The sequence below is a fragment of the Vanellus vanellus genome (genome assembly GCF_965231255.1).
Source record: "Vanellus vanellus genome assembly, chromosome: 12".
In the NCBI taxonomy this organism is placed as follows: Eukaryota; Metazoa; Chordata; class Aves; order Charadriiformes; family Charadriidae; genus Vanellus; species Vanellus vanellus.
Genome location: NC_138917.1, coordinates 16,519,707 through 16,663,885, shown reverse-complemented (window position 1 = coordinate 16,663,885; position 144,179 = coordinate 16,519,707). Strand labels below are relative to the sequence as shown.

Sequence of the window (144,179 nt, the reverse complement as noted above, 5' to 3'; positions counted from 1 at the left end):
GGCTCACAGAATGCTGCCTCTGCTTGAATTTACCCAAGAACTGTTAAATACATCAAGAGCACAAAGACGTCTAATACTCACAAATAAAGCTGTATTCTTATCTTTGTTTTCACTGGCATTCTGTGATATCAAATACTCTCTGTAACTTCAATTCTTCAATTCAGTTGTCTCCTACAATCTCAAAGACCTCTAGTCACAGCTCTGGACGTTCTGTTCTTCTGTTCAGCTTACTTAGGGTATTCTTCTCTTTATTCATGATACGATGTGATATCGAATGACCATTTTGGGCACAAGGTTCCTTAAAGTACTACTTCTTCTTTACAGTTCCAGCTGCCTCGGTATCACAGAACCATGTGCTCCTGCTCTGCTTGTCTCCCAGACTCCCATTTTGGGAGGCTAACATACTTAACACGGTTCCCAGTGCCTCAGATTACAAGGAAGCTGATTCTGCATCACTCCCCCTCACTTCCATCACATGTTGGAAAAATCTTGCTTCTGTCAAAAAAAACCCAGCTTGACTGACACTGAAAATTCTTGTTCCAAGAGAGAGACTGAGCAGGAGCTAACATTTGTTTTATTCCTTCTGTAGTGAGACAAGGTTGTTGTTGGTTTTGAAAACTTGTGGCAGCATGTGAGACCCAGCAGCAAAGCTGCGCCGGCTGGAGATGGAATCCTTCGGTCTGTTTTAATCACTACTCTATTTCCTTTCAGCTCCTGCCCCTCCTTTGGCTTCGCTCTCATTTTTACTCCCTCCTCTAAATGGAAATTTTAAAAAATAAGACTCAGGCATCCGACCCACGGCTCACCTCCAGGTGTGCCACAATATGCCTGCTCATCATAGGGGCTGCTTTTGCTCCGGAGAGCAAAGCTTTTACCTTTGATCGCTCCAGATGTATTTTCTCTTTATAATAAACTTAAAATTACAATCATCCCTTTTGGGTCTCCAGCAGCTCATTTGCCCATTATTTCTTCAGTAAGGCATACAATGAATGCAGTGGTAAAAAGCTACACAGTCTAATGCAGTTTTAAACCAAAATTTAGAAACAGTGAAAATGAACTGTCTCTCCACACGTAAATTAGCTGCCAGGTGCTCCAAGATCAAGACAGCAATACCCAGATCCAACGGGGCTGGAACTTACAGTTTACTTCAGAATTTTCTAAGTTAGGCTCTCCATTCACAACCTCAACATGAGTAAACAGTGTGCTGTGGCAGCAAAGAAAGCCATCAGGATGCTGGGTTGCATCAACAAGGGCATCACCAGCAGAGGTAAAGAAGTCATTATCCCACTCTACTCAGCACCTGCCAGGCCACACCTGGAATACTGTGTTCAGTTTTGGTCCCCACTATGCAAAAAAGATGTGGACAGGCTGGAGAGGGTCCAGAGAAGGGCCATGAAGATGATCAAAAGCCTGGGAAGCCTGACGTGTGAGGAAAGGCTGAGAGAACTGGGTTCATTCAGCCTTGAGAAAAGAAGGCTTGCCACCTTGTTCCAGTATTTAAAGGGTGACTACAAAGAAGATGGAGACTCCCTAATTTCAAGGAGTCACGTGGAAAAGACGAGGAGTAATGGGTACAAGCTGCTCCTGGGGAAATTCTGATTGGACAAAAGAGGAAAATTTTTCACACTGAGAACAGTCAGCCACTGGAATAATCTCCCCAGGGAAGCAGTGGATTCCCCAACACTGGACACTTTTAAGATTTGGCTGGACAGGGTGCTGGGTTATCTTGTCTAGACTGTGCTTTTGCCAAGAAATATTGAACCACATGATCCTTGAGGTCCCTTCCAACCTGGTATTCTATGATTCTAGGCTAACAAAGATAGACTAAAGTTATCTCTTTCTATTTCTGTCTAATCGGCTTTGCAAATCACTCCTTACTAAACACAAAGAGCAGAACGCTCCCAGTTGCTTCTGGGTAATGCAGAAGACATTCATACGGCCACTTTACAGACTTATCCTGGAAAAGAGACTGCGGCTGATTCAAGAACATAAGAAATACTGGATTAGGCTAGTGGTGCCTCTAGATTAGCATTCCATCTTCAGCAATGGAGAAGTAACCTTTAAGCCAAACATTTCATTTCCTGGTTTTTAACCAATTTTCAATAAAATAACCTAGCCACCAACCTCTTGGCAATGTAATTTCTTCAATAACCTTTTGTGTGGAACCTTGGAAAAGGTCTTTTGAAAATCAAAGTATTGATGTGCATATGCTTACTGGTACTTCATTGGACTGCGGCGGGTTCGGGGCGGGACTTCCCTTTCCAGAAGCTCTTGCCCAATGCACCACATTTCTCTACGGACTCACTGAACTTTTTTCTATACGACAGACTCTACCCTCACTGTCCTATTGTTCCCAGTTTCTCCTCTAGAGCTCATTTTGTATTTCATTTACACACCAATTGAGGAAGCTCAAACAGAGGCACTCAGATGAAGTCTGAAATTTCTGTGTGCTTCAGGCTTAGCATACTCACTGAATGCCACACGAGGGTTTGAATGGTCTCTGAGCATTAGCACAATCTGCAGCATCCAGTGGGCTCAGTCCATTTAGTGGTGCAAAGGGTGCCAAAAATCTTCCAGATCCACCTGGCTGTATAACATAAAATCAAAGTCTCGTACCTTCACTGCTGCCCCAAATCAGTCCCTTTTGAAGACTCTTTTTTTTTTTTTTTTTTTTCATGACAAGGAACTTCAGAACTGATACCCAAAGCCTTTAAAAGATTAAGGTGTTTGGTCCCTAATGGTCCCTTTGCTTACAGAAGGGGCTGGGGCTTGCAGGCTAAGGGATCCAGGGCAAATAAACAAAACAGCCAATTTAGTCAACAGCAGCAAGGACTAATGACTAAGAGGCTCAGTTTGTACTAAGATGCCTTTGAGCTGGAGCCCCAAGTCTGCCTCTGACAGGCTTCAGGGCCCTTGAAAGTCTTTCTGTGTCTACTGCACTCTGTAATTATCTTGTCTGTTTAGATTGTGATCTCTTCATGTCAGTGATTGACATGATACATTTGTACAGTGCCAGTAAAACAGGAGTCATAGCACAGCCCAGGTTAGGACCCTGAGGTGCTGCTGTAGTAACAACGTGCAGTCTCCTCTGCTGGCATTGCAGTAAGCCATAGCTGCATTATAATATCCACCTGCTTTGGGCCATCTGGTATACATAAATGTCCCTGTGTCTTTTTACATGTAAATATAACTCTTTGAAGACTCCTCTTACTGTTACCAGTCAGTGCTTGTCAAGTGCTGTCAGAGTTTTCTGCACCATATGAGGTAGATCCAAAGAGCCTTAGAGTCCGAGCAGAGCAGCAAACCATTTGGAGACGACGTGCAGCGGATGAGCCAGAGCTGGTTCCTGTTCAAAGCGTTCCCCAGGAGCTGATTGCATTGCAGTTGCAGCAGGTTTTCAGGGAACTGGCAAAGGGGTCACTGTTTGTACGCTCAGCTAACAGGCATGCTTTTGAGCATGGAGGGAGGCTGCAGGTTCAGGAAGCACAACACATGACACTGTGCTGAACAAGGAAGGAGATATAAAGACAGAAGGGTGTAAAGCAGACAAGAGGAACAAAAGGATGGACCGAACAAAACCACAGCTGTTCTACAGGGAGTGACAAAACAGATCAAAGCTCTTAAGGCTAAAAAAATTAAGATTTATATAAAAGGGATTAAATGCGTGGAAAGTTTCAAAATGTGGGGGGGAAGCTTTGGTTGTCACATACCTTCTAGTGTTCAGCATCTCATATATGTCAGAAAATGTAAGAAAGATCCATTTGACACCCCACCTTTCTCTCTATCGCACAGAGACATTTGCCTTCCTGTGACAACAGCCCTGAATTTCAGAGCTAGAGTACGACAGAAAAGTCATTCTGTAACAGATCTGTTCTACTAAGCAGGGATTATCTTTGCATAAGATTTGTATGAAGTGCCTCGCACAAGTGAAGCTGAACAGGGCTTTTAGATCCAACTCCAGTACACACAATACAAAAAATAAATCATCATCATCACAGCTGTAAGCTGAAGCAGCGTGGCACCCTGTTGAAGAATATGCAGTCCAACAGCCCGAGAGAGAACATACTTTGAACAAATTAATCCACTGGTGGTTCTGTCTTTTCAGGATTCAAATGCCAAAATCACCCCTTACCTGCCCGTCCTATTTCAGTACCTTGTGTCTGCAGAAATTGAATTGAGAGAGGATCGTAACAAAACAAAGTGATTAAGCCTCATAGAACAAATACAGTTCCTTATGCACAAGTACTGAGGGGTAAAACTTTCTTGCTTCCAGAGTCTTTTGAGAGTCCTGAAATTCTTTTCTTCTGTGTTGCATTTTGAAGTTGCTCCCCACGAATATCCTTGTCAGACAATACTAACTCTCCACCTACTGACTGTCAGTAGTTTTCACAGAGATGACATTTAAAAGACTCAGAGCTTGAAAGCTAACCCATCTTCTCAAAAGTTATATTTCCCAACAAATATTTGGATATCTACCAGACAAATAAGCAAATGTGGATGTATCTGTAACAGTTTAACCACAAAGGTAAAGACTGCATGAGATTGGGACTTAATTTGACTAAAAAGATACTTCAGACAAAATAGTGTCAGTTTCAGCCCACAGTTACATGTAGCTGCAATTCTTTAAACTAAAAAATCTGAATTAAAAATTCACTTCTGTTAATGCCATATTAAGGTTGATGCTATTGTCTGCTGGAACCAGAGTTTCTATGAATAGTGGATCAAATCCGTCAGCAATTTAGCGTGGCTCACAGTGAAGAAAATATCCACAATGTCACGAGAGGTGTGGTGGCTGTGTTTAGACCACCAAATTGTCCTTAACCCAGCCTGGCTGCGGCTGAGTGCTTTCATGACTTGAAATAGACTTGAGTACTAAGTACTAAGCTTGCATAGACTTGAGTACGCTCAGTGGCCCAGATGGGATTTACAGGCTGGGCTGAATTCCATTCTGTGACAACTTCTCTGCTACTTGCACCAGAGGTAGCTAAAATGGACTTGAGGGTATGTGGGATCCCCTCACTGCATGAGAAATATGTCTTAAGTCCTTGAAGAAGTCTTGGGAATATTTTTGTCATCTCTTTTCTAATACATTGTTATTCTCTTTTTTTTTTTAAGAAGCGTCCAATCCAATTGGACTTCAATCTAAGCCTAAATTTTGAATGGCAACAAGAGACCTCAGCCATTTCTTTTAGATCTTTTCTTTTAGATCTTGAGGAGAAAGATCTCAGATGTTGCACACCAGCTTAGCTCAAGACACATTATTTCAGCTGCTCCTATTGCTATGGGTAGTCTCTCTGGCCTAATGAGTCAGATTGTTACAAAAGCATTTCTTCCACTGTGCGGCTGCAAATAAACCTGAAAGCACAAGATTTTATTACTGAACTTTGGGAGAGCTTGATGCGAGAATAAACAAGCAGCCCTCTATCCTTCTGTTCCTATACAACGGTCAGTTTTGGTTCTGCTCCTGTACCCACTGTGGCACAAAGATCTTTCTTGCTCCCATCATCTGTTCAAACACCAAAACAAGGTCCTGGAGCTTTGGAAGGGGAGATCTCAATGAAGTTCTACCTGTGCACAATGGCACTCAGTAGGAACTTTTCCAAGAGCTCTCCAAAGGATAGCACGGTTGCACACCATCCGCAGGGAAGCTTTCCCATTCTTGAACTTCCAAGGCATTTCTTTAATGGACTTGAAACGTGCAGGTTGATGGCAAAACTCAAAAAAATCGAAGTCTAGAAAAATTTAACAGCTGAATCTCAAAATGAGGCCAGATCTCACCTTCCTATATCCATGAATCCGAAAATTAGCATATATTAGAGCCAGCTCACACTACTCACAATCAGATAAACTCTGTTCACTTTTGCCCCACCTTAACTGAGAAAAAAAATATTTCTGGCTGTTGACTTTGGACTTTCCCTGAGCCTCTTCCACACCTAATCCTCTTCAGCCAAACAAGTCTGAATCTGGCAGGCAGATCTATATGAAAGAAAAGATCATCTTTTATCCAGATTTTATTTTTTTTTCTGTGTACATTATTTTGTTAAAGTAGAAAAGAGAGGGAGAAAATTTCAAGAAATAGAAGACACGATTCATAGGAGTCGTAGATAGCTTTCCAGAGAAAAATATAGGCATCCTCTCTACTAATATTGTTATCTTCTCACAAGATGTCCCACATGAATGAAAGATGTCCCACAGGAATGAAAACAGATAAGGTACCTACGTTCCCATGCATTATAACCTGCATTTTTCTTTTATGACTTAGCATCCCAAGGCTGCAAAGTTTCCAGGGAGTTTTGGGCAGCTCTGAATGATATGTTTTCCTAAACAGAAAGTCACTCCATTTTTACGCTTGTCTCTTCCCCATCTGCAAAGGGCTAATAAATATTATTTTCTTAAAATTATTCCCAACTACCAGAAAGAAAAGATTGATAATAATTTAAGTGCCTTGACCAAAGGTATGGAGTTTTACCTCCTGTTTCTGTGGATTCCTGCGGATATCCATTCCTCAACTACTGCACATCAAACATCCGGTCATCTCTATTTTCTGACAAATATTTCTGATCCTAATAGGCAAGACTTATTTCAGTGTCATACAGGTTAATACACACAAAGGGAGCCTGGCTATGTCTGGAAACTCACCTTTATGCGTTACTTATTCAGATACACCCCATTGCAACAGGCACCCATTGCAGGGTTTTTATGCCCTGTTAATTAATCAAAACTATTTTGCAGTCTCAGTCCAGTTTCTAGCAGACAGATGGTAGTATTAAGACATTGACATATTTCAGACTCGAACCCTGCAGAGCTGTCTCGGCAAAGAAAAAGACTGACTGGCGCAGAGCCCGAGCTCCCATCACAGCCCCCATGGGTGCTCCTTTTCCAGGGCAGCACGCCCGGTGCACTTGCTCTGTGAGTAAATCAAGCAAAACACACACGGTTCATCAAACCAACCTTTTCACCAGCTTCAGGAATAATGAATAGGAACATAATTTCAGTGCAAGCAGCAGGGCGATATAGTAGTAACACACTCTTCTACAGCTAGGTTTCTAGTGACATCACTAAATGTTCTGTGACTGAAAAATGGGGAAGGTGCTTTCTGCACCCAAATGCCACTTCATCCCAAAACTGCTTAGCCTCCCCAAGTGACTATTATTCCATTACAGTCTGTAGATCATAGGTACAAACTGAGTTAAATAATTGATGCCTTCCTTTGTTTAATCCAGCATACAACTTTTGCCAGTGTTGAGACGCGAGACACCGCAAAGCGACCGCTATAAATTTCCAGAATATACTGCGCTGGTTTGTACTTTCTTCTCTGATGCTTTTCCCAGTATTAACTCCATATCTTCTCAAAACTACACATTGTCAAATTAAGCACAGGGGGTGGTGCATTTATGATTGTTAAGTAAAACCATTGAAAGAACACTCATTTCTCATAAAACAACAAGGATTTTCATGGAATTCCTGTCTTGGTTCCACACTTTAAAAAAATCCACTTTTTCTTAATCTCTTAAACTTGGGCTAAGCAGAGTTTTAAGGTTTGCAGAGCTGTTCTCCAGCTGAGTGTTTCCTTTTAGATATGCACACCTCCTTGTTGGACATTCATTATCAAACCTTGTGTTTGCCTTTTATCTACAAGTCCTCTTCAGTGTTCAGCATAAACTACATGGACACCTTGCAGATTGACATTTCTTCATTCATGCTTTACCTTAAACAGCATGCGAAGACATCAAAGAAGAGGAGCCGACTTTGATGTTACAAAATGAAAAACGCCTCATGATTTGCCAAGACCAGGGGAACTTGTAGTTTGCTCTTTTTTTCCCCTTAAAGAAATACTACTGCTTTCCCCATGAATGTGAAAATCTTTGCCGTTTTCACCAAACTTGTTTAAATGTTTTGTTCCCAGTAAAAAAAACAAGCCACACCTCATTGCAGTCTGTTAAATATGGGCACCAGTGCCTAAACTACAGTGGCTTGAAGGAACACACAGACTTTAAATGAAGAGCTTATTTGTTTCGCACCTGTGACTTTTACACACTCGAGGTGTCATGACCCCCAGCATCACCTCAGTAATACTGATAATAATAGTGCATGTGCTGTGTTTTTCATTCACAGGTCACCCAGAGGGATTTAGAAAAGCATGGTCATTCCTGTGCTGTAGATTAAGAAATTGTGCAATAAGAGATGTTATTTGGTTTGGCCATGATAGCAAATAGCCAGCAATAAAACAGAGCAGTCCCGATTCCTACGCGGATGCTCGACTCAGCAGCTCGCTCTGGTCATGAAATCAAAGGTGATGGGGCTCAGCACTGTAATAGACACAAAAAGTGCCAATAACCCTGGGAGGAGGCCAGTTGTTCCTTATCAGAAGGTGCTGCACACCACAATAGGTAACACTTGATTTGGTTCACAATTTCTGTTCCTGTTGTTTTGGATACTAGCAAGGGAGGTTTTCTTTGCATGTTTTCTTTCATTGTTTGAAGTGAAGAGCTACCCTGTCCTTATAAGGGCAGTAGGAATGTGCATAATTAGTCCAAGGCTAGAGAATAGAGACATTCAAAATGAACATTTGTTATTGATTGCCCAGACTGCAGTGGAACTGAGAAGAATATCATGAGAGGAAAAGATATGTAATTAAATGGGATTTGTTAGAATGCTGCCTAGCTAGGTCATTGCATATGTATTATTCGACTGCATTGCTTCAATGTAAAGCACACAGTTCCTCTCCGTGGTACAAAATCCTTTGATTAACGAGCCTCCCGTCATCGGTGGAAGGGGCCAGCCCTTTTGTTGTTTTGCTGCCGGCAGTGTTGCTTGTGCTATTTCTTTAAGACTCTTCATCAGATGTGGTTTGTCAGGAACATGCCTAGACTGTAAGTCAGAATAGAGCTCATTTTCTTTGATGTGCATTTGTAATGTTCCTGCTCCAAAAGGAGGGGAATGAAAACTTTGGTCACACTGTTAATCTGCAGGAACTACATTTTAAGCAACTGGATGCGAGTAGACTCTGCTCGTACCATAGTGTCGGCTACTCCTTTCAAACAGAATTTTATCAATAATTGGTGCCAACACAAGAACATATGTCCAACATTTACCACAATTGATTCAGCAGGAATGTGTTTATCCCAGACTTTCTGCTGTAGAGAGACCTTTTATTTTCAGTTTAGGGCCTGAAATTTTCCAAAATGACACGTATAGCTACCTCATTTCTTTCTGTATTGTGCTAGAAGACCAGCACAGATACGATAGGTTTGACTATTTGGCTCCAATGTTACCGGTTTTGTACTTAAGGCTTTTACCCTTGAGCAAGTGTTTTGCATACCAAGAAAGTCTGAAAGTGAAAGGGTTACACTTCCTTGAAGGTCCACTTGAATGACTGTGAGAAGAGAGCCAAAATGGTAATCAGATCCCTATGAGATCATATTGAAAGCAGCCATGCCTATTTCACAGAGTCTTCTGATGTTGCAGGGGTCTGTAAAACATTTAATCACTGGAGTTTCAATAACTTGAGATTTGTTGTGAGTACTGTAGAGAGCACTCGTCTTAGATAAAATGCTGCCTGGTAATGCTCTTACTGCTACATGAGCCAGAATGCAATCGAATATCCATGGTGATTTAGCCTTGCACGGTCATCCCAGTGAAGGGGATGCAGGATTTTCACAGCTACATAGCAGTGGATTAATATAACTATTCATTACAATTCATGGGAGGCCTGATCCAGCTTCTGCCAGAGTTGAAGGAAAGATGCCATTTGATTTTACTGGGAGTTTGAATGGGGTTTTGCGTGTCCAGTCCTGTAACTGCCCTCTGCTACCACAGAAGCTTCCCCAGAGCCCTCTATTAGTCTGCTGCCCAGGTGGCACCTATATGGCTGTTGGCCTGGTCTTATTACCCAGTGGAGCCCAGGTGATCCTAATTCTGTCAGACAACTAAGCATTGGTACAGAGGGGTTTAATAGCTAAACCTTGTCTACCTTGCTTTTATTTTATCCAAACCTGTGAAGTTCTGACTGACCCAGAAAATTAAGTTGGGCATAAACCATGCCGACGCCTGTCTCTGAAAGAAGTGAATGAATGGGGTTTTGAAGATGGCTTTGCAAAAAGTCACAGATGTGACTGCATGTGGATGAAACCCAACTAGCTTAGCTCACAATGTACCATCTCATCTGGGTCAAAGTTTGCAGGGAGACAAGAGAAAATCCTTGTTAGTCTATCTTCATTAAACAGCAAACAACCATTATCCAGTTAAGCTTGCACCAAGCTTTTATTAAGCCTAGGTTTTGAGAAAGCCCTTCTCCACTAAAGGATATGGTTTGCAGCTTACTTTGAAAGATGCAGAAACCAAGCTAAAAATGGACCAAGAGTAAAAAGTAAATTACTCACACAGGTCAATTCAAAGAACCCCTTCCAATTTCTTGCAAAAATCCAAAGCTGTGGACTGTCAATGGACTTTGTAACACTGAAGAAATATGAAAGGTAGTTTATGTCTCTCAAGCAGTTAAACCAAAACAAACAGCTGAACCTGTTTTATGCTACCGTTTCTGTCTTTGCTACCACTACTGAGCAGCAGAACAGGCAAGTTTGTAGGTACCAAGGCTAATATGGTTGTATTGTGTTCTTTCTGCCTATACAAACAAAATATCCATTAGATTTAAAAAAAGAAAAAAAGAGAGAGAGAAACACAATGTGCTTAAAAATGCTTCTTTTTGCAGTGTAGTCTAGACCTTATAACAACCAAATAGGAAAAGTTATCCAGACAATTATCTGCGCTGCTAGAGCCAACCAAGTAAAATGGATGCCTCCGATCAAAGAGCACCGAGTTTTCAGAGGTGGCTCTTGAAATACACCAGGTTTGAAAATGGAAGCCTCAGAGCATCAGTCCTTTCCCCTTGGCTGACAGGCACTTGCTGAAGAACGGAAGAGGTTTTCCAGCAGATATTTTGAGTCTCGGGGAAAAAAACCTTGTGAATTAATGCGGATTTTGAGGAGAATGATATTGCCTAAAAATACCATTGTTAGTACAGGGGGTTTTTGACAGACTTGGCAGATTTCTGCAGCACCTTCTGATTGTATGAAGTTGTGTGTGTGACTTAACCTTTTTATTTCTGCCTTTTGGAGTTCAGTCTCTGTCACTGTTGACCTCCGCATTCAGCTGCTCTGTAGACTCAGTGCTCCTGATGCTCATTGTTATTCTGCTCTCTGCTTTCAACATTATTCCTGCGAGATTCCCCCCTTGTCAAAGCCCTTACTCAGTCTACCTTAGAGGACTGTCTGTTGATCTCTAAGACACATCTGAATCTTTCTGGTTTCACTATTGTTATTAGCTGGCCAAGAGTGCCAGGATCAAAATGTTTATGATTTTTATTACTTATAGTAATAGAAACACCACAATTTAGTGTTCTGCTGTGCTTGAAGGTTGTACATTCTTGAGAAATGTTTAGGAGCATCACATTCACTTCCTTCCACCACTACCCCACCCCCCCTTTGCTGCTGGCACCTACATACTGTACTACAGCACCTTTTTCAAGCTACCTATCAGATGTTGTTGAAAAGAATTCTTTGGAGGCATAAGGATTAGTCAGGTGAAATCCTGCTTACTCCCTTTGTTCCCCAGGCCAAACACTGAAAAGCACACTGTCTATAAGCCATATTTATCCTCCTTTTTCTTGAGCCTGAAATAAGGCCTGGTCAAGTCACAAATCACCATAAATATTTTCATTAAGTATTAGCCTATTCTTAAAGAAATAGTTGTCAGTACCAACTCAGCTGCAAGAAGCCCTTTTCAGTTTTGTAAAAGCTGTGTAGCAGCAGACGAGAGATGGAAAGGTAAAGGAAGCCGATTAAATTCTCAAGCAGCAGTTATGCCAGTTTAAGATGCCCAGATCCTCACACGAGCTACGCCTTTGTCTGTAGCAGCAGCAGCCCACTTCTCTACCAGTATCAATGCGTTCAGGCTGGGTAACTTTCCCAGTCTGAAAGGGCCTTGTTTCCAGGCATGGTTTCAGCCAGCCCCAGGACTTTCTGAGCTGCAGCAAACAGGGTGTGCAGCCCCTGAGGCTAGGCTGCAGCTTCTGCTGCTCCAGCACTCCTTGTAGCCTCCTTGCAGCCCTGCCAGGACCCTCTGACACCCCAACATCTTGCTTGAGCACACTCCGTAGCTCCCCAAGCGAGAGATAGCAACACCACCCCCACACCCACCCCCGAAATCCCACTTTCTTCTAGAAGACTAAAATACAACCACAAACTAAAGTAGAAGGTAGAAGACTAAATACTGTGCCATCAACAAGGGCAGAAAGAATCATCAGAATTATAACAGCAAGAGCTATCATCCAACCACGGCCCAGCACAAGGGACTGGGACTTTTGGAAAGGACAGGATCACCAGTTTGCTGTAGGCCTCAATCCAAGCTCTGACTGCTGAGAAGCCTTGGGAAGTAACTTCTCAATGCTCAGGTTTTTATCCCATGCCTTAAACACACGCAGCTCTGGCTGCTGTCAAAACTGTAATGTTAAGCTAAAGCACCTGCTAGCCTATTTTGGTAATATTTATTTAGTGCAGACTTGGGACCTTTGTGAGGCATCGTGATCTCTGGAAATTTCTTAAATAAACCAGTTCATTACTGGCCTAATTAACTGATCTCATGTAGCTGGAAACCCTGGTTAAGGAAACTAGTCAGTTTCCTCCACAGTGGCAGACAAGCATTACACAGCAGTGACCCGAATACTTCTGTCAAATCTTTCCATCATCTCTGAAACCTTCCAGAAAACAAGGGCTATGTTGTGTTTCTTGCTTGGCACTACAGCTATAGTACATAGTACCACTGTAATGTCAGACTCTCGTTTATCTTTCCCCAATCGCAGTTACTGTTTCAGTTAAGGAAGAAAACCAGTTCGTGTATTGAAGTGCTATCACACTTTGAGCTATTACACCCCTCATCTAAAAATATTACCTACACACTAGTCTCCTTGCCTGAGGCGCTCAGAAGTAGGAACTAGACGTGTAAACTCCTTCAGCAGCAAGTGAAAAAGGAAGAGGGGAAAAAAAATAAAAAGCAATCTACTGCAAGTGGCCAATACAGCAAATTTGAGCTGACACTCTTATTGCTAATTGAAGTACTACTATATCAAACAAAATGATTAAGGACTTAACTGGGTCTAACTCTCTATCAGTAAAGATATGAAACTCAATCATGATAAAATACATGAGCAATTTAGGCTCTTACTGTAAAGAATAGCAGTCATTTTACTTGATTCATGAATAGCACAGCAGCCTTTATAATATGTTCTGTATGTTACAGTCAGGCCTGACAGCTTACAGGATGTCAGGTCTCCTGTGCATGAAGATGTAGCTTTGTTGATTCATAATTCCCTCAAGGAGTCCATTATTGTGGATTGCAGTGTTAAACAAGTGTGGGCTGAGCATTTAGATCTCAAAGAAAGAAAAATGGGACTGTTTAAAGATTAAACCAGGAACACTTCAGAAAGAAAGGTCACAATAAAACAAAAGTGTATGTGTGTGTATATCTCATCATAATTTAATTACTGGCGATCAGGAATGAAATAGCCATCAATTGATACTACCTTCTGAAAACTCAAGGGTTCAGCTGAGAGATTAAGTCTGGAATTAAAATAGAGTTAAATTTAAATTCCAGAGTTCACTGGAAGCCGTACTGGAATAAAAGAAAATTTGAAGTCAGCCCTATGCTTCTAATTGAAGCAGCTTAGCAATGCAAACTTGGAGCTATTACACCTAGAAGAAAGAAAGAGCATGTCTTCACACTGAGCATTTTCATCTTTCACTCTGTCTGAGCATCATTAGAAGCAAAGAATTCAAACCTGTCACGGCCCTCCAGCTTCAGCTTATAATGTGCTGCAGAACTACAGTTAACCCAAGTTTTCTCCCTTGAACTTGCTAGAGTGGCTCATGGGATGACTGCCCCAAAGTGTCCCTTCTGCCTCCTGTTGGAGCATAAGAGACTTTGAAACATCACAAATTCATTTTCCGCATGGAAGATGATATTCAGATTAATTTTTTCTTCTTGTTTATCCTTAAGGTAATTTTCTACTCAGAACTCTGAAAAAAAAAAAAGGGGGGTTCTGGCTCATAAGCAGTCGACATCAAAAGTTACTATAGAGCTACACCCCGGTTAGGAAGCAAGCTGACTGACCAAAACAAGGGTCATCTGGGGCTCCCTGAAGGAAAAAAAGAAATGACTGAAAGACATCAGAGAAGGAAAAATAAAAAACTTAGCACAACAGTGTGGACTTAAGATGGTCAGAGCATGCCCACTACAACCTATTTAGGGTGAAAGTGTCTAACATTATAGCTGGCTGGAAAAAAAATGCAGGAAAGTAAATAAATAAAAAAAAATAATCATTTTTCCCTCTTCCCCCCCCCCCCCCCTTTTTTTTTTTTTTTTCCCCCTGGACACTCAGTGCTGCTGACTGGCACCACTTGCAGACAACAGAAGCCACAGTCACTCCCTGGTTATGAAATGGCTCCGTGTCTGGGCTGCGCCGCTCGCCATGAGGGCAGCATCCACAGAGTGAGGCCGTCTGAGAGCACTGGCTGTGAGGGATCCCCCCAGCAGCCACAAATCAAGCAGTTACTTTCATCAAAGTGATCGAAACAGAGTTGATCAAAACAAGCAGAAGGCACTGTTCTGTTTGGTCTGTACACTTTGTACACTGCCACTTGGGAACTTAATTAATCCATGTGCTTCATGTTTCTATCTTTAGTCTGATGGCATACAGCTGTTCTTTTCAACATCGCTGCCTACTACCCTTTCCCTGCTGTTGGGGTACGATTGTAAATAGACGACACGAGATTGTCTCAAGTTTAACCCTCTGCCGGCGCGGCCCCCACTTACCGATGAACTGCAAACCTGGAGAGATGGAGCTATGGGGGAAGAGGGCCTCCATTGCTTCTGGGGAGGATGGCAGGGTGCCACTGCTGCTGCAGGCCAGCCTCTTGCCTGATTAATTAACCCAAAGCACCTGGTAAAGGTGTCTAAAAGGCTTGCTGATTGGCTAAACCGGTCACTTTGGGCTCAAATCATGAGGTGAATTGTTTCATTACCTCACAGGAGTTTAGTTTAATTGTGCTGAGGAAGACACCACCACATGGGGATGGATCCCGCAGCCTCTCAACACTCAGCCCTGTCACAAGGCTGCCCTCCAAAGCATAAAACGCTGAAAAAAAAAAAAAAAAAAATCCACCCTTTTGAGGGCAACAGTACCTGTCAGGGTGAAGGGGAGGCCCTCTGAATCCTTGCCATCACGAGGTGAGGGGCAGAGCTGGTGCTGCCCCGGGGCTGTGCTGGCAGCAACTGCCGCTTCCCACCTCAGCCGAGGTGGCTCCTGCGGAACCTTCCGGAAAGGCACCTCGGTGCCTTTCCGGAAGGTTCCGCAGGAGCCACCTCGGCTGGGGCGTGTTTGGGGCTGAAGAACGAGCCCTGGGTGTGAAAACACATCACAGAACTCTGAAAGGATACAGCTTATCGAGGCCTGTCACTTTCCTCAGAAGATCTCCCGCCATGACAGGCGGTGACCGCGACCGTGCAAGGATTGAGTAAAATCCCTGAGGCGGTGACGGGGTCTGTTGGGGCTGAAGAGCGGGAAAGAGACATCTAGGGAAGGTGCCACGCCTGCGGTTGAAGCCAAATTTGAGGACAGTACTCAGCAATGAGGCGGGAGCTCCCACTTCTGGTTGCCTGTGGGGTCAGCACCACGCTGAGCCTTAAGCACCCCTGTGCCCAGCAATGGCAGCACGGGCAGGGGGTAGGAAAGTGTCTTCATAGTCTGGGGCTGGAGGGCGGAAGGGGGGGCACCTCTGCAGCACATGAGGGTCTTCAAAATACCTTCGCTTATGTCACTTCTTGCACATGGTATCATAGCTTTGCACTTTTAACTGGGATATTTGTATCTCCCAGCTGGAACGCTGCCGGCATCCCCCATGTAACCCCCCCAGTTCAGAGAGCGACTCATTTTTCTGAGCAGTTAAGAAGTTACACATTCATCAGCTCCCAATATCTACCATATCAGTATCCTCCAACTCCCGCCTCCCCTCCCCCCCCCCCATTAGTTTTTGTCTCTTGTAATCGTTTTTTTCTCATATCCTAGAAATTCCTGCTTCACTACCTTGACAGTGATGTTAACGTCAGGTGCAGCATATCATGCCACACTCATGAGTTTTACATTCCTACGACATGGCGGACTTTGATACAATTACAGCTCGGCTACATATCTTAATTTATGTTACAATATTGCTGTAGTGATATCGGAGACAAATGTTTAATTCACAGAACCTCAGTTTCAAACTACGGTCCCTGAATGCAAACAGCAGACTTCAATATTTTTTCATCAATTTCTTAGTTCATAAAAATCAATTTTTGTAGAGTTTTTACACTGTACATAAAAGACTGTGGCATCAATTAGCCTTAATTCTTTTTTTTTTTTTCTTTTTTGGAAACCTCTTTGTAGGAAAATCTCATATTTCAGCAATTTGCATTATCCACACAATCTGCTTTGAAGTTCTAAGTTATGGTAAGAAAAGGATCCACTTATCTGCACATAAAAAATGTTCAAAGCTTATAAATTCCCTGAAACAGATGTACATTATCATTGGATTTGCCTTTCTCTCTTTGCTGTTGCATGGCTAATAGAGTTTCATGTGCCCCCTCACATCCTCCCCATTTAGCATCTTTTCTCTACAGAAGCATGCACCCTACTGTGCCAATCCACACTTCAAAGATTTCTGTCTATCTATTAGAAACAAAGCACAAAGTGAGAACATATGGCCCCTTTTAAATTTCCCACATTTAAGTCAATATCGTTTCTTTTCTCCTTTGGCAAAGAAACATAATAAGGTTTATCTTCTCCCTTCCTAAATCTGCTGGCTCTCTCAAACTGCTTGTGCCAATTCAGCAGTTACTTTGCAGTATCAGACTTGGCAGCACATATGAAAACAAAATCTCTAATTTTTAAAATTGCTTTTATTTCTTCAGATCAAGAAGATGCATTTAAATGATGAAAAAGGACAAAATGTAACTGCACACTTTTAGATAAGTGGATTTTAAACCCATGAAAGGGCACAGCAGAGAGTCAACAGCAAAAAAATTGTCTTGTTCAAGTTCTTTTCACGGTGACATCTTTCCAAACGTTTCCTATCACTGACTAAAGGGATGGAAGAGCATTTTGGAATCTAAGGCCTTATTTAGTATGAGCACCCGCTTGTCCTGTGTCCCAAAGCATCCACTGAAACCTAGTGTATTGGCACTTCGGGGAGTGGTTAGGCAGTACAAGCCGCTGATGCCCCTCTTGAGGAAAAGGAACAGTTACTTGCCTCAGAATTTCTTTGGTTCCTCACTTTTCTCTGTCGGTGTTACAGACATAGTGACGGTACCTCTTGTGTGCCTGGAAGCAGAAATTTCGGACTGTTTCTTTGGAGTGACTCCATCCTGCACATCCTTGGGGAGGGGCGTAACAGGGCACACAGGATGCTCGTGGTGAGGTCTGCTGTTCAGAGGATTTTCTTTACATGAACAAAGGCTCTAAGTAAAATAAACTTCATTAACTATTGTTAGAAAGGTCAGCAGATGCATAGTATCCTGTGAATGTTGAATTTGGGATTCAATTGTAAGGCAAGGGGTTGCAAGTGACAATGATTTTAGCAGAGTAAGGTACGGAAGTCTTGCCCTGGCTCCTGAAAACATTATGATTTACTCCTTTAATTCATAGTCACTAGCTAAAATGACTCCGTATTTCAGACTCCGAGGCTGTCAACATTGCAATCTTTAAATCAATTGATTTTACCATTCATTAATTAGACCAGGAAAATTCTTATAAAAACCTGTCCCTGATCAGTGCAGGCTACGAGTCCCCCAGGGCCCTGATTCCAAGCGAGTGTAAATTGAAGTACCTCTGTTTACAGCTGCCGATGCAGTTAAGCTGCACAAAGTTTCCATTGAAACCCATGGAAGTCACATGTGCAGAGCCATTGAGGGCTATAGCCTTAACAGATGGCATACTCAAACGGCAAGAAGTTGTGATTATAGACATCAAAAGTAAAAAATATTCCCTGAGAAGGCTGTAAAGAGACAGGAGGAATGTGAGGCCCACAGTGCTGCTTTTTGCTTCCCTTCATACTTTTGCACTTACTGGAAACTCCGAGTCTTTTTAATTGAGCTTTTCCTCTCCTCCACTCCTTGCCGGGTGAGAGGGTTAATTGCTTCGGACTGAAACATTACAATTTTCTTACCCCTGCTTCCTAAGGGCACGCTGAGTATGCAAGGATGCCCTGGGCACGCACCGCACAGGAGTCCATGCAGCACTCAGAGCAAGGACGGAATAAACAGCTCCAGACCCCATGGCCACGGGTATCTATAAAGCACCATATCTACGACTTTAAAAATCAGCACTGGCCAAGTGAGACCTTCATGGTAATTGCCCTAGCATTTTGCTGTTTATCTTAGTTGAACTAGCGTTCCAGTCCTGGTTGTTAACAACCTCAAGTGGCACTTTATTCATCTATCAACAGTCTTATCCTGTGAACAAGCAAGCGAAGAACTATAAACACCCACTCCAAAGTCACTTTGCAGGTTTAAGCTAAAGCCCACAGAAAAAGACCATTCACAGAACTCCAGTGAGAACAGACAAAATACAACCTCCAAACCAACGTTTTAATCTACAAAGTTTTATTTGTCTTTTTAAACTTGTAAACCATAAAAAGAGCTTATCAAATATCTGAAATTAGTACAAGAAAAAATGATGACTCATATAGCAAACTGCATTTGAAGGTCCAAATTCCAAGACATGCATGGGGCTCTTCTGGCTTCCATTTGTGAAGACGAAGACAAATATGGCCCAGTTTGTTTGGTGTTTTATTAGAAAATTCACAAAGCCTCAACGTGCTATACTTCGTGAATAGAACAGAATGGGAAGGATTAAGTGCAAGAACAGGCACTCAGCACCAGAAGGATCTGAACCCCATATCTTCATCCACAAAGTACAGGCTCACCAAGAGTACATCTCTTAGCTGGTAGCAATTACAAGCTGCTTTGTCTGTATGGACTAGGCGCTCAAAGGAAGACACACACCCCACTTCATAAGCACGTCATAAAAACCAGAAAGCACAGTGCACATAATTACTAGTATGCCTGATATTGTTAATGTTTGCCCAGTGCCAAATTTATGAAGCCCCTTAACAATATGTCTTCAACATTCTTACAAAACTCCTGGAACTTCTTACTCTCAGACCCTGAAATATGAGGCTGACGAGACAACTGATAGGTCCGGTCCACCATTTCTTGTGATATAAAGATTATACTTTGTGTCAGTAGATTTCCAAGGCATAGTTAGTGAGTGCTTAGTATTTAGAAAACTCATGACAGATATGGAAGCTTTGGGCAACATTTGACCAACTTATGCATGTTTGTAATCAAAGAGAAAAAGAACTGATGCTACTATTCAAAACATGCTCTAAAGAATATTGAAAACATCTGTAGAATCACCTCTGCTTCTGAAAAAATTTCCCTCAGCTTGGAGAGGGACCCAGGAAACTGGGGCATCATTTCTTATTCTGCCACAGCCCTCATGGTGATTATCTACAGCTCTCCTTCCTCGCGCCTCCTGCTGCTCACTGGAGATTGACCTCTTCTAGAAAGTCTTTCAAGCTTTCCCAGTGACAAGCATTCTATGAACTACTGTTGCTGGTTTATGAGCAATAAAAGTACCGTAAGAGATTAAAAAAGTAATACAAATATAGCTTCCCCGTACAGTATTTTCCTGCCTCTTGTCTGTCTCCCCCCACCCCTCTGTTTGGCAGTTCTGTGCTATCCCTACACCTCTCAAATCTTTCCATCCTTCCCTTGCCAGTCTTTCTTCACGGCTCTAACCCTCACAGTAATCCATCTGAATAGTTCTTAAGTTCTGCTATTTTTAAAAAAAGAAATTACAAGACCTCATCCATATGATTTCTATCATTTTAGCTCAGTAGGATCGAATTATCTAGAATTATATAGAAATATAAAAGTAAATTAAAGCATCATTGAAAGCCTCATTATTTAATAAACATAATCCAAACTTCAAATGAGATGCAGTTCAACCTCTACTGCAATATAAAGTTATTTGCTTTTCTACGTCTGTTCCTTTTGGCCCATTTTTAGCACATTTTAAATGTACACAAGCCAAAAAAATCTCCAAACAGCTCCTCCCAAGTCAAATCAACTGAACAGCTGTCAAATACGCAAAGAAAATAAATCGTTATGTGATAAATTGAGGCTGGTTTTGCTGCTAAGTGCATTAGAAAAGAAGAGAAATCTTCTTCCAGAAGCTATTTAGAAAACACATTAAGTTCAATTTTTATTTCATGGATTTTCAAACATGTTTCTGCTTGGTACATTTTAAAAAAAAAAAAAAAAGAAGTCTGACAACGAACAGGATGCTGAATATGACTTGGTTCCCAGCAAAACCATGAATAAGTCATGTTTGAAAAAGTATTTTCAGATCTTGATGACTTGCATCAAGGTAATTAAAGGTGAGACTTGATTAGCTGACACATTTCCAAACATGAACATTCTTGCCTATACTCCAGGCAAAAATTATGGTGAATGTTTTTGCAAATTTTCAAGCATGCTGAATTTTCTCAAGTATAATTTAGGCCCCAAGGGGCCTAACTTTCCTGGTAATTGGAATACAAATGAAATCTGTCATTCAATAACTGAGGTACACAATGACATATAGAGAACAGCAAGCACGCATTGTTTCCGTATGTTTATGTGGCAACTTGTAGGCTGTTGAGCATACACGGTATGTAGCCCTTTATAAAAGATCACCTCTGTCAAAATCCATCCTGTGCCATTCACCAACTTCTGCCAGAGGATGCATATACATGTACAAATATACACACACACACACACACACACATATACACCTTTAAGGTACTTCTCCAGCTACACTTTGCTGTTCTGTGCTCAGGGTGACTAGAGTAGGAAGGCAGTTACAGAGGTCACGTATGTGGCTTTTTAGTTTGGTATGGCCTTAAGGGGCTGGTCTGCCAATATGCCAGGAGAACCTGTACTTCTTCATCCAGCAGCAGAACCAGGTCTTAATTTCTAATGGTGACTAAATGACGTGGGGATGTTTCGAAGATATTTGTAAGTGCCTTGAGGTCCTCCAATGACATGAGTATAAAGCACAGTATTTGCTGCTAATCTTAATTAACTTACCAGCTTGATCTCTTACAGTAAAGCTTCCATTTAATACTAGCTACTACAAAACCATCAGCAGTAAGATGCATAAAAAATAAATACTGAAATCACTGTCTGCACATTATGTAGACTTCAAACCCACATTCCTGGAATGAAATTGTAGGCACCCTGAAGCCAGTGGGAATCCGGCAGTCTTGCCAGAGATTTCACTGGGAGAGAGATTTTACTTTGCTATCCTTAGCTTAGCTTACTTTGTGTTAGGTGGTCGTGAAGTTGTGAGAAAAGCTTAGCAATCCGGGCTTCCCAAAAATTGCAGATGGTAGAACTGAGCAAAATTTTTCAGTTGAAATTTTTTCAGCAAATAGTGCAAATTTGGGGATCGGCTTAGTTTTGCTCAATTGTTTTGTGTAAAAACATAAATGTAAGTGAAAAGCCTGGAGTTTTAATTCAAAATTACTTCATGCCACTCCATTTTACTTCTAAACAGTAATAATAGACTCAACTCTGAATACCTTTTTCTTGGAAATGAAATGTTTTGTTTCACCAGAAACTAATCTATTTTAAATTTTGATTCAGCCACAGTTTTGAGCAACTTAAAATAATATACAATTTTTTTAAAAAAAAAGGTTTTTGGAATTAATAATAAGCTGAAAAATCAGTTACTCAACACAGGTCTAATAGCAGGGGACAAAAAAATTGACTTTGAAAATTGATAGTTTAAATATAAAACCAAAGCATACCCGGTCCATACGTTATGGCCTGATCCTGTTCCCAAAACTGCAAGCTCTTTCATCAGTGGGATCTGCAAGCACTGACAGCAATTGCAATAAGCCCCTGAAATCCACAACAAGAAGAAGGAAATATACTTTCTGAACTAGTAAAACTTTAATTAACAGGGGGTTCTCTTGGCACAGTTTTTGCTGTTAAATAAATAAAGCATTTAGTCAAAACCATCTATATTTACTATACAAAATACTGAAAAGCAAACATTTTTAAAAGATAGGGAAATTTAAGGTTCTGTGAAAAGAAACTGTGCTACATGTTATTCACACTTAATACACGTAACACAACTGCAACACAGTATTTAGATACTGTATGTTCATACATGGCTGGTGTAAAGTTTTAGTATGGGGATGCCACGTTATTAAAATGTATTTGTATTTCACAGAATTTGAGCAAGGCAGAATTTGTCTTTTGAATGTCCAAATACAATAAACCAAAACGAACTAATGCAAGGTTGTAACCAATGGCCAGTTGTGTTACATTTCAGAGTTCACTTGGCACAACTAGTACTGCATGCTTTTCAATCCGATGGGATTTTGTTATTGGTGCTGTTATCTTTTCCAGCAAAATATCTTTGGGTGAAAGAGCATTTATGCCCCTTTGCTGCCCTTTCTTAGAAAAACCCACAGCTCTGAAAGCGCTCCGGTTTTCCAGATAGTTTTCTGGTTTTCAGCAACAATCTGCATTAAAAAAATTGACTAAGAAACAATTCCTACCTCCCAGTCTTTCTGGCATATGCTTTACTGAAAAGAGAACAGCTTTAATTACATCTTCAAACCGAATAGCATGGCATCCCTTCTTAGATGGAATGTACACTTGTGTGTTTGCATGCGGTATAACGTAAGTCACTTGAATACATCAGACTTTGTTAACACTATAATATAAATAAGCTTATTCCTTCTACTAGACATATAAATGCCTTTTTTTTTTGCAGTCCATAATTATATATACATTGAAAAAGAATGATACACAAGCAGCAAAAAAGGCTTAGACTAGAACAACTCAGTGGTAACTAACCAAATTTGTGGCCTTTTCATATTTTCAATACAGAAAATTCTGCATATAAATATTTTTGGACTTTAGGAATTTTAAAAATAAACAGAACAGTATAGTTGTCACACAGATCAAACACATTTTAAAAACATTTTGTTAGATTTAACAGAACACACTGTTGACATCTAAAAAAAATAAAATAAAATAAACCAGATTTTTTAAAGAGGACAATAAGTCTAAACCACTGCTGATCCTGGGAGACAAGAGATGGACCTAATTACCACAAAGCAGTGATTCTACTTCAATTCCACAAGAAGGCAAGGCTTTCCACTTTTCTTTAAAAGTTGATGTCTCCATGTTCTCAGAAAGGGCAACATCCCTCTAAAAACTGGTCAGCAGTAAGGTAATATCCCAGTTCGGACTGATCAAAACTCTAGTCAGAAAAAAAATACCCTAATCATAAAGGGCTTATAACAATGTGGGATAGTTACATCTTACAATATATACTATAGACAAAATACCACAACATTTAAAATAATTAAAACCAAAAGCAAATATGTTTATAGAACAACTATGTTTTCATGTGAGGAGTTCTCTAAAGTTCCAAAAGCAATGTAGGTGTTTTTCAGTAATTCCTACCTGCAAAACGGTGATCTGTACAAAACCCAATTGAATGTATTACAAATCTGGGCCCCACAGAAAGTAAAACTTGAATGTACTGACCCTTTTTTTCACTTTTCCAATTTGCTTTTGACCTTCAAATTTCTCATCAGCCAGTAAGGTCTTGTGAGTGTGGTCTCATTTTCCTTCATTGAACGGAAGCCCTTTGATACGGAAAAAGTAGAAGAGGCCAGAATGATTGTGAATGATATTTTTTTACATGTTGAATTGTCTCTAAAATGGGAGAAGCACAAGTTGGTAGGTGCTGGGGAAATTTAAAATGGAGGCACCTAAGAAAATGCCATGGCATATATCTGTAAAAAGTCACTGTTGTGGAAAAAAATAATTATAATGTTAATATTCAAACCACAGATTTCTAAAACACAACAAAAATGTACCTGAGAGTGTGCATATTTATATATATATATATTTATATTTATATTTTATATATATTTGCCAACATTTAAAGTGAGAAAGTATATTTTCCTCAATTCTTTCTCAAAACAAAGAACTGTGGATTTAAACAAAACAAAACTCCCAAACAACCCCTCTCCTTCCCAAACCCCCATGAATGATACTTATGGCCCAAGCCCTAAAGTCTAGCGATGCTTTTGAAAACCCCATTTCACATCCTCTTCTTTTCAAATGGTTACCCCAAACAGAACGGAGAGTAAGCAAGAGAAAAAACAAAAATAAAAGAAGTATATTTAAATATTACCCAGTATATAACAGACTGTACTTATGTCAGTGAAGAATCTCCAAGAAAATAAAGTGTAAGTTGTACAAATGTAGCTCTGTTGACAAGTATAGCTAATATTTCCTTGTAATTATTAAGATAATTTGAAAGGATGTGAACACAAACAGGCTACATGAATGCAGTATATTAAAATCCCCCCCCCCCCCCCCCAGCACATTACAATCAATAAAAAGAAAATAAAATCTGAATAATACTAGAGGTAGCAGCTGTTTGTATTTTCTGTTATTCTGAGTATCTCTGGAGTCCAACCCTTTGAACATTGCTCCCCTGATAAAAGGCTTGTGTGCGATCAGCCGACATAGAGCAGACTGGTGAGCTAGATGTCTGCAATAGTGTTTGAAGTATCTTTCCTACTACAATGGAAGTAGTACTCGTAAAGAAGTGCGTTGACGACCTGTATTAAATCACAGCTCAAAAAGCTATGGCTGTATGCTGTTTTACAAGCCACTTAAAAAAACAAAAATCCACAAGGTGTTTAAGTAAGCTATGCAGTTCCACAACATATAAATAGGGTAAGGTTCAAGAGTTCCATATAACCTCTAAAATATATGCTAGCTGAATATTAATGGAGTAACAATAATATTAATCATAGTAATGCCTTAGTTCTGGTATCACAAGAACGCATTTCCTTCATATGGGATGATTCTTGGAGGATGCTGGTGGGATCTGTTTTATGTCTGGTAGAAGTGATGGTAGTGGTGGTGGTGCTCATGGTGGTGGTGGTGTTCATGTCTTTGTATCATTTGTCCAACTTGGCCTTCATATAAAATGACTGTGGGCAGGTCTCTCACATGTTCCTTTTCCACAACTGTCCCTGGAGACTGAAAGGTTTTGCACATTTGGTGGTTCTCCTTTGCCCTCTGCTTATGCTTCTTGTGAACCTGTTGAGATTGCAAGGGGAGGTAAGGAAGATTCTGGCCCACTCGTGCACTTGGGGAAGCCATTGGCATGGGCGCCCCTTGAAAAGGTTTATTTCTTACTGCCCTTCCAGGATGCACAGGGGCAACATTTTTGCCCTGGGCCTTGGGAGACCTCACAAAGTGCTTGTTTGAGTCCTGGTTCCGGAGCCTCTGTTGGATTTCTGCAATCTTGGCATACGAACTCTCAGCCAAATTGATGTGGCTTGGATCCACCACTTGAGATTTCCTATGGTGAGCATGGAAGGTTTCAGGTTCATGAGAACGGGATCTAGTCTGATTCACAACTCTGCTTGGTGGGTCATGTTTTTGAGCTGCTGGAGGAGATCCTAGGAAATAACAAGCTGAGTTAGTCATCTAGTATTTCAAAATTTTAATTAGTAGCATGCACTTGGCAGGGATAGCATTAATCGGCAGAGTGAATTTTTCCTAAGGAAATGAATGCAATTATAGCTGTCTAGTTGAATTACATTTAATAATTCTGACTAGTAAATAATACACACACAAATATACACCCATACGTATATAAGAGTGTGTGCGTTTGTGTATGTGTGTGGGGGGGTGTGCGTGTAAAAGTCGTTACATTACCTTCTTTTGGTCATCACCTATCTGAAATTCACCAAAATAACTGTGAGTGGAACAGCAAAATCTTGGCAGAGGACAGGGAAAGGGAGGAAATCCAAATCCCTTTAATGTGGGGACAGGAGCCAAGATTCCAGGTATGAACCCACATTCTCCAATTTTGGGGTCAGCAGTGAGTACAAAATACATGCTGGTATCATCTTGGGAACGCGCTCCAACATCCAAAAATCAGTCCTTGCCTCACTCATAGACTAAACTTAATAATTTAGATGTAAAGATTGTTCTCCTAGGCTCACCTCCAAGTTTAGCTACACAAACAAGTACTTCAAAGCAGGTTTGCAGCACATTAGCCACTCTGTTGTGATACCACCTTCATCAGTAATTATCTTGCAGCATTCACACAGTCCTATTCCTTCCAGTAAGTCACTACAGACAAATCACACAGGTTCACAATTCACTGCCCCTGATGTGGAATGTGCAACTGAAGAAAGAAAAGACCAAAAGGCTGCAACATAAATTACCAAATTACCTGGCCCAAACTTTGATGTGTAGTTTTCTATTCCTGCAAGATCCAAATAGTGGTTTCTCCTTTCAATGTTCTCATCAACACAATGACGATAGCACCCACTTTGCTCTGGATTGTTCTCACTGTGGTGATATCTGTCAGCAGGAAGCAAAATTACAGTTCAGCAGAACTTCTTTAAAGTCGTTATCACCATCTGCAAACCAACAACTAATGGCCCCTTTGAAGTGACAGGAGTTGCTCACAAAGAAACAACATATGCTTAAAATTCTGGATGACCGGATTTGCTAAGTCCATAGGCCTGAACTGACTGTTCTTTCCCCTCATATAAATCGACCCCAATGTTGCAAAGCAAAGGACGCTTTCAAATTCCATCACACATGCAAAACCAAATACAAATCCTCCTAGGTTTTACTACATTCTGTCTTAGGACCAAACCATTCAACTGATTCTCTAATTTGGAAATGCCAAAGAAAACCTGCTGTTTGATCCATGGCTCTTCCCACCGCTGTCGGGAAGAGCTGGGGTAAGCCTCGTGTCAGATAAACATTCATGTGTATCTGCTTCAGAAAGACAGGCAACGTGTGTAGTAACTAGAGAAAGCCTGAGAAGAGAAGGTGTTGGTAGGACACCTAGAGATAAACACTGCTTTCCAAAATACAATTAAAAAGGTTGGATCAGCCGCTGGCTTCAGAATCTCAACTCCTTTTCCTGCTCAGCTTTGCAATTTTATTTATAGCAGAAGTATTTCCTGAGAACGAATATCTGAAATACCATTCATTTATGAGGCCGAAAAAAATAAGGCAGAGGTTTACAGTATTGTAGCCCATAATGCCAAACTATTTAATTCAGCAATTTAAATGGATGTCTGCAGATATGAACAATATTTTCAATATAAGAAACAGGATAAGCAGAAAACCCTTGATTAAGTCACTGCCTGTCATTCAGATAGTTCAGTCTCCATGACCACAAGATAGACTTTCCTCTTTCTCTATGTGATTGCACTGATGTCAGCCTAAGACCAGAATCTGGCCTTGTATCCTACACCAGTTGCTAAATACGGGCTCTGCACTGTATGGTGCCCAGTACTCCACTTTTAGACTATTAACACATTTCCCAGTTTCCAGAGGCTGCTGATCCCACTGAGCTTTGGCACAAACTGCTTTCCTGGTCTAGGGCAGTACTGTTCAGGGACATTACAGAACCGAGTCCCCCGTGTCTCTGTCAGACACAGGTCTACAGTTTCTTTCATTAAAGTCGTAAGACTTGACCTACCCGGAAGATCATTTTTGCTCTACTTTGATAGAGGTAGAGTCTCCTGAATGGAGGAGAGTATGTCTGGAAAGCAGGTAAGCTTTAAAGACTCTGAGTCTGCTTTGAACTCCAGAAGTGACATGGGGTACTGTCAAAAAAGAGGGAATGTCCAGATACTCTTTTTTTTTTTTTGGATACACAGCCAACTCGGTACCTTTCCTGCCTCAGACACACCTTTACAGGTTGTTACACTTTAGCAGGTCAACATAAAAGATCTCTGGGGCTAGAACCTGGCTAACTGAAGTTGCCAGGCATGACTTGCCTATGAAAACCATTGGGATTTGCACACACGTGCTGAAGAAAATGCACAGTTAACCCAGAAGACACATCACTGGGTTTGACGCAACACAATTAAGCAACACTGTATACAGCACTCTCTGTTGAAAACTAAGTTAACAGGGAACCTGTTTTTTTGTTACTGTGATAAAATCCATATCTTATCGACACAGTGGAGAAAAACTATGCCAGTACTGCCACAGCCCTGCATTCTAATAGCTTTCTTACATGCAAGAAGATGTTCAGCAATATACATGCAAATATAGACAGTGAAGCAATTATATACCGATGAGAGATGTGCTCCACTGTCAAAGAGAACTTTAAGTACTTCTGAGAACTGAAGCGTCTGCCATCCAGCCCCACAATGCTCTCCCACATACACAGGGGAAGACACAGGCGTGCATCAACCATGCATCAAGCACAGGGTGTAAAAATGCAGTGTTGTTACTGGTTTTTGGTTTGGTTTTTAATAAAAAAGGCATCTACTTGAGTGTTTGTGGAGCGTATGAAAGCCCTTTCTAAAATTCCCATGCTGGAGTATCATTCTGCTGATAACAGGCACCCAGCTCTACAGTAGGTAAGGGGAATAGAGCAGCCACAGGGAGCAGGGTAGAAAAACGCAAGGACATTTCCTGAAAGCTACACTCACTGATAACATAGCGTTTAAGCCACTCAGGGAGCCATCTCTTAAGCAGGAAAGAAAGAGAGAGTGACAATGTTTATTTGTGGGTAAAAGGAAGATGTTTTAGAGGCTGGTATGCATCACATTTTCCCTGTTGCACTAAAGGAAACATAAACTAGAATGGCATGAAGATACCCAGTCCACAAAGTTGCTTGCCAGTGCTCTTCCACCATTAATTTTATACTACACTTGCCAGGCAACCTAGCTATGAATTTAGTTACTTGATCTTGATACTTGTATTAGCCCTACAGGTGAAAATTCCTGCCTGTAGCTTCCAGCAGATGAAAATTCTAACCCATCTATCTCCCACCTTCAGGATAAAAACATTTCTATCCATTTTATCTTGAATATTAATCACATCTTGCCTAGAATTCCTAAGTGACTGAATTTGTGAAATGTGTGCACTTCTCACAAGTCCTCATTGCTGCTTTCAAAGGCAAAACCTCTGCATTAATATAATGAGATTCTGATAGGAGCTCAGGGAGCTTTCCTGAGGGTCAGCAATTTGGCCAGAGTGCACAAACATGCCTGGAACAAACACAGTGTGAACAGGGCATTCTTTGTCCTGTCCACGTTTAATGAGATGCAACAAAAACTGTCAGATGCTGACAGCTGTCTGATGCTGATCTGCTCAGCTCAAGACACAGGTTTGTCCTGTTGAGGAAGCCTCTAACCAAAGGGATGAAAAGGACAAATGCAGCAGAGCCAGGATGCTACTCCAATATTTGATGCCTCCACGACTGTGGATTTAAGTGGAAATGGTTGCTGTTGATAAAACCACTACGTTTGCAAAACCAGGACTTTAAGGTGAATGGGAGGGGAACTTCAAACCGGAAAGGGATTTTTGCAATAGATTATCAAACAGAAACCATCCATTACGTTCACACAGGGCAAACCTTTGCTAATGGGCAGAGGGAACCTGAACACCACATCTAGACCAGCAAGCAAAACCATAGCGTATTGTTTAGTTCACGTGCAGCATTCTTCAGCTGACAAAAGATTTTGTACAGAGTTGCTAACAGAAGATTAGATGTCATTTTAGTCTTTTTTAGTCTGAAATTTGATTGTACCGGGATCTATTCACTGGGATAACTCACTAGGCATTTTTACTCTATCCAAAAAAGGGAGGCACAGTTTTGTTGTCATTTTTAATAAAACTGAATGCTCCTTCTCCTGATAAATTTAGTAAACTAAATACGTGTATTTGAACAAATATCCCTAAATCCAAGAAAAGCCAAAACTAGATTTTTAATTTTTAATTTTTTAATTTTGCAGCTGAAGAAACAAATGCAACTAATGATTCAGTGTCAACACTCTAGCATTTCAGCAAACAATTCCGTCTGCCTTAGCATGAAACATAAAATCCTGAAACAAATCAAACCTCTGCACCAAGATGACCTGTTTGGAGCGACTAATCTACTTTAAAATGCATCAAAATTACCTGCTTTTGATTTGTTTTTCTATCCATTAAAATACCAAATTCAGAAAAGGAATAGTACACCTACATGTGACCAAGAGATTAACATTTTTCTTAGCTGTAAAAAATTTTAATACTTGAAAAATACATTGCAAATTATTATCACATACTGTGAAGTTCAGTGCAGGTAATATCTATCGTGTAGGTAGAACTCCTAGTACCAAGGCAGATACACGTGATTACACATTTTCAGAGTAAAAAGGCTTGTTCTGGACTGGCAACCAAAATCATATTGTACGTTCTGTTAGGGAAAAACTAAAAACCTTTTTTTATCTAAGCTGTAGATGGCTGCAAGTGTACCTGCAGCTGCTCATAAAAGAAACCACTGTGCTTGTGCTTTATTGGAAATGGGTGCACTCTGAGTCACACAGGCTGGATTCCACTGAAAGCAACAGACAGGTATTTTTTCAGGTAGTGAAATGTATTCTGAAACTTACAACAACTACAAAAAAAGAAAGATAGATTATCCCAATTTTCCTGCAGGATTACATTAAATATATTGGTTCTAGGCAAGCAGGCTAATTCCTACATGGGTACAACCTAATAACTACTTCTGTAAGAGAGAAGTTGACGTAAAGCTGATGTGGCAGTGGGAAAGCATGGTTTCTGGCAGGTGGGAGTCAGCAGAGATAGCCCTTCTGCTAAGTTGCTGGGAGGTAAAAAAGAGGTGAATTTACTTCCCCTACCAAATGTACAAGCACACTTTGGAAGTGGAATGGAAGCACCCCACAGCTGGTATAAGCCAGAGCCACCTCAGCAGAATGGAGCACAGAGCAGGCAGCGTGCTGGAAGCTCTTGCTGGTCGCTTACTCTGTGGGACACAGCATAGGCAGACCGCTTGCTGTAAAGCTGATCGTCTGCTGCTTCCCTCCTTCTGCTAGGTACTGTACCCAGTGCTAGCTGAAAGCTGCTTTTTTCAGGAGGAAAGGCAGTAAGGAGAAGCAGGTCTGGCTATGACCTGGTAAACATGAGAGAGTTAATAAAGCTTGGAGCTAACTGAGTTGACCAGTGAAAAAGATGGGCTAGAAGGAGGTCAGAGAAAAGCAGGAGCTCTATGAAGATGAAAAGGTTTTAGGACACTTTTAGCCGTGCTAAAAGGCCGTGCTATAAACTTCACTAGTAGGTACAATATTTGCAGATGGAATCTAAAAAGATTCCTCCAAAGAGCATGTCCTCCAAAGAGCCAACAGAAGAAGAAAATTTGAGTAATGGGTGCTACAGATTTGGGTTTTTATGTTTTTGTTTTAATATACAAAGTATCCACCCATGGAATCTGCTGACAGTTCCATGGTAAAAAATCCTGTAATTTGTCTATTTTAACATAATTTTTTAAAATAAAGCAAGTAAGCAGGCAAGAAATCAGCAGTTGAGGTTTCCTCAGAGGTACCCGGCGCCTGTTAGGAGACAGGTTTCTTTTCCCTTACCTGAGAGAAGCCCGCTGCTTCTTCTCAGAGCTTCTTACTTCTTCATTAGCTTTGCTTTCAGCTCTGTGCCTGGCACTCTGCAAATCTGCCAACAAGAGAAAGTACATTATTCTCACATTACTGTCCTAGCTGATCAGCGTAACTAACATGCTACATTGCAAATACATTTTTTCTTGTGGGTAGATCAAGATGTAAAGTATCATTTCGTGTAACCTTCTCAAAAGTGCTTTTGTCCACATGACAGACTTTAGGCAGGCTGTAGGACATTAGTCAGGGTTACGCTGCAAGCCATGTGGCAGGTTAAATGGAGCCACATTCGCACTGATATACTCGTCCCTCAGGAGGGCTCGGTGGTTTGGAGCTTGATACTGTACTAATGCAGCACATAGCTCCCCAGCAGTGTAAATTTGTCTATGTCTGCATTTGACCGACTGGACATACATTAAAATTGAGGTAACAAGGCTCTCCTTTTGGATAAGGTGCCCACATTTTCTACTGAAGTATTACTTTTATACTTTTAAAAATACCTTTAAGTATTTCAATTTAGTACTACTTTATCTACTGAAGTAATTATGCTGATACAACTATTACTAGAGTGAATATAAGGTGAATAAGCCATCAGAGTATAAGCCATTTAATAATGGCAGACTCTGGCAGTACAGAAAAATGTTCAATTTTTATGCACATATTCATAAAGGTTACTTATTCTTAATTGTTTATTCTTACCCAGCAGCAGTGATAGCTATGCACTTGCAAAAAACATTTTATATCACTATACCTGTTTCCACACAAACTACGTGCTGTAATATTAGCAGAGTTAAAGTGGTACAAGTCAAATCTGCCTTGCAGTACACGAAGAAAATTACACAACATAGGGGTTATTAGTGCTGCCAAGAGGAAACAACCAATCAAGAGAGGGAACCCTAATTTGTTTAAGAGACACTGAAAAGAGGGTAGGCAATTCTGCACCCGAGATCTTAAACAGGTTCACAGGATTTAAAATACCCACAAAATTATTTGCCTTTAAGTATATATTTATTTGTATTAACAAAGTACAAAGATGGATTTTTAAGGGATTCTTAAAGTTTTTCGTATTTTTTCCAACGGCTGATCGCACATCCTTACCAGTATGATTTAACAAGATACTCTTCTTCTTCTGGCTGCCATCTGGTGCCACAGTAAGTTTCACTCGCAGAGTTTTGCTGGAACTAGGAGAATGGTTTACTGATGCATCAACTACCTCATAGATGGTATGAAGCAAGCTGGTAATATCCTATAGTTGGATTGAAACACAAAAAGACGCTCTTGTGAAAATGGTATGAAACCTACAGCTTTGATACTTATAACTATTTTAGATTTGGGACTATTAAATGCTGAAATATCCTCAGAAGTCACTGAATTTAAAAGAGCTGAACTTGCACAGAACCTTACAAGAAAGGACTCATTTCTCTTTTCTGTTAACCCCCATTCTTTCTAATGTAGACTGAAATATAACTTACAGACACAGAAGGGAATGATTCAAGTACATCCATTTTCTTCTTCATCAAATGGCATAAGATTTATGAAATGGGGTAAACCAGATCAAAACAATAATAAAAGCAGAAGGCATTCGGATTTCCCAAACTGTGCATCAGCAAAATTGTGTTCTGCCTTTTCTTTTCTTTGGCTTCAACAGAACCTAGGGATAACCATCCACACTGCACTAAAAATTGAGTTCACGTGACCAAAACAAATATAGCAACTGAAGATAATCTTGGACATTACAGTCCTACTACTTCCTGGTATTTTTTTTTAGGATAGTTAAATGGTTGATTATATAGAGAAAAAACAGCAAGAGAAGTGACAGAACTGTAAACCTCTGGTTTGGAAATAAATGACGTCTGAATGTCACTCTACCATATGCATATTGGGGTCTAGCTTATTTTGCAAAATTCAAACCAGTTCTAAATTTATATTTTTGAGCAGCAGAGATTATCCAGTCAGGCCTACTGCAGACATTATTCACACATCTTTGAAGGCAATGGGATGTGAACAAATGCTTACATGTCTGACTATATCAGAAAGAACACTAGCCAAATTCAATAAGCCAATTGTTTCAAACAGGAGAAATGCTGTTTGGTAGCTGCAGATGCTGAAAGGTCTCTCAAGTTGATCTAATGCAGCCAGGCTCAAATAGGGTACTACCTCAAATTGCCGAATGAAAAGGAGATCTCTTGACTCACTGCCTTTCCCCAGAGATATTTCACCCAAATTGATCTTGGGCACCAACCTAAGGCCAAAGCATGCTGATCATTGCAGGCTATAAAGATGCCATTCAACGTATGTCTGAGAATTTTTCCGTGCTGATCTTCCTATTCCTTGATCTATCCTAGTACCTAAGCTCTTTCCAAATGCCTGCGAGCACAAAGGAAATATCTAAATCATGCTTTGTTAAGTATAATGTGTTCTGAGGATTAAGAGTCAGGTCTATAAAAATTAAAAACCTCTACAATTTTCCCTTTGCCCAGGGGTCATGACCATAACAAAGGCAGCTAGAAGTTTAGAATGCCTTAATGGATCCCAGTACTTCAGTAGTCAATATACTACACAGTCGTCATTATCTAACCAGCTTTCAAGGTGACAAAGAAATACTAATTTCTACTCACACAGAATTTAGAGAAATGCTGACCTTACAGCCAGGACAGTAGATGATTTTCCAGCTCAACAGGCAGAATGAATAACTGAATCCTAGAGGCTCCAGACTTCGTCTTAACATGTACCTTCTCTAACTTTTCTGCACTCAGTGGCATTTCTCCAGACTTGTGAGTACAAGACAATATATTCATTAAAAGAGCAGAATTTGCAGTCTCTCCTTTACTTCCCCACTGAAATATTTTTTTCTACCATTGCCACAAGAGTCTCTATATATGGGCTGTTACTACCATGTCAGTAGCTGCTTTCCATTCTTTTGACAAGAACCACTGTCTAAAGCTTGAATGGAGGAGAGACTGCTCAGTGACAATCTGGTGGACACCTCACAGCTCTTTAATACATTTCACTTCTCATACTCCCTTCCACTCTACTGCGAAACTTAGCCAGACCTCTGAATAGACACAGCTGCATCTGACAGCCAGCTCGAAGGGCTGGATTTTTCTTTCATCTGTGAGAAAAACCTAATCAAGCAAGAACATAAACAGACCAACAAACAAAACATATCTGTTGCTTTATACACCCTCCATAAATTATGTTCTAGGACCCTTGACCTATAATCCTACACCTCGATAAGCCAGACCTTTCCATTCAGCAGAATACTCGAACACCATATTGATTCTTAACGGGGCCTCATACACTCAGCATTTTGGTGAATGGAGCCTTTCCCATCCATTCCTTAACAAGCGTTGGTTAGCCAACATGGCATCTTCCCACACAAGGCTGCTATCGAGAGGTTATTATCGACTCTTTCATTCGCAATAACCTGTCCCCTTCCTTTTTTCAGCTACGCCAGATGTTTGTACAAGCTGATCATCTAGTCTATTTTCCTTCAATGGGCAAAGACAAAAAATCTTTACTCCCACTGGCCTTTTACATGAGGTTTTTCCAGTGATGAGGTCTAACTCGCTGACTGGCATACAATCTGGCCCTTGTGTTCTGTAAGGGTCTTTCTCAACAAGCCGCTTGACTCAGCAGTTTAAAAAGTACTCCCAAATGCTGTCAAGGAAGGCCAGACGCAACATTTGTGTGACACATACTTGGCAAGTCAGAAATATGTGCACGCACATATCACATCAGGACAATTTATATCTCTCAGCCAAACAAGCCTGAATTAACCCAAATCAATGTCCAGGCTCCAAGAGGCTGCACAGAGGTATCAGGACACCTTGTGGCCTTAGCTCTGCTGCCTCTGCATTTCATTGCATGTTTAATACCCAGCTTCCCCCACAACAATCTGAACCGCTTTGCGTTCTGGCGCTGGATGAACGTGGTCGTCAGACTGGATATATACCAAGATCGAGGTTACGGATATCCACAAGTAACCGCTTAATGCTTATGCTGATCTTTTAAACACCGACAACAACATTTTTATTACAGGATTCATTTACTTGTGGTCCTAATTTGGGGTTAGAAATTCTAGCAAACTGACAGTTCTGATTTTGTTAAACAAGTCTGCTTGGGTCATTTGCTACTCTGTCATCTACCAAGGTCATTGCCGAGTAGGTACCAGCTACAAGGCAGCCCGAACCTCCTGTTGCTTTCCAGTTATTGCTTCACAATTATAGCATACAAATTCCCGAGGCACTGATCTGGTAGGAATGGTCTTCATCAACGAGTTCTGAATGGTGACTAAAACTACCTTCTCATAGCCCTTTTTTGGCAGCTAATATGGTAATGGCTTCTTGTCAAATTAGTAGCACTAGACCATTAAAATACGTTACAAAATTTGTATTTTATAGTTATGTCTATATTTACCCCCAAAAGAATTTTCATCTCCCAGTAGCCTGCCAGGAGACTGATGCAATTTATGTTCCCCTTGAAAGCTGTCCCACTGAACATTATCTGCATTTAAAGTCCTTAAAGAACTGCCTAAAACCATTGACACAGCTTTACCTTCTACACACCAGCTTGTGAATTACACTGTCCCCAAGAAATTTAGCATCGAAGATCAAGAATAAAAGCTTGTTGCATTTTCCTCTCTACTGGTACACCAACCAGCATAGCATGTCTCAGAGAACCCCTACCAAAAAATCTACCTTTTCTGCACAATGGATTACGGTTGTTACTAGTCACATGATTTTGCAACTGCTTTGCTTAAGACTGCTCGGCACTTCCCGTACAAAAAGTTTCGTCCCGCATTTCTCAAACTTCCTCAGTTTTTACATGAAACATATACAGGAACAGATTTCTCAGTTTTTCCAATTTTTCAAAAAATACCATTTGCTTGGGTTTTTTTACTGAAATTTACTTTTAAGCCATTTCTAGTTAAAAATCATTGTGGATTTTTAAATTAGTATATTAAATGGATAAAGAGAAATAAGAATTAAAAAAAACCCAAACTGGTCTCCTTTATAGCAAATGGATTATATTTAGAGGGGATGTAGGCGTCATGAATCTACCTAACTTCTGAAGGGCCTCTGGTGTGCAGCGTTTCTGCTGGGATGGCTAGTTTAATCGAGCAAGAAAACGAAAACTATGATATTTTTCCTCACAGAGGAAAACAAATGCTTGCTGGGTAGTATCCAAACAGCCAGCACATGCCATACCCAGATTTATTTGTGTCTTTCTTATTGAACACTACAGTTGGTTTTTCCAGGGCTGAAGGATTTAACAGTATTAATCTGTATGTTTTTCACATCCTATTTTATCAAGCAGCTAATACGACAAAGTATATTAAGTATATTAAAAAGAGTAACCTTAATGGATTGCCAGAAATACTCGCATTAGAAATACTAAAAAGCAAACAGTTAAGGCCACACATGTATGCTGCACTCACACACGTATCTGTAGAATACTTTACAGATCTCCAGCAGGAGATTAGCAGTAATTTAGAACATTCAGAGAAACTAGTGGGTCTGCAAAAAAGAACAAGAGCAAATGACATTAAAGTAGTCTTCATTCCTTACAGAACTCATGAGACTGAGAAAGTCCCTATTCCAGGTATTAATTTTTTACTTCTAAGGAACATAAGGTACAGGGACGACCCTATTTTTCCAGCATTAGCATAGCTTACCATTATAGGACTAGTTAGCAAACTACAGATTCTATAAAGGAAACTAAGAGGCTTTTCCAGTGGAATTAATTTAACATAATGAGACATTTGCACTACTCCCCCATTCCCCCTGCCCTGAAAAAAGCCCAACCAAACTAAAACCAACAAAAAATCCCAAACCCCACTGAGTTTAATAACACTGAAAGAAAACATTCAGTTTGATTCTTCGTAACTTGTCTAAGGAGACACGTCTTCAGCTTCCCTCAAAACCAAAAGCAAAAGTAATATTTTCTCTTAGTATTTCTCTCTGGCACAAATCCACCAAATCTAATGGCTGAAACAATGGCCCCTCTGACACAGACAGGCACTACGCCTCTATCTGTTGGTTCCATTGCTGCTTCTACATCAAGAGTTAATACAGTGTTGAAAAAACACAGAGAAAACCAGAAAATTTCAAGATAAGGGTCAGGCTGATAAATGGTAGCCCCAGAAATGCCACTATCCTTCCCCAAGACAAAGATTTGGTGCTGAGTTCTGAATACAGAGATAACCTCGAACCTTTTAACTCATTACAGAGGATATGAGCAAAAAATAACTAAAAAGGGAAAGAAAAAAAAAAGGAAACATAAGAGGAAAAACTGGGTATTTAATGTAAGACACAAAGAACATTTTCAGCATTAAAAATGCATGAAGAAAAACATCAATATCAGTTCATTACATTTCCCTCAGAAAAAGGGAAGTACAAATGTCTTATTTGTACTTTGTTTGTAGTCTGATTTTTATGTACAGCAGGATGTTTTTATTGCAACATCAGCTTTGTTTGATCACATACATTTTTGGATCATTCTTATTTGGAACCTGAAAGGAGCTTCACTTGCTATTTATTTAACAAGTAGTCTAGAAGAAATTCCCCTTTTTTACTCCTGACAAGCAACTTTCTTGTGTGCTTATTCCTGTGCAGTCACTCACCAAAGAAACTCAATTTTCCAAGAAAGAACCGATTGCGGGTGGGGGGGAAAAGAGGGTAGTGCTTATGAAGTATAATTACATTCAGAGAGCTCAATATAAAACCTCATGGATCAAAACACATTAGTTCAATTATCCAAGTTTCAAGTCCGATTACAAATATCTGCATGAAGATAATTACAGTGCAGCTGTCAGTTCTAAAAAGGCCTGCAGTACATAATGAATTGTCCTCTTATGGCTTACGGAATGAAGGGAAACACTATTAGCCACGTTTTGTAATATACATATTAGAGCAGGAAAAGTTATCTCCCACTACGCCAAAAGGACTGAAAAATGGTCGTCTTCTATGACAGAAAAAGCAGTAGTCAATGCTAATTTTATAATTTGCCATCGCAATAATTATGCTTTCATAATGGGTGTATCTTTGCAAGACGCATGACTAGATCTGAATTTCTAATTATAAGGACTACAGAATAAGTCATACAGAGTCTAGGAGGAAATCAAAGCGGTATTAAGTTCTGAAGATGTTGTCAAGATCCAGAAGAAATTTCACTAAGATGGAATTTGAATGCTCTTGCAGTGATCTGTCATTGTGTAAAATCCAAGGAAAATTTTAACCAGTAACTAAATCCATATCTTATTTACAGTTTTCAAACATTTTAATGAAAAAAACATTTAGTCCCCTTGTAAAATTGCACCCCACCAACACGTCTCTTACAAACTTGATTTAACAGAGTATTCCTTTGGAAACTCTCTAGACGTGAACTCCAATGTTTTAAACGCAATGACTTTGAATCAAATGAAATGGATGTGTGTGGGCAAATCACTTCCTTTTCCAGTGTCTTACTTTTCCAACATGAAAAACAAGAATGATAAAGCTGACTTCTTTTTACAAAGCACCTCAAGGTCTACAGATAGAAATCTGACTTAAGAAATTTCATCTCTCCGTTAAATCTGGCTATAAATCCAGGAGACATTAAAGTGAAGTTTTCAAAGAGGAGAAAGGGTCCACGCTAAGCTTTTCTCACCAGAACACTGGACCTTTGTTTAGAAAAGCTGACGGGTTCTGAAAGTATTTTCATCAGCTCACTAAATGGCACCAGTACAGATCAGCCCTCTTCCTCAGACTGCCTGTTCTGTCCCCGATCCAGCAATGTGCTTCATATACTTTTAACTCAAAGCATGTGTTCCATTCATTTTAATTGAAACTATTCACACGTTAACGTTTGCCATTGTTAAGTCCTTTGCTGGATCAGAGGCAGAGCTGCTTAACAAACGACACTATCAAGCCCACTATGTTGACTGTCAGTCTCTCAGGGGCTAATAGAACAAGAAATTCTATGTCATATGAAGAGACCAAAATTCCTCTTTTGTGGCCAAGATTATCTATGAACTGCTATCGTTAGTCATTCCTGCACACACAACTCTTAAATTGCACCCGGATTCAACAGCAGACAACCAACCAGATACAAACAGCACTGGAACAGCTTGCAAAAGAAGTGTGTACACAACTGGGAAACTTTGCAATGGTGCATACTATTTGTTTCTATCTTTGGTCACGTGTAAAGAGCTGAAAATTATCAACCTATTTGGTCCCTTGGTTAAAAGAATTTTTCTTGGCACAGGTTCAAGCCTGAATATAGCAACCTCCAGACCTTAGAGTAGTATAATTTTCAATCCTTGCACAGATTTGGTTTCAGTTAAGCTGCAGGCTGCTCTTGTAGCAGGGAGAGGTAGAATTTGGCTGTAACATATTCTCTAAGTACAGTCAAATTAAGCTCTTTGGTGTACCACATAATCACAAATAATTATTGTATACATACTTAAAAGCATATTCTCGTTATGTTCAGCACATGGAACTCCCACTGACATTAATGGGAATTCCATGCCTGAATGTAAAGGACACCCATGTATGCGGGTTTGGGTTTTGTGTGTTTTTCCCCTATTCTTTGAGATTCACGATAATCTTGTAATGAAGACTTAGCCTTGGGTCTTGAACGATCTGGGTTCAATCTGCCACTAGGTTCCTGTGCGACTTCAAGCAAGTTATTTCGTTTTTCTGGTCTCTGTTCCCTATACATTAACAAATACAACACTACTTCCCCACCCCCACTTCTCCTCGCCCTCTCTCTATATCTCATCTTCCCATTTGAAACTCTGCACTTGGCCTGTAACTTTTCATCTGCTTATTCTCTTGCACGAGGGGCACAGATTTCATTTGACTATTCAAAGCACTATCAGAGTAGAGACAATAAAAAAAAGCCTAGTAATGATGCTCATATACACGTTACAAACTCTGAACCACCACCACATTTGGCAAATTGTTCAGAAATGTCAAAAGATATTTGCTTCAGTCTTCTAGGAAAAATTTCTGCCCTCATTTGGTGTCTAAGGCCACTACACTTTCAGCGTTTACCCTATTCCTTTCAACCAGTTCTTAGTAATTTTCACAGATGCCTGCATAAGAGCCAAGAGAGACAAAAACTGTCAATTTTCAGCTGATGATCTGAAGGCATGGGAGCCACTAAACACACCACACAAAAAAATGAATGACAGCACATTGCAGTAAATCTCAGTAAAGACATTCTTCTAGAGTATCACTCAATTTGGATAGAAATAGGTCTGAAAAAGTACTGTATCCCAATCTATACATCCTCTTATTTGGCTTCACATTTGCACAGGAAATATGACCTGAAGACATCCTGACAATAAAAAATGCACACGGGTATGCTTTGACAGACATTCACCATGGTCATCCAGCAAGTATTATGAATGTTATTTATACTTGGAGGGAGAAGGCAGAGATCAGCCTAATATTAATGAAAACAACAGAACAGTATAGTTAGTCCTACTGGAAAGAATGTCCGAAAGCAACCTTGCTATTTGGTTAGCTTAACTCTGAAAAGCAGGATAGAAGTCAGAACAATATACATTTGCAGGGGTTTATTTTGACAACGTGTTTAGTTGCTCGGTTGTTTCAGATATTTTTCCTCCTCAAATGCCAGTACTATTTTTTAAAGGCTAATCCCAGATATTAAACAACCACCAGCTTAAAAAGTGGTACAGTACATCTGAAAACAGTAAACTACTGGTGGGATTGTTTCTAGGAGGGAAGGGTCCGTGGAAACTGCTGTTTAAGTTGGCAGGACACCTCTATTTCATAGAAGGAAAAATGTTCCTGTTATAAAACACTTCTCTTGTTAGCAAACGCTGCACACAAAGGGGCAGCTGTACTTTGCTTACCTCACGTGTGACTCTTCCGTTGTTATCAAAGTCATACAGTGTGAAGGTCCATTCTTGCCTGTTATCTTCCTCTACAGACACATCACATTGCAATTCCTAAGAAACATGCAAAGAGCAGCTGATTACCTAAAGCAAAAGGCCTGTTTGCAGAGGAGACTCTCCGTAGAAGGAGGCTGCTTGCTTTCTTCTTTCCGCCCTCCCTCCTCACGGGAGGAAGCCTTCAGGATGCTTCCCGGGGAGGCCTCTGTCCACCGCACTGAAGGAGTCTCATCACAATCCCACGATAATCCTAACTCCCTTGGGCTAGGCTTCGGGGAATCTGCAAGATGCTTTCTGCTTCATTGTAGAAAACGCAAAAAGGTACAAGAAAACTACTCCCTGAAGCTCTTGAAATATAATAAGATTTCCCACTAAAAAGTGAGAAAGAAAACTCTGCTTAACTCGGGAAGAGACAGATAGCAGAACCAGTCTCACAGAATGAGGCGGTACACCCCAGTGCCAGGAGTAGTCATCAACACAATGCGGACATATGGCACAAATCCCCACCAGTGAGACCTGTCCTTGACACAGACATTTGATACCCAAAGGTTGTCAGAGTTAGTGCAGTACATCGTCATGCCACCGAAGCTCCTGAAACGGAGCCTGCCCAGGAACGGGCAGGTAAGAATGGCCTGGGAGTAGTGCCTGGTCCTTATTTTAACTGCGCTTTTGTTAGTGAGTGCGATCTGTGGAAAGCCTGAAAGAATCGATTTGTTAAAGGGAAAAAACATTCTCAAACCAAACCCAAGACTTCAGTCAAGAACAAAGGATGCACTTTGACTGACTCCAGTCACCTGGGTGCAAATCGTTTGCTTCCTCTCAAGACCTGTGCAATCAAAATTATCCAGAGCCACAACAAGGCAAAACAGAAAAGTTACAGCGCAATTAAAATGAAAGCGACTGTATGCAAGTAAAATAAACAGCTCCAAATAGCTTCAGCGTGATAGGGCTCAAAATACCTGGTTGATCTTCTGACTTGAAACCAATGCCCTACAACAGTTCCCGGTGCCCCTGTCCCCTGCCGAGTTCAAAGGCAGGCTGCTCCCCCTTGTAACAAGCCCGGCCCAGAGCTGCCAACTGCCCCACGCTCTCCTGTGGAAACACAGTCTCACATTACATAAACATTCCCGGCACCCTTAAAAGACAAATCACATCCACCTCAGATTTAGACCTCTCGTCTCAACACTTGCATTTCTGATTCTTGCATGCCTTTGAAACGTTTACCAACCTCTTAGCTCCTAGCAGACATAGCTGGAAAACTTTCATTTGTAGAACAAGGGAAAAAATATCAATACTTGGTTTCTCGCCACATATTAATACTTCCCTGTCCCCCACTGCCTAACATAACATCTTTATGTGAGGATGTGCTCTGCTTAGTTAAGAGCCATGGCAACCTGCCCTGCATTAGTCATGGAGCCTAGTACCAAGTGCTAACCTTTATGGCATGCCAAGAACTACTCGGGAACAAACACGGGCTTTGCCGCTACGGTAGAGTTCCAGCTACTCTGGCACCAAGCATGTTGACAGGTGTCCTCCAACGTTCAAATATCAAGGCATCGTTAATTGCAATTTATCATCTCTTTCCTGTCTGCAAATACCTGCTACTCAAGGCAGAATATAAAATGTGCCTAGAAAAAAGAGTTACCGCTACACACAAAAAAAAAGGCAGGAAAAGTCGCCTCCCCCCAGAAGGCACACAAGCACCTAGCAACACCTGAACTGCCTATGGGAAAGCTACCTCCTTTTAATCAGTCTTAAAACAGTGAAAAATAAGTCATACTAGACTACTAAATCTGCTCTAGAGAAGGAAACGAACACTGGAGCCATGCTGCAAGGTGGCTGCATGGTCTTTTAAATAACAATTGAGGAACGCAAAGCTCATTACTGTGACAGGCTGACAGCACTGAAAGGTAGAAGTTTGCCATGTCTGCTGGAGTGCAGAGAGATGAAAATTTTTGCTGTTTCTTGCTGGTACCAGAGTATCTTCTTCCTCACCAAGACAGACAACCCTCTAGCTGGATGACAGCATGCTTCAATGCTCATATTTATTAAATCACTCCCTACATAAACAAAACCTGCCAACTACACACAATGTCCGGCAGATGTTTGTAAGTCTAGAAGGAAATAGGCCATCAGACTCATTGCCCTCCAGGATCCTTCTCCTCCTGCCATGTGATCAGATGGATTTCCCATGTAGCAGGTCAGGGTTATTTCACTTTGGAGGCCCACGCACAGAAGACCGATGGTTAAGGAAGCTTCCACAAGCATTTTTTATGCTAGGCATATTTAAGCAAGTGCACAAAAGTCCATGAAAGTCCATCTAAAGATTTGATAACATGATAACTGGCATAATAAATTACTAATGAGAGGATCATAGATAAAGGGTTAAACCAAATACCTCTTCCTACCATACATTTCAGGTCCTACAGAGGAATGATCATCATTTGATCCGCTCCAAACCTGGAAATAAACCTCACTAATCACTTCATAAGGAGCACCAATAGTAAGACACTGACTTGTGCCAATTCTGCTCCCTCCTGTACCTATTACAATCATCAGGAGCTATACACACGCATCGGAGGACACTACTTGGTCCATAGGTTATTTTTCTACCATAATTATGTCAGTACAGTGATACTTTAAAAAATAGAGGACTTACTTCAAATTTCAGTTGCTTCTTGGAACCTGTGCGTGTGTCACTTTCTTTTTCTGCTTTCTTTTCATCTCCACTGCAAACTCCATCTGTCTTCTCTGGAGGCAAAGCCACTGTGAAAAATATATTTAAAAAAAAACACTTATAAGGAAATGTCAAAGCAGTCTCATATTTGCAAATCTGTCTTTATATTTAGGGTGAAATTGATTTCAGCAAACTTGTATGAGAGGATCATTATACTTGATTTGCTTTTGTGTTCACTACACATCTGAGATAATTTCTGCAGACAAGCTACCAACAGCTTTTGGTACACAGCCTCTCCTACAAACGTCGCTAGTCACAGGAAGTTCAAACAGAGTATTATGAGAATATAAACCAGCAGAACTGTTACTGTAAATAAGTTGAATAATTTTGCAAAATATTGGAAGTTCGTGACATATTGCAAAAACACATTGCATTCACCAGCACTGAATGAAGTAATGAAGCTGAAATGAAGTCCTTGTTCTCTTTCGCTTTCCCTCTTCAAATACACACAAACTCTACTACCTCCCAAAAAGGTAAAGCTACCTGCCAAAGAGGTTAAACTGCATTTTTTCAAGTATGTATGAAAAAGTATATTTTATTTAGGTTTCAAGTCAAAACATTTGAGCTTGCATAATTCAATAGCGCTCATAAAGATCATCAATATTAACATCTATCAGATATATATCACGACATATCATAACATATAGCAGATATATAACAGAAAGATATATATACTTCTCATGTGGATTAAAAGACAAATGCCCAGGAACTTAAAAGCTGTGCCTTTGGCTCCTGCAGAGGCACTCAGCCTTGCACATGATGAAACCCCATATCTTAAGCAAATGAATCCTATATTCATTATGAAAATATACAGATTATTTAACCCTACCCTCAAACATTGTCAATATGACTTTTTATACATCCACATACCTCTGCCAACAATGTTATACCCATGCTTCATTAGGCACCACAGTAATCCTGCCTACACCCAAAAAAATAGAAGATATTGCAAGAATGTGGGTCCTAAAGTCAGCATTTTTTCTCTTGCACTGCAGCATTTGGCATTTACCCAAAGGCTTTAGCCTAATGCTATGTAGGAACCATTTCTTGGGGATGCCTTTGTAAGTAAGGTCTCATGTAAGTGCCAGTTCAGTAAAGTCAGATTCCTTACAAAAAAGGGGACATGATCCCCTCCAGTTCAGGATGACCCATTTCAAGCTGGGTTTACCCTGTGGCTCTCCTGGTGTTCGGCACTACTAAGGTGCATCCCAAGCATTCTCCCAGGAAAGCAAGTCACTAACATGCTAGAAATTAAGATATTATATAAGCCATCTTTCAGCATTTTCTTTAACATTTAAAATTGAAAAATTAGCTAAAAAATATTTAAAAATAAAAAAAATCTACCCTTAACATAGCTTTATACTCTCAGAAATTCCAGAAGCTAAAATTTCTGCCACAACATTCACATTGCCACACTGCAATATATCACATTTTCTAGTCTTATTTCTTTGTTTAAATTCAACACTACTGTATTACCCTTATTTTGGTTTTCAAAACTGTGGTATACTAGAAAAGATTCTGGATGTCCAGGAAAGAAAGGGGGAACGAGGCAGAAATCCTAACCTTTGGAATTTGCTGACTTTGATACTTATTTGCAGTTTTGATTTTATACTAACACCAGCTTCCCAACACACACATGTAATTTGCATTGTACAAATGCAAGCGGGCATGGAGTTTCTTATACACATACTCGCACACTGATACACTTTGATTTCCCCTCCAAGCCATGTTAGGATTCCCTACACTAAACCTAAGCTAAGCAGGAAGGTCAGCTGAAGGAAGAGAAAGCTCACTGCACGGCAGTTTCTTCCCTTGCCCTTTTAACCTGGTGTTAGAGGATGAGTAGGGACTGTTTGTTAGGAGGTTTTTGTAGAGTGTTTATCATATTGAAGGTACATATTAAAATAAATACTACTTACAATACAGAAATTTGAAGCATATCTGAAGAAGGGCCATTTGCTTTATACTCCTTTTGTCCACAAATATGACTTCGTATTCCTGGAAGTTCAAAGCTAAGGCCACACAAAGAGCCCCCATAAAAAAAAAAAAGAGACAACATTTGGTTGTCTACCTTAGTCCAGCCTTGTTGTTTCATTCTCAAATCAACAAGAAATGGGTAATGTGGGTCTTCATAACAAGGACAGTTACAGTGGCAGTGGTTCTTCATAACTATTAAATATGCCCCTAGATTTTTAGGGGCTCATTGGTACTGGTGATCAGTTTCTCACAGGAACAATTCTAACTAAGCTGATAGAAACATTTGTGTGAAGGGCTTTTGCAACCCCTCGCAATCTCACTCTAGGGAATGTGAAATAAATGAAAGCTGGGCTGGTGTGAGCCCTGACTTTGTTGGAACAGTGGACAACCAATTGAAAAAAAAAAATAATTCCACCCCTGGTATCACAGATACTTTTAAATGTATAAGGTACATAATGGCCAAAAGACTTCTACAGTGGTCTTTTATCTGTTAAGGGACAGCATCCCAAATGACATCGGCACGGCAACCAACATTAGGCTGAGAGCATTGAGGAGCAGATCCTGCACAAGGTGACTATTCCCTGTCCCAATGCTCTTTGTTGGGCTTTTCTGCCAAAATGTTAGTGTCTTACAGAGCATTCTCTCCCTTCCACCACTGCACTCTTGCGCTGTGCTGAAAGCTGCCGGCACGTGCAAAGGAGCACCAGACTTCCCCAGCCCACAGTACTGCAGAGAGGAACTGCATCCAGTTACCTTCTGGTTTCAGGAACAGCCCTTCCACTGGCACGTTTAATAACCTTTCTGGATGTACAGTTTGTGTGTTCAGATAGGAAGCTTTCACTTTAATGTATAATTTATGTAACAGAGGAAAATTTGTGCTCTGACAAATTAGTCTTCTCAAAAAACAAGAGTTCAACTATTGGGAAAGGAGGGGATACATCTTGCAGTACACTCCTTGAGCGAGTTTAAATGCTGTATGCCAGAAATTATCCTCTTTGAGCTTCGCTGACCTTTGATCTGAAGAACTCTTTGGCCCTGCTGCTCTGGGGAATTATCCTTTGAAATCAGTTACTCATTTTGGAGCTCAGATGAAATGAGGAAATCTGGTGATCTCATCCTGATGTCAAGTTTCATTCAGCAAAGAAAAAAATGAAATCTAAATGAGGAAACTTTAAAGGGGAATATGGAGGTATTAAAATAATATTTACCAGTGATCAAATAATGTGTCTGTTCGTATATCCTCGTGCGCCTTATCCAAACCCAATGAATATTTAAAAATACACACTGGAGTATGACTGTTTTGTCTGAGAAGAGAAGTACAAGTGTTTGGTATCTTGTTTCTATACTTAGTTTCCACTATTGACAACCGCTCAATTTCATGAAGGATACAAACACATGCTGAACCTGCTTATAAATAAAACGAGAATGTCTGCTTGGGACAGTTAAAACTGGCAGCCTATAAACAGAGATCCACCAGCGAGCCGCATGCCGAGGTTCAGATATATTCACAATGTGAACTTCCTTTCAGCTCTGCCAATGACATTAAACTAGACCAGACAAGATAGCTATCTCAAAGGAGTGTGGAGAATTAATAGACTTGTGTTTCCAAGGTCTAGGCCATCAGAAATAGGTCCACGTACAATATATCGTCTATGCGAAAAAACCTCATTTACCTCCCCACTCAGATAACAAGTCCTGACAAAGAGAACGCGCTACACGGACGACTGCACAGAGAAACCCACCCTTGTTGTGGGAATCCACAACTGGAGGGAAAAAAAAAAAAGAAGTATATTTATTGCTTCTCATGGGAATAACCATATGCTCTCAAAAACCTTGTTCCCTACAGAATGTTTCATGAATTGAAATACTGCATATGTTTTCTTTATGATGTTCTCTTTTCTTGTTCATTATTAATGGTCTTGTATTCACTTCTATAACCTTAAGATACTATAAAAATGCGTCTGGACAATATTTGAAATTGGAAAGACAATAAAGGAAAAATATTAACTTGGAAAAATTGTGAAATACCATTCTTTCATGAAAAACAAACTGACTGGCTTAAGTGTACTAGCAGATGTTTCTCTCTAAGATTGTTAATTACTACCACCCAATTGCTCGCAATTGAGGTGGGGGAGGAAGAGCAGAAGAGAATGAACATCAGTTTAAAGGTATTAAGACTCATCCCTGAAGAACTAAGTCTTTTTTTTTTTTTTTTCAGAGGCTTATTCATTCCTAAGAAAAGATGGGGCTAATAATTCCAACTGCTCCTTAGGAATCACCAAAAAATCCCAGAAATGAGGTAAAACTGATTGCTGTGCTGCGTGTATCGAATGAGCATACAAATGCTAAGCTTCAGACATCCAAACGATTCTTCCCTCACCTCCAGCCTGCAGCTGGGGAAAAAACAGAGGGCCAAAATAGAGCTGCAGCCAGGTTGAACAGTGACTGTTTAAACTTTCACCCTCACTCAGGTGGCTTGTCGTTTGAAGTTTCTCAGAGCCTCATTGGATTAAGAGGATCTTGTGGCCAGAAACAAAAAAGGATGCAAGTCTGATGAATGTTCAGGTCTAAGTTGCAGCTACAAGGCCAAATTTGCACAGCAGTCAGCAGAACTCCGGCTAAAGATGAACTACTTCAGACTCTCTTTGGGATGACAGCTATTCTGAAAGGTATGTGACGGATCACAGGGCCCCAACTCAGAAAGCAGAACTATGGGAGAAGCTATGCAATTCCACGGTGATAAATTATGACTGGACATTACCAGTGACTATTATCTTAACGTCAGGGTGGTTACTGTGTAGTTTTTGAGAGAAAGGAGAGTAAAGGTAAAATTGGAGAACTAACAAAAATGCCACCTATGAAAGTCAGCATCTGGCACACATGAAACCAAACCCTTTGAAGTGAAATATTACTAGCCTTCCCCTCAAGTCGGACAGACTGGATTCCACAGCAGTTCTTTAAAACTGCTACCAGAAACAAAGGGACAGAACTATCTGTATGTGGGAAAAAACAACAAACCACACACTAGAACCGGAGACTTGTGGGGGAGTAGGATAAAAGGAAAATTAAAAAATGCATAGATATATCAAGACAAGGAGATGAAGTCATAAGCACTTCTGTAACAACTCAAATTGAACTTCAGTAGCAATATTTGACTGGCGGAATCGAGCGTCAAAGAGCTGACCCAATTGAGCTCAGTAGTAAAATTCCTACTGACGTCAATAGGGTAAGGGTTTCGCTTCCAATTTAAAGATCTAGCAGACGTAGCAGAACTTAAAGTCAGAGACTATGAGGACCAGAGGGATAGAAAGAGAATGAATTGTGTTGTTTTTCCTGAAGTCTCTGATGTCTAAAATATCTGGGTTTGTCAACATATTTTTCATTGCAAATCGGGTTTGACAAACATAACTGACATTCTTCGCTGACTGCACAACAACCGGAACAATAACAACTATGTTTGAAAGTCCAAATTGAGAAGTCGTCCTTTAATTAACAATTATATTCACATTCAGATTTCACTTTTAAGTTCTCCTGGAGGCCACGGATTAAGAAATATCACCCCCATTAAGCACACATTTTGGTTTTATTCCACAGCGTTGATTGAAATACATCCCTGATGGAGATAACTTTGCTTGAGCAAAGGTCCTCTGCTCCGGTGGCAATGAACGTAGGCAGGATGGGACCAGGAAGGGAGTAACATTCCTGCTCCACAGCCACCAGAATAAGCACATAGAAAAACAGGCTCGTCCTGGGTCAGTGCCAAAAGCGTGTATTCAACTCTCTCTGGCTGAAAGCTGAAGCTGATGAATTAGACACACCCTTCAAAATAACAAAGATCAAGCTGCCTTCTCTGAAACTTACTGTAGGGAAATTAATTGTCCATTTTAAGTCCAGTGGGACAAGTCAAAACCAATTTAGAAGAGCTGTGCTAGTAGTGCTTTGTACTAGTCTGGGATGGGTATTTCAACCTGAAAATATGGAGAGAAGTCATGTTCTTCTATTTCACTGTTTCCTGTTGATGTCACAACGCAAATTAAAGGTTCAATTGCACACCAAGGAGTGGGAAAAAAAAGATTCATGATGTCACAAGACCTACTGCCAGCACCCGACCAGGGGGAGAGAGTGAGGCACAGAACAGAGGGGTAGTGACTCACACCATGTGATGGCTTGCAAAAAAACCCCAACAAAAATAGACAACCAAAATGTGTTTTAATTATTCAGGCATCAGATAATGATTCTAACTGACAAGTCACCACTAGGACACTGGGGAATTGCTTAACTGAAATTCACTCAAATGTTCAGACAACATTTTCTCTTCAGAATAAAAAACAGTCAAACTCACAGGTCTGTGCAACACCAACTCCTTTAAAGCTTCAATTCCTTTTGCCAACCCCAATAATTTGACATATGTAAGCAGCAGTATTTCCAAGCCTTGATACAGAATCACAGGTTTCTCTCTAGGTCTGGTGTCCTTTTTTTGGCTGTTGGGGAGGGGGGGGATTTTTTACTATCTCCTTATGAAGAAAAGGTTTGTACTAAAGATGCAGATACAAAGAACAATACGGTCTGTCTCTGCAAGCTAGGGTGTAACTCATACATGCTTAAACACTAAACCTAGATTTCTCACACTCTCACTGGAGTGAGTTTGCTGAAGGGAGGGATTTTGCTGAATTTTGCCAGATTATGATTCCCTTTTCCAATTAGTTCCCCAACTGGCTGTATTTCATCAACAGCAACTGCCAGATTAAATGCCTTACTTGACCATCTTCACCCAATACACTTTGATGTTCAGTTCTCAAGCTTCAAAATACCTTTTGGATGAAGATCAGACAGCACTAAACAGAATTACTAATTAATTAAGCAAAGTTAAATTTTAAACACTGTTTGTTGTGTTAGCCAAAAGCCTGAACAGAACAGTCTTTTTTTTCCTTCCTCATCGGAGATCAAAGAAAATCATTTCTCCCTCCCCTCCCCTATCTTTAAAAAAACCCAAAAGGGACGAGGGCGGGGGAAGAATCTCCATAAGCTTTGGTCAGAACAGTTCAGGATGATACCTGTAGCAGCAAGATTCGTGTTTGATCAGTGGGCATATCAAAAGCCACATTAACAGAACACAATCTGCTATAACTATCTGTATCATTTAACATGGGTAAGTACTTCTTAAGTGAAAACTGTCACTGTCATATGGACCACTTACCACCTTCTAACAGCATTATGTGTCCCTAGAGCTCTGAATGGGCCAGCGAAGCGTTGAATTCTGTTGCTGAACAGTGACAGATGGGGACACCAACTGATCATTTGTGACTTAAAGCAAAAGAAGACCTCTCTTCTCTAAAGATGGCCATACTCCGATTTTGGTTAGTAACTGGTAACAATTTTGCTTTTTAAAAATCCCTTGTCAGTGTAAGTTGCTGATATGCCTGTTCACATAGGATTTTCTATGTCAAATTTTCTTTGTCTCCTGAGATTCACAAGGAAAGAAAAAGAAGAAAAAAAACACAGCCACTACATAACCCTTTATTCAAATGAAGGCTGAGTAGGTAGTGTTATTAATAATGTAGGCTTTGATATCAACTCGCTCCCATCTAACTTAGATGTTCAATGGGAAAATTGTGTTTCCACCACCTTTGCTGTGATAACGGGGTCTCTAAAGGTATACGAACTGTAATATTCATTTCATCAGAATTGCTTCCCACGAGGAAGAATGTCACTCTGACCCTCACAAAGCTGGCCTTTTATAGAGAGCAATGTTGTGCACCTGTACTGTAACAGTATTTTGGCTTTGATGAATCAGTTGCACATCTGACAACTCCCATGTTAATATTCAGTAGCAGATTCAGTGTTCCCATCCTCAGAGCCCTACACGTTACTCTGAGAGGTGGGGGAGAATGGAGACTGATCCACAACACAAGTGAAAAGCAATATACTGACTATACAGTCCACATAAAAGCATACATCTCTTCCCCTTTTCACATTTATACATGGGTGAGGAATGGTATTGAGGTGATACATCACATACTGCAAAACATGCAGAGAAATAAAATTCGTCAAGGCTTGACCCAATCACCTCATCTAAAGTCTAAAGCATCTAAAGTCTAATCACCTCATCTAAAGCAGGATCTCACCACATGAAATGATCCTCACAGAGCAAACACTAGGAACTGCTCACCATTTTTAATTAGCACAGCCCAAAGACCACAACCAGAGACAGAAGCCCACTCTGCTGCGTACTGCTCAAAATGCAGAAGAGGAGATGGTTTGGAGCATGCTTATGAGTGGAGCCAGCCCTTCCTATCGCTCTAGAGAGCACATGTGTTTCACAACTCAGGACTCAGCTTCCCACTTGGAGCTACCCCTTTGGTGGAAAACCCTGCAATATCCTCCTAGACAGTGTCATTGTCAATTTTCGTTGAAATGTGGCATCTTGCAATCTGGGTGGCAATCCCTACTTGCTAGTGGGCCCTGAGCAACTGTCCCGACAGGGGCATGGGCGGCCTGGGACAGGGCAGGCCAGTGGGTGGGCACCCACCCACAGCTCCCCAGGGGTCCTGCCACGGGCACCAAGGGATCTTCATCTGAACGCCAGTTTGCCAAGAATATCCTTCCACAGCTGGATGGCCCCACTATCTGTAAAGGCTCAATAAAATAACAAACCAAGGGTCTGCAGCACTACACTTTAACTTCATGCCTCCAAATTCTTAAAAGGGACTCTAACCTCCTCCTAAGTAAGCCTTTTGCGGACAGAGTTAAGGGCTGTCTTGGCTCCCCTCCGCCACTTCTGCCCAGCGCTGAGCCCGGTGCGCCGCCCCGGCTGTGAGGCACAGCGTAGCCCTCCGCTCCTCTGGAGTCCTGTGAAAATTCCTCGGGTAGCAGCTCTTTTACTTCTTAGATATTTTGTTGTACAACTATTCCTTTCCTCTCTTTTTGTTACCTTTACGGTTTTAAATCCTTTTGGGTACAAAGTTTGGCACTTTGTATGACATATTCTACTGGTGAAAGGACCTGGATTGCTGGATCAGATTTATAAAGCAAGAAAAAAAAAAGATTACTGGTATTTTTATTTTTTTGGTAGGCTGGGGGTTGGGACTTTCCATCTAACAAGAGCAGCTGGACTCCGAGCTCTTTCAAGAGCAGAAATGTTGCTTCGGGTTCATTTCCACAACCCCATAGTGCTGCATTTATTATTTGCTTTTACTCACAAACTAGTTGTGGTTACCAAAAAAAAAAAAAAAAACCAAAAAACCCACCCTCTTCCAAACAAATGACATTTTATCTTTTTCTCCATGGGAGAATAAGGTTGACTGCTACTTATGCTTTGAGGTTTGGATATGATTGAGATGAAACATCTGTTAAGAAAAAAGGTATGGGGGGGACTTTTTTTCTGCTAAAAATATCATGCCTTTTTTTTTTTTTTTCCACCAAACTTGAAACATGTGATGAAATTCAACTTTTAAAATATAACCCTGGAGCTACTTGAAACTATAAAAGTCTCCTCAGTATCTGAGGCAAGTCAGAATTTCCACTGTTCAAGCTGGGCTTTTATGAAGAGCAGACTTTAGAAAAAGCTGTAATCTGTCTAGGTAACAAAGGGCACTTGTTCTGCCTGGTGAGGTAAAACTTTGGGTTTCTGTAGCTACTGCAGCAGAAGTGGAGTTGAAGCACACAAAAGCACCCTGACTGATACACACTTTGAATTTGGAATAGCAACTGGCAAAAGCAATATGCTTTCCACTGAAATTGCCTCTCTCAGTCTGTATGTACATGCTTGCGTGTTTGTAAGGTTCAGCAGGATGACAGGTTGTTGTGTCTAAACTATCCAGCCCGAAGGTTCAGGCATCTATCTAGCTTTACATCTATCTAGCCATCTACCTAAAACGACGGCTCCTAAATTCGCTCCCAGAAATGCAAGAACTATTTAATCCTGTCATAAACCGTATCCTCACGTGAGACACACTGGGATATGAAAATCCTACGGGCGGGAGAGAAGGGCCTTACAGGAGCATGCACATGCACTTTTAAGCAAAAGCCTGTTGCAGAAAGCTACCAAAAACCCAGCAAAGGGAGCACTCTGAAACTCGGTTGCCTGGCTGTGTCAAGGTCAAGTCAAACACAAGAGAACTGGCAACTTTAAGAATATTTGGGAGTTGCAGCAGGACATATTGCCTATTAAATGCCGTATTCAAGGTTTCTAAAAATGAATGTAATGTTTCACATAAAGGCAAGGGATTTGAAACAAATATATTGTCTTCTGCAATAGCAAGGGCCAAAACCTCTTTCAGCTGCAAGAGCACAAAACTGGAATAACTCCATGAACACCAGCATGAGAGTATTATCTGGCCCCAAATCTTTGCTTGGAAATATGCTCTAGTTTCACATGGATTAAAAAAAGAGAGAGTCACAAGAGAGTCAGAGAAGAATGGCATTTTGACTCACTTTTCAAAAACATGTTTAATAAAACCTCCACGAACTGTGGTCAAAGCTACAAGAAAAATAACTGCTAATAATTGTTGCTGGGAAATTAAAAGTAAAAAAGGACCTTTGTTCTTCAAGCAGAATAAATGAAACCACTGGTATTCATCATGTTTCCAGAGAGATTGTTTTCAAACTCCTTACTTGTTCCCATATTTCATTCTTTGTTCTTGGTGGTGGATGTCCTGGGGCAAAGTTCAAGTGCATTTTTCTACTGCTGCACACGTACAGTCATGGAGCTTTATCTCTTTACCGTACACGCTAGATCAGCTGTCTCTCAGAGACAGACCCAAGTCCATCAGTTTGCCAAGGTGTATGTGACGGTAGACCCTGCCTCCTAGATTAGTCACCACTGTGGAGGCAGGAGAGCAGGAGAGGAAGACAGGTGTGAGTGGCTGTAACTCAGCCATCTCGGGTGGTGGTACGGGTTCGACAGGTGCACCCACGGAGCGGGCAGCTAGTGCAGAGCTGTGCACCAGCCCGCATTCCTGTGCGCTCGGTGTGATTGTTACCCAGCCTAAGCTAGATGAAGAGCTCACCTAGATATGCCTACACAAGCTACAGTTCCTTCCTCCTCTGAATCACAATGTTGACAGCCCAAGGGAAACACCAATGACCAGGAGTGATTTGGTGGGTCCTGATTACTGAGGCCCAGCCCTTTCAAACCTCCCGCACAGAGAATGAGCCTCATGCCACTGGCACCCATTTCTTGCCCCTATCTCAGTCCTGCTACATGGTAGGTTCCCTTGGGCTTCACTCACCAGTGCGAGCAACCAGCCAACTAGTTCGCGACGACCCCAGAGCTGAGAGTAAATGAATATTCTTATTGTTAATTGATTCTTTTTTTAATGACCACTCAGAAAGAATGTTAGCTCCTCTCTGGAAGAAGGAAAAGCTGCCAGTCTTAGGTAGAAGGAAAGAGCATGGAAAACCAATATTGATATAAATACGAAGCATGCATATAATATTAAAGCTTTCCATGTTTAAGGTGTTCATAAGGATCAGCTCAGTGCTTTTTTGAGGTGCTTGTTCACTTCCCTTGTCATTACCTCGCTTTTCTACTGAAGTAATTTTTGTACATTACACACAATTAAATTAACATTTGGCTTTCTTCAGCCACCGTGAAGAAGAGAGACGACTTGTAAGTTTGGAAGGTTTTCTTGCGTAGTATACTTTGAAACCCTCTCTCTGTCATATTGTAAGGGACAGACAGATACAGGAAATCCCGGGCTCTGTTCTCAGCTTTGCTATTGTGGCCCTGAACCAAGCAGGCAACTTGCTTGTGTTCAGGCACGACAACTTTCCAGCAGCGTAGAATGATCTGAATACAGAGATCAATGTGAAACTGTTACTTAGAGCAGGTACGATCTTCCCAGTCCAATGTAGAGAATTAATAACCCCAAACAAAACTCTCAAACTGTAGCCAAAACACATCATCTATCAAAACCTGTTAGGCAGCACCGGTAGGAGCTGGTGGGTTGCCAGCTAACGAGAGCGATACCCTACATGCAGGGAACAAGCACGGCACAGGCAGCAGAGTACATACCCTCCGCACAGCAGCAGCTCAGTGTGACGAGGAAAGCTCACCCTCCAAGGTGACATAACAGCCCACTTTTCACTGCCTTTCTGTGCTCCGCTTGCCAACACGGGTGGGAGCTGTTAGACACTGTAAAGGTCCATTTGGAAACACCTGGAGACCACTAACTCATTACACACAGGCCATGGCCAACCATTGGATGGCAACAGTCTTTCATCACTACTGGCCTGGCTGCACTTGAAACAGCGGCTCTAGAAGTAAAAGCTTCTGATCCAAATACCAACCCCCCTCAACTGGAACAGCTAATGTTAAGAAACACTTGTACAATTTTATAATTTTTTTTTTTTTTTTTAAAGTGCCTTATGCCATAAGATTTTCCTCCCACTCATGGCAAACAGCCTACCTGCTTCTTATAATTTCCTGGATCTGTGTATGACCACAGGAAAACTTCTTCTAATCCTACCAGTCTCATGTTCTTTGGTGACTTTTATTCTAGCTGCCAAACTAAGCAGTTTTCTCTTGGCACTTTCCACTGCTCCTTCCCCCCCTCCCCCCTCATGTTCTTTGGTACTCCTTCCAATTCACAGTAACCAGCTTATCAGCTTCCAGCCTCGGCAGGGACTAGCTGTTTGTCAGATAATGGTGGCTGGTGCCAGTGGGTCACCCTGAAGCTGAAGATATTTTTCACGTCATATTTAGTAGGAAAGAGTACAGCAGAAACCTCTTCACAGCTGAAAAAAATACAGCCAGTGAGCAAGTGGTCACCGCTCTGAGGGGATCACATAGCATATACTCACATAAATCAAATCTGTGGTACGGGCACAGGATTAGCAACATCATTAAAATGCAGACTTCCCATACAATGTCCCAGAAGGCTGACCACAAGAGCACTTTTAAGGTAGAATTACTAGCACTCTGCAGTGTCAGTGATGAACAGGTATCTGGTTTAAGAACATGACAGAGAAGGGACCTTCATTTCAAGCAAAGCACCAAGCCTGCATCACTAGCAGGTAATAACAGTGCTAAGATAAAGCAACTTTGCCTGTGTGCAAGATGCAATTTATGTCTTTTCTATGAATACATTGGAATTTTATGTACATAATACATAGAAAATTATTTAAACTTTAGAAAATAAATGAAATAACCATTGTAACTGAAGGCATTACCTAGAAAGGAGCGTGCACTTTGGAACAACTGCCTTTTATTACCCATTCACAGCTCAGCCTAGCACAATACATTAATTTATTAGAGCTAAGATATTATTAGAGTATGGTAAAAAGTGTCTCACAGGCAAACAGAAGGTTAGCTAAAACTTGTTAAAATGCTTGTTCAAGTTTTCCTTTGCCGACAAGTTTATAAACAATTTGGACCCAAGTACCATACCTTGCCACCCCTCCTCTAAATTGACAACCCAACAGATGCTCTTCCAATTACCAATTTTAGAAACAACTCCGGGAACTAAAGTCTTCACTGAATTTTTCCTGAACAGAGAGACGGAGGAGAGGGAAGTATCTTGCGATGCATGAGAGCAGCCCTTCTGTAGGGTGCTCTGGGGGAGGCGCACTCCTCCCCATGCCCTCCCCTGTAGCTACAGCCCCAGCACAGGGGAAGCACGGGCACCTCACCAGCACCTGCATGGAAGCCAACACACTCTCTTCACTGGGCTGTCTGGGATGCATATGGTGGGGCGAAGCATGTGCAGCTGTGTAGGGGTCTGGGAGGGCTGGCAGCACTGGGCATAAGATCAGCAGCCTTAAACCACTGGTTCATTCTTTACTAGTGGTTCCTTGTTTGCTTATCAGTTCTTATTAAAGTAAAAAATAACCACACAGCTCTTCGTGGTGGAAACTGTTAACCACACCTCAGCTCCCACTTGACCACAGATTCCCTGGACACCGGGTGGAGGAAGAAGAGATGAAGGACTGACTGGACACAATAGTAACATCTTGAAAAACATATAATAATATTAAAAATATAATGAATTATCTTCCTGCTTTGCTGAATATAGCATGCCTTACTTGAAGGTTAAGAAATTCCATAATGTCTTGTAAATGTGGCTATCAGTAGCTCTTTTACAGATATGATAGACCTATTTTTTCAGCAATAACATGTGCTTTGAACTCTGCTGGAGGGGTCTCTAATATTTACAGGCAAGAAGATGACCTGAATAATTTTGTCCTTTCTGGTACCAGACGAGGGAGCATCTTACATTGTCAAGGGATTTGGACACATCTGGTTTGGGAAACACATCAAAAAATGGGTTTGTTGATTCAGGTCAAGCTCTGTCACTACTTTCAGCAGGACTTTGGATATCGTGTTCAGATAAGGCACCAGGAAGGCTTGGATCTTCTCCAGTCTTCTGTTGAGAGAATAATAATCAAAACATCACCCTCAGCTGACAAATGAAACAAGGAACAACAGATTGCTATCAGCATAAGAGGCAGCTCCTCTGACAGGTGCACGACTAGATTGATCTCACAGAGATGCAAGATTTCTGGTTTGTAGAAACACGCAAGTCATACTTTTCATGAGAACAGTGACATGAGAAATCACATTATCCCATAACTAATTGGGGTGATAGGTTAGGTGTCTCCTGAGCGTAAGGACTTCACCTTGAACTCCAGAATACAGCTGAAGTAGACTGATGGCTATATCCCTCTGGGCTCTAAAGAGCTTGTATTGAGACAAGAGGGAAATTGTCTCTTTTCCACAATCAGCCTGTGTCAGAGGGAGATTCTTCTGCTTCCGGTTCAGATGTCACAAGCAGGGAGAAAACAGGCTGCTCTGAAAAGCTTCTAAATGCTCAAGTGATAAGACAGAGGAACCCCAGTTCACTTCATAAAGACAGGGAGTGGTCAAGGTAAGAAAGCTCTCCAAGTCTACAGGCTTTAGCTGTGAAAATTTCCCAAAAGGTCTGGGGAAAGAAGGTGAAAAGAGTTCTGGAAAACAAGAGCAGGACTCTTGAATGACTCATTTAAAAGCTTACTTATGCCTTGAAGAGCAGAGAGAGAACTTGGATGTTATTGTTGAACACATTAATAGCAGACATCTTTCTGAGCCACCTGCATGTCTCCATGATGGAAGAGTGACTTGCTGTTTGATGCTACATTCAATTCCTGTCTGCCATTTTAGCTTCCCCACTGAAATGAAATGAAAAGTATCTCCCAATGGCTGTGCTAGTTTTTGTGACTTCTTCCAAAGCCACCTCCAGTCATTCCGTTCTGTCAACCTACTGTTCTATTGAGGGACAAGGAAGATAAAATTTAAGCTCTTTTATCCAAGACACGAAGAGTAATGAAGCACATGCAGAATGAAGCTTCCTGTGCAGAAACCGCTGGACAAGAAAGTTCAAACACAAGAAGCTTGTACACAGCCATAGCAGATTGCACAAGTACTCTACGTTCGCCAAGTGGAAGTCTCCAAAATGCAGTGGGAAAGCACTGCTAAACTTGGAATGAAAGTTGCAAATGAATCCACTACAGAACCTATAGCCCAATTGCTGAGTTATTAATGAAAGAGAGAGAAGGGAAACGGAGTAAGAGTAATACAGAGAAGAGACTGAGGTTTCCATTGGTGTCTCTTGTCTAAGGGAATCACTGAGCATGGAAGATAAAATCAAAAAATTTCAATTTAGTTACTTGCCCAGCAACAAAATCAAAGGCAGGTGCTGGATATAATATACAATACTGGTCAAACTGTTTCTTTCTGCACGGCACTCAGTAAACAGTCACCACTATTGAGTTCTAACCTCTTGTCATGCAGCAACATTGAGTCAACAATCCGCTCTCATGGCTTAATGCTTTTGATGTTTACTTTGTTCTTTCTATAGTTCAAAAGAAAGCACTAATGCACCAGTCCTCTTACCAAATGCAATCTTAATCCCAGAATCCCGAGCCTTTTGCTGTTGGCCAGTTAAGTCTGTTAAGACGAAAGGATTTGATCAAGCTTTACATAACGACACAGAAGTTAAATCCAGCAAAGAGAGTTCTTTTTATCTGTATTGCTCAGACGGCTAAGGGGGGGGGGGGGGTGGGAGGGGGGGGGGAAGAGAGGGAGAAAAAAAAGGTAATGAACTTGGCTATGTAAAACAAAATAAGGAATTCAATTATTTCTCTTATTGCCACTTTGTCTTTTCAGTGAGAGTCTTCTAAAGAACTCAGATTTATTCTCCAATGAAGTCTCTGAGTGTGAAGGCTATAACTTTCCCCTAACACAGAAGAACTGTGGCACCTGCTGTGCTTTTTTTGCAAGTCTGAGAAATGTTTCTTTTTCATTTTTTTTCCTTCCCTACAGTGTATTTATGAAGACAGAATATAGTTCATTGCTTAGACACTTGCCTGGTACTTGGTAGAGCTGGGCTCAAGTCTTTGTTTTGCCATTCATGTCCTTTGTGAAATCAGCCCAACCAACCATGTTTCAGCATATTACAGCTCCCTACCTCTGAGCCTGGTTATCAGTGATGTTGACGTTATCCTATGGCACATGACTGTATAATCATGTAACATGTGTTACATGATTACATATTTAAAGATTGTGAGGTAGCAAAATAAGTGGAAAGATTAATATACTTTCTAGAACACTAATTACATTTTCACACAAAACATTTCTATGCAGAAATTAACTATGCCAGTGGTCATCTTGTACCTAAGCCACACAGAATTCAAGCTGTGCCCTAACAAAGGTCTCAAATCATGTTTCAGCTTCACTTTATGCTGATATCACTATTTTATACTAGTACTATCATAATAATCCAAAAATATTATGCTAGTAAAAAGTACAAAGTTATACAAAAAGGATGAAAGCATCCTGCTTTAACACAATGCTTCTATTATCATCTGTTAATTATAAGAAGATTTCAAATACCCCCTTTGAGAGGGAAATGGTTAACACTGTCCTCAGCATGGAGAGCATAGCGTGGAGATCTGAGGGCCGAAGGGATGAGGACCAAGGCTTGGCAATTCCCATGCGTTTGCCTGAGCACTGGGTGCGAACAGCTACCTGCCTCCCAACTGGAAAGATGCCACAGAACAGCTCTTCCCCAGTGGCAGCACACAAAGAAAGGACCACCTGCTGGTATCTAAATCTCGTCTTCACTACTCAGCTACTTCGTAAGAAATGAAACGCATCAGAAGTAATAATGTAAAACTGCTGAAAGACTGAAATTACAGTAGCCTAAAAAAGGTTTTACAGTCTAATAAAAACAATCCTGCTGCTGACTAGTTTGGAAATATATATTGGATTTATGTTTGCTATGCAAGACAATTCTGTACAACAAAGTAAGAAATAATTAGAGGCAAGGAAAGGTAGAATGAGACATAGAAAAATGAAATTATTCACCTCACTGACATTTAATATCCTCTGTTATGTAGATTGTCCTATAATTCTGAAAATTAAAAAGCCACCCTTTATTAGAGTTATGTCCTACTATGAGCAGAAAGGAAAACTGTGGTGAAGTTAAATATTGAAACGGTTGTAACAAACACTGACTCCATCATGGCAAGTATATCTTGCTTTTGTGTTTAACAGTAGCCTACACGCACTAGCTGAAATTGAGCTCCTATGTTACAGGCACATATGAGGGAACATTCTTTGTAAACTAAAGACATGACAGAAACATGGGATCCAAGAAAAACAGTATATTAACACATTTCACAGGTAAGGAACTGGAAAACAGACATTCTTAACATAGAGAATCTCTCAAGTTCTATTTAGACAGAAGTCTACCACCAGAAACAAATGACTGGATTATAAAAGGACAGAACTTTATAAGTTAAGTTTGACATGGTTCATTGCTCTAAATAAATTGGGCATATTGTTTCCACTAGCCTGTAATATCAATCTAGCACGCAGCCTGTGCAACCTCTTGTTATACTAGAGGGTTTCCCAGAGAGTTTCTGAAGTCTCATTTCCTTGGTTTTTTTTAAAAGCATGAGCAACAATGTCCTCAAATTAACCTCTTCTGTTCATCAACCCCCATTTGCCCAACTGAACTTCAACATACCTCTGATGTGTTCTCTGGTACATAGAATACAGTGTCCATACTCAAGTTCCCCAAAGGCCCTTCCTACAACAACGATTCCATCTCCACTGCAAGGAGAGGCCTGATCACAGATGAAGAGATGAGATGAGCCTTAGAAAGAAGTTATCTGAGGCAATAAAGATTCCATCCATATTCAAGAGAAACGTATTGAATAAGAGTCTCTGGTCTTTATTAGAAATTAATGCAGGAGTTTCTAAAGTCTGGCTTGTGTAACACAGAAGGGTGCACAAAACCCAATGCTCAGTGATCGCATTTGCCACCTCTGCTGGGGACAGTGATATTCGCTACTACCACCACTGTCAAGAGAAGTACCCGGAAAAAAATTGTGAGACCTTGAACTAGAACACTTGGTCCCTATGATACAACTGGGTGACTCTTTTCGATACCAGGATGACAGTGGTAGGAGATACAGAAATAATACCCTATTCCCATCTTAACAGTTTTGCCAGGCAAACGACACATCAGTATATCAAGAACTGCACTCTCATATATGCATTCTCACAGACTTGTTCACTGACTCACTCCAATACCCCTTAATATTAACCAAGAAATTTTGTTCTTTAAATACCTTCTAGATGGAAGTGTTCATCACCAATAGTGTCTCTGTAGCCTTCCCCAGATAAATCCTGTTTAAAAAAAAAAAAAAATTAATGACAAATATACTCTATACAAAGTGTGAAGAATATGTATTTACTATCACCAGGATTAATTTAAAACAACAACGAGAGCACTGAAGGTGTTTTCCAGGAAAGAAGTCAATCACTTTATTAGTGGTAGTTAATGCATTTGGTGCTATTTTACAATGCTCTGGATATACTTTAGGACAAAAATGTAATGGAGATGAATAGATTGTACAGGGGAAAGAAAAAAAGAAGTGTTCATATTCAAATCCTTTACAAAGTAGATTAATATTTAGGATGTCAATGTTCTGTCAATCAAGCAAGATAAGAAAAAAACTCCAAATGGAAATGATAAAGAAGAAATAAGCCCTTCTCTACCCACAGAGGAATGTTATCGCTTAGTTCCACCAACAAACATAAAACTTTCATATGCCAGAGGTCACCCAAGAAAAGCAGATACCAGACTCTGAAGAGCTGCCTGATCCTTCAGTCCTGAAATTAATGAAATTTTGTCAGCCCCAGCAAGTCTAGAGCAATACAGAAGCAGACGCCATAGATACGCAGATGATCTTATCTCGGAACCAAGCCCCATTTCTCTAATGGCGCTGAAGTAGGAATAAAGAACATCAGTGGGATTTGGAGCTAATCCTACTTACAAAGACCCTGAAGAGCTTTCTTACTCTCTTATTAGCAGACCCTTCCAGCTCCACCAGCCCACCCCCACTAAACCATAAGCAATGACAGCTATCCTCATGTTTTCCCTTCTCCCATTCACTCTGAAGGCTCTAGCCTCGCCGTAACATCACTGACCTTACATTGTAGTCTGGCTCCCTAGATTCTCCACAAACACTCTCTGTCACTGATAAACAGTTAAGGTGATAAAGAAGAATATGGTCCTAAAAAGCTGGTGTGCTGCACTCATGGCCACTTTAACTTCACCTGCAAAAGCATACCAGGAAGACAGAGCCAGCACGCTCAGCATCAACCTTTGAACAACAAGATGACAGTACTGAGCTTTTTGCACAGGATGAGAATGAGGGAATAACCTGTGAAAAATAATATCTGGTTGTATTAATTAGCTTTATTGTTAAGCAATTTTATCACGGTAAAAGCAGTTCCCCTGTTTTTCTTGAAAAAGCTGACAGAGGTTCTTTTCTGCCTTCCGCATGGCCAAATGTTATTCTTTGAGATTAGTTATCAGAAAATAACTAAGCCACAAAAGCATATCTTAGGAATTCTTCAGTATCAATTTCTGCAACAGCATTTTAAAAATTAGATTTCACAAACACTTAACTGGATAGCTAGAGCAGAGACCCTGAAAATACTGTTCTGTTCATGAGCAGATACCCTGAAATAAAGTTAAAACTCATGGGCCAAATGGTTCTGAGAAACGCTGGCAACTTGGCCCAGAATGCTTGGATTCTGCACAGCACAATGTTGCTATAAAAGCTGTCATTCTGGATTTAGCTTTCCAAGAAGCAAATCACAAAAACTATTTTGTTTCCCTGAGTTTTTGTTCCAGAAAAAAAAGGCCTCTTTTTTTGAGCATGTGTTAATTAATATCAATCATTACCTTAAAAATTATGGAAGAAATGGACGGTGAATGAAAAGGAGCCATTAAACGTTGGCACAACTTATCCTCCTTCTGCAAGATGATCTTTCCAGGGCTGTGTAAAAGTTAGTATACTTTTGTTTGATCAAATTCCTCCATGTCATCATTTTCCATGAAGCTCAGAGAGCACACCTCTGACTGCTCTGGTAGATAATGAGATACATAGAAGTGACCGCATAGGCATCTGCGGCACCTCTGCTCTCTCCCACAAAGCTAAATATTTAATAACTGGTTTGTTTGTGTGTTTTTTTTTTTTAACTAAACTCAGAATTCCTGCTCCCTCCTGCTCTCTTTGGAAAAAAAAAAAAATAAATATTTTCTGTTAACCTGATCAGCAAATATGCAATAAGTATGTATGATCTTACTTGTGATGGCCCTCTGAGGAGAATACTATCTAGCTGGTAGCCTTCATCTCTTAAAATTTTAGCAAAGCAAGCAGTGCATCTGGGTATCAAATGTCGCCTGTTAAAATGATGTCATTAACCTCATTCTCTACAAAACCCATAAGTCATTAATTTTTATGATTTTTCAAAAGGTGTCACTTAAAAATGAGCACACATTTGTTGATGTAAAATGCTCCATCAATTAACTCAATAGAAGAGTGGAAGACAAAAGTGGAAGACAGCAGAACAAAGCATTAATATTCATTAAGCTAGCTTCCTTAAGCGAGCTTCCTTATTTTCTCACTTTTAATCATTACACGGGTCTTAAGTAAATATGTTTTATATTCTAGTCTAGTTTCACTCCTTCTCTAGCTCCTAGTTATTTAAGTTAAAGTAGTAACTTAACGCAAGCAAATTTCCAGTAAGTGTTTCCGCCTTAAACCAAATTATTATCAATTACCAAATTCTAGAAAAGTGATTTTATGATGTTGAACCATAACATTAGCGTTAAATGCCACATAAATTGACAACCCATCTTGAAACTGAGTATCGTTTGAACATTTTAGTGACACATTTAAGCAGAATTCCTCAGCTCCCATTCAAATGTGTTCCTCTGTGCATGTGAGATTATGACACGTATTATCTTTGAAACAGATGTGTACCTGCAAAAGGTGTGGGCAACTCTAGGATTTTACAGGAAAAAAAAAAATGAAGGAGAAGAAAAAGAAACTATATCATCCATCTTATTATCATTAACTCTTCTGTCAAAAAACTGCAAAAGAATTACCTGCACATTTTTAGCACCGAGACAGATGTCACAACCTGTATAAATACCAAAATGCACCTGCTTGAGAAGAGGATTCTGGACAGTGTATGCAAACTCGCACTCAACAGAAAAGTACAAAAGCTGAGCAAGCATCAGCGAAAACAATTCTGACTGCAGGTCGTACTGCATAATGGAGCATTATCCCAGTAACCTGTACAAATTGTCTTAACGGGAATAAGAGAGTGCATCTATGCCCAGTTAGCCAAATTCAGAAAATGGACTGGAGAAAAAGGAAAGGGTAACTGTGCAAGGCAACTTGCAGCTCAAGAAATTCTAGTGGGAAGCAAACGCTATAGCCAGGTAGGAACATTTGACATGGGGGAGAAGCATGTTCGCGCACAAAGGAAACACAGGCTCGAGGGGATGAAAAACCCAGCAGCGGCTCTGCCGCTTGGCCAGGCTGTCCGGCGTGGGCCGCCCTGCGCAGCTGCAGGAGCCCGGCCCGTGGCAGGAGCGGTGCCCGAGAGAGCAAAAGCAACAACATTTAGGTCATAGGTAGTTGTATATCACTGTCCTGACACGATGTTTTAAATCACAACACTGCATTTTCAAACTGGAACACTGAGTCATGAAACAACCAAAACCAGATGTACCCTGTGAAATACTATATAAATGAGGTCAACGAGCACTTGAAAGAATAAAGAAAAGAATCATTTAACGTAGAGGGATTATTCCAGCATGCCATATCTATAGGTTGCTAAACAGGAACCCATATAGAGTAAGTGTCTCTACCTCACTGGGAGTTTCCCAGACAAATAAGTTGGCCTCCATTAGCTACCAACACAAATCACCCAAAATGACTGAGATTCAGGCTCAAGCATCTGCTTCAAAACTCCGAACAGCTGGCTGCCTGGCCTGGGTAGAAAGGACCTTGTGTCCCACATATCCCATTCTGATAGGTGCTGCTGTACTCAGCTGAGATTTAAGAGGGTGGGAGTGGAGAGAAGAGTTAATTAGTGCAACTCCCTCAGAAATGCTGCTGAGTATATACATACACGAGGAAGAAAAACAATCTTTGAAGCTCCCACACCCCAGGGCTTCTATTCAGCTGGTTACAAGTCAGGCACTCGTCACTCGCTTCCCACCTTTGCCGGGCAATCAGACTCCGATGAATTCTAACACGCCGGGAATTTTATTTTTTTAACCCCAACCTCAGCCCTAACCACCCTGTGCAGTTTTCTTACTGATACAAGTCTCCGGAGACTAAAGGCCAGGCACTCACTCGGGGGCTTCCAGTTATTGACTTCTTTTTCACTAGCTATCTGAAAATGCTGCCATCCAAATCCAAATTTTTCTGCCTACATTGCTTTATTCCTCCAATGCCTTTGCTGGCTCCCTTTCTGCTTCTACATCGTGGTTAAGCTCCTCGTCTTCACCTTCCAGGCTCTACACAGTTGTATTTGCATTCACATCTCCTGGCCATACTCCCTATGTCCACCGATTCCTTCAATCTTGGTCATCAGCATGACCCTTTTCTACCTGCCCTGGCTCTGCCTTTTCACACTGCTCTCCACAACATCCAGCAGCCAGCACACAAGAGCCAAAGTTAATGCAATGCAAACAGACTGTATTTTAGCAACCCACATTTGGACCGACATGGTGTTAAACACAGTTGTGCTTTTGGTGCAGTAGAGACAGCTACATCCATAGATGTATTAGATATATCAAAGGATAACCTTTAATGTAGGTAGGTTATCATAATAACAAGCACGGTTTTAAAGTTTGGAGCCCCCTACTCCCTGTATTACATCACAGTCAATATTGTGTTAATTAATATTTTTCTAAAAGGTACTGCTCTTCTCAAGTAGAAAGAAGTTGCTTTACCTCTCCTCCTTCAAACATCTCATTAAAATCCTTTGATTTAGCCTTAAGAGACTCAATTTTCCACATTTTTGGCAGAAAGTACGCATGCATTTCCTGTTTTAGTCAAGTTCTTATCAAGGCATCATATCCGCCACTTTCCCCAAGTAAAACACATACAAAATGACAAATTGTCAACCAAGAAAACTTTCCTCCCTATTTTTAACCATCTGACTGAAACATGTATTTTTTTCTCTCTTTATTCTCATATTGATGCAATAAAGTTCCAGTACTTTTGGAGAGAGCAAAGTTGAAGAAACGCGTTTCACAACAGGACTGCAAGGCATAAGATATGTGGTAACTCTAACATCTTGTGGAGTAGATTTTATAACGGTTTTAAAGTAGCTGCCAACAAGAATGCCATGTCACCTACGCACAAACTTCCATTCTTGATGTAGACAAAAAGCAGTCCCAAGAAATAGAGGTTGAAGAGAATGAGGATGCCCTTTGGCCTGTCACCCAAACAACTGAGGGCTCTGCCAACTGCTAAGTGGCTATCCTGAGTGCTCCAGTCTCACTTGCGGGAAACAAGCTTCCAAAATAAGTCTTATTTTCATAGAGTGAGTCCTTAGCAGATTTTGAAAGCTGAGTCTCTTGAAGATGCTTCAGGAAACCCATCCAAACCCCAAAGCAGTCATTATTATTGTTTGACTTCATTTTTAATCTTCTCCAGACTTGAAGAGAAAGAGGTAAAAGACTTTTTTGAAAAACAACTGATGGGAGGAACCTAGTTCCCCTTTGGGTATCGGAAATTTCCCATGGACTAGGAACATAGCCACATGTTACTATGATCAACTCAAGCCTAGTCTTCACTACTAGGAAACCTATTCACACCTCAAAAACCAGTATAATTTATTTTAGGATAATGCAGGTGAAAGCCGATACTCAGTTATCTGATGTGATCACCATTCTTTACAAACACAGCTTTACAACCAGGCTTAAAACTTGGAAATAAAATAAAGAAATAAGTAGACTGATAATTAAACTGCTTGTAGTCAGACATACCTGGAGATGTCATTTTGCTAGGTTAGCAGGTTCCATACATACAAACCTATGCAGTCAAATATAAGTAAAAGTAGACGTTTGTGCACACAATTTTGTGTGATCACTACATACAAGCAAAAGATAAGAATGCATCTGGGGCATGCATTTGGCTCTCTCCACATTTGGAAGTGAAGTCTTCAAGCATTTTTGAAAAAGAATATTAATATGAAGATCCCCCTCATAGGCCTTTTCAAATAAACCACATGCTTCTGTATTACTGTGTCCTATTTAGGACAAGAGCTTCCTTTCCTTCCCTGTTCATAAGTAACCTATACACCCAGGGCCTTACACAGATAAAATATGTATTCCAAGCCTCACTACAATGCGAATTGAAACTAGGGAAATACAATTAAGAATTAAAGCATATACCATATAGAAAAAACACTATAGAGCAATATACATTCATGCCTTGGTTTAAGCCTAATACTGTTTCTCCTATGGCATATTTTAACTTTCCTTCCGCAACCGTCAGGTTTTTACTTTTTCTTTTTCTTTGTGAGTTTGTGATTCTGGATAATTTAATAAGAAAGATAACTCACCAGGATTCAAATTTCTGTAAAGAATGTGTAAAGCAGCTCACACTTGGAGAAGAAGTCAAGGTGACTTTAACTATTAGACCAACATTAACATATACATTCCAACTGCAATAATGCAGTTTGTGAAGCAGAAGCAGCAAGCTCAACTTCTGTAATGTTGTCTTTCTCTGAAACAAGAACCTGGTGCTCTGTGACCCATTACAGATGGGTTTTTCTTCCTCTACGATGTGCGGAAGCTTCTCTCAGATAAAATTTCTTCATAATACAGTCACAGCAGGTAGAGTTCTTAAGAAAACAGATTTCTCCTCTAAGATCTCTGATAGATGATCTTGGGTGGGTTTCCCTGCTGTGGTTTAGGATTTTACTGCGTTTATCTGCCATGATGGCCTCTATGTTCAAAGTTACAGTCTTCCGACCAGAGATAGCAGAACACAATGGGTGCAGCACAAGAGATACTTAAATTAATCCTTTGGTGCCGTAGCACAAAGTTCACACTAATATACCAGCTCAAAAACTATGATGATGAAACACACAAATACATTCAGTTTGGCTGCCTCTGCTCTAGGAGCAGTAATTTCCAGCCATAATAATATGGTAATAGTTGTTGAAATCACTGCGCCTGTATCCACCAGTTTGACAGAACTGGAGCCCCTACAGTCTCATCTCCCAGAAGGTGACTGTAGAACAATTCCAGCTGCTGGTGAAATACTGTGAAGATAAAGACAGGGTAACAAGAAAAACCCACAAACCCCTTAATCTCTAGTCACAAAGGATCGAGGACTATTAGAGGCTTATGAGACAAAAAATATCGCCAATATCTTTATATCTCTGTCACAGACCCTCAAATGGGTAAAAGGAGCGGCTGTATGATACACTTTTAAGGCTATCCCATCCATAGGAACATGAACATGAGGCTGTTGAGGAAGTGAAAGTGCAAAGCAGATGGACACTTACATAAAAGATTTCATGACGGATGTCTGAATAAATAAGAAAGGAAATGTGGGACTTTTTGCTCCAGGTTGCCTGCAACATGCAGCTGAATCTCTTTTGTCCCAATCCAACACCTTGACTAGGCTTTCCAACAGGATAAAACACAAATCCTTTCTTCATTCTTCTGATACATTTATTTTCTCAAGCCTATGAAAATCGGGTAGTGGCAATACCAAAACACGCTCTTAGCAGGTAACTGTCATCTCTGCTGCAGTGAGTAAATGAGCATCCTCTTTTAGTGGTCAGTCACTGCAACGTGCGTTCAACAAAAGCTACCAGCCTGCTCATTTAACTTGAATCATGAGACTCCTATGTGTCGTGGAAGAGAAGCATGCTAGTAAATATATATCTATTTATACCCTGGATAAAAAAAAAAAAGAAAAATCTACAGAAGTAAAAAAGATCCATTTAGGGGACAGGTGTATTTAGATCATTCCAATTTCAAGACAGAACATTACTGTTTCTGTGCTGTTTTCACCCTGGATTTCATGGATCTTTAGAAACTCTTGTTGCGAAGTGACACCTTCCATTAACACTACTATCGGAATTCTGTAACTATTATGGCTTCTACTTTTTAAGGTGATAGGGTGAGACACAGTTTTTCACAGACTTAGGCCAGATAAGAGATGATATAATTGAAAGCAACGATACGAACAGACCTATGGACTCAGCAGTTACCTTCCAACTGAATGGTTCAACCATCTCCAACTAAAAAAGATGATCAGTCTGAGATTAAGTAGGACTGAAACAAGAAATGATTGCTTTTAGCTATATTTAAATTCACTTTGAAGCTACTTCAGAAGGATAAATGAACTCACTCTACAGATTCAGCTATTTACCTTACTTTGTTCTTCTAGCTATCCTCTAACCTATTTGCCGATTGCAAAATCAATTGTCCCGTGTCCCCCAAGATCTTATCTTGAACATAGATTATACTGATGAACAAGTCTAAGGACATGAATGAAAGAGGACAAACCTTCATCTAACTTCCAGCCTGGAGAAGCTCAATAACTCCTCCAAATTAATTATTTTGGGCTTCTTCACCATAGCAGATAGACAGACGTAGCTACGTAATAAATCTGATTTTCTGTTCAACTTCCTTTCATGATAGATTTGGTTACCAAGAAGCTCTTTAACAAACAGACTTAAGTGCACTGAGGTGATTTTACCAGGCATACACTGAGAAACAAGCATGCAGAAAATGGCTACAATGCTTGGCTACAGAATAACTTGCTCATTTAAGATGTGATCACTGAAATCAAGGGTACTCTCTCCACCAGCTATCATTAGAGATTTAACATGCCACATTCTGAACCTTTCTTGTGATAACAGCCTGTGTCTTCCTACATGGCACAGGCTTTCATACGGCAGAAGGGCTTAAAGCTCCCCTAGAATGATAATCAATGCTCCTCTATAATGTTTATAGCTCTAAGTCTTTTCCTGCTAATGGATGACGTATATTTATGCAGCTGGAGGAAACCTGGATTCAATAACTGCTCCACCACAGACTCACTGTGTGGTGTAGGGTAAGTCACTTAAATCTCTCTGTGCCTTCATTTTCCAACTGTAAAACAGAATTCCTGATGCCCACCTTTGCAAAGGGCTCTGAATCCTCAGGACAAAAACATACCCTGCTAAATAATATTACCTTGTTAGGAAGCACAGGTGTGTGACCCCAGACACATATGCTAATGTTGATCCATAAATCTGTCAACAGGAGGTGCTGGCAAAACAGATGGTTCACATTCCTTTTTAAACCACCTCTTTGTCCCCAAAGCCCAGGTATGTCAACTAATCATTTTATAACTGGTCAGGGGTTTAATGGGCCAGGAAGTCACAGTGAAGCACAATGCCACCAGCTTTATGGCTGAAAACAGAGCCAACAAGGAAAAGACAGACAGAGAGGTTTCTTTTACCCTTCTCCTCTTGTCCCTGGCACGTAGGACAAACACTGTAAGGCTCTGCAGAAAAAGATAAAAGCAAAAGCAGAACCCATCCCCACACATTCCTGTAAGCAGTACAGCATCAGCGATCATGCCTCCGTGCTGACTGATGCTGCGTACATAGAAACAGACACGTGTTTTTTAATTATAGGCAATAAAAAACCACAGACACACACCATTTAAAAACCTGATTTAGATGAACAGTTGTGTGTTGACCCACAAGGTCAGGAGGATTACAAGCAAATAAAAAGTTCACTTCTAAACATTCATTTTACTTTATTTTATTTACTTAAGAGCTACCTCTATTATTAGGAATTTTGATTCCCCATCGCAATAGCTGAAAACGGAGCACACAGCATTTTCCCTGAAAATGTTACTGTAGCAACAGGGGCTGTGGCAGGATTGATGCTGCAGGCTGGGCAGGCTGCTGGTGGGAGGGAGCGCTTGGGCGGGCGGGCGGCCGTGCGGGACCGTCTGCCACGCACATTCCCATAAAAGGAATCCCAGGGCCAGAGGACCACATCAAAGCCGAGGAGTTCAGCAGATTTCCCCTTCCCCTCCCCCTGAGACTTTGAGAGGGAGACTTCATACTCCAGAATTTAATATCTTTTTTCTCCCTCCCCCCATCGGCCCCTTTGTCTGCGTCTCTGTTCTCTAAGAGCTAACAGATGTTGATGCCATATAGTTTCAAAGAAAACTTTTGATGCCCACATAACTCATTACAACTAATATATTCCAAGAATGCTTGTAGCTCAGGAAACACTGGGGTGAAAAAACAGAGGAGAGGGGGCAAATGGCTACACTGAATAACCCTTGAGAGAAAATAAATAGTTCACTTCAAAGTCATCAGGGAATTCTTTAACAAGCTCTTTCTTCCGCAAAACACAGAACAAATTCAGCTGAGCCTAGAATTCCCCAAGGAAAAAAATAAAACCAAACCCCACATAAATGGCAAAGCAGAGGGAAGCATCAGAGAGGTCGCCCGGCTCACCCAGCAACAAAGCGCAGCATTCTCGAGGTTCGATATTCCCAAGCAACCTGCACTGTGCCAGGGCACAAAAGCACCGCTGAAAAGCAGAGACTGTCAACAATAACAATACGGAGAGCCCTAAAAAAAGCTAACCGTGTCCCTCCGCACCGAATGAATGCAGGCAGCGATGAAATTGCTCAATTCACGGAGCGCTTCAATTCAGCCTTACAACGCATGCAGGACGACATGTCACCAATGTCACAATTATAGAGAAGAAACACTGGCTCATTTAGCAAAAGCAGGTGACTGCATTTTTGAGGGCAGGCAGGTCCGTGTCCTTAGCCGTTTTCTAGGGTTACATCTAGGAGGCAACCCTTCATAAATTTTTCTAGCAGGTCTCCTCCCCTCCCCTGCTGCTTCAGCACACAGCTGCATCCTCCTTTCCATTTGGTGAGAAGCCCCCCAGGAGTCACCAGGGGTTGGTGGGGAGAAGGGTTGAGAAAAGGGGGGAGGGCGAGAATGCGATTACATCAATTTCCACAGCAGGAGGATCAGATTGCATCATTGTACACAACTTGGGGCCCACTCTTTTATCCCTGATGCAGGCAAATTTCCCATTGAAATCAGTGGGAGACTTGTCTGTGCAAGGACTGCAGAATCGGGTGTTCTGTGATCACAGAATTAGACAGCAGTAGGAAGCCACACCTGGCAGCACCTCTCTCGGCGGTGCTCTGCCCTCCATCGGGATATCAAATCAAAACGAAAATATAACAACGATGTGAAATTCCTTCTCCCCCTCATACACAAACTCCTAAAAATCCACCACTGCAGTTATTGCATAAAAGTCTGTATAAAGTTCCTACCGGTGAACTGCAGATTTCACACAAAACAAGTCACAATGAGAAAGAAAATGGAGGGGAGTGGGATCTATGCCATATACAGTCGTATATGTCTATGAGACGTATATACGTCTCTCATCTAATGATTAAAATGGAAAGAGTTTTAAGGGGTTTAGAGAAACAGGTGTGTTCTCCTGCTTGGTTTTTTTTCAGGGGTTTAGACGGAAGAAGGGAAAAAAACAAGTCAGCCCCGCTTCTGCAGCATTAATAACACAGGGTCCCTTTTTCAGAACAGTTCAAATACAAACCATAGTACTGTAGCACAATATGCAGAATTATTAGTTTCTCACTGCTGCTTATTTCCAAGCAACACACTTTGCATCCACTTTCATCTGCATAAAAATTTTCCTTGTAGCAGCTCAACAGTCTTCCCGCTTCAGCTGCTGCTGCTCCCGTGCACACCTTCTTTCCAGAATATTTCTTCCCCAAACACACTGGTAAACAGCTTAGGAAAACCAGAACTAAAATCTTCTATCGTCAGGTTTGTTCAGGATAAAATGTGGTTCCTCGTAAAATGATTCCTTATTATCTCTCCTGCCTCACTGTTTGGGGATGGATCATTTCCTCTAGGGAATAACAAGGAAGGCGTCCTCAAGCCTTGTGGCTTTGTAAGTAAAATACCATATTACTGAGGTCATCCACCACATTTCAGAGTGGCAGGACACTTCAGCAGGACAGCAGGCAGCAGAGCGGCTCAGGTAACTCAAATCTAGTCTGTGGACTTGGAGATTTCCACAATGGCAGAGCAGGGCCGAGACAGAAAACGTCAGGAGAAGGCGGGGGACAACACGGAAGTAGAAAACATTACTGAGCCCTTAGGGCTAAACGCCCTAGATTTAAAATTCTATTTGGTAAATTCAAAAGCTTAAGCTCTCCAAATAGCGCACCTGTAAGGTACGGGTTCTAAGTTTCCTCAAATCACCCCAATGCATCCGGACTAAGAGGACTACTCAGCGTGCGGAAAGGCTGTGAAGCCCTACTAGATCACTTGTGCCACGTGTCTGTGGTGGCTGCACTGCAGCAGCACTCCAGACTCCATCTAACAGCAGGTTCTGAGCTACCAGGATGCAGCACTCGGGCCAGGAACCGCCTTCGGAGTACACTGTGTGTTTTGCCCATAATTTTCACAACTGTCAAATAGCATATTCCAGTGTGGGCTAATTACACGCTCCTTCTATCTCACATATATCAGAACAGAGCAAAGGAAAAAAAAAAAAAATCCTGAAATACACAATATAAAATAAAGGTGATGGCCTGGTTTTAGTGTCAGCTAAGCCCTGTTGTGACTATTTTGTGACAGCAAAATAATTCATCCTTTAGGATGAAAAAATAGCAAAAGATAATCAGAAGGAAGAAAAAAGAAAAAAAAAAAAACCACAAAAAAACCTTTGCGAACATTACTTAGTGGCGATTGGCAGCAAGAGCTGAAATTTGCCCAGCATAAGATGAAGCACAACAGCAGCAATACCATGACTGAGGCTTTACATTAAAAAATAATAGGACTACAATCTGAGGTTCCTGCTAAAGCTGGTGATGCTTTGCCTGAATAAAGACTTAAAAATCTGCACCTACAGCAATACTCTCGACTTTATACCGTGTTTCTGCTTTCTATCCTCAAATGTTAACTACAGAGGAACTGATACAGCCAGCTTTTTAGTAACCTTGTTGGACTCTCTCAGCTGTTTCTGTATATTGGAAATTTACATTCAATAGGCTAAGTTACTTTTGCTGGAATTTGTCGAAGAAAAAATCCAACTTATAGACAAGCCAGAGCACAAAACCTTTCAAGTGCATCTCCTTCAAATGGTCTCAGAATTAGGGGCCCCCCAGTACTGACTGCTCTCGGAAACTCATAATTCTTTCCCAATCTCAAGCAGACAAATTAAAAGCAATTAAAATTCTTTACATTTTTTCCAAACTTTTTTTTTAAACTGTCAAAGTTAGCATTAATGTATTTTCAACTGTGTCCCTCTGAACACTAAAGATCTAGAGAGATATCCTTCAGATGTGCGCATCTTCCTCAAACAGGACTTAAGCCGATACACACAGGAACTGTGCTACAGATAGGAGAAAAAAAACCCAACAATTTCCTTTTGCCATGATGGAGCAGATCCTCATTTTGATGCAACTCTGACACTCTGGACATGCAAAACTCTGAACATTGGGCCACTGGCATGGTTTTGTCTCCTGAACTGAGCAGAATGATACCCAGAGACATCCAAAGACCCTGGAAGGGCTTTTATGGCTGTTTTTCACCATTTCAGGGAAAATGTTTGGTTTTCTGATTGTAGGGGGGGGTGTGTGTCAGAGTGTATGTTTGTTTGTTACACTGAAAGGAGAACGGAAACTTTAAGAAAAAAAGAGGTTAATTTTGCCAAACATTAGGTTTCCTCTCAAGAAACACTGACAGTAAAACATAATCCCATCTCACGGAATATGTATGCAGTTCCTTAGCGTGAAACAAAGGAATTTATCTTGCAGCGACAAAGCCAAGCCTGGGTTTCTGAAGCACTGTGCGAGCCAATATTTGTAGGACCTCTTTCAGTGCTTTTTTTCCCTTGTTCCACTATTTCCATTAACAAGCATTATTGTTATCTATTAATATTCTGCAGCATACTCTAGCAGAGACCGCTGCCTGTGCCTCCCGGTGCTATGAAGAACCACAAACCCTCCCCTGGCCTAGGAGGATGCACTCCAAAAGGTACATGGAGATTTATTTCTTGCCACCTGCAGGTGCTTGCAGTAGAGAAGACCCCACAAGCACTGCGATCTGGAGTAGCTCTCTTCTTCGCTTCCTGCGGTGACCAAGCCCAGAGAAAGATGAGCACACATGGACAACCAAACGGGATCTTTCGGTCCAGATTTCACAAGTGCACAGGCACTCCAAGATCAACCCCGAATGCCAGGGATCCGTCTCCAGGCACATTATGTATGATTTTAGATACAGCGCACATATCCAAAAAAAGCTGGCCTTGGTGACCGGCTTTACACAAAACGGGAGAGGCCAAAACCGGCACTGAGAGAAGCCAACCAAACCAAGGATATTGGATGTTGTCAAAAGCTGTAAGAGCATCATTTCCATGTTCTGAGCACAACACTAGGGCTAGCAAGTCCTCAGAGTGCTCTCCTTGGAAGGGCACAGCCCCCTTTTAAACAGGTGGCATAGAAAACACCATTCCATGGCCAGCACAACACACTGACAAAAGCGGCATCACTTGGGATCAACAGCCACTTTCTGTTCCCATAGAGGGTGGGAGAAAGCTGGAAGAGGGGCACTTCAGTTTCATCACAGGTCCACAAAGTCTTCCTCATGTGCTTGTGACTAGCAAGTGACACAAACCGGAGTTTTGAGTCTTCTCAGGTTACCATCCTGCCTTGCTTTCTTTTTTAAACCAACTTAACTCCGTTTTTGTGGCAAGGTTTTGTAGTCATTTGTTACGATTTATGACATTTTATTTAAACAGAAAGGCCAGTAGAAATCCTTTACAATGTTTATACAATCTTTAATATTTTCCATGAGGACCAGGCACATTTGGGAGGGGAGGGAGAAGGGATGACAGCCGAATGCAGATTATATGCAGAGCAGCAGGCTTGACTGACCCCATGCAGCTATTAAAGGGACAGCAGCAGCTTAAAATTCACATTTGCCCAGAAAAGTTTTGCTTAGTCTTATGCAAACATCAGAAAGGCATTAAAGGAGGAAGGAAGCCTCAGTATTTCCGGTCAGTTTACTTTGCTCGCTTGGCTTTATGAAGATTGTTTCCTTAATTTTTCAATTCAAGCCTCTTGGTCCATTTAACATGCTCCAGTATGAAAGGTGCACGAAGAGGAGTGGTGCAAATAATTATTAAAATAAAGGAAAATGACAAGGAGACTTTATTACCCCAAGCTACCTTCGTTTACATTTTTAAATATGAACTAGGAGAAATATTTCATCACAGTCATTACTGGCATCTCAGTTAACATTGTTATTTTAATGTCAAATGATTTTTAATGCTGCTAATTTGTAATTGCTTGTATTTAAAGAACGACAGAAAATCAACACAAAGAGAACAGATCTCTCCTCTCTCGCTAGGCACAGCTCTTAACTTCAGTCAGAAGAGTCTGTCAGGCAGCCCAGATTGCATCAACAGCTTCATAAGCTCATGACACACCAGCAGCATAGCACAAACTGTTGCCCAAGCTGTCCTGGCAAGACATGCAAGCTTTGATTTTGATCCCAGTTTTACCCTAGTTTCACATTTCTGTAACTGCAGTAGAACAAAATCAGAGCGGCTGGAAACAAAATTGCGCCTTCACCTCTTGCCGGAACATTCAGGACCAACTCGTTTTATAGTCAGCTATAGCATCAATATTGATATCAAAGTAGATATTTTAACTTGAAAACTCTATATTTCTTCCACAAGCAAATATTAAGAACCCTGCCCTAGAGAAAGATGAAAGGAGCCAATCTCCCCTTTAAATTACCGAGCAAGCCTGGGCCTTGACTCCTTTTTCAATGGGAAGTCAAAACGTCTGACTTCAATCAGTTTGTATAAACCAGCTTTTGTTTTTCCTTTTACCCAAATGACTCCACTCTTAAGGATTTATTGTAACTGGATTGCTTTTCTACCCAGCAGGGAGCTGTAGCACTAGCAAAGCTGTTCCACACAGTAGGTTTTCCGCTGATTGAATTTCTAGACTTTCAGCTCTTCGGAAATGTTTGCTCTTGTACAAGCTGTCAGAGGGAAATTGTGTGCAGTCGATTTTGTCTCAGCTAAAGCCAAGCGGGGTTCCATATGCAGCCAGCCAATGCGGAATTGAAGGAAGGAGGATCAATCACATTGCGAAGGAAAAATAGGTTTCAGCACAAACAAACAAAAAACTCCCCAAAGAAACAAACCACACAAGAAAAAAGGGCAGAGGGATACGGTTGAGAATGAAAACCATTTCTGCAAATAGGTGCGCTCAAAAGAACAAGTAACAGCCTTTCTTAAAAGGAAAACTTTCATTTAAAAATCACTAAAATAAGGGCTAGGGGCCATTTGAAGAAGCTGTTCCATTAAACATGCACAAAGCCAACACCATGATGTTGCTCCAAAACCAAGCTGCTGTACAAAACCCTCATCCTTTGGAGCAGCCCAACCCACCAGTACAGCCTCAACTGTCAGTACCACGGTCACGTCATGTCACAGCGCAGCATACCTGCCCCAGCAAGCACTGGAGTAGCCAGGCCTTTTAGACCGTCTGCTGTGCTTCTGCCCGGTTCGGTGTAACCAGGAACACACGCTGGGAAGACGTAGGAAGCCACTGCAAAGCTGCCATGCTTGTCACAGATGGTGGAGGGTGATTTAACAGGACGGATCTTTCAGCCATCATGTTCTTGGTATCTTACAAAGACTGCAGAGTCACCTCTGCTTCAAGTGCACCACAGCCATGACCTTGCCGTGCACATGGCCTAATGGTTCAAATTGCTGTCTGCACTTGAGGTTTTGTTATTTAGAAATCTAATAAATGACAAGGCCAGAAGTGCACACTGGCGCCAACAGAACCAAAGAAATAAGAAGCAGCAAGCAGAGATTAAGACATCTGTATTGAAGATCCCACAAAAGGATCTTAGTATAAGCAACACTTGACCGTGGTCTGGACCGCAATAGCTCATATTTCTAACCCAGCTGCCAGGAGAAATTTTGGTTCTAACTGCATTACGGGGAACAGAAATGCTTTTAGGCATAAGCCAATACTTCCAAATGACATAGTAACTCGTGAGAGCACAGGTGAGTATTAAACAGCCAGACTCTGCCTTGCCAGCCACGGGTAGAAAAGCCTTACAATCTTTAAGTATATCATAATACGACCAGGAGCAATTGCACCAACACCAGGCACACCACCTTGACTCAGTACTGAAGTGTTCATTTTGATGACCCTGTGTTAGAAAAATTGTGCCACCTGGTTTTTCTTGTAAGAAATAATTACAGCTGGTGGGTCATTCGTTTTTTGACACGCAAACAAAATCACAAAGACATACAACAGGGTTTTGTCTTTTAAATTACTGGACTTGACCTTAAAAGACTCAAGTCCTACTACCTTGTATTGTTCAGGACTCATCCTCATGTGTAGGTTTAGTGAGTAGTCGTACAGTGCGGCGGTATCCATAGCACTCACAGTCTGCAAGGACAGTCACTCTACCTGCTAAATGTATAATAGAGAAAAGCACCTTGCAAAAAGGCGTTCTTAGAGCATCCAAAGTGTCTGCAAGAGTGACTGGTGCGGACTTTCAGTGAAGGTGCAAAAACTGAACTTTCAGTTTACTGTGCCCTGCCTTTCCTCAGAAGACACTTACTATGCAATGAGAAAAGATGACATCTATCATGAAACAAATAATAATAATGAGGATTTTTGCCACTCTTCTTCCCCAGTCAGCTGCCATCTATTACCAGTGGTTTTCTCTCTCAGTTCCCACCTTATTTCACCTGTTAAGTGAGCTACAGTGATTTTCCTGCTGGGAGTCTGTTCAGACACGCTTTCCCAACTCAGCACACTGACAGCCTGACATTCGTGTTCCTAATCAACACTGCACCTCGACAAAGCCCCGATGATGAAAGGAAATATCCTGGCTCCAAAGTCTTCTAAAGGGCCACTTGACTGACAAAGGCATTTGCACCACTATTTGCACCATATTTAATGAACCTCATTACCTAAGCAGTCATCTGCTCATGCTAGTCACTAAAGAGTCTCCTCATTTTTTCCTTACCTCTTGGGAGGCTACAGTTCCTCTTTGACCATAAAGAAAAACATTGCAAACAAAAAAGAAAGAAGGCAGAGAGCAAGAAATTCCTGATACACAGGAAGGAAGCACAAGGCTGCAAATGACCTGAAACTTTGATCAGTCTTTCCTACTGATGCTATTAAGATTTATTCCAGCTGTCCCAGCCACTAGTGTTAGCAGCAGACCCTGCCCAGGGCTGTAACCATGTACAATAGCTAAATAAAGTATTGCCCTAAGATAGAAATTCATTCATAAAGCCCAACAAAGGTTGTTGAAAGGTTATTGCTCTCCAATTGAAGATATATTGGCATTTTGAACTAAATACAGATTTGATTTAGAGGGACACGGGATATAAACAAATGTATAACCTTCAGTGTTCTACAGGAAAAGCGAAATAAAGATTGGTCAATTCTCCACACAGACTGATGAAGCTTAGATTGCCTGAAAGACTTATTATCTGATTATTGATTTCAATCAAGTCTTCTATTGTGCAATTCAGTTTGTGGGCACAGGGTTATACAAAGTGCAAAGAATTATTCTGGAGCTGACAGATGCAACTGAGGCAAGGTAGGCACACCTCCAACACAGCTTCTCACCAACACTTATCCCTAACCGATTGCTTCATTTCTTACATACATTCCACTTTCAGGTCCTAAAAAACAGAGGACAACAATACTTGAACTGTCTGTCAAAGTTAGTGTTCTTTACCATGACCAGCCTTAGAGTTTTGCAGACTTTGTTCTATTTACTGCTTTGGATAAAAGCCTGCCTTCCTCTTCCTCTTATAAAAAAGGAATATATGAGAGGGAGAAAGAGAAAAAGAGGAATGACTGAGTGGAGCAAGAAGACATTTGGGGACCTTGGAAAAGAAGGAGCACAGCTTGGAATCTTGATGCTCACGCCCACACTCTCCCAGCTGAGCCACCAACAATCTTATCATACTAACTCACCTATACGCTGCACTAGAAAATACATACCTTCCTCAAAAGGTGAAAACAGAAGTCTGAACGTCTGAGTCACTGATGTGCATAATTATACAAAATATACATTGTGGATTTGCTACTTCTCCTATTTAAGTAAATGGAAGGTTTGCCACTGATTTTAATGGAAGAAGACCTTATTTCCATTGCATAGCATAGGCCATCTGCAGATTAACGTCCTAGACCACACGTCATCCTCGCAGGTCTCACTTTAGCCTTCAGCTGTCTTTCATCCCAAACAAACTGCTGTCAATCTGCCTTTATTTGCTTTAACAATTAATTACCTACAGTTATTACCAGAAACTACTAAAAGACTTCTTTTGAAGGAGCAAAGTAATTTCACACAGAACCAGGATGATGACGACAGAAGACAATAAAGTAAGAAATTTAGGGGAAGTTTTATATATATTTGTTTTATTAAAACAACCAACCAACCAACAACAACAACAACAAAAATCCGCAAAGACACTGAGGTTGGGAGAAGTTTCCAGACAAGGCAGAAAAACACAAGACGACTAGAAAAGAGATGCATAGAAGAAATTAAAGTCATGGAAACCTTTGTACAAACACTAAAGCTTACTCAAACGAACAGTTCTTTTGAAACCAATGTGACTACTTCAATGAGTAAATTTTACAGTTTGCAGGATCAAGCATCTAAAATGAATGCTTAAAAACAATGAAAAAAGATACAATGTAGCTGTAAGAATAACAGCACATGAAATATCATATCGCACTAATACTAATGTTAATTATCTGTCATTAAAAATAGACTTCAAAGCAGGACAAGAAACCTGAATGGTAATATAGGCAAGACTTAAAAGTGATGATAGAAACTAGGCTAAGGTATATATTAGAATATGCAGTGAAAAGCAAGTAATCAGAAAGACTGAAACAGAAACAGGCAAAGAAGCAAGGAAAGAAAATGGGATGGCTGTAGAGAAATAACATGCCCACATATCTTTCTCTATTGAGACCGTCTATTGAGAGCCACAGCCCACAAACATTTAACACCTGATGAAAAGGCTAAAGCCATGGTCGTTGCTGTGAATTTCAGTGACCTGAGTCTAAGTCTTAAAGACATTCCTAGGTTTGGAGTTGCAGGGGCTTCTCTTGTGAATGAGCATACGCATGCACATTGGCACATGTGCATCTGCAGGATTTAGTCATTAGCTTACGGCCTTTTTAGGGTGTTTTTCTTACAATATGGCTCCAACAGCCACAGCCTTGTCCAAGCGAGAATGAATTGCCGGGAAAGTGACAAACGGGGTGCAATGCAGAGACAGATATCCAGTGGAGACTGGGATTTCTAAGATATAATGGACAAATTCTACTGCTTACCTGACAGAAATGGGATGGGCTGCTGGCCGACGCTTCAGAAAACACCGAGAACACTGCCCCAGAGAGAAAAGTTTCTTAAACATGTAAATGAACTTTCCTTGGATCATGCATATGTAAAATAAAGTTAGGTATCAACACCTAACGTATACTTAGAGCTGTCTTGAAAAAAAAAATAATCAAGAATTCAAAAGAAAACTGGGTATGAAGAAGATAATTCTAAGGATAATGTCTTTCAGTGAAGTTCTTCTACAACTCCACACTACTGAAAAAGAGGCAGATTGATTCTCCATCCATCTTAACAAATTTCTGCAAACGGTGTCACCCTGCTGAAGCAGAGTGGCCAGCTGACAGTGCCATACCTCACCCACCACCAAGCTTCCCTGTGCTGCCATGCACTGTCTGTGCTACCCGAGCCACCGTTTTAAAGCAATCCTCAAGTTTCTACACGAGCCGCTCTAACATTAGTGTTTATAATATAGATGTCCCCCTCAGATGTGTTGTACGAAGCAGAGAGGAGTAACCGTCTCTAATGACATTGCTCAAAGGCAATAATCTATAACAGGGATGCTAACAAACAATAAAACAAAAAACCGTAGGAGTCAGAAAAGCGCATAGAAATAGGCTAGGAAAGCACATATCGTGATGGGAGCAAAGGCCCTGAAAGTCACACTAAGTTTATGGAAAAATGCAATGTTCAAATTTTCATTGTAAACCTTACTTGTACAGTTTTTCCAGGGTGCCCAGGGCCAAAGCAAAAGCCCCAGCAGCTTGAGCTAGAGGACAGTATCCCTAAAAAGCCACTTGCTGGAGACTCGTAAGCTCTGCAAACAAGGCACAGAGGGGTTCGCAGCACACAGGAACAGAACTTGACACAGCTATCTGGTCCATTTGAATTGATGAATATTGTAGACTCAAATATTGGAAGGAAGCCTAGGAGGAGAGCGTCTGTTAATACGTGACAAGCTTCTGACTTCAGGAAACATGACACAACCTGGCTTAGATCATAAAACACAGTGGCTATGATAGTTTTATCACACCAGTTCAAAAATTAGTAGTCTCTGCCCTAGAAGGGAGCGAGGTGTTTCACATAGGCTGGCAGTATATGGATTTTGCACTAGAGCCTGAGATACTCTCCATTTACTCACACTGTACTCTTAACAGACCATTTCAAGTTTCTCTGCTCTTAGGGCAAATAACTATGCATACCCAATGGGTACCAATTGTAATGTGGCGGCAGAATCCCTGTTAACAACCTAATTTCGCGAATCTCTTACACAATGCCTGCAAAGCAAACTTTGCAGCTGCTGAACTTGTTATGGGCTGGGCACTCCTTTGCATCCTGACTGAATCTTAAATGTGCCCAATAAAGCTCTGTTTATTTTAGCTAGGGCTATTTCCATAGGCCTGTTTTGATGGGCAGAGCTCCTTCTCCTCTGCTTTGGTGTCTTTTCCATTTAAGAGTAACAAACTTAAAAGACTTAAAAATAAATAAATAAATGGAACAAGAATCTAGCATAGCTTCAAGATCTAACTTTCTGGATAGAATTTAGGACACGAGGCAATACTAACAAATACAATTTGTACCAGACTTTAAAGCCTACGTGCTCAGGCCAATGATCACACACATACACAAATTCATGCTGTGAATTCTATTACAAGCTTGCTGGAGATAACACACAAAAGCTTGTTTAGAGACCTCTGCCTTTTTTTTTCCCCTAATGTATTATCACTGTATTTATTTTTGTTATGCCCTTGGACATAGAGCCTTAGCTCTCCGCTTACAATGTGCGCTCTGCTCTTCCCACCAAAGCAGGAGGGGAATCGGGGAGAACACAAGTTTACTAATTATACACAAAACTATTCATGCTGTGACATTTAGAAGCAGTTGTGCAGCCCTCTATGATCAGGGCTGCATTTAAGCCTTCTGATAACAGACTGGGTCAGGTAGGTACGTCACTCTGGACATATTAAACTGTACTGACAGAAAACAGTAGCTCTTTTGAAGAGAGTTTGTGTGCGCAGAAGTAACAGGGCTAGCTGTGCAGTTTGGTACAGGCAGCTGTCACAAGCCCCCCCCCTTCCTTCTCGAGCTCGGGAAGAGCACAACACGGTGAAGGAAAGAACACAGTTCAAAGGCCTAAGCCTGACAGTAAATACTAAAAGAAAAGGAAAAATAAGAACAAAGAAATGTTAAACTGGTTTGTCTGTTTTTCAGTTTACACAACTATAAACAAATGCAGAGGTTTATTAGTTTATAATGCTTTTTGTGGTCATGTAACTCAAATGTGAGCTTTGATTTAAGAAATGGAATTTGGCAAGAAAGGAGTTTCAAGGCAACCTACTCACTTTCCCATTGAGAAGATTAAAAAAGAATTCAAAATATTTAACTTTGAGTAATAAGGTCTGTACTTGTATAGCAACTAATCTTGTGCTCATGCACATCGCAATTCGGTACTGCACTTGCTTAACTTTAAGTATCCAAGAAATCTCACTGGCTTCCCGCTACTTCAGCACGCGCTAAGTGCTTTGCTGAAATGGGGCCATGATCAGATTCAGAGTGTCCCTTAATAAGGATTTACACATTAGAATAAAAGGTCTCCAGAAAAGGCACTCGGCCTCTAAAACTCTAGCCATCCATCTTAACCAGCAACTTTTTATCTAACTTTGCCTTTAAATAAATCTCTCTCACAAACAAGGAAGAAATCCACCAAGACTTAAACAGAACATATCAAGTACCGCTAAATGTGGGAAAAACCAGGGCTTGGACTCTTAACCGTATCCAGACGCTGTGCCTATATGTAGAAGGCAGCAGCATATAATCCCTTGGTATACCGCAGCCACTTGTGCATTCAGCCTTGACTCTGAATATGCTGCCTTACTTTTGTAATCCGACAGGCAACATCCGTATTTTCTGGCCAAATTCTTTTCAGCTATGATCTTTTCCAGATTTCAGTCATTACTTGCATGCAAAAGGAGTTGAATTCAAACTGTTACACTACAATAGGCTTTAACTGCATACACCACATACTTTTAAACACTAATCATTCTCTTGAGCGGTAACTGAGAAATAACCCTGCTTTGCTTTGAAAATACAGGATATAGTTAGGAATAAAGGAAAAAGTTACTGAAGAAACACCACCCAGTTCCCCATCTCAAAGAGAAGGCCGGTATTTTACACTGAAAACAGTCATGATTTCCTTTAAAGCAGGTTTAGGTCTTTGTCACAATTATGATTATTCTGCTACTGCTTTACCAATTTATCTCCATTTTGCAGAAAAAGATTTATTTTGCAATAAATTACCTTAAAGAAGATATTACGGTATCCCACGTCCATTTACCTGTTTAGAAAAATATGAGCAGAGCCACAGAAGCTGCAGCTTTTGTAGCCAGTACAGACCTACATTTCCCAATGGCAACCGGCGAGGATTTTGCCAGAGCTGGTACATCTGCTCTGCTCGGGGGGCTGCTCCGGCACTACAGGTGGCAGGGGCTTGTCTGTAAAAGAAAGCTCTGCTGAATTTAAGTGGGAGGCTTGGTTGTAAACCGAGTTAGAGTGCAAAAAGCCGTGCGGATATTTGTTTTCTGCTGTTTATTTTTATTTGGCTTAATTGGTTCAGCCAAACAAGAAAGAAGATAGCCAGAAACCTCACTGTCCGCAATGGAGCCTTCACCATTCAATTCAAACTAAAGTTGCAGTTTACTTAAACTAAAGTTGTGCCACTCTTGTGTGTGGACAAGGCCAAAGCTAATCAGGTGTTGTCTCACCACAATCCCAGCAAACAGTCTGAGCACAGATAATGGAAGGCTCTGCTTCCTGCCACAGCAATTAGCAACGAGCGAGGGAGGCTCTGCCAGGCCAGAGCTCTCCCTGCAGCACTTTGGGGCGTGCAGGGGAGAGGGGCTCCCTGCTAGATGGGGCTGGCAATTCTATTTCTGCACCAAAGAAACGATCCCCTCAACGTCCCTCCAGAGCGTTGTCGAATCTGACCTGTGTGAAATTTGAGAATGGATATAAATCAAAGGGAGAAAAAGTAATAAAAAGCTCCCGGCAGACTTGATGACATGTTGATAATGTTCTCGTCCTGGAGTCAGGGTGACACCAGCCCAAAGATGATATATAGAACTAAGCCCACATACCGACGATTTACTGGCCTAACGACAGTTTTCATTGATCAGAGGCCAACAATTACTGGATTCCTTCCCACTGCCTATTTCAGTATCAGGCTCTGGCGTACAATCAAAACACTAGCCCTGCTTCTCCACAGTTCATGTGCCAACTTTGCAGTGGATGCTCAAGCCAAGCAAGAATGATATGCAAATCTGGCAGGTGTTTGGGGCATACCAGTGCTGCTCAAAAGCCCAACCATAAAAAAGGAAACCGCAGAAAGGCTAGGGGAGTCCCGATCTGCTGCAGAAGGGCTGCAGGCTCTCTACAGTACACAGTAAACAGGTCGCAGAAACAGGAGACGTGGCTTTCGGACAGCAACAGAAAAGCTCAATTATTTTTGCTCACTATAAACAAAGCACACTCTTTATATCCCCTCCGGATTGTCTAAAGGCCTCTCTTGCCACTAAAGCTTATTTCAAAAAGAACAAGAACTTACAAACAAATAAAGCAACTGGTGCTGGTACCAATCACATAATGTTCCTTTCTTTTTTTGTTTTGCTTTGTGTCTTAAAGTAGGGAACCAGTAGAAAGAGATTTCCTTCCCAAGTGTATGGAAAATGGTTGTGTCAAACCGAATTAATATCTGCAATGGCACATTCAAATGGCCATGATTAAGCTGCTGGAACGAGATGAATCAATGTGGGAAAGGTGCTGGCAAAGAAATATTTTTCCAGTATATTACTGTCTTTTACAGACAGGCAAGTGCATGTAATTTGTCTTGGTCTATCAGGATTTACCTATCTGTTCCACACTCAGCATAGGGGAATGCTGCAAATTTCTAAAAGCTTCTATCCACCTTCTTTGGGACCCAAGGAAAAGTTGGGAAGAACCCAAGAAAAGAAACAACTCCTGTTAAACGAAGTAACTAACAGATTCCTTACTGTAAACTTATGAGATATACACATTTAGAAACTACACAGCAGCATGGACTACACAAAGACTGATATGACAGTATCTTTGTACAACACTTAAAAATAGTGATGCCACTAAATACTTTCCTTCTCTCTTCACCTTCTATCCTCTTATTTCTCCTAATCTTTCTCTTACATCTGATTTAGCCAAGTTTTTCAGCAGAAACAAAAGTAGCTGAAGAGTTCAGAAAGGGAAATACTGGTTTTAGGAGCACAAACGATAGAAAATATCTTCTTAAGACCAGATGTCATTTGAAAAAATGACTGCAATTTCATGAGACTTCAGAGTTGGGTGACTACTTTTAAGGGCGGTACAGGCAGAAGGACAATACAGTTCTAAAGAAGCTCAAAAGCCTGGGGTTCTTCTGTTGTTTTAAATAATATCTGTGTAAAAATGAAGCCACTGTTAGAAATACTGCCAACCTCTTGGCAGAATAACAACCACCACCCAGGCCAACCTGAAATTTGCAAACTTCCAACCACAAGTTCTTTTCTTAAAAAAGATTACTATAAGACACTTAAAATATTTAACCCTCTTCCACAAAATGGGAAAGGATGTAACTACAAAGGAAAAATGAGGAGATGAGTGTCCAGAAGATGCTACTGGCATATACTCTGAAAAGAAAAGGAGCTTTCCTCTCTTTAAGCTTCCCAACAGTAAAACTTAACAAAAGGGTCCACAAGGTTCAAACACAAATAGATTTTTTTATAGAGAGTATTAACTGCTATACAAACACATTGCACAAAGGAAGACCCCCTGAAAGTAAATGAGATCGACAGCCTTTGCATGCAGTACTGGCTGTACAGCTCTTCCTTGCTGCCTCTATTTCAAACCTCACTTAATACAGCATTTTAGCTTCCATGTCTATTTACTCTTGACATGTGACAGGCTAGTAACAATAATTATTTGCATTGCAGCCATGCCTACATGCCCTGGCGATGAGCTGGAACCTTCTCTTGCTAAGCACTGAACTACCACTTAAATGAGCCTGTGTGTGTTGACCGGGTTCCTGGCTGTCCTGTGTGCAAACAACTCCTCATCATCCCCGGCAAAATGCATTCCCCCAGGAATCAGCACCACCCTGCCTTAATTGCACCAGATTATCTCAGATGGGAGCAGCTCTTGGTGAGGCTCTCTAGAGACAAGCCGCTGCCGGGGCAGCGCAAGTACTAAAAATACACGTATTTTTTGCCTAATGCAGACAGGTTGTTGGAAAGAGTTTCTCTATCTTTCCCACAGTAAAGGAATAAATAGAGAATGGACAAAACAGCAGCAGAGCCTGGGGAATATACTTTTGTTTTCCTTCTTAAGAAAGGAGCGAGAATTATTTGATGGTTCCTTGTGGAATACGTACTTTTTTCAGCCTCTTCTCCACTCGGTTGTTGTACTCATCTGGATCCTAAGCCTCTCCTGCAACTGCTGAGACCATCCATCTTTAGCAACAACATTGATAAAACAAAATTAGCCCATACCTCTTTTTTTTTTTTTTTTTAATTCCTAGAGAGGCATTATTTCAACAGCAGTATTTCAGTGCAGAGGGAGAAGGTGACATTGGTAAACACTTTCCATTAGCAACTGATACTAAGGATCATTAATCTGAGCTCAGAAATTAAAGCAAAGAAATCTTGGCTCCCAGCCCCACCCAAAATGTTGGATCTGCCTGCCTGCATCACACATCTATTGGGAGGAAATACAGGACAGACCTTACTGAAGAGAGTGCCACCTTTGCATTACATGTGTTTGAGCAATTCTCAGTGCATTTTGACCAGGTAAATAGAGACCATAGCAGTTTTTTTAGAGTACGTTTTCCCCCACCCCTTCATATCAGTGTTCTTTCCTTCTTTTGCTAGTATTTAGACAGTCTGGTGTTCATCAGCATGACCTCCTGGTCAGGCAGGCATCTGTTTCAGCTTCAAGTGGTCTGTGGGGGAAAAAACGCTCTTGAGTTCAAAGAGGCCAAATTATTACCTGAAGAGGGTCCCCAGATCAGAACATCTGTATGCAGTAAGTAGTTGTGTTTCTAAATATCAGATTTTTGGAGAAAATATGAAATAATCTACAAATAAAAAGGTGAAAGATTTATTCGTACCATGTACTTCAAATACTAAGCCTACCAATCAAGGCTAAAAAGTTCCTTTCCAGATATAACTCTTTCCGAAGGAACCTGCGTTATAATTAGAAGGAGAACGTGGTAACCATATGCATAAACTGAATACAATGATAGGGTCAAATGACACTATATCAATATATTTTAATATCTGTACAGAGATAATATCATAGTAAATAATCAAGCTTCTCTTTCTCAGTTGCTGGAGATGCCATGCTCTCAGAGGTGCACTGTCTCTGGCAGTTTTTCAGGGCCTCCTGTGTTTGATTTATTTGCTGTTTGATTGAACTTTGATGAATCTGAATTATGACAGTGGACTATGGTATTGCATTGTGTGTCAAAATCTGGTGAACGCTAAGTTTACTTTACACCTTTAGTGACATATCAAGTATTTATAAATTTCTCCTAAGCAGCAGAAGACTGTCTTGGTGCTGTTCCAAACTGTCCTGGACACTTACTGCTTGCACTGCTGAAATGTAGGAGCACTGTGGTAGCAACAAGAAGCTCTGGTGTTGCCTGCAGACTAATGCAGATATTGGGGCATTACACTCAGCAGTACTCTGCCCAAAACTGGAAAGGTAGATTAACTTTTCAGTCAGGCAAAGGAACTTTATATTGATCATACAGATCAAAAAGTCCACAATCGTACTCTTCCTCCCCTTCAGTTAAAGCTTTTTTTTTTTTTGGCTGATGCAGGCAAAACTTTACAGGCTTTATTCCAGAGGATAGATTACTTTGTGTAAGCGTGTGGAGTAAAAGCACTCCAAAAGCTAGTTGTCAGCCTTCAGAATTCGTTCCTGCATCTTTAGTTTGGCTAGTCTCTCCTCTTTCTCCTCTTACCCACTGTTGCTATTTCTCATTTCAGATCTTAGCCTTTTCACTGGATTAGCTTCTCCTTTTTTGGACAGTTGGTGGCTTGTGTTTATGTACAGAAGTCAACATACATCAAAACCTTCCAACCTGCCAAATCTCAGAGACTTAAAACATATGCCTAAACTGAGGAAGAAAAGAAATAAAATTGCGGAATTAAACTTCAGTTTACATAATTCACCAGTCCAGGTCCTTTAACTTCACCTTCATCATCTCTTTCAGCTGATGACAGTAATTTAGAGTAATGCAAATGAGACAAAAAATAGGTCTGTGTGGAATGGTAGTAACTGGAAAACTAAAATGAAGGACAGCTGAAACACGGAGTTAAGGTGCACTGTGCAATTAGGATTACTTAATTTTCTCATTATTTCACTAAGTGAAGGTTGCATGCAGGGCTGATCTCTGCAAGTAGCTATGAAGTAAAAAGCAATTTTCAAGTACTTCTGCTCTGTGCAAGTAATCACTGAGTAAAAGGTATATAAAATCCTTCTTGTTCACAACTTGACAACATCTGCAGAGCAAGTTTCTCTATACTGCTGTATCGAAAAAATAAAAATCAAAGCAATCCTCCTCTTAATAAGAGCCCATGTCACCAGACAGCGCAGCTGGGAGATCTTCTGGATCCGCTGCACCCTACCTGCCCAAATGGAATTTCCTCCCTTTATTAATCTGTCCAGCAAGTGGTGGGGCTGCCGCTATATTTAGCGAGCTCATGCAGGACTGGCTCCCGCTGTCTTCAAAAGGCATATCAGGTGCTGATGCCTATTTTTAAACAGGACATCTAAACTTCTCAAGTGTGGTGACCCATGAGTTTGGACATTCTGCTTTTAATCAAGTGAGCTAATTAACTACAGGGCTCTAAAGTAAAAAAAGGCATCAAAGAGGAAGACCAGGCTACAATAAAGCAGCTCAAGATCTGAGTGATAGGAGCTCCTCCTACTTCAAGCACAAGTATTCCGGGCAGGAATTTCTTTTTTCCCCTCCCCTTACCTATACCACTAACATAGAGACAAGGCTTCTTCCTGCAAGAGGCTGACAGCATCTTTGGGTCAAGAAAGACTCAATAACTGGTATTACTCACTCTCAAGCGAAAAGTCATTCAGCAGACAAAATCTTGTCCCTAAATACTATGCCATTGGGAAGATACTAAGCAAATACTGAAATCCGTGACTGAAAGTAAGTACAAACTGCTTTACAGACATTAACAGAAACTTGTAAAATACGTATGACAAGTAGCGATGTTAGTAAGCAGTGATGGCAGGTGATAGGATGGTACGAGATGCAATGGGAGTTGAAAAAGTTTAAAGGTATTTTCAAGGTAGATAAAGCATGGCATGCAGAAGTTAGAGCTCAAGAGGACCGATCAAAGAACCCAGGACTTCTTATAACCTCAACTACTTTGTAGCCATCGGCCAATAATCCTTCCAAAGCAGAGTGACAGGGTTATTGCTAGTTCCCAATGCTAGTTATACATACGGTGAAAAAGACATTCAATATTTTGAACCACTCTGGAAAAAAACATGTATCGTAAAGTTGTCCAAATTATTTACACACAGACACACACACACACACACTTCTTTCTACTGGCACGCATCTCACCTCTAACATAATGGAGCTGTTACTCTGACCTGTGCTGCTGGGGAAAACGCAAGGATTTTCTCAGTCTGTTCAATGTAAAAAGCAGATGCAAAGAGATACGGGATAAGTCACAGTCCCAGCACAGGGCTGAGAAGTGCTGTGAGTGCTTATCCAGTTCTGTGACACACAGGCAAACACTGCAGACACACACAACAAGATGATCAATGGACAAACCCCCTCTATCTGCAGGGGAGATGCACCCACTGTTGATAGTGAGTGTCATGTTCTGGTTCTGCAAAGATAAGTCCTTGGGCCTCTGTTTTCTCTCTCTCTGACACATGCACACACCAGCACACTCTCCCTTGAACACCCACACTTAACAAAGTGCAACAGAGGCCAAGCTTCGCAGGCAAAGGTTCCTAAATCTATCCTTTTCAGATACATGAGATTAATGCTTGCGTGTCGCTGCTGACATTCCAATTTGCTCTCCAGTTTAATGGCCTTCCTTAAAGCAGCAATGAATAAAGAAAGGCCAGTTGGCGGCTTTCCTTTCTCTTTTTTCTGTCATCTGCTCTTCTCCTTTTATACATATACGCATCCTCTCCCAGATTTTTATCGCAGTGTTTCTTTTGGTATGTTTCTTCCTTCTCAGCCACTGAACATGGTTGGGTTTTTTGTTTTCCCTGAGAGAGGGTGACGGTTTTGGACACAGCAGTGACTTCCACCACACACAGTAGACATGAGTCTGTCCATGGAAACCTGATATATCTCCTCTGGTTAAAATAGCACAACTAACTGTAAAATTTCAAAGCAGCTAGACACTGAGCAGCTAATCCTACCTTACTTACCTCCTGCTATACGTTCAAAAAATAACAACGTTCTCAATGCTGTAAGAAAATTCTCACCCATGGTCTATATATAACAGAAGCACCCATAGGAGTCAGCCAGAGATGAGGTCTCATTCTGCTCTGTGTAATGCAAACAGCAAAATAGACATTCCTGCTTACGTGGCTTACCAGAAAGTCACAAGTGTTAAAACTGACCTCACTTAAGTTTCTGTTTCTTTCCACTGGTGAAAGGAGACAGCATGACTAGCTCACATGTCGACATTTACCTCGTAGACATCTAAAGTTAGCTGAGATGAACTGAGCTCAAGACACGACAAGAAATACAGAGTACTCACACAGTGCCTCAGCAGTTGTAACGAGGGGTGCCAGCAGGACAAAGGGTAACCATAAATTAAATGCAGATTCTGCATGCAAGTAGTATAAAATCTGGAAGTCTTCCTATGTCTATTTTACTTAAATAAGATAACAGAACTATCACCAAATTAGCAATGAACTTCCTATTTGTAGAAGCTGGAAGTCTTAGAATAAAGACAACTATGGTGATTTGTCTGAGTAGGTACTGCAGGGTTTGGCCCCAACTTTACCGAGTTGAGCACTTGAAACTTTTTCAGCTCCGTTAAAACATACAAAATTCGTGATAGCTCTAGTCCTTAACTAATCTGGAATAATTTTCTGCATCAATAATTTTCTGCATTGTGTCATATGCAGCAAATTTGTCTTTATTATTCATTGTTATAGACAACATTCATGCCTCCAGTACCTTCTTTTTTGGCCCTCCGCTGTTTTTCCCGCTTGTTTTCATTCCTGACCTGTAATAGCAGTTTTGCAGGCAAATCACAGTATTACATTCATTATTGCTTGACTCGGCATGCTTATTTGCTTAAAAAAAAAATACTCATAACATCCCCATCGCAACGAGGTCTGATTCTCCCAGACAGCTTTTGCTAGTATTATTGTGTGTTTAGTTTTGTTTAATAGCCTAGTCCTAAGATGCAAGTCATCAAGTCATTTTGGTCAGCCTCATTTCTGAGCAATCAAGTCAGCTATTTAAACAATATGTTTCCACTTCTCATCTTCAAGGTAAATTACTTCATTGGGAAGCTAAGCGTAGTTAGCAGCATCTGCTGTGGTTAAATTAATGGCAGGAGTCAAATTGTCTCTCCCTGTTTTACAAACACTGAACAATTTTTTTGAACTAACAAGATGCCTGAAAAATTGTTATGTAATTTAGGAAGAAAAGAATATTTAATTGAAGCACAAAAGGACCAACAACTCTCACCCCTATTCGGCTAGAGGTACACTCAGGCACTACATGTTTTCCGGCACGCCCTGGACTGGCAGTAAGATAACAAGAGTTCAGAGGCTAGCCCACCATTCACCACACACCCTTAAAACTAAAACCAAACAGCCAGTCCGATTTTTACATACATCCCTCAAACTGATTTAAGCAGTCATGCATACCTGTCACAGAGAAAGGATTATCAAACCTTGAACTTTAAAATGAGGGTGAACTCGCACACATCTGGTAACCTGTAGAATTCTTACTTTTACAACCCAATTTTCTTCTGGCTAACAGCTCTTCTCACCACTCAGGATACTCATTCATGGATCTGATTTAAAAGAGAACAGTTGCCTCTAGCAAATTTAGTCGTAGGAGGAGGCTGTAACAGACAAATCTATACCCCCATTCAGCAAAATGTCTTCCTAAATGAAAATTCTATAAAATGAATTCATTGCATTTTTAATATCTGCTTTTTTTTTTTTTTTTAACAACTTGTGTGTGCTTTTGCATTTCTGTTTTGAGTTTTCCTTTCATTGTGTCAATCCTGCAAGCAATCAGATGTCCTCATTAAAAGTCAATAAGCTGAACAAATTATATGATAAAGGCAAATTCTGGGAAACACACAAGAAAAGATTTCTTTTAAAATGTATTTATAAAATGTTGGGCACATTTGTATACAAATATCAAATTCAAGGGAAACTGAAGATGCAAAGGAACATCTCCAAGTGGGTATAATCCTGAGCTCTCAGCTCAGGTGTCACGTAGGACGTGGACTCTTGGAAGACCTTGCTCTTCGGATAAATCTGTGGCCTTTTCCACTAGTAGTTATGATTCTCCCACGCGATATCAACTGGTATGTGAGCAGATTTGGACAGACAGCCCTAGTTAGACCTTAGGAAAGTGAGAACGGGTTTTTAAGCGAGGGCCAGATTGTATTTGGTTAGCAGGTTTTTAGAAGCATGTATGTAAAAGGATACTGCTGCAAAGGAAGTAGCCCAGCTTCAACTCCCATTAACCCTTGACAGGTACGACTTAAAGCTGAAATCTCACACCTTCCCTGGTTTAGCTCTAAGTGCTCAGATATGTACATAGATAATTCTCAAATTCCCAGGGTTTACAGTTCCCAGCTCCATCTAATGAAGAAACTTCCTTGCAGTGTTTATTTTTTGAACACACTAGCAAGCCTTCCCGTCTCTTCAGCCTCTGAATGCCCATTTCAGCAGGCTACCAGTTCATGTCACACTGTAATGAGCGTGAAATCTAACTATAAACCACACTTGGCCAAATTCATATTAACAGACACAGGCATAAGGAAAACCCAGTTCACAGCTGTGAAGATCATAACTAAAGTGCTACATACAAGAACAAGATTCCATTTCCTATCAAATTCCAGAGGGATTAAATCATCAAAATAATTCTGGTAAGGAGGACGGTTAATTACATTAAACAAATCTGATATATACAAAAGCGAGTCTATTTCCGCTAAATTGAACAGAACATGTAAGAGATTCGAACATCTTTCATGGCTAAGACAACAGAGAAATTTATGATTATAGAAATGCAGTTGATTACACAATTAAGCAAACTTTGAAAATATCAGTTACACTTTGTAAGCATTTAAAAATCCAAATAATATTCAGACTCCAAATACAAACGGAAGATATATCCTCTCCTACACAGTCTTAATAGGTGAGAGACATAAGTAAACATAGTAGTGGAAAAAAAGATCCAAAAGAACTGAAATTACTTATTCCCAGTCACATAAGCGTTCAATAGAAGACCAAAAACAGCATGGAAGTCTCTCTGTCGCATCTCCTGAACGGTGACCCCGAGGCTGTATATAATTACAGAAGTATGACGTTCCATATAATACTCGCTTTGTCACCCTTTCTTGAAGGGACACAGAAACAATGCCAGGCAATGCCAGGCAGTTTTAGCATTATTCAAAGGAAAGTTAAACTTTTATTCTTTCCCACGTCTCTATATTGGATATTTTATGCCTATGAGGAAGAGAGAGAAAAGGCAGACTCATGCCTAGCTTTGGTGGTGCTGGAGCAGAAATCTCTTACGGTGTAACTTTGCTCTAGGACACAGAAGAAATTCTACTGATTTTCAGAAAGCAGAGACGTGGACATAGATGAACATGGAGAGAAAGAGCAGCCATGAAAGAGGAAGTGATAAAGAATGTCCAAGACAGGCTGAGGTTAGCGGCTGGGTTGGAAAAAAGAATTAGAAAAAGTGGAGAGAGATAAGAAAGGGAAATACCGGTTCAAAGACCTAATATAGCTAAACAAAGTATTAGCCCATGGTTTTAGGAAAACTTTTCTTCTTAATACTAGGCTCCCAAGACAACTTCAGCAAGGGTTTTTCTTTTCTGTGGCACGTTTTTCAATGATATGCCAATAACACCAGGTTGCTGTACCAAACTGAGCACAGTCAGGAATGAGCAGGCTCACAGTAATTGAGCTGATGGAGAGACCTGCTGCCATACTGCTATATACAGTGTTTTACTGTAGCGGGGGGAAGAAATAAGAGGATGAAAAGCCTGGGGAAACAGGCCCAGCTCCAGTTTATTCTCTCTCTGTGGAAAGTGGTGGTTTACCTTAGACAAGTCAGGATGGCATACAAGTGTATGCTGGCTCATTCTGACCATAATTATAGCCATTCAAAGAATATTTTCTTTGCCAGACACAGTAGCATTCTCATCATCCACACCACTCTGTTGCAGGCTATCATGCCAAATACCAGGCACAATTAATATTATTAGTATTAATCTCACCACCAAAGTAACGTGAGCTTCTGCTTCAACAGGGACATCACCCTCCTTAGGAAAAACGATTAGAGTAACTTAAGAATACAAAAACCAGACTTTACATCAAACATAGATCTGCTGATGCATTCACTTTTTCCATCAATCGCATGGTTCTAGGACACGAGAGCTGAATTGTTTATTGCCTCCAAGAGCTACAGTCTCATCTCAAGGCAACGCCTAATAAATACACTAATACATCCATTATGCAGAGATCTCCTTTGTAGGAGGATGAACACTGTCCTTGTGTTTCGTCTCATATTCACCAAGTTCTGTTGGTCATGAAAAATTGCTCCCCCAAAAGAGAAGGAATCAAAGATGATTCATAGCAAAGGTGTAGGTAAAGACAAAACATTACAGGACAAACTAAACCACAACCCATTATCTTCTTTTTTATGTTTGACTTAGGGTATGTGAAAAAAAAATTAATATAAGGTAAAATAGATAAACCTTATCTGCAAAATTGTTTCTCAATGCCGTCAACTTAAAGGAAGGAAAGATATGCAAAACCAGCCCATCAGCCTGGCAGGATGAGAGTTGAGCTATCTTGCTACAGTCTCAAAAGCAGCAACTCTTCCATGACGCATAATAAAAGGGTTAAAAATCTGAGCAGCAACAGAAGCCTCACAGAGCCTCAGACTGCTAACTCACTGTGGTAGTCTGCCAAGCCAGCTGAGGGAATGGTGTGGTTTCTCCTTGGTAAAAAAGAAACCCAGAATTTGAGTAAAACATGCCACAGTCTCAACAAGTGCTGCGAGAGAAACAACATGAAGGAAGAGCTGTAATCTGAAATGATGCTGGTGCTCGGGCTGAGTTCTTGCCCCAGGAAGAACCAGGAGGACTATGACTGACGTGGGACAGAAGTTAAGAGGACAGGTCCACGAGTCAGGGGTAAGGGCAAATACTGTCCTTGAACATGACCGAAAGGTTCTCCGAGAGCCGAATACTCCGAGCTCCCACTGTTTAGATAAACCAAGACCGTGGCTATGGTTTCCTGAGGGAGCAGCTTCTGAAGTTCATTTGTAGTTTCAGGTTGGCCCAATCCAGGAACTCCAAGCCAAACTCCACACTCGAGAAGAAACTCGCTTTCGTCATACACACAGAAAAGCATCTGAACACCCTAGTACAGCTACACCCAGGAAAAGGTAATGATCTGTCCGCATCTCTGCAGGGTAGGATCTCCACGCGGAGATGCTGGGCACTGTCTGCTGCAAATGTTCATGTGTGGCAAACCAAATGCACATTCTTGGCTTCTCTCTCTGCTTCCCCGTTGGTAGCCCACCTCCACCTCCCTCTGAGCATTGAACCACCACAGTGACCAGCCGCCGCAGCCCTAGCGTAGCAGTCCAAACTCCACACTGTCACTCCAGCAGCTTCTTGCTCCATAAGCAAAAAGAAGAGATGGCAGAAAGAAAAAATGAGAAGAGGAAAAAAGAAAGATCTGGAGATTTGAGAAAAGGCAGGTACGAAGGGGGAAAAAAAAAAAAATCAGGAATAAGACAAACTACACAACCACAAGGAAAGACACCAACTAGTTCAGAAGGGGCCGGGGGGGGGGGGGACCGGGGTGGAGGCATTAGCCTGAGTACACAAGAACTGAAAACAAAGTAACACCAGGTATCTTTTGCTACTGAGGGGTCTCCACAGAGATGTTAGAGGAAAAATTTTGCTTCTAATTAGAATGAACTACTTCCCTTCACCTCCACAGAACATCAGCTCCCAAGTTTCTTAGTTTTATCCTTCCGTATCCTTGTGCTATGCAGCAACACTCACGTGGAAGTTCAGCCGACTTGCAAGTTGAGCAACCTGCAGCCTCCCCCTGCACGCAGCACTGCTGCAGGGAGCAGGCTACGGCCACCAGCCAGAAAGGGATGCATTACAGGCCAACGGGAACAGTTGGGTTTTGGCCCTTTTGAAAGGGACTTTTCACCTGGTATCACAGCAGGAGATGTCACAGTCTATTACACAGATCTCGGATACAACAAACAGTGCATTCATTTCTATTCTAAAGAAATTGCAGTGTTCATTTGGACATGCCTATTAAGTCTTAAGAAAAAACAAATTTGAGCAACTGCCAATTTTAAAGCCTCATGTTTGATAATAATTTCCCCCCCCCCGCCCTTCCCCCCAAGAAACATAATGGGCCTAATCCATATTGTGGGCAAGTATCCTGTAAAATTTAATTAAAGGCCCAAAGCTAGTAAACAAAGCGATATTACAACACTAGAAATATAACAGAGATTTGCAAGGTTCCAGTGTAACTCAAGTCACGGGTAGTTGGTGAATCCCATACCCATTTGCAGTAAGTACCTACTGCACCTTTTTTTGTATGTGTTACTCAGTGGGGCTCAGGCCCCTAAACGAATCCTGGAGGACACGAAATCATACTCTTGGTGTACTCTAGCCTTCGCTAAACAAAAAAATATTTCCATTTCCATCCTTTAGGATTTCATAATGTCCTGAAGTTTGATGGTTAAGGGTACCATACACGGTACTAAGCCAGATCGTAAAAAAGTTCAGGCTTTTCTCCAGGGAAACGTTATGCTGTGATCTCACTGTTTTCCCAGATAAATTTCACTGCATTGTTTCTTTTGCAGCAGTTTTAGACCCATGTGAATGCCATAGCCAATACCAGATGTGCCTCCATGCACTTGCAAGAGAGCTCTGAACAAAGAAAATCCAGGAGAGCTGGAGTTCTGCTTAATGAGAACAGCCCTGGGACAAAGCTTTAATAGTTTAACTAAAATTACATTCAAATCCTAATTAGCAGAAGCTCTGAACTCACAAGCCGTGGCCCATGAGCTCTAATACACTAATTAGCTAAGACACCCTTTAAAGCCAAGTATAGCTAAACCTTCTTGAAGAGCTGTCACGTGAGTCCTCAGATCTGAGGCAACATTTGTGTTGCACATGGGAAGTTCAGCATTATTTCACTACAATGCTGTTGCATATACAATTATTGCAGGTCCCAATTATTTTGGCTAACAAACAAACTGTAAAATGTTCACAGCATATAGTTCTATACACAAGGAAGGATCAAAGCAGACTTTAAACATGGAGTTCTGTACAGTCATGTAAGCCAAAAACTTTGGAGAGCTGGACAATACTTTTCAAAACTTCTGGAAAATTGTATAACTTAAGGAAGGATAAAAAAAGTCATGAGTTACATATTCTTTTTTTTTAAAATCTTCCTGGGTCAATCCAGGAAGCATCCAGAAATTTATATAGATAATTTTCAAACAGTTCTGTTTCAATTTCAATCTTCTCTACTTGTTTATTTGCTATAACTGAAATATCTGAACAAAAAATTGCTCAAACATTAGAAATAAAGATTCATTTCAAGCATGTAAAAAATCAGATGCTTCAGCAATTTTGAATAAAATGTGACATTATTGGAAATTAAGCTTTATCACACTATGTGTCTATTTTGACCAATCACATTGTCTGGGACATAAAATTTACAGTAGGATTCCAAATCAGCTTTGGGTTGTCCCACTATCTCTACTGCTATCATTTACGCAAGACTACTGGTTTCAATAGGAAACTCGGTTAAGTCCAGATGTTAGGATATGAAGCAGTACTGCAGGTACTGCAGAACGTCACAAGAAATATACAGATTTTTTTACTGTAAATTTTTCCCTTCCACAAAAACCCTAAGCAAGGTTCAAAATACATGTATTTCAGCTGTTACAATAAAGGGTTTTTTTTATTATTATTTTGCATTTGAGTTTCCACAGCATACCAGCATTCTATCCCGGGAGTTTTCAACATAGCTGTATCTGACATATAGCATTTAATGAATTGATGAAATCAGTTTAGTGCATTATACAGTGGAGAATGGGAAAGAGATAATTTAAATCACGGACATCAGGACAATTTGTATTTATTAAGGAGACTATCCTATAGTCTTAAAGAAGATGAACAAAAGGAAATTTTACCCTCCCATGACAGATTTCCAGCAAGTAAAATCCATGGTACTTTATTTATTTACCTTAGAAGGACAAACACAGACGTTACCAGGATTTGGATCTGTCATGCCAGGGTATTTCAGCGGTTGAAACCTGATGCTTCTATGTACCAGCCATTAGTTTTCCTTCTCTGAGGCCTTGTTTTTGCTGCCAAAAAGGTGTGTTTCTATATTTCAGGGCAACTGAAATAGAAATAGAATCCTACCCAAAGGTTAGGCAACAGAACACCTTTTCAATGGGAAAAATGGGGCAATCTCCTCTTCCCCTGCTCCCTCAAACACACAAACAATCAAAAACCCTGGAGCATTGTTGGGTTATTTTATTTTAATGCATCTTGGCAAGTTTATAAATGTGCTTATATGGCATGACTGTCCGTAACCACAGCATATAGCCTTGACAACCCAGAGGATTATTCCAGCCCTTTGCCTCCTTTTTTCTAATGCATGGGACATCCTAGGTAGAGATACAAGGTTTTTTAAACACATGACAAACTAGATACCCCCTGGAGGTGCTGACCTTGCGTAGCCAACCCTCTGGTAAAGCTGAAGCACTTTGTCTTCACTGTGCTCTTACCTCGAGCTAGCTAATACAACTTAGTACCCTGAATATTAAAAATACGCTTTCACAGGAGTGAAGTCCACTGTATCCCACCTGTCAACACCCAGCCTATACAATGACTAGCAACAGAGTACAGTGTGCTGTAGTAACTGCCCACCACATACACACAGTCTGAAAAGTGGAGTCCTGGTCCTGTATCTGATCAGAGACCCACTGAGTCTAATTCAACACATGGAGCAACAGCACAGCCCACCCCTGCAAAGCAGACACTGGGCATGCACTCTGCTTTCACCAAACGTGGCAGAGAGTACCAGGCAAACATCAAATATTACACATTACAATAATCCTGTCGCATAATGACTACTGTTTTTACACATGGAACTGTACAAAACTCACACTGACACAAATCCATAGCTTATAGCTATTAGGACGGTTACCACCTACAAGAAGTGTCCTTCTTTCCAGTTTTATATAAGGTCCGTGAGATCCACAAAACATCAAGGGCAATCTTAACCAGGAGTGCAGAAAAACTTACTCCCAACAGGTTGAAACTAATAACAAACAAAAAATGGAGTACATCAAAGTGTAGCATTTAGTTCTGCTTGTATGTGTAAAGCCCTAAGTCTTCCCCTGAGGATATAGAGTTGTGATGTTTGCTTCTGCACTGTGCTGCTTGCATTAAACCCATAGAAAGAGTTCAGGCCTCATGATAACTTTGCAACTGCTGATCCAGTAAGCCGCTTAAAAGACTCTTGATCTCTCAAAGCAAATTTTTTGCTTCCAGTTTCAAGTTACATTCCCTATTTCAAATGACTGAAAAAAAGGAAGAATCGAGGGAAAAGAAAAATGAAAAAAAATGAAGAAAAATTAAAACGAGGCATGCAGGCTCTACACAGAAATAAACCAGCAAGAATTCAACAGCACACTATTCAGACTTCAGTCCATCCGTTTAAGGTAATGTGTGGGCAGCAAAATGAGGTTAATCTTCCCCCTTTCTCCCGTAAGTAAATGTAGAAAGGAGACTAGCTGGATCTGCCACACAAAAATGAGTTTCAGTTGCATCCACAGGACTGACTGCTGCTCTGCCGTCCTAAGGAAATGCTTCATATCACTCTGGCAGGAAGAGATCAAAGAAAACCCATGAGGTTCATCACCCTGGCTCCCCTCCAAATCTTCTCTAGCCCCAAAGAAGAGACAATGCAATCTAAAGTTGGTTTAAATTTTCCCTCAACTCTCTAGGAGGACTGCCCCAACCAAGAGGGTACTCTACAGAGGAGCTGGTGAGCTATCAGGAGACAAAGCTGGGGCAGCATCCTAGCACCTCTAGGGCTACAAATATATCCTAACTTTGTTCTGTTTCAAAAAATAATTCGCATAAACCAAGAAGTTCACCAGAAAGGTATCTAGGATTTTTTCCTCTTTTCATGTTAAGTTTCCAATGAATTTCCTACAGATAGAGAAAATCTGATTTGTACCTTGAATCTGCAGTTTGTTTGTAGAACTCTCTGCTCTGTAGACTATGTCATGAACAACACGCTCTCCAAGCTAAATGCAAAGTAAACTTATTAGTGGCTTTTATTTCTAGGAAGCATCTGGTACAAAAATTAAAAAATAGAACATTCTTAGGGGATCATTTAGACACTAGAAATGCACATCTAAACAAGTAGAACAGTCCTCAGTTGGCTATGCTGTACTTCTACCTGTGAAGCAGGACAGCTGGACTTATAGACTACATGTGTCCTCTCAAGTTCAAGTATTTCTTTCTAACCCAGGTGAGCAATGAACGAATTGCTGTATAACAGTGATGCCCTCAAAGGCCCTCGAGCAATTTTATTTATGTAATTCGCATTTCACTTTAGTAGTTTTCAATGAGACAGAGTTGAAACAGGTCCAGTTATTACTGCCAACTATCTCATTCCTGCGTATTATGTGACTAACAGCACTGCTTCCTAATAAACTTTCTTTGTCATTAATGTAGCTAGACTTTGCAAAAATTGCACAAGTTGTAGGAACAGTTGTATGACCAACCTCTCCTATGAAAAAGGCTGAGAGAGTTGGGGGTGTTCATCCTGGAGAAGAAAAGGCTTTGGGGAGACCTTATAGCCCCTCCTAGTACCTAAAGGGGGCCTACAGGAGAGCTGGGGAGGGACTCTCTATCAGGGAGTGTAGCAATAGAACGACAGGTAACAGTTTTAAACTGAAAGAGGAGTGATTTAGATTAGCTATTAGGAAGAAATTCTTTACTGTGAGGGTAGTGAGGCACCAGAACAGGTTGCCCAGAGAAGCTGTGGCTGCCCCATCCCTAGAGGTGTTCAAGGCCAGGCTGAATGGAGCTTTGAGCAACCTGGTCTAGTGGAAGGTGTCCAGGCCGTGGCAGGGGGGTTGGAACTAGATGGTCCTTAAGGTCCCTTCCAACCTAAACCATTCTACGATTCTATGAACAGGGATGAGATATCAAAGCCCCAGGCATGTTGAAATAAATCTCTCATTTTCACACATTCACTCCCCAAATAGGGTACTGTATTTGTGTAAACGTGAAAAGAATTTGGCTCATTTTCACTTTATTTATGCCATAGTAGACCAGGAGGTTGCAACATTTTGATACTAGTGCCATGTTGAAATGATGAGCATCTGGGGGGGGGGAAGATACTATAAATAAAATATATGGATGATTGAAGTCAATGGAAACTACACATATGCATCCAAGGACATTATTTGGCCCATAAAATGGAAAACCAGCATCAGCTATAACCACAACAGAAATGGATATAATTTGTCAGGTCCAAATATAAGAATGCAAATGGAAATGAGAGCGCCAGAACTAAAACCTCAAAGAGGATCTGCAAAAGACATCAAAACATTTACATAAATTACAGAGAAACATCCCTGAAGATAAATTGGAAGGCTGCTATAAGGTCTTCACAGAGTCTTCTCCAGGCTGAACAACCCCAACTCTCTCAGCCTGTCCTCACAGGAGAGGTGCTCCAGCCCTCTGATCATCTTTGTGGCCTTCTTCTGGACCCACTCCAACAGGTCCATGCCCTTCTTATGTTGGGGGCCCCAGAGCCGGACGCAGGACTCCGGGTGGGGTCTCACCAGAGCAGAGTAGAGGGGCAGGATCACCTCCCTCAACCTGCTGGCCACACTTCTTTTGATGCAGCGCAGGATATGGTTGGCTTTCTGGGCTGCAAGCGCGCTTTGCCGGCTCGTGTTGAGCTTCTCGTCAACCAACACCCCCAAGTCCACCTCCTCATAATAATTGGGCATAAGCCTGTTAATATAACTAACTCCTCCAGTGCAGGAAAGGTAAAATAGACTACAGAAGCTAGGTTGTGGGGGGGGAAAAAAAAAAAAAAAAAAAAAAAAAAAAGAGAGAGATTTATCACAAGTAGTATGTTTCTGGGTGTTGTTTTTTTTTTTAAATAAAAAAAAAAAAACCACACCAAAAAACCCCCCACCAACCACATCACAAAAATCACCCCAACAACCATATAATGGTAACCTTCTACTGCTACCACCCTAACCAGCACATGCCCATACCAGGAACAATGGAACAATTTCGTACTTCTCCAGACAGTAAAGCAAATCATTTATGCTGTGCACAAATCCAGCAGGTTACCATGCCAGCTAGCTTAACTAGTGATGTCCCCTTGCTTGTATCAACCATGTACTTTTATGCAAAATATGACTTACAAAGCATGCAGCACATGGAAGGAATGAAAAACTGAGCAAATCTGCTCTCTCATTAATAGCTTTCAAATTTCTATGTGAGGCAAAGCATAAGCACAGTCTTTTGGCAGTCAGACAATATACCACTGAACTTTATGCAACCAGGGTGTAAGCATTTAAACCACAGTGCAGGCAAAGCTTCATTCTTCCGCTTCAAATTGGGGCTCTAAAGCAAGGCTTATTCCTGGATTACACTTCTGAAAGCAGTGATTAACAGAACCAAACATAGCCGTCTTGTCAGAACTTGATGAGCTCTTGTTGGAGATAAGGATGGTCCTGCAAAAAAGAGGCAGAACTAGTCTCTTCTGGGAAATGGAGGTGTAGGGAGTGACCACTTCCAGAGTTCGTGTTACCGAGAGCCTTTCCAACACTAGTGTCTCAAGACAAATAATTATGTCACTTTAGTAATGTCTAGTAGTTATCCTTTTGCCTTCGGATCTCATGATGCCTCTGGATACAGGATGGCTGTCTCCGTCCACCAAGAACCCTGTCAGTCTATCAAATACCTAAGACTTTCTATTATATGACTCTGAACTCTGATGCACACAGTATTTTTACTTCAACCTGTCTTTCAAGAAGGTATTCATACAGGTATCAGGGCTCTTCTCTTTCTTGTGTAAGGGACTCAGATCTGGAAAGAAAGAAATTTGCTGGGATTTATATTCCCTTCCTGTTTTTCCTGAAGGTTTTCGTATTTTGTCTTTATCCTTCATGCCTGATGATTTGAATATTACTGTTCTGACAGACACATTATTTCCTTTCTTACAAAGGTTTCTATTACTCTTTCTGCTTAGAACTGATCATCATTCTTATTTAAATGCAACATTTCAACTAACAAGTTGTCTAAAAAGACAATCAAGACTCCTTTTCCTACATTTTCTTGTCACTTGGTAGCCTGCAATACTCAAGGGCTTCTCTTCCAAAATCTCTTTGAGTTACAGCTCCTCATTCGCTTCTGGAGGGCTCAGGGTTGGATTAAACTTCTTCTATTGCTTCCTGTTATAATCTTAAAAGGACCCTTTTTTGTCTTATATTACTTGTTTTCTATTCTTTGTATTCTTTTTTGTCATTTGCATTTCAGTAGCACTTGGAGGTCCCAATGAAACTCTAGACAACAGTTTGCATGCTACCGCACTGGAATAGAAGGACTTTGCCCAGGAGTTAAAAATTGAAAGAAACAAATAAAGGATAATTATCTTTGTGGGAAGGATGAACACCACGTGAAATACAGAAACAAGACTTGCCCAAGCTTACAAGGAAGTCTCTGAAAGATATGGAAAGTGAGGCCAGATCTCCTAAAACTGAAAGGCTATCTATCTCCTCTTTCTGATATGCTATTTTCCAGGGCATTTGTGCCCATCTGGTCTATTAAATTATGCAAGGACAACATATAAACGGCTGTCACTTGCCTTTGCAGCCTCCAAAAACTGTTTTTCCAACTGCTAAAGACTGAGCTGCAGAAGACCAAAAGCACTGAATCTAGAAAAATGAGTGAAGGGAGTTAATTGGAATGTATGATTTCCATTTCCATACAGCAGCACCCCAAGATAGTGAGTGGACTAAAATGACCATCCAAGAAATTTGATATTAAATATTAAACCAAGAAAACACATGCTCTAAAGCAGAGAACATTACTTCTAAGCAAAGATGAGATATTACTTTTTACAAAAATACATTTATTGCTACATGTCTTACATTATTGCTACATGTCTTATATTTTAAAAAAATCTCCAAGAACCCCAGCCTGCAGCATATAATGGTTTATGCAACAAATACTTGTGAAATGCCTACTTAAAAAGTTAAACCCCCTGGAGGGCTTGTGAATCTTTTAGTTGTAATGTACCCCTGGAGGATTTTATTTTGTATCCGACTAGCCTGAAGTTAAAGAGTACTTTTTGAACATGTTTGCTTTACTTGAAGCTAAAATCTGGGTTACTTGGGGGAGGGCAATGGAGAGTCTAATAAATCTTACAATATACTTCTTGGCAAGAAAACTACTTACTGGTGTCATGAAGAAACAACTTTACTGCTCTCTAAAGAAATATTGGTTTCAGAAGTTACTATTGTATTCAAGACACATGGAAGCTGCATTAAATCAAGTTGTGAAATGTACTGGGGTTATACATGTTGTTTTTTTTTTTTTTAAAAGTTAAATCCTGAAACAGATCCTGACATATATATATATATATATTTTAAAAAAAGGAGAAAAGTTTCTGAGGCTTCCATAAATTTTGAAGGGAGGAAGTTTAAAACTTGGGTGTTCTTCTCCATAAGTCACTTTCCACAAGGAAACGGCTTGATTTTATGTGTGTATTTTTACCATTCAAACTTCAGTATTTTTGTAAAAACTTCTGTTTTCACCATTTAAAATTGTGTATATGTATCCACAATAAGCATGAAGAGGGAGCACACTTGCTCTGAGAATGTCAGCTAGCGTAGGCTTTCTTATTCATATTTGGGCAAGAGCCCTAACTGTTGGCTCACGACACTCCCAGTTACTTTCTTCCCCAAACACTGCATCCACAAATGTATCAGCCAATTAATCCAGACATAATTAATTACGGCCACCAGCAGCAGAACAAAATTGCTTTGCCAGTTGCCTATGTGACTGGATCTCTTCCCACAAGCTGCCCAAAGGAAAAAACTGGGAGACCTAATCTCTACAGAAAATCAACTGTAAAGAGAGTAAAGTGAATTTAGACCCTTTGAAAGAAAGCAGATTGAGTAGTCAACTTATCCTCAGAAAAGACTCAGCTCAGACAAGAGCAAGGTTATGTTCTTCCATGCTGCCATGTTCAATTCCGTACTTGAGGGACCATCAGAACAAAGGAAACAAGGTGAATTCAAAGCTTTCTGTTTGAAGATGCCTATGAGAATGCGAAGTGAGAGCAGGTGCCACAACTATCCTTCTGTGGAATATTTGGTAGAATGTTAAAAAAAAAAAAAAGTTTCCTTGGAAGCGGCATTTCTAGCTATATAGCTGACTATGAACCAGAGATTTCTAGTTCTCCCTCCTTGTATGATTTATTCAGGCCTAAAGAAGTTAACTAAGTATTTAAAAAAAAAAATCTGCATATGGGTTAGACTTTGATGTTTGCAGTCTACATTACTTAATTCCAAAATACACCTCCTTTCCCAAGCCTGGATATAGAAGACACAGACTGAGCCACAATGTCACAAATTTTGTATTGTTAATCCTCTGCTGAATGCAGAGTAGATTGACAAATTATGGTCAGATAGGTCAAGTCTGGTTTTGTGGGGTTTGGGGGTTGTTTTTTTTTTTAGAATTTTATTCTAACGATACAGAAAATTACTTCTCTGGCTGTTAAAATGCATCCACTTCTAGACCAGAACTGGAACCAATAGCTCCTAAGAGGTGCAGAACAACGCTGCAAATGAGGATCCTTTTCCTCAGTGTGACTGGATTCAAAATTATATGAAAGAATATTTTCAATGTATATATTTCATGCAGCAAAGATTCCTTAAGTGGGAAGAAGGTTTCCCAATTTAGCCTGCTGTTTTGCTTCCTCTCTCACCACTACCATGGCACTGTGTCCAGCAAAAAGAAAAGTGGAAGGAAGGGAAAAAAAAAAAGAAAACGGGGAGGGGCGGAACCCCCAAAACCCCAATGCTTGCCTTTCAGTGTGTCACATTGTTTCATGTGCCGTGAAGGGCGCCGAAGAGCTTCCACAAGCTTTTGAAAATATCTCGCTTCCAATGCATCTGAGCTGTAAACTCCCCAACTGGCTACTGTAGAATGAAATTAAGCGAGCAGCATATTTTTAAAGTTCCAAAATCCAAAGTAAAGTTTATTGGGAACTTCAATATAATTGTCTCAACTCTGCAAATTAGAATGAATATTTAATGTTACAATGCTACTACCACAAAAGGCCTACTTCTTTTGATAAAGACACTGATTTATCTCAAAGCGTCCTGGGAGGGTGAGGCTGAAATATTGCAAAAGAAGCTGGCTTGGATCTAGGTTTCAAAAAAGACAAAAAAAATTATCAGCCCTCAGTTTCTAACTGCCTTACATTAGTCTTCAAAGTTTAGGGAGATTAAAAACATCACTAAGCAAAGCAAGAAAATACCAGACATACTGGATTACAAATACAGTCCAATTTTATCTCCTAATTATTTAAAATGCAAGCTGCCAAGTGCACCAACCATTATGACAACAAAAATCTGATCCAACTTTGCAACAACAACAAAAAAATGTTTATCAGAGAGGTCTAAACCACAGACTTATTTTATAAGCTTGGAAGCAATTCCAGAGCTAGTGCCATACATCTCGAAGAAAAAAGATAAACCCTCACTCACATTTTTATATAACAACATCAACAAATATAAATGGATCAACAGTCTTCATGCAAAAACATTAAAAGCCTTTACAGTCAAAACCACAAGACTTCAACAATGACTACTTCTTATCAGGGACATTTCCGCTAACATAAGTGCAAGAAAAATGCTTGGCAGAAGTGTCCCGACTTGTGTGTGTCAAGAGAGAGGAGTGAGGAACCAAGCTGGCTTTCAAGGGCTCAGAGCACTCGCTTGGTCCTTACAAGAAAGGAAACCATTTACCTACTTCAGGAAAAGTCTTGTAGGACAAGGGTTTCAACCCCTTCTGAATCATCTCTGGTTTCCACGAATTTTGCATAGAAACTGAAGCCAAATGGCATCTGAGAACTAAAGACTGAACAGTGAACTGAAGGCTTGAACAGTGCATGTGAGAACAAGACACAGGCAACAACATTTGAAGAGGCAGGGAAATTTCATGTTCTTATCCTCCACTCACTTTTTTTTTTTTCCAAATGCTTCTGGAGGACAAGCTGACTCAGCAGATCCAAAAGGGAAATAGAGTCTTTCAATAACAGGGTGCTGTTTGAAATCCAGCCCAATCTTATGGTGGCTGAAAGTTATTATCCAATAGGTGGCCAATGTTAAATGAAACAGAAATTTCACTTCCAGTTTCTGTTAAGTAGGTGTCTGCAACGCAACTGGCAGTTTCACCAGACAGGCCAAGCTCTGGCTCTCCAAGCCATGACCGAGGCATGCTGGCAGGGCAGGACAGTGGCTTACACCTGTTTTGTGGCAAAGAACTTCATTTACCAGTGCTGTTAAATATGAACCAGGAGTGAGCGTGTGTTTTTAAAAGAAAGATGAAGAGGAGAATTCTACATATATGACTTTTTCCTGATTAATTCCAGCAACAGAATATGTATAGCATGTTTACACTATATAAATTATTATCACATCAAATTAAACTTGATACATAACTCTTAAATTTTGTTCCAAGCTATAAGCGAGGAGCTGTAGGACTGCCATCCGATATAACTCTGCTATCGTGCCTTATGAAGCAAATGACTAAGCCAGGAAATTTTACTGGAGGAACCTCAGCAAAGCACTTCGGGCTAGTTTCTCAATATTAGGACATCTGAGAGTATGGCTACATGGCAGGCATTCCACGGTAATAGCTCCTATCAACACTTCCACTGGGGTTTAAAGAAAGGCATAAGCTGCCTCAAATTACCTTGTATTTACCATGGGGTATAAGGGAATGCAGACAGGACTCCGCAGAGCAGCCAGTTACTGGTGCATCCACAGCCTCGCTTACCCAGAGACTATCTGCCCCAAAACTGCAACCAAACTCCCATGTCAGCCTTCAAGGTATCTGATGCTAAGATATCTCCACCCTAGCCAGGCACAGATCAGGTGGGATGAGATGGTGTTTAACTCTTCCAGCACTTTGCCATGCCATTCTTTGCCTGGTTGCCAATACATCCCCGGGGCAGACAACCTATTTTAAGTTTCCTCCGACATCGGCTGTCCCTATATGCTTAAAGGGAAAAGCAAACTACCACCCAAAAGAACAGCCCCTGAGGAGAAACCAAATAATTAGCAACATGTATTTTGGTACAGAAAGATGCAGAGAACATGGCTTCACCTTTCAGTGCACATGAAGAAAAAATCTTGGAAAAGCAAGGAACCAGACATTTTTTTTTCAGCAATATTTAGTCTAACTCTGCCCCCACATATGTCAAGTCTTGCACTGAAAGAAGTACACTATGTAAACTTTTAAGAAGTTTTAAAAATAGTTTTTTTTCTTTATATGCTATGCAGTGTCTTCCCTTAAGAGTATTCATAAGAGCTGAAAAAGGGCAGTATGTCCTCAGGTACTCTACAATAACAAGTGTCTGCTGAGCCGCGTGAGTTAGAACCACCGCTATTTCCAAAGCTGTGTTTCCACCTATGTGTTATTGAGGACAATGTTATTGATGATCCAGTAACAAACAGAATAAACCCTACATTGTCACAACCGTGACGCAATGTATATACACACACATATATACATCCAGGAAAAAGAAGGTAAATTTAAAACAAGTATTTCAATAATAAGTGAGTGTTACAAAATAATATTTTTCCTCCTAAATGCATGGATAAAGAACCTTTTGCTAGTCTCTGAATTTGGCTTTCACAGCTACATCATCAAGCAATGTCCGACCCAATAAAAATATTTCTGTAGAATTTAGTAACTACATCTATAGCACCTTGTCTGAGATTCAGAAGCCTTGGAAATTAAAATATGGCAAGAGCAGAATTTATGACAACTCTGTGAAGTAATGTCTATACATACATTCCCTCTTAATGCCATGATTCATTTACTGCTAGGTCTATACTGTAAAACTTAAAAATAAGTTAGTGGTTCTCTCCCAAAACAATGCCCACCCACAGAAGGCAGGCTTTTGGCCCCTGTGCCTGTTAAGCTGTTTTCTGCCTACTGAATGATGGCAACCAGAATAAAAGTCAACAATGCTCAGATCTGTTAAAAGCTTCAAGCTCTTTGCAGCACTCCCCATAAGCCATAAGCAAATGTGATATTGCAAAATGGCTTGTCATCACCCTCTTCCTGCCCTTCGCAACACATATATTCCTCACGAAGGGATCTTTTCTCTCAAATAGCACCTTTGAGATACTGAAACCTTACTGCTCTAGTATTTTACTTCGGCTCTATTATAGGAAATAGCAGGGGAAGATGTCTGTTGTTGCACAATTCTATTTATGAATTGAAAATTACTTCTAATATATTTATTATTTCAAGGATCACTAATTGTTACAAAGGACAGAGCTCTGAGTTACAACTAACTGCTGCCAGCATAATCTGCTAAAGCCATGCCTAAAGTAACAGCACTTCTATATTGAACGGTATCGTGTACAAGGTATTCACTGAAAGGGAGAAAAATCCCATTTTGCTGACATAGACTCATGTGATTATTCTATGTTTTCAGTAGAAGAAACTGAAATGAACTAAGTTCAATGGACTCAACTTTGAAGACCCTTTTCCTTTACATACTTGAGAAAGTTAGAGATGTAAGCTGTGCAATGTTAACAATTCAAAGAGAAAATAAAACCTGTAGCATTTTCTTCATTCAAACAGACCGTCATTACCATGTCTTTACACCCAAACTTTCCTAAGCTTCCCCCGTTGCTATTCCTAATCATACTCCTTCACAGTTCTAAATAACCTTTTTTAAACTTCAAACAATACAGACTAAATTCTCATTCAGTCATTGCTCCAGTAGTATTTACTGGCATGTTTACATATGCAATACATATTCCAGAATAGCTGATAAATAGAAGTACTTTTCTTATTTCACTCTATGTCTATAACAAGAACTCTTCTTATCAGTTTCCCTTCATACACAAGAAGCAAATAATTTGCTCTTCTGGTCATTTTAGTTCAGCCACCCTTAGCTCCTCTATGAACTTCTTCAAGCTTGTCCAATATCTTTTTGGGTTTTTTTCTGGAAACAAAAGCATATTGTAATGGTGGCAGAGAACCATATACTGCATACTGCTTGCACGATAAAATCTCTGCAGGCATGCAAAGCACTACCAGACTTGGATTGGCCTCAGCATCTATGCTGAAACACATATAAATTCACCACACGTGCTTTTATACACAGATCTAAGAAGGCTAACAGAGGAGTACTTGCAAATGCAATGAGTAATGAGAAACGGGGGAGTAACAATACCATAGGTCCATGCTAGTTTCTGAAGAAGCAATGTACCCTGCAATGCTCCAAAAGGAACAGCAAGTGACAACTCAGTTGGGGTTGTAGCCTGAACTTATTGAAGTTTCCTCCCGATTTTCAGTAACTCCCTGATGAGGGTTTCAGAAAAAGTCAGCAAAAGGAAAGAGGATTTCTCTAAAGGTCACATTCAAATGCTTCTAAACAAGTGATTATTTTCAATCCCAACCTCTTTGGTATCAACTGGAACTTTGCCTGAGAAAACGGCTTCAGTACTCTGCCTACTGGTTTGTTTGTACAGCGGTACAGGAAATATGTAAATAGATTAAATATATGACAAAGTGCCAAGCATTTGAGAAAGCCTGTATACCCGTTTCTGTAATATTCTCTGCTACACAATTATGACTGCCACAGCCCAACTGTCCAGAAGTCAGCCCCAAAATCCCCACTGAAAGCAGACACCATGCAGTGTCTGATGGGCTTGCTTGCCATCATCTCAGGACCATCACACATGTTCACACATTATCAGCCTTTGCTCAGACTGACACTAGTCTGAAATTCCATTAAGTGCCACGCACCAAGCTACAGATACAATGGGTGACAGCCCAGGAGAAAGCATGTTCAATGCCTAGCTTATTTGTTTTGTTCACATTTAGGTAAACACCTCTCTCTGCCATTCATAAATTACAATGTCTTATGACAAGAATTCAAATTTGGAGCCCTAACCCGGCACTCCATAAACATAGTTTTTGGAAAAAAAAAAAAAAAACCAAAAACAAACAAAAAAAACACAGTTCAGCTTACTACAGGACCTGATTCTTGGTGTTCATCTTTCTCATTTAAAATTTAGTTCTCCAAAACCAAGGATATTCATTAGTCAGCTTAAACCTTTTCCCATCTATCAATTAATTTTAATTGCTTGAGCAAAGAAATATGGAAGAACCCGAGTTTTCACTTTGAGAGAATTTATGAGAGAAACATTATTTTTCATAGACGATTAACACTTTACACTTGCAGCTCTACTAGGCTTAGTCAAGTTGTCCTTCCTTGCTGAGTATTCAGAGTTTGCCCAGTAAAAGAAGGGTTCTGACCCCAGCAGAAAGAATTATATTTTAAAATAAAGACACGCTGAAAAAGTGAGACTTAAACTACTAATACAGAACAGCACAGCTCTCCAGCCACATGGATAAATTTTAACATTTATATCCCTGCTAACTAGAGACAGGCTCAAACCAAAACCACAAATATGGAGAAAGTCTGAACGCAGATCAGAGTTTTATAGCTCACACCCCAACTCTTCTCTTAACAATGGCTGGAAAATGCTTTTCAAAACTCCTAGAATATTTGTTCCATATACAGGAAATGAGTTTAATAGTGCATCTTTGGGGATTAGCTTTGTTTAGCTGTCCAAGCCTTTGATTCAAAGTCTGTAGATTGTATTGCTTTCGCTGTTACACAGAAACAGACATATTTCCTGATGGGATGCCTCCCTCGCTCACATGGTCATTCACCTTAATCCCTGTTAACTTTATAGGATGCTGTACTGCGCATATAATTGGCTGTAAAGGAAGTCCTTTATACATGTTTCTTGGCCTTCCTCTATTCACAGCATGAAAACGGTGAAGATAAATATACTGCTGAAGCATGGGAATTGGGAAGATGGATGAAAAGCATTACATTCTTACAGAGGACTTCTTCATTTCTAGACAACATAAAGCAGTTCCAGAGGATGAATTTACTACTTCTCTGCTTCAGCATAGTGTGCTGTATTATGACCCTATAATTCACTGCGAGCAAGGCAGCAGCTGAGAGCTGTATTGCCCCTGGAGCTGTCTGAGAGATGGCTATGATTCACCAAATCACTGTTCCCTTTCCAATTTCCCCGCTGCCTCAAGGGAGGCAGCAAGTACCGCTGCTGCACTGTCCTCTTCCCAAAATGATTCTGCTCCTGAGCTGGGCTATGCTCCACCATCTTTCCACTCACACATAGGCAAGTAAGGAAATAGGAGACGTGAAGAAAAATTCTTAAGGCTTCAAAAATACATATAAGGTACACGTTTTTGTTAGCAATCTGTACAGCGGGTGTGGTATGGCTAGGCAGTATGTGTGGTACAATACTTGCCTCAGATATTGTAGTATGGTGTGCTAGCCAATGTAAGATGGCAAAAGGATTCTTGATGGTCCACACCCAAGTGTGCAGCCCGCTAGTTAGACCACCACGTGGCTTTGTTTCTCCACCAAGATTTAGTTTGTGAACAATGTATCACTTAAAGCTAAGGCAAAGGCAATAGCTGTTAAAATAGAAGTATCTATCACATACAGTGTTGAGACCTGAGGAACTGGAAGGGAGAAAAAGAAGCACAGGGCAACTGCTGAGAAAGTGTGCTCTGTTGGCAAAGAGAACTTTAAGTGTCCAAAGGGAGAGGAAAAAAAAAAACAAACCCAAACCAAACAAAACAAACCCAACAAATGCCCATATCTTACACACAGACTAAAGTGCAATGATTCCAGCCAGACAGTCCAAACTCTCCAAAACCACAGAGCCGCTGGATTGAAACCATCCTTACAATTCAATATTCAGAGAAATCATCGTTAAATTCATAATAATGGGTTGTGAGATGCTATCAAATCCTCTTTAGACAGGCAGAATTTGTCTGCATTCTCTTCATATTTATCAGGAGGGGAGAGCAGGGAAGCTACAGGCTCAGATGTGCCTGGCTGCAAACCCAGCTGTAGGGGTGTGCTCACTGCAGCCAGGCTAACAGGACAGTAACTGCCTCTTCAGCACCATACATTTAACTGTCCTCTCTATTGCTTAAAAGAACAAATGACATTCGCAGCAGAGAACCAGTGGCAATAACTAAAAAGCTTGGGAGCAGCCACCACTAACCATCAGTCACCATTTCTAAACTTGACCATAGGTGATATATCACTGCCAGTACCACAAGGAGGAAGGAAGAGGTGTTAATTAACCTGCAAACCTGCTCCACTTTGTGCTCCAGATAGTACAAAGGCCCACCAGAATAGGAGGCATAGTTCACCCTCATTATAAGGCTCTCCATTACACAGCCAGCACAAACAAAAGCCTACCGCTTTGACTCACCACTCCACTTCAGTTCATTGTAAACATTTTGACATGCATTTCACTCACGTACAACCTCTGCTGCTCTGACGAATAACCTTCATGAGAGGGTAATTTCATTATTCAGGCAAACACCAGAAAAAGAGATCATCTTCCTGCAAAGCCTCGAGTCTAGCTGGTGCAGCAGAGCTCATCTTCAGTTGAATTTTTAGCTAACATTTTCCTTTGCTCTTTAGTTACATCTGTGCAGTCCATTTCATCTAGTAACAGTAGTAAGAGACCGGCATTCTCCTCATCCCATATTATTTACATATTATGATATATACATATGCTAGCCATACACTCTATCACTACGCTCCTACTAATATTGCACTGAATCTATATGCATGACCAAAAGGAAGGTACAACAATAAGCAGGAAAGCTACATCTCTTGAATGCATGTGTCCTTGGACAGGCCTCCACAAGGGGTGGAGATTCAGCTCATCCATTAAAGACACGTTCCTTCCACCACCTGCTAACCTTGTCCAAATTCTCGTTCAGATGAGTGGGAAATAAAGTGTCTTTTTTCTCCATATGTTAAAACTGCTTTGATTGATACAAACTTTTAAAATTAGACGTCTTGGGCCACTGGATTGTGATGAGAGCTGGACAGTTCAGAAAGACCCCTTTCCAAAAGGATTTCAGGAAGATGACTGTAGAGCAAAAGAAGAAACAAAGTAAGAGGGTTTTTTTTTGCAAAGGGAGATCAGATAAACTCCAAGAAGAATTCAAACATTCTTTTTCATTCTTATTTCCTTACTTTGCTATGTTTTTATGAATAAGCCAGGTATTTATTACCTACTTTCCTGAGCAATGAATTAAGTGTACAGCTGGCATTGAAGTTCTTCATGAACTTTAAATATTTCTATCTCAACAACTTCCATAGGTAAAAGGATAAAATCTATCCTATCCTCACTTCCCTGATGGGGAAGTGGGAAAAAGTGGGTAAAACTGGTAGTTTCAAAAAGAAGACAAATGAGACTCAATGAGTGACAAGTGCTTAGCTATCTTGGGTCTCTGAGGATTCCCCTTCAAGCAACTTGGGAAAGAATATACAGCTAAAGCTGGGGTCCAGACTAGAATACATGGCTCCTGCATGTCTTTCTTAAGTCACAAATTTTTCAGAGACCAGGTAGCACCACAGCAATGACTATCCAACTGACCACCCACATCACAAACACCTCCCAACTTCACATCCAAGCCCGCAGACCAGTCTCCTAATCTCAGATGACTTCAAAGCCTACCTACCTTGCGATTCAGAGTGCTTAAGAAAGCTGTATTTAACCTATTACCCTATCTCCTTAAGTACAACAGGACTGACATCCTACCCATAAAAATCCCAACCACAAAGTAGAGACCCCAGGGGCTACACCAGTCAGCAAAGGCATACCCTGTTATCAGAGATGCAAGGATTGCATGGTAAGCCTGTGCCTGAACCCCTGAGAGCTTTAACTTTGTTGGGATCTTTCTGCCATATATACCTGTATATAAAATATGGTTCAGCATGAGTTGTTAATGGATAAATCTGTGCTGCACAAGAATATTCAGCTTCCAACAGACAAGAGAGCTACAGTAATTACTATCACAAGATAAAAATACAAACATAGATTATTTTATGATTGAAGCAAAACGGACTAAGGGCACAGCCCAGATATCCCACCTGTACTGCCTATGCTTCTGATGTGCCCATTTCCCCCCATCCCCTTAACAACCAAGTCAATGATTTTGTTACACATGTGCATGTGAATCCTACATTCATTTCTCCGACTGTGTCCCCAGTACCAAATGAACCCTAATTTTTGCACTTTGCATCCTTTAATAAGCCTGTCCACATTAGCTGAAGAAACACTCGATCCTCTGCCTACTCGCTTGTTTCAGGCCTCCTTCCAGAGGAAAGGTCTACCCTTTCTCTCTAGGACCTAACCAGCCCTCCCTCATCTTCTTTCTTAAGAGCTTATTTTCAGCCAGTCTGAGAGGATTGCATTTTGCTCATTCCTGTTTGATATATTTTTTGTGAGACAGAATCATATGAGATTGAAGGCCCAGAAAACCCCATGCTGTGTACCTTGCATAAAATGTACTTCTTCTTACACTAGAAAAAGGCTTACATGACATACAGTTTTTATAAATATATATCTATGAAATTTTGAAAGTAGGCAAAAAAACATTACAGTATCGTAAGGTGGCAAGGAATACAAAAGAAGAAAAAACCCACAGTGAACAGAATCCATTTTTATAAAAAAACCCCAACCTATGCTTAACACAAACTCCTTCATGAATTCTCTTTATACTTGCAGCGACACAAATTCAGCATTCTGCTGACACTGTTGCTGACGCTACTGAAAAAGTCACCCAAGAAGGTTCATTTTAAAATAAAATTTTACAAGGAGAGGAAACGGGGATTTGTAACAGAACATTTCCTTTTTCTTAATCACAGCATTACTACTGTGATGGTATAAAGTCCACTTGGACTTCTTAATAGAATTAATGATAAAGACATAACTTTTGGGGGCCCACTGCTACAAAGACATCCGGTTAAGAGGGAAAAATCTTATAGTTACCCCCCAAAATCCCCCCTGAAATTACTTAATACCAACAAACAAGAGATTCCTGCAGTAACTCGGTGATTCTAATATTGCTATTAATTTTTAATACTACCTTCAGATTCCATTCACTCGAGTCACTGAGGAATTCTAAAGTATTTACAGGCATCAGTCAAACAAGGAACCTTTTCAGCTCTTTGCTCTTAGAATCGTGAGGTATAAACTTTCAACTTCCATACAGAAGATATTTTTAAAATGAAGAGTGCATTTCCCAGAATAATGATGCTCTAATACCAAACAGCAGCTCAGTTATTTTGTGTTAAGAAACCAAAGCCCTTCTTACACAATTTCAAAGCAGCAGCTGTGACTTTGAAACTAGGAATTCATCCTGGCCACCTGCTTTGAAACTAGCCAAAATAAACGTGGTGGGATGGCTCCTGTTGATAACCATGGGATGGCAGGGTAGCACAGGTTGTTTGCTGTTAGGGCTTTAGGTCCTAGAGGTCACCAACTTCTCCAGGATCTTGTCTGGATGAGGACCTTGGGATCAAGCCGCATCTGAAAACTGGATTATTATTATTATTAAGTGCTAGACTGCGGTACTGTTACTCATGAGGAACGAAATCATTGCACAGTTGAGATATATTGTTCACGGCACGCCATTCACGGTATGATGTTTTATTCCAACAGCAGATGACCCTTTTCAATCACTCAGCAAACAGTATTATGGTCTGGCTTGTAAGGTATTGTTTTCTTTGAAGAAAGGGTTTGGTTTGCTGTTGGTTTGAGTTTTTTAATATACTCAAAAGCATCCATAATAGTAATAACAGTAAACTAACAATGATGACTTCAAAAACCTCAAACTAGCCCACTTATTCTAGCCTTAATGAACGCACAAACATTGCAAAAAACAGTGCCCACCAATGCAACTTAGTAGAACTGAGATCTTCCCAGATTCACAACCACAGCTAATGTAGTGCGCCTCAGGAGATATTTCAGGGCCTAACCCTCCTCTCAGCAGTTAATGGAGAGTTAACGGACTTCAACGGTAAAAGAATATGGCCCAGTAAGACTCAGTCATTTCTAATTCTCAGAGTTAAAAAGAAAGCATATTTTGCATTAACCTGAAAATAATCCCCTTCAGAAAACTACACTACAAAATACTACTGAAGAAAAAGAAACCTTTAATATTTAAAAACATACAAACATGTTCCTAAAAGTTTATTTTAATACAATATTGCTGGGGGGGAGGGGGTAGGTGGTAAAAAAAAACAACCAACCAAACAGGTCACTGCTGAGTTTCCTACATTCTTTCCAGTTTCTACTCCTTTTTGCCTTGATTTCTGCTTTTGCACACCCCTTGTGCCAAGGCATATTTCAGAAAAAAAATTCTCTGAGAATAAGACCGTGGTGCAATACTTTGTTAAAGTAACCTACTGTAACACTAGCAGTACCAAGGTGGAAATATTTTCTCCTTACAGCCAACAAAGGACCCATACCTTGATCTTCAAGGAAAAGCCTCTGGATGGTGCAACTCAAAAGGCTGCTGCAAGTTTATCTCTTTTTTTTTTTTTCCCCTCCTCTTTTCTTATAAATTACTCTGCCTTTTGATGTCTATTCTTGCTCTTAAAAAAAATACACACATCAGATTAAGATGAAAACTGCCCACACAACAAGTTTGTGTTTACAAGCTTAAGAGCAAGTTTCACTTGAACACAGGTCAATGCCGCTTTAAGAAAACATCACATACCAAAAAAATCACACATGGTTAGAACACATCATGAGCAGAGAGGAATTGTGGACTCAGTCTGTGAGGCACCAAGCCAGCCTGAGAAGCCCTTTGAAGTTAGAAAAACATCCTCTGGTCAGAGCACATTTGTGAAACCGTGGGACAGGCGCTTTAAACAACATTCACTCTGAGATCACCTGTGGTGTGCCAGTGGATTGGCGCCTGTGTAACCTCAACAACGTAACCCTTTATATTCCACAAAGATCACTCACTCCAAGAGCTGTCCTATCAGTAGCATACAGTCAAAAAAACGCATGGCAAAACCTGTACCATTACACCCTCTGTACAACACAGGCAGTTCCAACAGGCATGTGAAGTTTGGATAAAGCCTGCTGTAAACAGAGCTTGGGCAACGGAAGGAATGGCGCTTTACCTTGACAAACCAGCACTGATAGGGAAGGAAGGCATCACCCTGCAAGAAGGGCCACTGCAAATCAGTGTTGCACAAAACCTACAATACAGTTTGGCGTGCAGCCGGGTATGACACAAAATACTCACTGTTAGTCACCATCATCACGAGAAGAAAGATTCTTGGCTGTGGATGACTAAGTCCAGGTAACACACACATCCCCCACCCACTTACACTTACAGGCAGATGAGACTGAACATCAGGAGACTGCTTTTACAGCTGAGTTACTTCCCTCCACCCATTTCTGCCATCAGCAATTAGCACGCAGCCCACCGACATCAGTAAACTGTGCCAACCCACTTTAAAGCCATATCTTACCCCTGACCTGGCATGTCTCTCAGACTGACACACCTCTCAGAAAAGAGTCTCTGTACATATTCCTAACTGAAGGCAGAACTGGTTATCCATTGCTGATACTACTCTATATTGGCATTGATATGCAATAGCAGCAGATTTTGAATAGACCCCATGTCTACTGAGAGCATGGAAGGAGAAAGCCTCACCCTGTCTTTGGATAGGGCTCCTGCTGATAGTAGAAGACACTCTGACTGTACAGTAGGCCAGGACTCTCCGCTTGCTTAAAACATACCCCTAAAGACATGACACTAGCATTTCTCTTGTCTTCTGTATTTGACAAGCTTTCCTATTTTCCCCAGCGGTGGTGAAATTCTCCTCATTTTTTTTCAGGAGGCCAGGACTGTTGGTGTTGCCATCAGAAACACACACAAGGAGGGTCAGACTACTGTTGCAGAGCTAATCAGGGACCTCAGTCTTTTTGCTACTCCCACAGGACATTACCCATTGTCTGTTATTCATTTACTGGCAAATCTAGGGGGCTTCCCACTGCAGTGCCTTTGGTTTCTGTCTTGTCAAAATGGGGAAAATCAGAGGTGGCCTTAGATTAGTTTTGGCAGAGGTTTGTTCTGTGTTTAAACAGCACGTGTATGTTCACTGACTAAGCACAGGCAACACCTGCATGCTCCAGTCCAGCTAGTCCCTCACGGACAACAGCAAATGTCCAAGGACACAGAGCTACTTCAACACGCATTACTTCATCACACAGTTCTCACAAAAATTGATTTCATTCATTTTTTTCTAAATTGCATTAAAAAAAAAAAAAAAAATCAAACAGCACATCTGGAAATGAGTGCCATCATAAGGTCGATGACCAAATTCCAATGAAGTCTATGTAGCATCAATGAATACAATACTTCCTTATCAAATGCTGGGGTTGTTCTCTCTCTTTTCTGTCACACATCACCACGTTTTAATCCAAGACTGACCACCTTTCAAAGAAAAGCCCTGTACAATAGCTTAGACAGGAAGAGATCTCATTTACTTCTTTATGCTGTGCGTTAGTCCAGAGTTTGTGTGCTTCCTATTGGTCATAAATAAACAATTAAAGCCAGCCTTGAAGTAGAAGAAAAAAAACCAACAAAACCAAAAGAGAATGAGACTGTGGTGCAATACTTCAACAAATAAACCTAATTAGATAAAAAACACCTTCATGCAATCAAAATGTGGTATTTTAATGGGTATTAAGCAGTGCTGTGGGAATAGCCTTCCTCAAAACATGCAAGTTTACAGTGCTAATTACAGATGGGAATTTAAGTGGCAGTACAACTGGGAAAAACTTTTGTGAACCTGTCAGAAAATGATCAGATAAGCTGCATCTGCAGGGGAAAATACATTGCCATTCCACCAGCAATGCAGCTGCTAGATAAAAAGCCTATTAGTCTCACCACTTGAACCTTCCCTCACCTTCCACTGATGTGGCAGAGAACCCAATACAAAACCACTGAAAGCAATGAGAAGCTTCCCCTCTATTACAGCAGGGCTTTCACATCAAAACACAACAGAGAAATATTGCAAAATTTTTCAAAATTATAAAGCCAGACTTACCTAACTGCACTGAGTTAGTTTAAAAATATACCTTTAAAAGTAATTTATTTATATTATTCTGAAAACCTCCTTTTACATACATATCCACATCAGGAACAAGACCTTGCACATAAGCTTTGCATAAATAAAAATAGCTTTAACTGAGATAACCTATGAAGTTTATCCTCAAAATAAAATTAAATATTCAGGACGGCTAAATGAGGCACAGTTTTTCCATGGGAAAAATATCAACGTATTATTTATTTTTCTGTAAGTACTTCTTTTGAAAAGTTTTTCCTTCCCACCTGGGCTTCGGCTAAAAGCCACAATGTACATTTAAACAGTGTGTACACTTTAGAAAACTATCAACCATCCTTTTTAAAGCAGAAGCATATGAAATTATTTGATCCACTTTTCATATAGAAAGTCTAGGGCTGACCATAAAGAAATAGGCAGGCTCCCAGTATAAACTTACCAGGATTACATCAAAGACTTTCCTCTAGGATCAGACGATTGATTTCTTCAATGCTTTTTAGAATTTCTTCCAGGATATTTTGGGTTATTGCCTTAGACCTTTGCTCAGCTGGAATGACAGATATTCTGTTTGCTAGACTGTGATGTTCTCTCTTTATAGGGGAATGAGTGTCTGTAGTTTATACACACGTACGCTATGTGAACAGAGAGACTTGGAAAGTTCACAAGCAAAATTATTATTTATTGTTTCAAAAAAAGAGTAGTTTATTACAGAAACACTGATACAGGCTTAACCGCAGCATCTTATGCAATACAGAGACGACTTGTTATTCTGTGAGCTCAAGACTGGGGCACTCTATGCTCCAAGAAAATTCCCGCTCCCCCAATCAGGCATTTGTTCTTTATATGCATTTAACACATAAGGCTTAGTTTCACAGCTACTACCGTCTTTACCTAACTCTCTTGAAACTAATCATCCTGGAATCACAAAAGACTTTTAAGATGGGACAAGAAGCATCTTAGTCCTTACCTACCACTATCAAATCTTCGGGGAATCAGACAGCAAACTGTCTCTAAGGGTAATGCGACAAACTACCCACCATTCTCCTTCCTCCCCCAAGACAAATCTGCCACCTCCGTACCACTCATCATTCGCATCAGAGTATGGATCAAAAGATCTGAGGCTGCTCCCAAATCCCATTTCTCCTGCAAGACAGTGCTTTGTTCTGTCACTTCCCTACTGAGTCTATCCCCTTATTTTATGCCTCACAGCATGTGTGGCTGCACCCCAAGATCAAACACCCATGCGTGATTTTCTTTCACAGGTCTTGAATCACAATGTTATACTTTAATAGGAACCTCAATATACTTAATCCCTTTAAAGCTGCCACAGTAATGCCCTCAAATGCATTAAATTCCACCCTAATCGCAAAACGCAAAGTATTTCTCTCGATGGACAGTGTGTAGACTGTTCTGACCACATGCCAATCCATCTCCGAGCTAAAGCAATACACACTGCCTACATTTGTTAGTTTGAAGCCCAAGGATACAAGGCTGAAAATTCCAGAACTTTAAAAGTTCTCTGCTGCAGATTTTGCTCAAAACATAACTGATCCCCTCCCACATTTTAAGGGAGCATCTCACATTCTTAAGGGATTCTCACGGAAAGTGATAAAAGGGACCAGTGCCACTAAGCCTGCATTTAAATCCAAATCCATTGCAACCGAAAGCAAGACTGGTAGATGGCACTTTTCAAGTTACAAGCAAGACACCCGTTCACAGTCAGCTCAATGAGTTTCAGAGTTCCACAGAATTTTCAGATCGAGAAGGGTTATTGGAGAAAATTACCAAACTCAGAGCTTTGACAGAAAGCAGAAAAACTGCTTGCCTACTAAGTCTTGTGAACAAGAATTCAGTTTTATTAACAACAGCTTCATATTTAAGGATCAGCTCCTTCTCATGTACATTTAGCAGGGACCTTGGTTTGAACTAGGGAACCACGAGGTCTTCTGTTACCCCTGCCAAGGGGTTAGTGTGGCAGGATCTTTTAGGTGTATTTTTACAGGACTGCTCTTAGCCATTGAGGAGCTTCTCAGGCCCTGACGGCATTTTAGTCTCCTGTGGCCATGGTCTGGTCTTCTGAGGAGCAAAAGGATTTACTCCACCAAAAGTTTTATAGACTAAAACAATAAGATCATTTATTGCCCTATAACATACAATAGGCCACACCACACAAACGAAATCAGTGGTACTCCATTTCACAGCTGTTATAGGACCTCCCAACAAAAGACCGCATTGTTCCCTTCCTCAAATGATTATATTCTGTATGACTAAACCAGAAGTATTTCTCATATATGATGGGCACATATCAGGCCACGTGATACACACGCGTATATGCATTTAGGAATCTGGCTGAACACTTACTTGCAGATACAAGCCTGCTTGAAAGCCATCTCCCATGACAAGGCAATGGGGAGGTCCTATCAAACAGTGGACATGACAGCAGTCTACTTGCAAGACACTAACTACACAGGACTTTCCAACTCAAAAAAAGGATGTCTCACACGTTCAGAAGTGTCACCTCTATTCTGCAACTTACAAGATAAAATATATGCCATATTGTTCTGATGACAATAAACCCAGAAGTTTACAAAACGCAAATGCACTGTATGGCTGCACCCCTTGCAGGGAGACCAGGGCAGCAATAGCTGAACGTACACAAGTCATTTCCCCTCTCTCTCAGATTACGCAGTAGTAAAAGTATCTGCGCCAGCACAGCCCTTTCATCACAGCTAACACCACTGGCGTTCCACCACTGCAAGACAAATGTCATGAGATATTCCAACACAAACACTCTTTGCTGGCTCAGAAATCAGACACAATGAAGATTTTGCATTTGGAACTTGGTTAATAATTCTTGAATGGAATACAGTCCAACTCAGTCTCCCATAGCTGTAGTTACTCTGTAGGAATAAATACAAGCTTGGTTTTGCTGCCAATGTTGGCAGATATGACTAAATAAATTCACAGAGAAAGTCTATTTGACCATTTCTTCACATTAATTTTTTTAACTAAAACTATACCTCATTTTCCATGCAAAGGTATCTATAAATATCTCATAGTCTGAAAAATCGTGAGTATTCAGAGTAACTAGTATATTAACTAGAAAAGTAGTTTAGTTACAAAAAAATACTTCAAGTATTTTGTACATTTCAACATCTACCATTTACTTTCCAACCAGGTTTTGATGCTGACATTCACTAAGCAAAATCCATCCACAAGGATTTCTATAAAGGCCAACATCTGCAGCACAGGGAGCAATGTTCCATTTTGATTTAAATATCATCACTGAACAATTATTTCCCCAACTTTGGAAAAACTCTTACAAAGTTTCAATACTCAAGAGACTTCTTTTTCCTCTGTCCATAACCCAATTCAAAAGAAACCATAAAAGTCAACTAAGATCTTCTTCTGAAGGGTGCCTACAAACAGCCACTTACCGAGCTCCTCCTGGGTCTTATTACAGATCTCACAAAAGCTACAGAAAATCCTTCTGTTAATGAATGCTGCTGTAAAGAACATTCCCATATGTCGACAATCATGTGCTACAAATTTCCCATTTTTGTTATAACCAAAGTTTTAGTGTAAGCCTGGACTGCATTATTTACATTTAAGTCATTACTGTAAAGTAACTGTTGTTACTTTTCATCCCAATTTACGGAAGAAAATGTACTCCATAACCCAGGCCACCTCATTCAGAAGAATTAAGGTTTTACTAAGCCAACGGGGACTCTCAGTAGCCCAAGAGACATAGCTTGTGTCACTTATATTCTGTGTAGTAGCTGGGTGAAGTACTCATCTCTTTCCTTCTTACAAACATTACCCTAAGTAACTCCACTTTAGAGAGGGTGGGAGAAAGAGGGTTGTTAGAGATCAAAAAAAAGTTACTTTAACGAGATTGTTTGCAGAAACTTCACAGGCCATTCAGCTTTCCAATCAACATGCCAAATTAGAAGTGCACCACATTAAATCTGAAACACCTATAAAACAAGCCCTGATGTAATACAGACTGTCTTCCATCCACCTCCTCCATATGGCTCAAGCAAAGTCAACTTTTAATTTCATAACACAAAATATATAATTTATGCTTTTCTTCATATGTCAATTTAACCTCCGGCACATAGCTTTGAAACCATGTAAGGATGCCTAACACTTTCCATATGGCAACTGAATTGTGGCTTTTAATTGCACCAACTGGTATCATTCAAGGATAATTCCCTTGGAATCCAGCTTTCTGCTACAGTATTGGCCAATTCACTAATCTCATCACCATGGCACTAATACTTTCAAAGACTCTTTGATTGTTAATATTCATATTATAATTTTCCCAAACCAGAGCTGTCAAGATATACTATGTACACCACTAATTAAATTATCTTGGTTTGTTGGCACCAAATTTCAACACTAAATAAGATTCTGCTTCTCTCCCTTTCAATACAAAGTTTGGCAATTTTATTTTAAATGCCAAACACAATATTTCGTGTATCAAAATATTTTTTGTCATACCAATATCTAGCACTGATTCTGTTATTTCTTTTAATCCTCAGAGTCAATACAAATAATTATCTATACAATACTGACACTAAAGTACTTGAAAATGTTTCTGTTTAAAAGATCACTTCAAGCAGCCACAGAAGACAGCACCCAAGGAAATTTTAATTGCTCTTGTCACCGTATCAGTACGAAGGCAGTCTTTCAAATGTCATTTTACCCATGAGATGACCCCAACGCAGTGCTACAATTAAATCTTCCACTTCAACAGCCTTTAAGCCATAGTATATACATACCACTAAGGTCTCTTTTCTGTTTATTATTTCCATTTTGGATGAATGATCTACCCAGCTGTGTCTTCCATAAGGCTATGTATTTTTATATGCACACACACATATGCTATTTAACAGTGGGGGACTGGGAAGGGCTTTTTTTTAAAAAAAAAAAAAAAAATTTGAGACAGATCATTCTAGAGGAGAGTGAAGTTGACACTGGCGTAGTCTCCTCTCAGCCATGCAAGGAATGCCCATTAATGTCACTGGCAGTTACAGGCACAGAACAAATGGAGAACAAGCCCCACCTCTGAAGCAGAGATGTGCCTCAGCATTTCATACTGTATTATTCCCAGACCAGATACTCAACTCTAATTAATATCAATTAGGGTTGAACATGAGGCTCACTAGCACCAAAGAGGCCAGCAGAAGTGGTAAGCTAAAGTCTTTTCTATTTTAGCTAAAATGATTACTTACAACTTGCCTCACTGTGAGCTGGTTTGAAATTTAATTAAAAATATGAGATCTTTTTCCAATCCCAAGCGCAGATCTCAATGAGATGGCGAAAGAAACTAGTAAAATTTCTTATGGCTTTGAAGATAAAAGTAAATTGAATAAGCAAATGTCGTATTTGATATTTTCCCCTCTAGCACAGAACTACTTCTCAGTTAAATAAATAAATACATGAATATTTGCAAACAATGTTGATCTCCAAAAACAGTCTGTAAAAGTAAACACACTGAATAAATTTAAACTTAAGAATTGTACAGGATAATTCAGTGTCAGAAAACCTTTCTGGGCACAAGTTAACTCATTCTTAAAGCAGCAAAACCAGTGTATTTACTTGCTCTAACAGATTTACAGCCTCAGTGGTTTCAATTAGCTTTGAAACTAGAAGATGACTCTAGACCTCATACTTTTCATGGATGCAACAGAATTCCTTTTTTCTTTAATTCTACGTGATGCGGAAGGCTGCAGCCCAGCCCTCAGCCTCCACAGCAATTAAAACATTTAGAGCAGAGCAGCCCCTGCTGGGCAGGTGGCAATGGTTTAATGAGATCAGAGCTCTTGGCACGGGACAGAAAGTTGTGTACACACCAGAAGCGCGTATTTCAGATACAGTCCCCTTCCCCTGGCTCATGCCTTCACCCAACAATTTACTATGAGATCCTTCTCATATGACTGATGCATTTGGCAATAGCTGGACACTAATTATTGTTCTCCCAGTGAACTGGAGGAGGGGAAATCATGGACAGACAAAATATGACACATCAGCTGAAGGAAGTCTGCTCTAACCAAGAAACTCTCAAAACTTCAGTTCAGGAAGAGAAAAGGTGTTGTATTCTTGAATCCTCCTTGTGTCAAGCACGCCTTGAGTGAACTGACGTAAAGACCTCCCCTCCACAACTATTGTAAATTCAGTCATTCTGGAGAGGAGGACAAATGAAATTTTATTGCTTTCCTGTATTAGTCACTCATTCCTCTTGTAAAACGTTACATGAATCCCCCTGAACTTCAGTGTCATCTCCCCTGGATGACCAACTTCAGCAAAACAATTCAGTGTGTCCATTCTTGAGGAAACCAGCCTTCCAAGAACAACCAAGACAGAATTTTTGGCTTATATAGAGCAATGTAAATCAAATTTCCCTATCGCGTTCAAGTTCTAACCAAAATGATTCAAAGCTTTGAAGTTTCAGACTTGGAAACAACTGGGTGCTCTCCTCTCCCATCAACCTGTCTTCGGAATTACACTGGATTTCACCAAATAGGGCCCTACACACTAATGAAGGCAGCATCAACAAAACTCTGGTTAAGGACTCCTAGAAGGAAAACTATTTCTAGGACCATTATTTTTTAAAAAAACTCAACTGCTCAACTGGATGTTTCTCTGAATGCAGATATTTTCATCAGCATTTGAGCTAACTCTTTCTGCCATAAGTCACAAGTGCAGCAATTAGGACCCATTTCAGGGGAAAAAACGTATTTTAATGAGAAGCCAAAGTTTCAGCTGTGACACGGTAAAACTGTACCATTCCACAGAGCCTTGTAAACTAATTGAACATTTTAGGAGGAATTTTGAAGTAGTAAGGAGAAGAGCCCTTGGCTGATTCAAGTGCAACAGTACAACATTATGGCAGAATACACAACTGTCCCACACAATCCCATGTGACTAACCGTAAGTAGAAGTGACTAGTATTTCTACGTCTTGAGGTGAATGAAGAGCCAAGAGGTTAGGCTACAATTCGCTTTGTATCTTGGTATAATTATAGAAGAGATCAAAGAGATCTCAGAAGAGAAACAGTCATGCAATCTCAGTTATGGAGTCAATAGCTGTGACTCCATAATCCTTGTCTAAAAGACTGTACATATGGCACATCTGGTTCCAATGTAGGATTAGAAATGCATCCTTCCATATTACCAAAAGTTCATATTTTAAAGGAACTTTAATGTAGCTGTCACAGTGTGCCTGTGACAGGATGACAATTAAACTAAATCAATTAGCAGGCTATATATGCATACAGATGCTACCAAATATATTAGGCAATAAATTGCTAGTACTTTCAAACATTCAGAAACAGCTCTATCAGGATGACAGTTAAAAGCCTCATGGGAACAGTGCTTTTAAACCTATTTACATTTTTATAATGTACTAAAACTGTAGACTAATTTTTAGTTAATGGCTTGCTAATTGCTGAGCTATCACGAGGAGGACACCTTGAGTAAGAAGAGAAATACTGTTCTACTGTCATTCCAGCTGAGCAGACCTCATGGAACTGAAAACTGAAGAGCTTTGTGAATAGCAAAATACCTTTGACAAAAGATTTTTTTTCTTCTTTTGAGAAAGTAAACTGTCTTTGTGGAAGAAAATATATTTCACAAAGCTTAAGTCAGAGTTTTTGACCTTTAACTCTTGTATTTTAAACCTATGTTTAGTTTGCTGAGTTTAGCTTCTTTCCTAGGAAATATATATGTGAAAGGTAGAACGTATCTAAAAAGCTTGACTCACAAAAATGGGGATAATTAAAATAATTAAAAGCACATGTTTTTACTCTTTGCATCTGTATCATACATGTATGTACCATTATTAATGAGAACTTCTTTCTTTGGACCCATTGTCTCCAAGTAAAGCACAATAAAAATCACTTCAAACAACCATACACACAAGTTGAACATGAGGCAACTATGCTGATCAATTACAAACACTTACATCAATATCTTACCCCCTTTGCCTTACTTGTAGTGACTCCAAAACAGTTTATCCTCCTCTAAATATAACACTGGTGGAATCTAAAGAGTCATCATTAGCTTTTCCCATACTACACATCTTCTACACCCCACCTAAAATGAAGTATTCTCCACTTGCAAGTTAATTTTTCCCGAGACACGAGAAGTCCAGGCTTCTGACAATAAAACTGGTGGCTAACAAAGCAAAGAGCCTGCAGGAGGTTTGGTGGCCCTGCTCTGCTTGTGCTTTCAGAGCCACATTCCTCGCTGGGAAGCACAGATTCCAATCTCCCCATCTCTCAGGTTACTCTTCCACTGATGAAGCTTTCAGGGCTTGATCCAAAGCTCACGGAAGTCAATGGAAGTCTTTCAGTAAACATCAATAAGCTCTGGATCATACACTGAACCACTATAAGGACCATATCTAAGAACTGTTAAGTTTGTTTACCTCCCGTCATGCCTTTTTGTTTAAAGAGACAACATTAAAAAAAAAAAAAGCCAAGTTATTTTCTCCAGCCCAGCTTTACAGGGGACAACTGGAGGAAAGAGAAAGGGTGGAAAGTGACCAGTGTGGTAATAGCCAGGACAAGTGACATACGCAGTAACTCTTATGAAGAAAGTCAGCCATGCATTATTAGCAAAGAGCAAGTAAATAACAATACACTCTTCGGGGATTTCTCCTTTCCTGAATTCCTCTGCCAAAATGTCACAGACAAACTTGTGCACCAATCAGGGTTCACAAGCTTGCGCACACTGGCAGGGTGCTGGGCTTTTCCCAGAGATTCTGTTTGTTCATGTTTGTGAAGGGTTTTGTCCTAATCGTACTGCCCAGCCGCTAGCAAACAGGTCCCCTTACTCCTCTGGCTTTTGTACCAGCACTAAGTTTGCTCTGCAACTCCTAACTTCATCAAAGGACTGAAGAAAACCACCCACGGGGCAGCCCCTTGGAGAAGCATTAGGGCAAAGAAAACCCTTCCTTTGCACAACAGACCCTTGGGAGGGAGAGAGGGATGTAGAAAGAGCTTTTGGTTTTCCCTATTTCAAAAAGAAGGGGCGGGGGAGAGTGGGGGCAGCGAGGAAGCTGACATACCCTGCTGGCGCTGGAGAGCCTGCAAACAGCCCGGTGCTGGCAGCCTTGCTGGAGTCCCGAGCTGCTGCCTCCGCTGCTGCTGCCCCCGGCGTATTTCTGCTTCACCATCCAGTCCTCCAGCCCTTTGCGAGCCAAAGAGGCGTTCACCGCGAAACTATCACCTAGAAAAGAGGAGACAATGCCGCCGCTGAGCCGCCCGCAGAGCCCGCCCGGCCCCCGCGGCCATCCCCGCTGCCTCCCGGCCCCGGCCCCGGCCCCGGTCCCGCCTGGCCGCGGATCCGCGGGGGTCACAAGGGCCGGGGCCGGGACCGGGACCGCGATCGGGACCGCGACCGGGGCCGGGACTGGCAGGCAGCGGGCAAACCGCGGCGAAAAGTTGAGGGGAGAGGGCAGGGGGACAGGGACAGCCACCCGCACCGGGGAAAGGCGTTCAAAGTTACTAGCAGTAAGGAGCCATCCCTACCTTCTGGACTTTCTCGGGGCTTACAAACGGCAGCTAGGCAGATCCGGAGGAAAGTGTGTAGGGGAAACAATAAAGGAAGATCATTAGACACCAGTATAAAATCACAGCAATAAACCCAGTAAAATCCAAATAAGGGGAAGGGGCTAAGGAAGTAGCAAGTGAAAAGAACTAACCATGTTTCGAGTGAAGTTTCCCCATCTCTCTGCATTGATCTGCAATTACGATTCATTTGACTGTTTTCAGTAGGGTCAGGTTCGCTCCTTGTTATTTTTGTAGATATATAAAATCCCAGCGTATTTAGAAATCCATGTGCTCCGCTTCTCCCTGCTAACGCACAAGCGAGATCAAATCTCAGTTCCTCTCCTGCAGCACGGTCCAGCGTCCCCCTCTCCGCTCCAGTCTTCCTCCTCTCTCCTCTCTTTCCCAAAGACAGAGGCGGTTACAAAAGACCTTACTTCACCCACCGGGGAACATGATTGACACCTCATTGAGATTAGACCACTTGCAGGCAGCCTCCGCCTTCCCATTGGGCCGCGGCGGCAGATGAAAGGGGCGAGTGAGCCTTTTGGAGGCTCAAAAAAAAAAAAAAAAAAAAAAAAAAAAAGGAAAGAAAGAAAGAAAGAAAAAAAAAAAAAGAAAAAGAAAAAGGAGCAGCCAGGGCGCGTTTCACTTCCAGCCGGGCACGGGCGGCAGGGCCGGCCCCGCTCCGCTCCCCGCGCAGCCCCGGGGGCGCCGGGCAGACAATGCGCCGCGCTGCCCCCCGCCGCCCCGGCCCCCGCCTTGCCCGCCCGCGAAGCCGGCCCGCTTCCCCCCGCGCTGCCGGCGGCTCCTGGCGCTGCCGCCGCCGGCAGTCCCTGCCCTGCCCGGCCGGGGGCTGCCGGGGCCGCCCCGCCGGGCAGCGCCGCCCTCCGCAGGCTGCGCGGGTCCCCGCGGGCAGCCGGCGCTGCGGGGTGCCGCTCTCCGCGGCCGGGTGCCCCCTCGATTCGCTGAAAAGCAGCTTTTCCACGTGGGCCGAAGGGGGTCCCTCCCAGCCGCGACCCTTCCGGCGTGCAGAAGGGGTCGGGACGCCCCCGCAAACCACCTTCCATCGCGGCTGGGACTCAGATGCGGTGATGGAGCGCTCCTGAACCCCTCGTGTCCCTACTTAACAGTATCTGGATTGGGAAGGAAGCCAGCACGTCTGGAAAAGCAGTTGTTCAATTGACTTAGTCCTGCGAACTGTTTTGCACGGGCACCTCTGCGCACACAAGTGATCCTACTGAAGTCACTGCTAATGCCAAAATGCAGTTTTCAGGGTCAGATCTGGAACCCTTTCTCAGAGATTCAAGATGTTGGCAGCAGGAGGAGGACAAAGCCTCTACCAGCCTTTCAAAATTATTATTATTATTAATTGAGTAGATGAGATTTAAAAAGAATCTCCCCTTCTTCTCCAGTGTATGAATGGTATATTTTTTACATATAGAATAAACTAAAAGGAAACTTGCTGTTTCATAAAGACAATTCTCGCAGTCATTAAAAATTTGTTTCCTTCCTCTGGCCAGTCATTATTTTTCTGTTTATGAAAATCGCATCTCCCTTGAGATCCTTGTAGTTCAACTAGGAGAGATAAAAGGGAGTGCGTAGCAGATTCAGAACAAGAAGAAATGAAGGCTTCTGAGAATTTCACTCAAGAAACTACTAGTTAAACTATGTAGGGATTGACCCAGATGGGCCTGGTCCAAAAACTTCAAGGCCACATCTGCGCTTTCAAATCCATACGTTTCAAGCACAGGGAGGAAGGAGTTAGACTTGGGAGCTCATCTGAAAAAAAGATTCAAAGCATATGTAGTAACACTTCTGCAGGGAATTGGGACGGGGAGAGGAGGGTCAGGCTTGGAGCTCATTTTTAGAAGGAATTCCAAAGCACATGGATGTGGTGAAGGTCTGGTATGAAACGACTGCGCAGCACAGCCAGTGGAAAGCCATTAAATGAACCATTTAAAGCCAAATTGTTCTTTGGATGACTGCAAAGTCATTTCTCACATTATTTCAACTATTTATCTGTCTAGCAAAGAAAACACTTGAGTTGTGAAATGCAGCTATTGCAACAGCATCAATTGCTTGTCAAATAGCTAATAACAGGCATCTTTTGTGAATCTCTTTTTTATGTATTTTAATAATTTATTTGGCCCATTTTTTATGTTGTGTATTTAAAGTGACATATTTGTTCCTTTGAAGACTGCCTCTTGTTTGGGGGAGGAGAAAGAGGGGAAGAAAGTGTTTTAGATGAAGCAGACTCCTTGGGGCCTGAGACTCACCTAGGCTATGAAAACTTGTAAGAACTCTCTGATGCATATTAAGAAATTTGAAATTGAACTACCAATTTTATTTTCTCCTCAGCTTGGCATATACCCTTTTTTAATTTCATCAGCAAATGTTTTATTTGGGATATCACTTATCTTCACTGTTTATGAGAAATAGAGAACACCTTAGCGGAAGCACCCCCCAAAAAGTATGGATTTATTAATTTATTTTGTGAAATGGTGCCCCCATTGTTCAGCTCTTGGGAACAAACGAGGCCTTAGAAATGTCATGAGTTCAGCAGGTCTGAGCAAGCGACGGGGGGAAGAAGTCCTCGCTTTCACAGCAGATTACAGAGGTCCACTTGTCTCCCAGTTACGGAGACGAAGGGACTTGCATTTGTAACACAGTCACTGTTGTCCAGTACTGCTTTTACACATGCAATATTTGTTAGAGTTTAAAGCAAGCCCTTTTTAATAACAGTCGGTGGTGTACCCTGCAAAACCAAGGTTTTCACAGGAGAGCAAACCTGACAAAAGAATCCCAAGTGACAGTAACTGACTCTGCATACAGTGGGATTCATGACTGCAATGCTTGGGCACAGGAGCAACACAAACACAAGCCGGTTACATTACACTGAGCAGGAATCACAACTGCAGGTATTTCTTCCTCCACCTGGGAGAAAGTTTAAGCTACTCTTAAAGGGCCAAAGCTTGAGATTCTCAGCGTATTTTTGCTCATACAAATTCCAGTTGATTTCAGGCAGTTTTAGCATGGTGTAACAGCTAAAGAGGGACCTCAGGATTTGACTCAGTAGAATTATAACGATCCTCAAAACTACAGGGACCTCGAGGCACACAAAGCCTTTTGTTTTTCCTTCCATGGAGCCAGAAGTGTGTTAAGTAGTGACGTCTAGTAAAATATCAGAGTAAAGTATACCATTCATAAAACTGTACTAATGATTAAAGGGTCTCTCATTCAACCCAGTGACCCCAGTGGAATTCTGAAAGTTCGAAAGCCATGACGTAGAGTATTATTCATTGCCCTTTCAATAGTGCTGACTACACTCTACTTTTTCAGAGGACGGAAAAACCTTTTGAACCTTGATACAATATAAACTACTTGATGATAGGAAATATATGTATCTTAGCCAAGGAACAAGTGAACAAGACCACTCCAGGAACTAATTTTCAATATTCAATAGCATAGTAAAATCAATAACAATACTTGCGATAGCAAGAGTTATATCATCAGCTAGATCGAGAAGAGCCCTGTGTGTACCACTGAAGGTTGTTCTGATGTGCTGACGATGAGTGGAGTACTTCTATGCAATGATCTCAGCCAAAACAACACATGTCTAGTTTGATTTTATATTTGCATAGTAGCTACAGAACAGTAGGCAAAACCAAATGCTAGGCTAGTGTATGGCAAAGTAAACCAGCATTGAAAAGGTTCAGATTCAACACATACCTAAAGATAACTAAATATGGTATAAGGCTGCATGGAAGCAAGTGGCCTAAAACACAGTTGTTTAGAGGCCAGGGTAGAAATACTAGGCTACACTCTAATGGTAAGCCTGGAGGAAGGGGGGCAAATACACGATAGATGAAAGAATCGCACTGATTTTCCTGTCTGGGTAATGGTATAAGTGGTAGGATACTGCTTTCCAGTCCTCCAGCTTTATCTCCTTCCTTTTCTCCCCCTCTCCTGCCATGTTCCCATCCATCTGAAGATGAAACAAGTCTGGCATTGGCCTCCCAAGGTCTCAGGCGGGTGCTCTTCTCTTCCACCTGGAAGTGGCATGCACGTCATGCTAGACCACCTCCAGCAGAAGTAAGGGTTGAACTCTGCTTTTTAAAGTGGGGAAAAAACATGTAATTCTCACAAAATTGTGCACACAGAGGCAGTAAAGTGCAAACTGTGCTGCTCCTTCTCTGCGTTAAATTAGCTATGTCTATATTTTACAGAAGTGTTTTAAGAAAAAGCTGCTCAGTTGTGAAAGGAAAAACATATATAACTGCATGTTCCTAAAGATGCTTCTGGTACTCTCAGCACCATTGTCAGGGACATCTTGAAATATATCTAAGCTCTTAATATTTCCAGGATCCAGCTGACACAGAATTTTGAACCCCGTTGCTCTCAAAATCACAAAGAAGGTCACAAACCACACTCAGCCTCCTTTTCAACCACCTTCCAATCCATCCCCTTTTACTCCATCAACAAAGAACTGCCCACAGACAGGATACCTCTTCAACAATTGCTTCAATTACTACCCTGCTGATACATTTAGGGTCACAATCCTGCTCTTGCAGGTATGACTGATCCTTTTATAATAACATTTAAATTTTGTTTTGGTGACCATATGAGTGCTTTGATCACTCATTCCCAACACACACAAATGGGATGCCTGTCACAAGGCACTGTTTCAGCTTTTGGGTCTTTGTCTTTGGTACCTGTGGTCTTGGCAGTTTTTTCAGTGCTTTTGCCTCAGGCATTTTTGCAATCTGGCATGTCAGCACCTACTAGCTTTAGCAACTTTGCAGCCTTGGCTTATTGCCTCAAAGCTTTGGCATGAGTCTGCACTGTGGCATCCTTTCAACTCCAAACCTACTTGCTTCGCAGGTTTTCTTTGTTTCTTTTTAGGATGTCAGCAACTGCCCTGACCCTAAGGGGAAGAAAGGCTGATCAGCAAGTTCAAACAGTGTCTGTGCAGCAGAAAGATGTCTATCACAAACGAGCACGTTCACTACATCACTTGCCTTTCTGTGTAAGCACGCCAGATATTGCACATGCTCAGGTACCAAGAGAAATTTTTCCAGGCCTTCTTCAAGATTATCCCTATACTTCTTCTGGGAGCCTGTGATGATCAGCTGGAGAAAGCCCTGGCAAACTTCATAGTCCCAGACTGTCAGAACACTACGTCTCCGTACTCCAGTGGGTATAGTTTCCACCATCGAAGTATTTTCTCTTTCACCTCTCTTCAAAGCCAAGAAAACCCATCACATAGAGATAGTCGTTGGGTTTAAAGGTTGGTAGTTCAGGGTCTCAAGTGCTGATTCAGCAGATGAGCTGCTTCCCACAACAATCACCAGGAGACAACTAGGTGTCCTTTGTACTGCCTCCATTAAAATACTCCTTTTCAGGTAGTATCACATCTTTTCATTGTACTCAGGGAAATTAACCTAAGAAGTATTAAAATGGAAGAACCCACAATGATGAGTTTATAGGCTTTTGCCAGGTTAATCTTTGGTCTCACCATCTATTACTCTGAAAGTCCAAGTCAGCAACTGCCTTCAGTGATGGCTTGGGTTTTGGTGCAGCTGGAAGACTTCTCTGTTAGATATGCTTTGTTGTTGTGAACTGCTAATTGCCACCTGTTTTGTCCTGCAACTTTTCTCTCAAAGGACTTTGCATAGCCAACTCAATAATCCAGACTTCAGCTCATCAGAAAAACGGAAACGTGGAAAAAACAGGTGATGCCTAAAAACAAGGAAGACACTCTTGCTACCATGTATCTCTCTATAGGCAAGGAAGTTGAATCCGTCCTTTCCCACCAATTTAGAAGCAACTGGCTTTTTCAGTAGATTTTAATGGATGTTGGATCTAGAATCTGTTTGCTTGGAATCTGACTGCAGATCCACCAGAAAGATTTTAAAGATCACACAGAATTATCAAGAATTTTTCTGTCAAAGTTTCGTCAAGGAAAACACAGTTCCTTCCCAAATGAAAGGAACTTGCAGTTTATTTACAAATCTGAAACACTGTGGATGTCCTTCATAAAAAAGGCAATCCTTGAGATATTTTAAAATGTGATTTTTCTGAGTTTTTTTTTTTTTCCAGTGGATATTCTGCTGAGATGAAATTTGCTAACAACTATAACAATATGCAGAGAAAGAGGAAAAATAACTTTTGCCAACATCATGTACAGTATGCTACACATAAAAAGAAAAGAAGCAAAGTAAAAAGTAGTGCCATGACTTCAATAACCAGAACCTTCCCTTTAGCATCTAAGAAATGACAAGTAAGAAAGTTCTAATATAGGAGAGGATTTTTATTTGCATTTCTTAACAATAAGGGTGGTTTATACTCCACCTGGTGTCTTTTCTCACATCATCTTTTATGGGCTTCTCTCAGTGACAAGTACCTTTGTACAAAGGTTTCCTCCCCCCTTCTCCCCCTTCTCTGGTTCTAACTCTCTAGCAGGCTTCAGCATACAAACACAATGGGAGCATTGAAAGAAAGACAGTGGGACACCTCCTTTGATCTTGTGTTCTAATAACTTGTGTATGTTTGTGTCCAAAAACAATGTTCCAAAGCTGTGAGGACTGCTGCTGCCGAAAAGAATACTCATCACAGGGGTGGTGGAATAGTTAAACTGTATTCGGGAGAGTAAAGTACTGGGCAGTAATGTAAACAGCAGACTGTAAACTGCTAAATGCTCTGATGACTGAAAAGAGTCCCGCTCCTGACAGCTGACAACATAGACCGCATAGGTCTGTTCAAAGCATGGCACTGAGGGTCACCGTTAAATCATACAATTCCCTATTACATTTCATATCCATTCTAGAGGATACTTATTGCATATGGACAAAAGAAACGCCACTTGCATTAAAGCAAACGGCTACCATCAGATAGGCCATCTGAGCTTCTCCACTCTGCTGCTGCCTGCTCAATGTTGTTGGAGTTTTTTTAAACTACAAGAAAATGGATTTTTGTTTTCATTTTTCATTTTGTTACTCGCTATAGCTTTTCTTTCTAAGAAAAGGGTGTGGAAAAATAACTGGCATGAGAACAGAGTAAGATCAGTCAGACCTTACACACAGCACACTGCTTGTGTAAAGTCACTTCGGACAAAGTGGCAACCCACAGTGAGGAATGGAGGAAGGAGAAAGTTGCTTGATCACCATCCTATTATTTACAGCTATGGCCTGGTAAAGTCTTACACACTTAGTTATACTGTGTCATGTTGACAAAACTGTGAACTTTGGAAAGAGAACGTAAGAATCAGGATCTGCACCTATATTTTGTATTTAGGTTCCACCTCTGGGACCAGCAGATTTTACAGAGTTTGACAGACACCCAGGCCTGATTTTCAATATGATAGCCTTTGCAAAACTCTCATGAAACATGAAAGGCTTGAATTCAATGTCTGTTGGTTCAGCACAGCATTTCTATGTTTGTCTTGCTTGGTTTTTTTTTTAAATAAGCATAAAGCTTGTTGAAGTTCTGTTGGTATAGTAAGCAGGGTTGGTGCTGTGCTTACAAATAAGTAAGTGTAAGAAGTGTTTAACTCGATATCTGAAAAGGATAAAAAATGTTAGTAAACCTACCTTTTAAGGTCTGTGTGAATTGTAAAAATTCCAAAGTGTTTTGGCAAACTCACTCATAACCATATCATACTGGGAAAGAAAACTTTACTCTAAAAATATGCTTGGGCCACCATGTCGCTGTACAAATCTGGCACCAGTAACTTGCCACAAGTATTTTGTCATTCTAAAATAAACCTGGCTATAAAAGAATGCCGCCTTTTGAACATACGGCAAAAGAAACCTTCAGGTCTATTTGTAAGTTGTTTACACATGGAATCTTTGGTTACTATTGATTTTCCCCAGAGATGCTCTGCTTACACTAAGGAACGGTGTTGATGCAAAGCTTGTGATGCAGCAGGCATGCAGCAACTGATAGAGGTGAGGAGCGGTGGCAAAGACAACAGCCATTCTCCATTCAGTATGCGTGTTTCTGCTCCACTGAACACAGAGCAGCCCCTGGCTGCCTGCAGCCTACAGACAAGTCTCGGTGATGAATTACATGAGACTCAACCAGAAAAGATCCAAAATGTTAACTACGGGTTCTCTGTAACTTCATCCAAGGGGCACATAAAGCATGGTCCTGGCCCAACGCTCAGCACTTGTGCAGCTTACCAAAGCTGTTGAATCAGCAATAGACTCGTTTCACACACGGACCTAGGGAGGTGGAGGCACGCAGCAGAAGTGAAGAGCGCGTTAGCACTGCCCAGCACCGCACACACACACTCCAGGTAATGACACAGACTGAGCCCTGCATGCACATTCCCTGCAAGGAAAACAGGAATCACCAATGCAGTTCGGCTATACTGGTGCAACCAGCACAGCACAAACAGCTCGATCTAAAGGGCCCTTGTTGTTTACCTATTTTCTCTAGAATTTGCTGTGAAAAGCATCTTTATTTTCCAAATTGACTTAGTTTTTTCTGACAAGATGCATCCAATGGAACCACAAGACTAGCTCATACAGGTAAGACGCTATCTTAAATGACCTTAAAACCAAAGGCTTCTTCACTCCTACAAGGAAACTTGGGAAGTACTGGCAGATGGACAAATACGAGATGACTAAGTAAACTCTTTGAACATTTAATTTAAACTTCTCTGATTTTTTTTTTTTTACCATTAACTGTCAGTGTTACAAGATTTTGCATCTACCCAGCACGCTGCACATTGACCTAATTTGTGTGCTGTATACGTGGCCTCTTCACTGTACCTCTGCAACATTGTCTTGTGGCATTAATGACATAATTATTACATTCAGATAGCTGTGCTAGTTTGAATGAAGTGAAGATAACCCATGGAGATCCACTTTGCTGCTCTGCTCCACATTCCATGTCCTTTTGCATTGTGTATTTTCAAATACATGACAGAAGCTACAGGAATTCTGGGATTTGCATAAAACTAACAAGCCCCCAATTCTTCTCCTGGCATTCAGTAATTTTGCCACGGTGGTTTTGAAGTAGTGCCAGACCGCATCCAACCAAGACAGCATTTCTGCCAGCGTTCTGCAAAGGCAGGGTGCATCATAGCAGGCTTTCCCTTTTGCCTCTGTTCTGTCAGCAGAAGGTCAGGCAAGCGACCTGTATTAACCACACACCCTGTACTTGTCACAGCATTACCTACTGCCCTCACTCGCGGGAGTTTCTTGCAATGTCTTAAGGGAATCTTTCCCTATAGGACTCCTTCAGTATTTTGAGGCAGTTCTAGGACTGTGGGCTGGATCACTGAGGCTAATACTGCCTTCATGCACGAATAGCCCGGTCTCTTATTTATTTAACCAAATTTAGATTTTAAAAAATACAAATGAATTCCCGAAAACATACTAGGTAGAATTCATCTCCCTCTACAGTCAATGGAGAGAAATATGTGGTTCATGTGACCTATTTCATATGTCTATTAAGTTGAAATGAATCATTTTCTAAAAGTACCTATTAGGACATGACTTATCTCATCTTAATATAGACATTTAAAATAGGCCAGATGAAACGGCTATTCCCCTCCCTCAGCTATAACGGGAGACTGGGTGACTAGATAAAGTGAAGATATTGTACGCAGCTAAAGCTGGGTGAGATGTGTTCCACACCTGTACATAGTGTAAGACTTAAGGTTCCTTTTCCCTCTGGTCTCCAAGGGTGAGATAATACTCCTGCATGCTACGCATTGCAAAACATCTAGGAGATCAGAGGGAACAAATTGCTAAGCTGAACAAGGCTCAAGCAAGCATATATAAAAGCCTGAGAGATCACACCTCTGTCATCATCCAGAAGACAGTCAATGTGTAAGTTACATTTATGTTAAGCCAATTCCTGTATGCGTACTTGTGGGTGTTGTGGCACGTTTTAAGGTGGATTTTCTGTTTCTGCAAGGAGTAAGAATGTCACTTCAGAAAATTGCAATAGCATAAAACCCACTGTATCAATAAAAGCTTTTCTGACTGCTCTGATCTTAGGGCCTGCTCTCATCAGCCCTCTTGTGCAGACAGGAAGGGCACCATCCAGGTTGGAAGACCAACCATTCCCATCAACCTCCAGCAGACAAAATACATGAAAGAACAGCTATGTCATCCCTAGTCCTCTGATATTCCTAACCAACTAAACAGTGGGAGTACCCTATCTTATATAGGCTCAAGGAAAGATTGGGCAAACCAACATAAGGGAAATCCACTGACAGTTTCTAAATGCACAGAAGCCATCTCAAACTTAAGAATTCCCTGAATAACAACTTGTTAGAGACTGAGAGATGATTGAGTGGAAGTATCATGATATGTTAACCCTATTATTATATTCTTCCCCAGGCACCTGCTTTTGGTCACCGTTAGAGATCAGCATTCTGTACAGCAATTCTTAAACTACCTATCACAAAAAATAAAGTGGATTGTGAGCATTTGAGACCAATTGAAGAAGTTCAATTAGTATTGCCCCATGGAGGAGAGGAAGAAAATTCCTGCACCAAGTTCAACTAAGCCACTGAGCTGGTCTGGAGACTCCATACTGATTTCAAGAGACCCATGAGGTACAATTCATTCTCTTTATATCTGAGTAGCTGTACAATAATATCCACATTATTAAAATAAAATCTTGTTTCATAAGACAGTTTCCTCATATGTTCTGAGTATTTCCTACTGAGAGTGGGAAGGCATTGATAAAACTGGATTTAAAAGTCTACAAATCAGCATAAATTGCTATGGAAAAGGAATATACTTCAGCTCTTCCCTGCTGTTGGATTATTGTTGAATACCCTATGGTTCTCCACAAATTCTTTTCTGTAGCACAAACCAATGAGATGGATAATATAACTTTTGTTTATAAATTCTATATTCTCTTTACCATAAGGTCTCGTATTTTAATAGCTAATCTTAATAGCTAATAATTGAAATGTATACACA

General features: G+C 40.8%; 1 protein-coding gene across 1 annotated transcript; it reads right to left on the bottom strand.

The window, feature by feature from the left end:
* Nucleotides 1–25,071: 25,071 nt before the first annotated feature.
* NKD1 (NKD inhibitor of WNT signaling pathway 1) lies at nucleotides 25,072–133,487 on the bottom strand (the record flags this gene model as incomplete). Its single annotated transcript, XM_082489360.1, has 10 exons — nucleotides 133,386–133,487; nucleotides 133,213–133,245; nucleotides 132,750–132,910; nucleotides 62,855–62,912; nucleotides 44,186–44,292; nucleotides 41,488–41,583; nucleotides 32,721–32,868; nucleotides 31,596–31,680; nucleotides 26,429–26,559; nucleotides 25,072–25,646 (listed from the first exon to the last, which is right to left on the bottom strand). Exons 1-10 carry the CDS (start codon nucleotides 133,408–133,410, stop codon nucleotides 25,072–25,074), a joined length of 1,419 nt encoding a protein of 472 aa, XP_082345486.1. The 5' UTR covers nucleotides 133,411–133,487.
* Nucleotides 133,488–144,179: the final 10,692 nt, after the last annotated feature.